Source organism: Lampris incognitus, chromosome 9, assembly GCF_029633865.1.
Source record: "Lampris incognitus isolate fLamInc1 chromosome 9, fLamInc1.hap2, whole genome shotgun sequence".
In the NCBI taxonomy this organism is placed as follows: domain Eukaryota; kingdom Metazoa; phylum Chordata; class Actinopteri; order Lampriformes; family Lampridae; genus Lampris; species Lampris incognitus.
This window is the reverse complement of record NC_079219.1, coordinates 58959689-59101581: the sequence shown is the minus strand read 5'-3', so window position 1 is coordinate 59101581 and position 141893 is coordinate 58959689. Positions and strand designations below refer to the sequence as shown.

Sequence of the window (141893 nt, the reverse complement as noted above, 5' to 3'; positions counted from 1 at the left end):
AAAAAATACCCAGCTATGCCCCGCCCCTATACCGCTATGCCCCGCCTCTACCTAGCCATGCCCGCCTCTACTCACGCCATGCCCCGCCTTTACCTCGCGCTATTGGCGAAGTCGACAAACGCACAGCTCTGATTGGCCGGCGGACCGTCTTCTTTTTTTTGGTTTTCCTCGTCCGCGTTGTAATTGATCGCTGTCCCAAAGCGGACGGCAGGAATTCGCTGGCTCGCGTCGGCGTGAAGGAGCGACGGACCGACCGACGGACCGAGCGGGGCTGCAGGAGGAGGTTGGTTTGTAGCATAGGACCTGGACGCGGCCAGCGGCCCTTCCTCGCTGGGCTCGGTGAACTTTGTGGAGCGCGAGAGTGTCTGCTGTCAGTCATGCCGGCGAGCTCCTCAGCTCAGCTGCGGCTGAGGCGGTTTCGTTGTGAATCTTTCACCATTTGTTTCTGCAGGGGCTTTTAGTGCAGTGTGTGGTCTGCTGCTGTCATTCGGTCCGTTTGGGTCTGGGGTTCCGACGTGCTCTTTGTTGTGGACTGTATGCAGCGTTTTGCTGCGTTGGTCCCGGTTGTTGTCTCCCCTCATTGCATGACAACCAAGTGCCTCAGTGGTCTCAACCAGAATGACTGCACGTCTCCTTGGTATGCAGGTTAGAGGCCAATGGGGTCCTCCCTTAAAAAAAAAGTATACTTGAACTTTAGTTTATGAAGTAAACTAAAGTTCATGAAGTAAACTAAAGTTCAAGTAAAGTTCAAGTTCAAGTATGTGGACTGTCGGAGGGGAACCCTTAGGGACTTCTAGGACTTCAGAGAAGGCCCAACATGTCAGCATTTTTAAATGCTATATTTAAAGTCTTTCGTTTAATGATAATTCCTCTCTTCTAATTCTAACTTTAGCCCTAGTTTCTTATCAAGTTTGCTTCAGTAATGAAAGGTTACTGTCCTGAAACCGTGAAAATCGAGTTATCCAATCAGATCTTGTCGTTGTTGTTGTCTCTTGGCGGAGAAAGGGTTAGCTGGCTGGCTCCCTCATTGGTTAGGACTGCTAGAAGTCTGTTCTTGTCTGTTTATTTAGAAAGTGACAGGTGAATCAGCCAATCATATTTTGCTGTTGTAGTGGGGTGGGACATAAAAATATCGCCCTAGGACTTCTGGAAGTCCAGACCTATCCAGATGCGGGCTCACTCATATAAAAGAATGATGTGTGGTTGCTGAGGAGTCATTACTTGTGATTGACTGACTCTTTCACGTTGGTGATATATTAAAAAACACCCCCAAAATCTGGCTGATTACAATGTCATTGCGCTGTTGAAGGCCCACTGCCAGACCCCACAGTTCGCTACTGGTACTAGTAGTATACTTGTAAGTATCCATCCATTATACAAGCCGCTTATCCTGCTGTCAGGGTCGCGGGGATGCTGGAGCCTATCCCGGCAGTTATTGGGTGGCAGGCAGGGAGACACCAAGTATACTTGAGTATAATTTTATTTGGCATATCTCTGATAAGTACTTAAAAAGTAAACCGAAAGTATACTCGCTGATTTTTAGTTTAAAATGTGTATACCAATAGTACACTTGAATAAACTACTTTTTGTAAGGGACTGCATGATAATGAGTGCTTCAGTGGTATTCACCTGAGTGATTGCATGTCTCCTTGGTATGCAGGTTAAAGGCTAATGGGTCTTGGCAGCACAGTAGTAAGGTTTGTAAATCAACAACCAAGACATGTATTGTAACAACCAGATAATGCAGTTTGAGGTGATACACTTTCACAAGGCCAGTTCCTAAAATGTAAAAGTCAACTGCTCAAACTCTTGAATTCAGTTCACTTGAAGTGAGTATGGCTCACATAATTTTTACTGTTTGGCCAGCGGGGACATGCCATCAGAGAAGTAGAAATGTGAACAAGTAGTGCAAGCAAGCATAAAGTTATTACTTGCTGTGTATGCGTCCATTTGTTGAGCACTGCATAATCTGATCTCGCAAACAGATTACCTTTTGCACAAATGTTGCATTAAAACCATCAGAAACTCAGTATTTCCCTTACCAAATAGATGGATTGTGTTGTTTTGATTAAAATTCAATATAATTTTTGCATCAGGCAGAATTGTTTTACAATGCTGTAATCCCATGTGACCATGTTTCACCAGCTCTTAAGCTTATTTTGAGCCTCCAGTCAATAGAATTGCAACTATTATCTAAAATATGCCGAAGAAAAGTCTAATGTAAGCTTTAAGCTTATTAAACTGCATGAAACAGATCATTCCCACATATGGAAAGCCATTGTTAACTCACAATATCAATAGTTTCTTTCTTAATTCCTTTTGCAGAATGGACACCAAAATGCCCCTACCATCTGCCAAACCCTGCAGTAAAGAAATGGTTTGATAAGTGTCGTCATAGGGCAGACTACCCGTAAAGCACAAATGGGACACATTGTTAAGGAAGAATGGGCGATATGGAATTTGGCCATAGTTGCTATGAAGCCAGGTAAACTGGTTGAATTGATTGGCTAGTTATTTATAGATGAGGAGTTAAAACTTTTTTGCTGGCAGACAGCTAATATCATAAGGTCATTTAGCTTGGGGCCGAGTCGGGAAAGAGGTTTTACGGCTATTACAGCAGGCAGATATAACCTGGGCATGGACTGTGGGGAAAGCATCCTGTGTGGGGCAGGTGAACTGGAGTTGGACCCCGACATTGTGAGTGAGGAGGCTGGAAAGCTGTATTCGGAGTTGCAGGTAACTAAACTAAATGGAAAAAAACCAACCCTCATTTATTTTCCCCTCTCTATCTTCTATTCAAATTCATCTCAGGCATAACGATTTAGTCAGGTGCTGCTGCAATGCCATTTCATTCTTTCCTATAGCGATTCTTAGGACATGTGGATCTGTGCTGCTGTTGCCTTTGACTCGTACTACGTGGGTCATAACCAACCCTCCGCTTTGCCCTCTTCCAGACGGTGGTTGAGACCCATGGTGCAGGTGTGGTAGAATCCCTGGTCCCCATACTTGTGTGGGTGCTGGAGGGACTGGCCAGCTGTAGAGCCCAGCTCAGGGAGAGGGAGGAGGAGGCGGAGAAGGAGAGAGGAGAGAATCAGGAGCTGCTGGAGAGATACCAAGCAGAGAAAGTGCTGAGGAGAGAAAATCAAGAGGTGGGAAAAAATGTTCAGCATGTTTATGGGATGTGAAGTAGTGTGAGTCAAGCTTAGTTCCCCCCCCCCCCCAATCTGCACGCTTGACGATAGGTGGTTAAGTTGAATTTAACACTCAAATAATTTTCTTCAGAGGTATCTAGAACTTGATGACCAAATTGAACAGGAAAGGAGGACCATGAAGGCAAGAGAGAAAGAGAGAGAGCGACGTGAAAAAGAGCTGGAGAAGAAGGCTAGAGAGCAAGCGGATCAGTGTGAGTATTTGAACTGGAATGGCACAGATTATATATTATATACTTCCTGTTGCACTTGTCTTTTCTTTCACCATTTTATCTCCTTCTGTTCATGTTTGGATCATCTTTCTCCTGCATGTTGTGCTTTGCTGTTGTGAGGAACCGTCTTGGCTAGTCTGCTAAAGGTGTTGGATCTAAAGAGTCAACATCAGGAAGTAACACTTTGTTGTTTCATTTCATGTACGCAAGTGCATGAAATGAAACGAAACAAAATGCGTTTCCCCCAGCCCACAGCAGTACTACACAAAGACAAAAACACATCCAAAAACTACAAGAACACATATCCAAACTAACACACATATCCAAACTAACACATATATCCAAACAAAAGAAATCACTGTCCAAGGGAACGAACACCAGCCAGGATGACTGTTGGAACCGCTGGTCTGCATGGGCTAGCAGTTAGCTTAGCCCGCCCCGCTTCCGCATCCTGTCAGACCGCCCTCAGCGTTTCCTCCTCGGGCGCAGCTCCAGGTAGGGGCTGTGGTCCCCGGGCCCACCGGACGAAGCAGACCAGGCTCTCCCAGCCAATCCCAGACACCCTCGACACACCTCCCCGCACTCCTCACGACGACACCAAAAACACCACAGTCAACGCCAGGTGAGGCCGCCGCCAGACCGCCCTCGGTGTTATCGGAACTGCCGGTCTGCATGGGCTAGCAGTTAGCTTAGCTGGCCCCACTCTCCCAGCCAATCCAGCACCAGCTCTCCCAGCCATCAAACGAAGACAAAACTTAGACGTGGACAAAGATGTGACTTCGCGCCGACATCTTCCAACACCAGAAGCGGAAAGTCTCCTTTAGCGTAACATAGCGTGCTAATTAACATCACATTTATCACCAGCTAAGGTTGTTGACGCTCTTCTCTCTAAAGAAGGTGTGAACTAATATTTCTTCATTTGATGTCTTAACTGCAGTGGTGGCCTTGGAGGAGCAGAGGACAAGTCTGGGCAGAGAACTGAGCGCACTCAGGCACACCCACAACAAGGTCTGAAGGCACCGTTCATTCTAAAAGTTTTAGAAAATTTGTTCAAAATTTTGTATATTGTTGTATCAGTTTACTGCCCTTGCTTTCAAACTTCACCCTGTTTTATGAAATATGTATTTGTTCTCCTTCACGGTCTACTTCTTATAAATTACTCCCATCTTCTCTTTTTAGTTGACACGGGAACTGTTGGAAAAGAAAAAAGATCCTGAAAGAGAGTCGCCATTAAGGTTATATATCACCTCCTGTCCTTTTTCAAATGATGATTTTTTTTTTTTCATGCACAACACCGAAACAGATCGTCTGCATACATGCAGAACACTTGTCTGCATGCAGAACATTAGTCTGCATGCAGAACACTTAAAAGCTGGTTCCAGAGGTATCTTCCAGATGTATGAAGAGGATTAGCTTCTCAAGCATGCCTGCTAGTGAGCTAGCCCCTTGAAAAGACCTCTATATCTCAAATAGACAACTCTACTTTTTGGCTATGGAGATTTTGTTTTTCTGCAGTTTACGATTTGGTAAATGTTTTACAAAAGTATTTTTATGTCCCAGGAGCACCAGACTATTATGCCATAATGTTAAGAATATTATGAGCAGAAGAAATGGAAGGTTAGACATAAATTCTGTTTATTCAGCACAAGGATTTGGTTGGTCCCTCTTTATCATGTTGCACTTCCTGTGGTGTTTAGGAACCAGACGCGTCCCAAGAGTTCAGAATTTCCACCCATCCAAGTCTTGGCGGAACCCAGTGATAATGACAAGGTAAGCTGGTTTATAATATTCACATCATGCTGGATTAATATTTGGTTAATTTTATTTTTTTTGTCCGGACTCTCATCAGATTGTTCCAAGACCAGATTCCCTCTCTGATCCCTCCATTTTGGATGATCCAGTAGCCAAGGAGGAAGGGAGAATAGACATTTTAGTAAAGTGTGCCGAAGATCCGTCCTTTATTACCGACATCATAAACTCCACCCCTGAGCTGGCACAATTTCATGGCCTTCTGGATAACAGGTAGCAATCTGTAAACATGGCAAACTATTCCCTTTTTTTTAGTCTGACACTTGATAAATTTTGTCCAAGCTGCCTTTGATTTTAAAATTACTTTTGAAAATTTAAGGCTGCCTTTTTTGCAACCCAAGGGGATTAATAAAGGAGCATAAAGGAGCAGCACGGTGGCACAGTGGTTAACACGGTCGCCTCGCAGCAAGAAGGTCCTGGTTTCGAACCCCGGGGTCGTCCAACCTTGGGGGTCGTCCCGGGTCGTCCTCTGTGTGGAGTTTGCATGGTCTCCCTGTGTCTGCGTGGGTTTCCTCCGGGTGCTCCGGTTTCCTCGCACAGTCCAAAGACATGTAGGTCAGGTGAATTGGCCGTACTAAATTGTCCCGAGGTGTGGGTGTGTTGGCCCTGTGACCGCCTGGCGGCCTGTCCAGGGTCTCCCCGCCAGCTGCCCAGTGACTGCTGGGATAGGATCCAGCATTCCGCGACCCTAATTGCGATAAGCGGCTTGGATAATGGATGGATGGAAGGCAGCTTTTTTTTTGTCCATTCACTTTTAATACTTTCATTTTCATGAAAACTTAATTGACATATATATTTTATGCATTGCCACCATCACCAGCACACCAGTTAGAACCAGCCCCAAAAAACCGTCAAAAGATGAGCCCAACACCAGTTTGAAGGAGGAAATGAGCGAGATGGTGGAGAAGGAAGGAGTGAAGGAAGAAGAGGAGCGAGGAGGAGAGATGCAGCAGAAAGATGAAGAGGAGGAAGAGGAAGATGATGGTATGGAGTGGGAGCTGCGCAACACTGACTCCTTGTTCTCAGAACTATCGGAGCTGAGCCGGGATTATGTGGAGAGCGTGGACCAAGGGGCCAGTGTCAGAGGTACATGAATAGAGTGCAAACACATTTCTTACCTCGCTTTCCCTGCAGCTCCGCAGCCTGTTTCTCTGACGGGGCCCCAAGGGATCTACAAGAGGGTTTTGTGGAGGTGCGGGGTTGCATATATCAAATGGAAAAAATGCAGTACTTTGTGGATATATTGAGGGTTAATTTTTTGCAATGGTGCATTTTTCTTATGAAATTATCAGGAATCAGGAACACTTCATTCGTTGTTTCACGTCACGTACTTGCGTACATGAAGTGAAACGAAATGTCGTTTTCCCCCAGCCCACAGCGGTGCAACAAACAGACAAAAACACACTCAGAAACTACAAGAACACACATATTCAAACTAACACATATATCCAAACCAAAAAAAAAAAAACTGCACTAGGGAAGGAACGCCAGCCAGGATAACTGTCGGGACCGCCAGTCTGTATGGGCTAGCAGTTAGCCTAGCCTGCCCTGATTACGCGTCCTGTCAGACAAATTATATAGATAATCTGCAGCCATAAGCATTGTTTCTTCAGCAGAAATAAAGTAAAATGGCCAGGACAGAGAGCACATCGAAGGTTTCAGTGTGCGTTTTGGGGCCACGAGTCCAAAAGTTGAACTACTGGTATTACTGAATTATAGACCTGTGTACAAACACGATTCCATAACTTTGAATAAGAGACAAGTTATTCAAAGTTTTGGGTGTGGAGCAGTTTCATGTTGGTTGTGTTGACATTGCTCTTAGACCTTGTGCATGTGCGTTTGTTGTAAAGTTTTGCATCCACGGCTTTTTAATATCTCTGTACAGGCAGCACCGACCAGTTTGATGAGATTCTTTCTCAGTATGAGGAACTGAAACACACCCAGTGAGTCACACATTTAGTCTTTCCGACCTTGTTTTAACATGCTAAATATGACTATCTGAGCATATGAGGGATCTTCTGCATGCTGGTTTAACACCTCAGCAGGCAGCAGCTCAGAGGAGGGAAACCATACATACTCACTTGTTCAATTTATTCACTCTGACACGTCCCTCTGGTCGCAACCTGACATGGTTTCTCTTTCTCTTTATCCCTCCTAGTGAATTAATAGATGCGGCTCGAAAGGCACTGATTTGTAGGGTTGAAGAGTTGACCAATGACCGTTCAGCTCTTCAGCTAGAAGTGACCTCTCTGCAGCAAACTCTCACCCGACTGGAGTGCAGGACGAAAGAGATGGAGGAAGAAGCCAAGAGGTACAGACGCTGGGCTGAGAGTTTTACTCCGTCTTAAAAGAAGGCTATGCTGACCTCTGTCATTCAGCAATGTGAATGACAAGGAAATTCTAATTAAAAAGGTAGCAGGTCAGGAATCAGGAGCACTTTATTTGTCGTTTCCCCCAGCCCACAGCAGTGCAACACCGAGACAAAAACACATCCAAGAACTACAAGAACACACATATTCAAACGAACACATACATCCAAACTAAACAACAACACAAAAAAAAAATCACTGTCCAAGGGAACGAAAGCCAGCCAGGATGACTGTTGGAACCGCCGGTCTGCATGGGCTAGCAGTTAGCCTACTCTGTCAGACCGCCCTCGGCGTTTCCTTCTTGGGTGCAGCTCCAGGCAGGGGCCGTGGTCCCCGGGCCCACAGCAGAGTAGACCAGGCCCTCCCAGCCGATCCAGCAGCAGCTCTCCCAGTCAAACACCCTCGACACACCTCCCCCCACTCCTCACAACGACATCAAAAACACCACGGTCAACCCCAGGCGAGGCCATCGCCAGACCGCCCGCGGTGTTATCGGAACTGCTGGTCTGCATGGGCTAGCAGTTAGCTTAGCCTGCCCCGCTTCTGCGTCCTGTCAGACCGCCCTCGGTGTTACCGGGCAAGGCCGCAGTCCCTGGGCCCACAGCACAGCAGCCCAAGCTCTCGCAGCCAATCCAGCGCCAGCTCTCCCAGCCAACAAACGAAGACAAAAACTTAGACGTGGACAAAGACACTGCATCGACGGGACTGGGTGAGGCCGCTGCGAACATGAATTCGCGCCGCCGGACTTCTTTACTTCTTTAGATACCCAACTCATCACCGAGGACTGCAAGTGTCTGCTAGGTCTTTGGGTGATGAGGCGTCAAACAATAGCAAAATCCCTCAGCCAGTCCGGCTCCTGTATTTAATATAGAAATCTGGGCTTGAAGTTATCAAGTGTCTCTGAGTGGGAAACTGTCATAACTGAAACTCTGTGTGACACAACTTTGATCCCGTTTCTACCATTAGCAGTGAGAGCATATTATCAACAACTCTTTTCCTAGGAAAGGTCTCTCCAGTCAATCGGTGCTAACCTGTTACAAGTTCTTACTAGATGGGTTTGAGATGAAGATGTGTTTGAGGAAGACGAGGCTACTGGGGTCAAGGGATCACCAGAACTGGACAACTGAAGATGGAGCAACGTCACCTGATCTGACAAAAATCTTTTTCTTTTCTTTTTTTGGTTTCCCCCCTTTTTTTTCTCCCCAATTGTACTTGGCCAATTACCCCACTCTTCTGAGCCACCCCGGTCTCTGCTCCACCCCCTCTGCTGATCCGGGGAGGGCTGCAGACTACCACATGCCTCCTCCCATACCCGTGGAGTCTCCAGCTGCTTATTTTCACCTGACAGTGAGGAGTTTCACCGGGGGGACGTAGCGGGTGGGAGGATCACGCTATTCCCCCCAGTTCCCCCTCCCCCCTGAACAGGCGCCCTGACCGACCAGAGGAGGCGCTAGTACAGTGACCAGGACACATACCCACATGTGGCTTCCCACCCACAGACACGGCCAATTGTGTCTGCAGGGACGCCCGACCAAGCCGGAGGTAACACGGGGATTCAAAACCAGCAATCCCCATGTTGGTAGGCAACAGAATAGACCGCTATGCTACCCGGACGCCCCGAAAGTCTATTTTTGCTGCGATATGCAGATGGTAGGATCAGAGTTTGGCGCCAACAGCCTGACTCCATCCTGCCCTGTATCAATGTCTAGGTGATGGAAGTGTTGTGACGTTGCGCGGCATGTTTTCTTGGCACACATTAGGTTGTTTAAAACAAGGTGAATACCACAGCGTACCTGAGCATCGTTACCGACCGTGTGCCTCCCTTTATGGCCACAATCTTCCCTTTTTCCGGTGGCTGCTTCCAGCAGGATAATGTGCCATGTCATAGGCAAGCATCACTGCAAAGCTGGTTTCCCGAACTTGACAGTGACTTAAGTGGACTCCAAAGGCCTGCACAGTCCTCAGATCCTAATCCAATAGAACAGGACAACAAATCTGCAGGCAGGGTTTGATGCTATCGAGTCGGCACCGGCCAAAATCCCTACGAAACGTCTCTTGCATTTAGTTGAACTCATGCTTCGAAGAAGTCAGGCTGTTGTGAAGGTAAACAGGGATTCAACCCCCACCTAGATTGGTGTACCTGATAAAGTGGCTATCGATGTGGCCAGATGGCCCAGGTCTACCACAGATTACCCAAGGGTGCTCAGTGAGACAGGTCTCAAGTGCAACAGCGACTTTGAACCCCCTAGATTTCATTTGCTCGGTGACACAGATTATCCCCTAAAGTCCATGAAATAAATATGTATGTGTCATGTTGCATAGCTGGCGTTGCAGAGGACACCACAATGCATAGTTGTAATTCCACGTTGTGGCTCAAAGCATCATAAAAATAGTGGTGTCAGGGTTTCTTACAGAATTCACCCTCCATGCTGAAAGTACCTGTTGAAAACTTTAGAACTAAATTATCAGCCTTATTTTTAGTCGTGCGGCACGGTGGCGCAGTGGTTAACACGGTCGCCTCACAGCAAGAAGGTCCTGGGTTCGAGTCCCGGGGTAGTCCAACTTTGGGGGTCGTCCCGGGTCGTCCTCTGTGTGGAGTTTGCATGTTCTCCCCGTGTCTGTGCGGGTTTCCTCCGGGTGCTCCAGTTTCCTGCCACAGTCCGAAGACATGTAGGTCAGGTGAATCAGCCGTACAATTGTCCGTGGGTGTGTGTGTGTGGATGGGCCCTGTGATGACCTGGCGGCCTGTCCAGGGTGTCTCCCCACCTGCCGCCCAATGAGTGGATTTTTAGTCGTAGTCTTGTTTTAATCACTGTCACTCACAGACCCTGACAGATATTTACTAGCTTGTGCTTTAGGGAAGGAGGGAAAATCTTACACACAGCTCCTTTTAATATTGTGCACTATAATTTTCATTTTAGACAAAAAAATGTGCTTGTTATTGCATAATACAACTTGTACTTTGTTTCACAGGCTTCGGAAAGAACTAGAAGCATGCAAGTCTGAAGACCCTGATGTAAGAGGACTTTTTTGTTGTTGCTAATTACAATTGTGAAGCACAGCATACTAGAGCTACTGTATGAGAATTCTGCAGCTATAGGGTGTCAGTTATTGTTAGTGATGTGAGATCATATCGTTTCCTAATCCACGTCTTTTCTTTCAGGACTCTCTGCCCACATCCATGCGCCGCTTCTCTCGCTCTGAAATGGCCCGTGTGGTGATGGAGAAGAACCAGTATAAGGAGCGTCTGTTTGAGCTGCAAGAGGCGGTCAGGCGTAGTCAGACCCTCAGGTGACTGTTTTAAGTTTCCTCTAACAGAGGGGGAATGCGGGTGGCGTTGGCGGTCTATTCCATTGCCTACCAACACGGGGATTGCCGGTGTTACCCATGTTACCTCCAGCTTGGTCGGGCGTCCCTGCAGACACAATTGGCCGTGTCTGCAGGTGGGAATCCGGATTTGGGTATGTGTCCTGGTCGCTGCACTAGCACCACCTCTGGTCGGTCGGGGTGCCTGTTCAGGGGGGGGGGGGAACTGGGGGGAATAGCGTGATCCTCCCACATGCTACGTCCCCCTGGGGAAACTCCTCACTGTCAGGTGAAAAGAAGTGGCTGGCGACTCCACATGTATGGGAGGAGGCATGTGGTAGTCTGCAGCCCTCCCCGGATCAGCAGAGGGGGTGGAGCAGAGACCGGGACGGCTTGGAAGAGTGGGGTAATTGGCCAAGTATGATTGGGGAGAAAAAGGGGGGAAAATGCAAAAGAAAAAAGAAAAAATACGGGCCTAGGGGGCGCCCTGGTGGCTCACCTGGTAAAGCGCATACCACATAAGGCTGAGTCCTTACTGCAGCGGCCTGGGTTCGGATGCGGCCTGGGCCCTTTGCTGCATGTCATCCCCTCTCTGTCCCCTGCCTTTACTGTCTTTCTCTTGACTATCACTGTCAGATAAAGGCAGAAAATGACAAAATAAATAATAAAATCAGGCTTAAATGAGACAACAAATGCAAAAGACTCAACACATCAACATGAACAAAACAACATCAGATGTTTTTCAGTGTCGTTGACTTTTTTCTTTATCTTATTTGACAGGGTCACAAAAGAGGAGAGGATGCCGGAGGAGAAGAGGACAAGCATATGGAGACGGTTAGTGTTTAACTAGATTACGGCATGTAGTCCAGGCACATGACCATATGTTAGCCATAAAGCGAGGGAGCGAGGTATATTATGGTAAATAAACTGGTCTCCAAAGAACTTGGAGGTCCTGTGTTATTCACATGCTCATTAACATATTAAATTTCTGTTACTCCTCCAGATAATCATCCTCTGATGACAGAAATGATATTTCATTTATAGAAACATGTTGCAGAAAGGAAGACACCGCTGATGGTGTCTGGCACATCTGTCAGTTAAGATACAGGGGAGCTAGAACATGGCCTGCGCCTGAGCTTGTTTTAGTTTGACGACCCTTCCACCCATTCTGTCTTGATTCATGCAAAAACACCCCCCGCTCATAAGTGATCTGTGATTTGTTGGGAGGTAGTACCATGAACAAAGCCTTAAAAGACTTTTTGGGGGGGAGGATTTTTCTCCCCAGTTGTACCCGTCCAGTTACCCCACTGTTCCGAGTCGTCCCGGTCGCTGCTCCACCCCCTCTGCCGATCCGGGGAGGGCCGCAGACTACCACATGTCTCCTCCCATACATGTGGAGTCGCCAGCCGCTTCTTTTCACCTGACAGTGAGGAGTTTCACCAGGGGGACGTAGCGCGTGGGAGAATCGTGCTATTCTGCCCAGTTCCCCCTCCCCCCCGACCAGGCGCCCCGACCTACCTGAGGAGGCGGTAGTGCAGCCACCAGGACACACACCCACATCCAGCTTCCCACCTGCAGACACTGCCAATTGTGTCTGTGGGGACGCCCGACCAAGTCGGAGGCAATGGGATTCGAACTGGCGATCCCGTGTTGGTAGGCAATGGAATAGACCGATACGCCACCCGGGCGCCCCTTAACCGACATTTTAAGGTAATATGTTGCATTCAGATGTAGAACTCTCAGTAGAACTCACTGTGCTTTTTACTTCAGATTCAACCGCTTGTTTGGCCTAAATAAGGAGCCCGTAGTCCTGCATCCTACTCCAGCGTCCCCGGCGCTCAGTCACTCTCCTGTCGGCTCGCCACGACTACGGGCTGTCACTCAGACACAGACTGAGTAAGCTAGGCCCTTGGGCCATGTCCGTCTTGCAAATGGTATTGTGTCTTGCATCATATTTGTAAACAAGTTGCGTTATTGTGAATATGTAGATTGATACTAGGGGCTTGTCTGTAGGTCTGTGTCCCCCGCTGCCGTCTCCCCACGTGTCAGGAGGAGGGAGCTCTACAGGGAAATTCGCTCCCACGTTTGGGAAACTCTGGGCAAACGGCAAATAAATGGCTGGAGCATGCCGATGTCTCACACACAGGTAGAAACACAAATACCTACAAACACAAATACACAATCACCCCATTTACACCCACTGTTATCACCCAACTGGATATGTTGCCTCCAGTCCCAACCTTATGTTTCACACCCGGTATTCACTGTGCATGTGTTCTTGTTGTGTGCACGCTGTGTTGTGACTGGGTTTCATTTTTTACAAATGCTGTGCAACAAAAACTAGTGGGTGTGGGGTTTGCAGTGTCTGCCGTCATCAGAACTTTAGGTTAAGAAAAGAACCCCGGTTCTCTGAAACATGAGGGAGGTGTGTCACTATGTGACACGCTCCCCTGCGCTGTCCCCCAGAAGCTATTGTACACTATGCCAGTCCTGACTGGCATACAGACGAGACATCTGCCCCCCAGAGGAGGGACGTCCTCCTGCTAGAAAAGCCCAGCGGAACGTTCTCCCTTAAATCTAAGTAAGCACACCTCTTCCTCACTCCAGGCAAGGAGGGTAGTCTGGTGAGATACCTCACTCCTGTTTCAGAGAACCGGGGTTACTTGGGGGGCATGGTGGCCCAGGAGTTAACACTGTTGTCTCACAGCAGGAAGGTCCTGGGTTCGAACCCCAGGTCATCCCAGGTCCCTTCTGTGTGGAGTTTGCACGTTCTCCCTGTGTCTGCGTGGGTTTCCTCTGGGTGCTCTGGTTTCCTCCCACCTTCAAAAAGACATACATGTGGGCGTCCAGGTGGTGTAGCAGTCTATTCTGTTGCCTACCTCCACAGGGATCTGCGGTTCGAATCCCCATGTTACCTCCGGCTTGGTCGGGGCGTCCCTACAGAAACAATTGGCCATTTCTGCAGGTTGCAAGCTGGATGTGGGTATGTGTCCTGGTCGCTGCACTAGCACCTCCTCTGGTCAGTCAGGGTGCCTGTTCGGGGCGGGGGGAACTGGGCGGGGATAGCGTGATCCTCCCACGTGCTACGTCCCCCTGGTGAAACTCCTCACTGTCAGGTGAAAAGAAGCAGCTGGTGACTCCACATGTATGGGAGGAGACATGTGGTAGTCTGCAGCCCTCCCAGGATCGGCAGAGGGGGTGGAGCAGCAACTGGGATGGCTCAGAGAGCGGGGTGATTGGCCAAGTACAATTGGGGAGAAAAACGGCAAAAAATCCAAAGGAAAAAAAAAAGGCATGGGAAGAAGAAGTGGCGTTGGTCCCCGGGCACTGCAGCTGCCCCCTGCTCCTGTACAACCGCACGGTTACGTGCAGAGAACTCATTCATCGTGAGAATACAATGTCAAATAAAGTGGCTTTCTTCTTCCTAATGTCTTTAAGTTGAGATGAAATGAAAAACGCCTTTTTAACCTTTTCTATCACATCCTCGGTTACATTGTCACCTATTTAACAATACAGGCAACAACAAAAAAATAGAAAAAATAAATTTCTTTGTATTTTTATATCAAAATCCAGTCATATTTCTTCCTGTAGTACAAAATATGATGCATGCTTACGCAGGCTTGAACCAACCAATTTCAGCCAATAATGTCATGACATCCACCAATCAATCAATCAATCAATCAATCAATCAATCAATCAAATCAATTTCAACTTTTAGTGGCACAGAGCCTGTATCTATGTGCCTCAGAACTCAAAGACCTGAGAATAATCCTCTGTAATCTTAACAGTTTTGAATATGATAAATGTATGGTATGAAGTGATAGATATATTTAAATATCCCCAACTCCTTGTCTTGTTATACTCCCATTTGGGGCAACACTGCTTTTTTGTTTTGTTTTGTTTTGTTTTTGGATTTCTCCTCCCTTTTTTCTCCAAATTGTACCTGGCCAATCACCCCACTCTTCTGAGCCATCCCGGTCTCTGCTCCACCCTCTCTGCTGAGCCGGGGAGGGCTGCAGACTACCACATGTCTCCTCCCATACATGTGGAGTCACCAGCCGCTTCTTTTCACCTGACAGTGAGGAGTTTCACCAGGGGGATGTAGCGCGTGGGAGGATCACGCTATTCCCCCCAGTCCCCCCCCCCCCTGAACAGGCGACCCGACCAACCAGAGGCGGCGCTAGTGCAGCGACCAGGACACATACCAACATCCGACTTCCCACCTGCAGACACAGCCAGTTGTGTCTGTAGGGATGCCTGACCAAGCCGGAGGTAACACGGGGATTCGAACCACCGATCCCCATGTTGGTAGGCAACGGAATAGACCGCTACGCCACCCGGATGCGCTAGGTACAGGATTTTTCAGGGAATCTGGAGTCCCTTCACATCCGTTCTTAAACATGGTGGAGCTGATTTGCTGACAAATGAGTACATATTTATTAATCTATCTATCTATCTATCTATCTATCTATATATATATATATATATATATATATATATATATCTCAACACGGATACAGGAAAAAAGATTTTAATACATTGCAGTACAGGCCTGTTTCGTGCGTCTCGCACTCATCAGCTGCTAATATATATATATATATATATATAATTTATTCATTTATTATCCATGTGTTTTTTTTCTTCCTCCCACATTGTGGTTATTGAGCTGGTTTGTGTTTGATCTGTTTCAACCAGTCTGCTCGGGTCACTGCCCTGGTCAAAGGTTTGTATGTGTATGTGTCAAAGGTTTGTATGTGGGGCTGTTTGACCTGGAGGCATCAGACTGGTTTCTGCCAAGTTTGTGTTGAGCCTGAGTAAAATGTACACCCTCAAAATAAGATGCAGTACTCATAACTACTGACTGCAGAGATGACATTTCTACTCCCCTGCGTGCACGAAGATGCATTTTGTTTTCTTCCTTATCCGGATGCAGATCACATGGGAAATAGATGTAAATTAGGTCAGTAATAGGCTCGTTTGTAGGAGTAGGAGATTCCATTTTAAGTAGTAGTAGTAAAGAAAACGTCTGTCCTATTTATTAACTTTACATTTTAGGATAAAGATGTTTGGGATGTACCCTGGCGCTGTATCAGACGTGCTGGTAAAAATATTCCATGGCTGTCAAAATATTTAGATTCTGACAACCACGGCATATTTTTCCAAATTAACGGCTCTGTTTGTGACCTGCTGTTTATAAGATGGAGTGTGACAGCTGCTTCTCACCCGCAGACCAACAGCCCAGTGGTCAGCACTGCTGCCTCACAGCAAGCAGGTCCTGGGTTCGAACCCCAGGCCGTCCCAGGTCCTTGCTGTGTGGAGTTTGCATGTTCTCCCCGTGTCTGCGTGGGTTTCCTCCGGGTGCTCCGGTTTCCTCCCACCATCAAAAAGACATGCATGTTAGGGTTAATACTCCTGTCTGTGCCCCTGAGCAAGGCAATGGGAAGAAGAACCGGAGTTGGTCCCCGGGCGCTGCAGCTGCCCACTGCTGCTATACGATAGCATGGGTTAAATGCAGAGAACACATTCATTGTAAGAATGCAACGTCAAATAAAGAGGCTTTCGGTATTCAACAGACAAGAGAAAACACTGTACTTACTCCTCATTTATCTGGTGAAGGTTGAAAAAGGTGCAAAAAGAGAAACCTGCACAGGTTTGTCAGCACTACATAGTCAGGTACAGATTAGCACCCTTGAATCTGGTAGTCAGCACCTCCAAGTCTGAGGTCATGGTTCTCCACCGGAAAATGGTGGATTGCTCCCTCTGGTTTGGGGACGAGTTGTTGCCTCCAGTGAGGGAGTTCAAGTATCTCGGGGTCTTGTTCAGGAGAGAGGGTAGGATGCAGCAGGAGATTGACAGGTGGATGGGTGCAGCATCAGCAGTAATGCGGACGTTGTACCAGACCGTTGTGGTGAAGAGGGAGCTGAGCCGGAAGGCAAAGCTCTCAATTTACCAGTCAGTCTTGGTTCCAACCCTCACCTATGGTCATGAGCCTTGGGTAGTGACCGAAAGGGTGAGATCGCGGATACAAGCGGCTGAAATGAGTTTCCTCTGTAGGGTGTCTGGGCTCAGCCTTAGAGATAGGGTGAGGAGCTCGGAGTAGAGCCGCTGCTCCTTCGCATCGAAAGGAGCCAGTGGAGGTGGTTCGAGCATCTGATCAGGATGCCTCCTGGGCGCCTTCCTTTGGAGGTTTACCGGGCACGTCCAACTGGGAGGAGACCCCGGGGTAGACCCAGAACTCGCTGGAGGGACTACATGTCCAATCTGGCCTGGGAAGGCCTTGGGATCCTCCAGGAGGAGCTGGAGGGTGTTGCTGGGGAGAGGGAGGTCTGGAGTGTCCTACTTAGCTTGCTGCCATGAATGAATGAATCTGGTAGTGACTCGTGCCTCTGACAGGGCTTGAACCCGCCCTGCTACCCCGTGAAATGTATACATAGTTGTGCGTTTCTAATGACAATCTGTTGGTGGTTGTATATTGTTATTGCAGGAATCGCTGGAACCTATCCCCGAGCCCAAAGATGTGCCTGTTCTAATGCAGCTCAGATTGCTGGATCAGAGAGACTCCACTTTTAAGGTAGGACTGCAAACCCCACTCGGTAGGTTTTACTAGCCTTTACATCAGCCCCATGGTGCGGTCACATGTGATTGCTAACGTGTTTTGTTTTCTCTTAAGCTTAACTGTGCTGTTGCAGTGCCGCCTGAAGTCTCAGGAGAGGCCACGGTAAGGCTGCCATTATTACCCTAGTGAAGTAGCACCCTTCATATTCCTCTAATCGTCTATGCACGGTGCCGTCCAACCATAACAACCAGGTGTGCTTGTCATCCTTCCAAACTTCTCATCCTTTCCCCCTCCCTGCCAGTGCTCTGTGTGGGTAGTTTCCGGCCCTGCCTCCTGCAGTGACATCACAGTGATCGACCCGGCACGGTCCAATACAGTACTGGATCAGTTCAGCCTCCCGCCCACCTCTCCTGTTCTCTGCATTTGTGCTGTGCCTCCTATGGGTCAGTTTTGCAAACACTCATCACCATGGCTACCCACTGACCTACGGACAAATAATATCATGTGCTCTGTAACATTTTCGGCCCATATAGCAACTAACAACGTTTTTAGGTGTCCGGGTAGAGTTGCGGTCTATTGTTGCCTGGCAATATGGGGATCGCCGGTTCGAATCCCCGTGTTACCGCCGGCTTGGTCAGGCGTCCCTACAGACCGAATTGGCCGTGTCTGCGGGGGGGAAGCCGGATGTGGGTATGTGTGCTGGTCGCTACACTAGCGCCTCCTCTGTTTGGTCGGGGCGCCTGTTCGAGGGGGGAGGGGGAACTGGGGGGAATAGCGTGATCCTCCCACGCGCTACCTCCCCCTGGTGAAACTGCTCACTGCCAGGTGAAAAGAAGCGGCTGGTGACTCCACATGTATGGAAGGAGGCATGTGGTAGTCTGCAGCCCTCCCCGGATCAGCAGAGGCGGGTGGAGCAGAGACCAGGACGGCTCGAAAGAGTGGGGTAGTTGGCCAAGTACAATTGGGGGAGAAAAGGGGGAAAATCCCCCCCCCCCCAAAAAACGGTAATTAATGTTTTAACAAAACTAATTATGCATAAATTACAGCAAGTCAGTAGTGCTCACTTGGAGGATGTTGTGTTTGACTCTCTCTTGTCAGGTGACAGCTCGGGAACAGTGTGGATCGGAACTCAGGAAGGAAGGTAGTGTGTTGAGCAAGCGGTTCACTCGAGAAAATATTTATTGATTAGGAGGTTTGGTGTCAACAGTGTGTCTCACACTCTCTCTTTCTATCCGTTTCTCTTTTTCTCTCCCTTACAGTGTGCTGGTACACTCTGCCTCCACAAGCAGGAGGCGCTGTCTGCAGTCTGTTTCTCTCTCAGAGGGCGTTCACTCGCTCACGTGAGTTTGACAGTTGTGTGTCCATAGTGTTGGCGGGCATCCGGGTAGCGTGGCGGTCTATTCCGTTGCCTACCAACACGGGGATCGGCGGTTTGAATCCCCGTGTTACCCCCAGCTTGGTCGAGCGTCCCTACGGACACAATTGGCCGTGTCTGCGGGTGGGAAGCCGAATGTGGGGATGTGCCCTGGTCACTGCACTAGCGCCTCTCCTGGTCGGTTGGGGTGCCTGTTTGGGGGGGGGGGGACTGGGAGGAGGCATGTGGTAGTCTGCAGCCCTCCCCAGATCGGCGGAGGGGGTGGAGCAGAGACCGAGACGGCTTGGAAGAGCAGGGTTATTGGCCAAGTACAATCAGGGAGGAAAAAAAGGGGGGGGGTGTAAAGTATTGGCAGTGTTAATGCATGCAAAGCTTTTTTTCCCCATCTTCGTTCAGCAAGAGTGCAAGGTTAAAAAGAAACGTTCTCTTGACTTTGCGATCGTGATCTAACAGGTATTCCAAGGGTCACGTCATCGCTGGCTTGGCTGACGGGACGTTGGCGTTTTTTTTTCACATCACAGGTAATTAGCTTTTACTCCTCTTCCCCAGTAGCTGGGTGACTGTGGTTGATCCTCGGTGACTGAAAGCAGAACTGTGTTATTGGCAGGTGGCTGGGATCTACAGGCGCACAAGATAATGCCACTCGGCTCGACCCCGCTACAGCCTATTCGCTGCTGCCTCGTCAAAAGTGGCCGCTTATGGGTGGGATACTGGAACCGGGTGCATGTGGTTGACATCGACAGCCAGAAGGTTGAGGTGAGAGACACAATGTCAAAACTAGAAATTCTCAAAAAGGTCTTTAGTTTGCATTTACCTGTGCAGACCTGTGACGGTAACGATACGTTCACCATCATCATTTTGCGTCTTCTCTTCCAGCATTCATTCTCAGTGTCTGAACGTAGCGAGCAGCAGGTTCGCTTCTTGTGTGCGGCCGGAAGTGGTGTTTGGACGTCCTGTCGCCTTGACCCAGTCCTCAGGCTCTTTGATTGGTCCACCGGTCGGCCGCTGCAGGAGGTTGATTTGACACCGCTGGTCACCAAGACACTGGGTTGGTACAGGGGTTGCATTTTCTATTCTGGGGTAATTCAGATGTTGAAAGTTTTCATAGCCCTCCCCCCCCCCAATTTTCACCACCCTCAACAAGCATATTTCCATGTGAATTTACCCACACCAATCAGCTTTAACATATTTTTCTCGGTTTCCTGCTTTTCAGGCCCAGCCTTCCTTTCGCTCTCACCTCTCCAGATCACTTCTCTCACAGTCATCTCTGGTCGTCTGTGGATGGGCACAGGAAGCGGTGCCATATTCTCTTTACCGCTGTCCATAAGTGAGTCTGATGCATACTTTGATTTTATGTTCTTGGAGATGGACCGTGTGAGACATTGCCGTACTAATGACCACTCGTCCTCCTCATCCTCCAGCATCCGAGTCAGTTTCCATCCCGTATTGCTCTCTGGCCTCAGCACAGCTGTGTTACCATGGGCACCGACAAGCTGTCAGGTTCATCATCGTCGCTCCTGGTAAGCACCTGACTAGAATAACGTGAAGCCGGTTCTGAAGGCTTACTGGCTAGGAAAGAAGGTCTCTTCGGTAGGGGACATTTTGACTCTGTTTTACTGTCAACATAATGGCTGCTGTCCCGCAGGCTGTTTGAACACCTCCTCCGACAGCAGCACTGTTTCTACCTCGCAGCTCATTCTCAGTGGAGGAGAGGGCTACATCAACTTCCGAATAGGTGAGTGGGTCCTGACTCTGTGTGGGAACCGCCAGACTCCCGTAACTTCTGTGATGTTTTACATTAGTGGCAGCTGTCGCAAATTTATCAAAACTCCCAACTGATCCCCCGACTCTTCCAGGAGATGATGCGAGTGGTGGATCGGCTGATTTACCTCAAGCAGCGCCTCAGCGGTCCGAGCGAAGTCACATGATCATCTGGCAGAGTCCCACCCCGTCCCTGCCCAGCCCCGCCCTCTGACATCAACAAGTCTCCTGCTTCCTCTGGAGCCAGATAAAGATGGAAACGAGACAGAAACTGTACACCTGCATGCACTCTCATTTTAACTTAATCGAGCTGCTGATGGGCGTGGTCACCATGAATCTGAACTTCAAACTGCTGATGGGCGTGGTCACCATGAACGAATACTCTAAGTCATGTAGGAACGGACAACTCCGTCGCATCCGTCTTTATCTCATTCTGTTGAAATTTGCATCCGTCCTTTGATTGAAACGCCCAAGTGACAGAACCCGCCTGACTGTGTGCCTTTACGGCGTAGTTACGGTTATTCTGAAGTGCAGGTAGCAAATCTTACCGGGGATTTTCTTTCCCATTTGGCCTCCACGTCCATCACAAGCACCGCGGCGCGTCCAGCAGCACAACGTGATTCTTTTCTGCCAGGCTTTTCTTTCTTTTTTCCTTTTGTTCCTCCTTTCTTTTGGACCCCCCCCCCTTTTTTTTTCTCCCCAGTTGTACTTGGCCAGTTACCCCAGTCTTCCAAGCTGCCCCGGTTGCTGCTCCGCCCCCTCTGCTGATCCGGGGAGGGCTGCAGACTACCACATGCCTCCTCCCATACATGTGGAGTCACCAGCCGCTTCTTTTCACCTGACAGTGAGGAGTTTCACCAGGGGGACGTAGCACGTGGGAGGATCACGCTATTCCCCCCCCCCCCCCCCCCCAAACAGGCACCCAGACCCACCAGAGGAGGTGCTAGTGCAGCAACACATATCCACACCCCCCCCCCCCCCGCAGACACGGCCAATTGTGTCTGTAGGGACGCCCGACCAAGCTGGAGGCAACACGGGGATTCGAACTGGCGATCCCCGTGTTGGTAGGCAACGGAATAGACCGTTACACTACCCGGACGGCCGGGCTTTTGTTTCTTTTACACTTTAAGCCCACAAGCTTATGTGCTCATGTGCAGAAGCAAAACATACTCTCATTCCGTCACGTTGACAGCAGGTGTTGTTCCGTTGTGTTGTTTCGACCAGGCGTGTTCGTCGTAACGCTGGGTTTCGATCAGGCGTGTTCGTCGTAACGCTGGGTTTCGACCAGGCGTGTTCATCGTAACGCTGGGTTTCGACCAGGCGTGTTCATCGTAGCGCTGGGTTTCGATCAGGCGTGTTCGTCGTAACGCTGGGTTTGGTGTTGAAGCTGCCTTGTAAGCATATCACAAGGCATCCGCTGTGAACTGGATCAGGTATCGCTCATCTCAGTCGGCTGTTGACCGGCTCTCTTACTGTTGTGTTGAGATTAAACACAGGGCTGTTCAGTGTGTGATTTAACTTGTACCTCGAGTGTTACCTGGAATCATACTCTCGGTGTGTTGTGCAGTTGTGCGTAATTGCGATCACTGTAACGGTTTGATGAACGGGTGCATGTCTGAATGTGTCTCCAGATGTTCTGTCCTCTGGGTGGACGTTCACCAGTACTGCAGTATTTTCCCAGAGAGATTATTTATTTTCTTAATTTGCTTTTGATTTCCATGTTTGTCGGTGTCTTCGTTTCCCGCTTTACGTTGATCACTGTATCGTTCGATGGTAAAATAAGGGAGAGACGTCTTAAAAGAATGTTGAGGCGTCCTGTGCTGATTTAACAGCAGTTACACATGTGTAAATCTGTGCACGTGTCTCGATGTCGCGCCAGTGCCCCACTTGAAAAGACAATCAATTCAGACCGACTGCTTGGACTCAAACTTTTGTAAATATATATATTTTCAATAAGAATGTGCTGAATGGTGAAATGTGTCCTCTTTCTGTCCATCCCCGGTGGCATCGGCCCAGTCTGGTGCGACGGCATGATGCAGACATACACACACACTCACTAACTCAGTGTTTCATTCAATAACACTCGTTTTTTAATTGATACTTCGTAACACGAGATAATGTACAAGTTGTAAGTAAATGTAAAAAAGACGTGTTCCGTTGCAGAGGAACAAATTGTGCCTGAGTTTAATGGTGGTGCGGACATTAGATGGGTGATATTCCATGTATGAAGGAGGTGTGTGAGAGACCAGATAACCAGAGAGGCAGTAACTGCAGCGACACTCCTCTGCCAACGGTGCTTTGGTTTGGCACAGCAATTAATGATGGTGCAACATCTAAAAACAGACTGATTCTTCAGGTTTTGGGGCTGCAGTCTTCATGAGGGGCTGCTGTGACTCCTCGGCATCCGTATCCTTCGGCTCAGGGAGTAGGCAAGGCGTTCCATGGCCCCCCCTAGGGGTCCCCCCAGCTCCTTTTTGGAAGTCAGCCCTTCAATGTTTCCGCTATACCACATGACCCAGCCTCCCAGGGACATCAGCACAAATAGAGCGCCCGAGTACACCAGCAGGTCCCCAAAATCCCGCCCTTGGATCTCCAGTGGGGCGAAGACCCCTAGCAAGAGAGACACCACGCCAAGTAGATCCATCAGCACAGCAAATACCAGGGCCAATTTACAGTGGGACAGCCCATCATACTTGATGGACATGGCTGCGGAGAATTAAGGGAGAGAGAAGAGAGAAAAGAAAAGGGAGTGTAGTTATCTTTATGGACACTTCAGCACTTTATGGTCTTCTTTTCACCTGTCATACTGGTAATAAATATAAAGCAGAAGATGGTCTACTGCAGTCCAGGCTTGGTTGACTGCTTGTATTCTTTTTTTTTTTCTCCTCCTCTCCAGCGGTCTGAATTAAGAGTTTGTGCACCTACATAGTACGATGTCTATGTCACAGATGCTACGGTTATATCCATCCAGCCATTATCCGCACCGCTTATCCTGCTCTCAGGGTCGCGGCGGTGCTGGAGCCTACCCCAGCAGTCACTGGGCGGCAGGTGGGGAGACACCCTGGACAGGCTGCCAGGCCATCACAGGGCACAAATAGTATTACAGTTGTTAAAATGTTCATTTTGGTGTCAGTCGTGCCCTAACAGACATACTACCATATGCAGTGCATTAATATCTCATTTGGGTATTTATCTTGACAGAATGTTGAGTTTAAAACCCGGCCGTCATTTCTACCGCCCATGGTCGTTTTAGGTAGGAGTGAATCCCGGTCGTTCTGGTGTTGACATAGCATAGCAGAACCCACAAGTCACTCTTTCGCTGAGTTGTTGATATAATCTTTATGTACAATGACAGATTAAACACAGTCGATATTCCTCTAACGTTAATCTGCTACTTGGGTGTAATCGTCCGCCAGGTTTCACATCAACGGCTTATTGTTTTGTGTCTGTCAAAATCAGCTTAACATCACATTATTCATGTTAAGTATCTAGCAACCTCAGTAAACATCTGGGTGTTATTCTCTAATAAAACCAAGACTGAAATGTAGTAGTTAATAGTATCGTTATATATAGTATATATATATCGGTTATAGTTTTCTCAGTCTTGGAAACACCCTTAAAACTTGCTCAGCAGAAAGCAGTTTGGTTTAAAACCCATGCTCAGTGACAAAACAGGCGCCACAGCTGCATCCCAGACTGAAGGCTTTTTCTCTTAAAAGGGTTTGTCCAGTACGCTGCACAGAGAACAGGGGGAAACATGGCTCTGAATGCTTACCGTTGCGCTTCTCTTCCCTGGAAAATGTGTAATGTTCACATTCAGCAAGAAGACATTTGAATGTTTCCGGATTGAACCTGTAGGCTGTGAGTCAACACTGACACCTGACACCCCCCACTGACACCTGACACCCCCCCCACACACACACACACACACCTTCCCACCTGCCTGACCTGTTCTGGGTGCTCCTGCAGCAGCCGTGGCAGTCATGGCCATGTCACACCTGAAGGAGAGAGAAAAAAAGTTTTTTAATTATTTTGATTTTCCTCGACTTTCCCACCCCGATAACGCAACAATAATATAAATCCTGTAACTGTGCAATAACACCTGTACATTTGGCATGTGCAACAACAACAAAAAAGAAGAAGATCAAAAAACGCTGACTCGGGTTAGTGCGATACACAGACTGTTGATCTAGTGTAATGGATATTACACTTATTTTTGCACTTTATCTACATGCATACGTTATCTATATGTTGACTGTGCTGCAGGTGTGTGTCTGTTTGTATATGTTTTATTTTTTATTTTTACCTCTGGGGAGAACTTTGCACTTAATTTCGTTGTACAGCTGTGCAATGACAAAGAAAGGCATTCATGCATTCGTTCATGCATTCATTCATGCATGCATTCGTTCATGCATTCGTTCATGCATTCATGCATTCGTTCATTCATTCGTTCATAAACGTGAGTAACTTGGTTCTTCGTGATGTGCGCTAACCGCACGGGAATCAGCTGGAGTTAATTTCATACAGCCTGCCCTAAACATCCAACAACAGCGTCCATGTGATTAACTTGGTTGCCAATTATCTGCAACGAGGCACACTAACCAGTTGGGGCCCCTTTTACGTAATCAGAGGCCGGGCATCAGCGCGTTATCCTAAAACCGGAAGTGACGTCGGAGGGAGAAAAAAAATGAAAAAATAAAACGGCGATAATTGTTATTGTTAGCTTGTTAGCTAGCGGACAGAATTGTGTAATGGAGGTACGACAGAGTAATAACGTCTTATTACACGTGAACGATTTAAGTTATTACAACCGTTGAGTGGTACGTACAAATATCCCGTGCGACGCGATTCCGGCATAGAGGGGTTTATATCCGAGCGACGCAAGTGAACGTTGAAGTGTGTGGCAAGGATGGGGTTATAGATCTGGTTGTAGCTAGCTGTGTAAACGACGGCTAACGTCGCAGCTAGCGTCGACGGTAACCAGTCGGCGTGAGTCGGGCAGCGCATCTCCCGACGCCTCCAACACGCCAATAGCAGCCGCCTGCAAACGTGTTTGGGGAAGGGAAAAACGTCTAAAAGTGACCGTCCGTTTTCCTTCTTGCTGCACCAGCTTGCCAGCCTCTGCGTGGTGGTCGGAGTGAAACTGGTTTTGGGGTTGCTAACTGCTTGCTTACTCTCGTGTAATGCTGCATAACGTTATGGAGAGCCGGGTGACGACGGGTCTGCGTTGTAAGAACCGTGCGTAAGCTTTAGGTCTGGCTAACAGACTCACTTGACGAGCATCGTATTAACGCCAAATGCCCAAGCTCTGACTAATGTCCAAATATTACAGCATGGCAATGCATGCGTGTGTGTGCGTGTGTGTGTGTGTGAGTGAGTGAGTGAGTGAGTGAGTGAATTTAAGCCCAATATCACAAATTACAAATTTGTCTCATGAGGCTTTACAACAACATCCTGTCCTTAGACCTTCAGTATCCCTTAGCAAATATGACAAAAACAACATTGCTTCTCATGAACATGATTATTTTGTCACCAGTTCGCATGTTATACTGAGGCTGAAAACAGCCAAGATAAATGGCAAACATGGCAACGCTTGCCTCCAGTGGGAAAATGACAAAACTTAAGACCAAGGTGATGCTAAAATCCACACCAATCCAATCTGCTGTCAGAGTTTAGGCGTAGGCTACACCTTTCTGCTAAAATATTAAATGGTGACGTGTCAAGTAACTTGCCATGCGCTGCTGGGATTCATAGATGGTTGTAGAGCATCAAGTCATATGCAGATCTAATTTGATGACAAATTTGAGCTGATTCATCATTATGAGTACTCAACAAATGTGTGTGTGTGATTTCTTCACATCAAAGTGAATTGGGAGGGTACGAGATGGAGGACGGAAACAGGAGTGATGCTGCCTCCACATCCAAGAACCACACAGGCTCAATCCACTTGCAAAGTAAGACTTAAAAAAAATCTATGCGTTATTGTCTGTGAATGTTCTCGTTCATCCAGGTCATGGTTCTCCAAAGGAGTTGAATCAAGTGCGACTGGACTTGGTATTTCTCCGTGAAGACGTTTCGCCTCTCGTCCAAGAGGCTTCCTCAGTTCGTGCCTTTCTGACTAGACCAAGCTAGTCTGACTGGCTGGTGATGAGACTCAGAATTTAGCTTCTTTGGAGTCGTTATCAGAGCTATTGATATGCGTGGCACAGATTATCGACCGATAACCTGTGCCACGGTTACGTTTCTTACATTTCTTACGACGGGCGCGGCCAAACATCGGTACGCAAAAGAGCCACTCATATCTATGGCTCTGTTAGCGACGGGCGTTGGTAAACATCGGAACACAACGAGCCATGGACATCTATAGCTCTGATAACGACTCCAAAGAAGATAAATTCTGAGTCTCATCACCAGCCAGTCAGACTAGCTTGGTCTAGTCAGAAAGGCACGAACTGAGGAAGCCTCTTGGATGAGAGGCGAAACGTCTTCACGGATATATACCAAGTCCAGTCGCACTTTATCCAACTCCTTTGGATATCTATGTGTTATTGTTCCACTGTTTTGTGATGTATAAACCTCATTACTGTCCATGTGTTCTCCTCAGCTCCAAAAAATGAGGACACCTATGAAATTGCCATCCCATATGAAGAGAGTAACTTTGAGCAACAGGGATTTTTCAACCAGAATGATCAGAATTTTGACGGTGAATGTCACAGTCACCACTTGAAAAAGCATTTAAATCTGTCACATTCATATATCTTTTCTAAACTAAAAGCCATGATGTACAATAATGGTGATTTGAAAGCCTTATACTGTAACTGTTCTTCTCAGAGTCTCCCCCTCCCACTGGTCCTTCCCCAGCCAGCAACTCATATATGATGATCACAAATCTGCGAACCCAGCTGCAGATCTCTCTGGAGAAGAACTCATGGCTTCAGAAGCGAATTGAGGACCTGGAGGAGGAAAGAGATTTCCTCCGCTGCCAGTTGGACCGCTTCATCTTCTCCACTAAGACCCAGGGACAGAATCAGAGCCAGTATAGTAATGGTAAGGAAAGGAAATTGTACTGAGTTGATAATAAGTAAAGTAAAAGGTTGACAGAAAGTTGATTAGAAACAGGACTTTTTCTGAGACAGGTCTGTCCTGACTAACAAAGACAAAAAAGTAAAAGGCTAACACAATCCTGAGCTCTTTGTTTTTTCGGGGTTTTTTTTGTGTTTTTCTTCCCATAGGCTATGAGTCCAGACGATTCAACTGGAGGGCAAGAAGAGAAGATCGCCCCACTGGTAAAGACTAATAGTTGTGTGTTTAGTTTGGCATTTAGCCACCCAATTGCAATTATAAAAGTTCAGGTCTTTGCTTCTCACCTCAGATCACATCTCAGTTTCTCTTATTGTTTCTTCCTTCCCTGTACAGAGCAACAGAAGTCAGACTCACAGCACATTACCTCGCGTCAGTTTATCCAACGAAGGCCTGGTCCTCCAACCATGGTGCCTTCTAAAAATCATGTCACCAGCCCAATAGCCAGTCAGCTTGCCTCTATGAATGCCTTGTTCAGCTCTGCGCCCACCCAGACTTTATTGCCAGGCCATAGCAGTACCAGTGCAGTGGCCAGTGGCAGCAGTGGCAGCAGCAATAGCAGGTCAACCATGAATGACATGAGTGGACATGGTAACGTAGGGGCAGGTAATACTATTCTATTGGCATAGACTATTTTGGATCAGTATAATTTTTTTTTCTTTTCAAGGCTAGATGAAACAGAGGGATCTCAACTGGTACTTGTGGCTTTAAATTACTGGTTCCTACATTTTTTGTCTCCTCAGATTCACTTTCACTCCTGGGAGAATCTGACGAGTACTTGGAGCAGGACGGCTACCTTGATGAGGAGGAATTGATATCAGGAGAAGATATAATGCCAGAGACTATGAACAGTAACAGGCACTCACTGAAAAGGAGGCGGGTCTTCCAACTTCCCAGGGAGCGGCAGAGAGGTGAGGGAGGGAGTTTGACGCTGGAATAAAATGTGAAACTTATGGGATTTTATTGTGGCTCTAAACACAACAGCTTACTGTACTTCAGTTGTTCTCTTAAGTCAGTACAACTGTTATCAGTCGAAGTCACCTCCCATTTTCACTTGTGTCCTTCAGTGAAAGATGCTGCTGGAGTGCTTTTCCGCTACAAGAAGATCCTGCTGACCTATCAGCGCTTGAAGAATATGTCCAAAGCCTTCCAGATCCATGGTGTGGACCGCAACACGGTGGCCTCCACTACACCCATTGCTGAGCTGTTACTGGTTGCCCCAGAGAAGGTGGCAGAAGTGGGCGAGTTTGACCCATCCAAGGAGAAGCTGCTGGACTATGCTCGGCGCTGCTATATTGCCCTGGATGAAGAGACACTTGCAAGGGTGCAGGCCCTGAAGAAGAATAACCTGCTCCTACCCATCTCATACAGGTTCAGACACTGAGGAAGACGGGAATGAAAACTCTCTTCAGGAGCTAAGGGATGGATGGGAACGTCAGGGAGGGCAGTCAAGTTCTGCTGCAGCGGGCCAGCTCACCTCATAGCAACAGGGATGTCCAAGGACTTATGGAACGCTTCAGATATCACGGCGTTCTGATATGGCCACAAAAGCTGTGATTCAGACTGACACTTTTTAGATGAACACTTCTTTGTCACCTCACTTTTATTATTTCTATGATGTACAGGTACTACAGTTGCTGCCAGCAGTCCTCATCAGTACCGACTAACGTTAAGGAGTGCAGTTGAACGTCTGGATGTGGGACTGCCTGCTGCAGCTGAAAAGGGACTAGTAGATTGTTCTCTCTTCCTCAAAAGGGCAAAATAGCATATCTATGTGATTCAGCATCTGTGGTCAGAGATGTGTGCACAGGAGTATGTCTTGGTTATTAAGATGGTATCAATGAAGGGAATGGTGTTGCCTCCCTTGCTTCTAGATAACAAGGATCCATTTTGTGTCAGCTTTGAGGTTAAAAAACATTGAAATTTCTTTCCTTTTTTTCTTGAATGGCTATTATGGCTCGAGGCTCACAATTTAATAATTGATTGTCTATATCATTTTAATTATTGGCTGCCTGATAACTAATAAAGAAGGCCTCTAAAAATTCACATGTGCAATTTTGATAAATCTACAAGTATAATAAATTTCAATCGCAATATTTGTATATGTTGAAATTATCCTACATTCCATGTATTTGTAGAGCAATGCCATTACTTCAACATTATCCTACAGAAAACTGTTGCAATAACATTCTTTACCAGGTTCGTTGCATCAGGATGGAGAGGCACACACAGAAATGCCCAGAACTCACCAGCTTTATCACCTAAACACGGTTCACGCAACACGGTCCTTTTCTTTACACGTAGCCTCACACAGTTCTGCTGCTGCAGCCTCCTTTGAGATACCTATATATGTGTGTGTATGTATATATACACATATATATATGTATATATACATCCATACATACACACACACACACAGGTTAATGACAGAAGTGCTTCAGTTGTGTTTCATCACTAACTCCTGCAGGTGTGTTGGAGTGGTTCTGTCTGCAGCTGACACACACATCTTACCCCACTGCCCCGTGTTCCCTGGTCTTATTTTGGTTTGTGAGTATGTTTTCCTTATGTTATTTTGTTCCTTGCACTTTCCTGACATCCTCAACAGTTGATTTTGTGACTTTTTGCTTGTGTTGTCTATTTGTTCTTATGATAATCAGACTTGGCTATATGAGAAAAAAAAACAAATTTTTTTTATATCCTCCATGGTAAATAAATTGACAGTGTGGCTGCACTTCAGTTATGCCTCCATGTCATTTCTGTTGAGGCACTTTTTGTGACAGTTGACGTTGGATGGTCGCTGTAACACTGTCCATCCAATGAATCTGAATCTGGAGTTCTTTCTGCCGTTTCTTTTCCTTCTCATTTCTCGAGGTTTAAGCGTATGGAGAACACTTGAAGAGAAGGAAAATGGTGTGACCATAAACTGAACAGAGTATTCTGCTGTCCCATGTCTTGTTCAGATGCATTCTTAAACTGTTAATGACAATTGTGTATTTCTGGCAACGGGATCCAGCCGTTTTGTCTGGATGTCGAAGCCAGTTGGAGAAGCGCTGTGGTATTGCAGATGTTTGCTATGGGTTGTCTGCTGGTCTTTGCTTTGTAAGGAGAACAGGATAAGCTTTGGTAATGATGCCATGCAAATCATTTGTTTTATCACCAGCTGTTGTATCACCAACATTTATAATTTCAGTTTCACCACAAGATGTCACTTGTAATGCACCGGTGCAGTTTTGATGTTGCACTTTTGATGACAAATTTTTGTGCTGTGCAACACCTTTGCAATACCTTTACAATACTCTTCTTGATTATACTGTCTGTCTGTACCATTGTTTTCTTAATTTCTGTGTGAGACGAATTAAATACATAAATAATGTTTGAGTAAGCGCCACAGTTTTAGAAAAAGAAACTTAATGTAATGATTTGTGCACATGGAGGGAATGTCATTTCTTCTCAGTGTCCCATTAGTATTGCAAAATAAGCTTTGGTTGTCTCCATTTTCTAGAGGTCTCTTGAGTTCCCGAAAAAGAAAAAAAAATCAAATCAACAGGAATACTGATTTCAGCGTTAGGTAATTTGTGGTAATTGTGGCGTACCAGTGCAATGAATTGGTTGAATCCCCTTTGTCTACAATGATAAATTTGGTAAAAAGTAAACTCACTTATGATTTCAGGTATCATTGACCCACTACTCTTTAATAAGTAGGAGAAGGTAGGCCTACACAGATCTGTTTCGAATCTTGTAACATTTTCAAGTTTGGTTGCAGATTTGATAGCAGATTGTTCTCATTGGCCAATACAAAACCATCATTATGATAAAAACATTTTTATAAAACTGATGGCACATAAGTCATAATCATGTCATGCTGTGTTTAAAAATTTTTTTTTCTTAATCAATCAATCAATCAAATCTTACTTTATTCAGACACATAGGTAGGTCCATATTAAAAAGAAAAATACAACACAGGACAACAACACAAAAATATAGCTAACAGCAGTTCACAAGTCCACAATGATTAAAACCTATACATACATTTGTTCCAGAGTTTCCAGAAACAAGAGGAGTACCTTGTGTCACTTTGTGTAGGCTCTGTTAAGAGCATTATAATTACATTTTTGGATTCAACTAATCGACACATAAATTTGTACATAAAATTGCTCAACACAGCATGAAAAGTGGGAACATTACTAGTCACAAACACACGACTTGCACATGTCCATCTTGGAAGCTTGAGCAAGAAGCTGAATGCATCATTATACGCTACCTGCAGCTTTTTGCTTTGCTATAACTGCGCCACAATTGGGCTGTATAGAGTGGAGTACAGGAGGCCCCAAAAAGAGCAGTTTTAACATCATCTGCACACATGATATTTGCGTGCCAGCATACTGGCTTGTGCATACAGTTTGCAATACTTAGTGCATGCTTAATCCCCACTTTTATTTCTCCTTGTGATGTAGCAAACAGATTTAAGTTAGAAAACTGTGTTTCCAAGTGAAAACCATGTACTCGACAGAAACGCCACATGAGTTCGTATAAGGGGGAGTGTGTCTATGTTCCCTCAACTCTATTTCACTGACCTTGCCAAAACTTAAACTAACCTACCTTATACTCAACCTTAACCCAACGCTTACCTTAACCGATAGCTAACCTATCAATAATGTAACCATGGGGACTAGAGCCTTCAGTCATTCTGCCCCCCACCCAAGGACCTCTCTCCCACAAGACCTTCACAACACCGACTCTCTTTCAACCTTCACATCCCACCTCAAAACGCACCTTTCCAAACCTGCATAGTCAGTCTGATCCACGCCTCCCTGAGCTTTGTGCAGAGGATGATTTTATACTATCTGTTGTGTTCACCTTTTATTGTCTACCCTGCTTATTCTGACTTTATGCTGTCTGATAGTGCTGCTTGTTTTGTTTTGTTTTGTTTTTCTAAACTGTAAGGTGTCCTTGAGTGCTCTGAAAGGCGCCCACAAATAAAATGCATTATTATTATTATTATTATTATAGTTATTATTATTCGCTAGCTAACCCACAGGGCTGAGGGAGCATTGCGCTGAGCTGGGATGCAGTCTCCTTCAGGCTCTAAAGAACCTTTCCGGTCCCCGGAAGTCTGGTTCATCAACTTCCGGTGTCAAGGGGGGTGCCAGGGAGACTAAGCAGAAAGCGGGCACACCGAGATCCCGGCTGACGTTATTGCTCCCGTTTAGTCGTTGCAAGGCTTCGTTATCGCACATCCGAGGACCGGCGACCGGACGGTGGCCTGTCTGGCTTTGTGTTTCACGCGGGAATAACGGCGCTTATTCGTCGGGCTCGAGCGGTGGCGGACTAGCGCCGACGGGTCTCCTCCACACGGCTGCTCGAGCGCAGGCCCCTTCTCTGGACTTTGCTACACGCTAGCTAGCTTAGCTTAGCTTAGCTTGGCGAGCTAGCCCACGCGAACACGTTCTCTTCTTCGGCGTTGTCGTCTGTCGCCTTGTAAACAAAGGGCGGGTGTTCGTCTGGCCGAGGGCGCCCCGGTTCCGTGTCGTGTTCTCACCGAGCGCTCGTTTCGCCGCGTCCGCCTCCGCCGGCCGTCTGCTTCGCTGCGCTGCGCTAAGCGCTAGCGCCGCCGCCGCCACTTCGTCGGGGAAAAGTGTTGGGTCACTTCGCCGCTAGCCCGCAAGCTAGCCGTCGTCACCTCAGCGACACGTCCGCAGCCAGCACGGTAGTGTGCAAGCCACAGAGATGTCGGACTTCGACGAGTTCGAGAGACAACTTTCCGAGAACAAACAAGGTAAATATGCCCGAAACGTGTTTGCAGCGGCTGACGGTGGTTTTGCTGACTGGCGATTCCGCCATTATTGCTGGCGAGCTAGCTGCAAGCGCAGCTTAACGGGGTCTGTCTATTCACTGGAATGGGACAATCGTGTCGATATGCATGTTGGGAAACCTCCGTGTCGCCCGTTGGCTGTTTCGCTGCTAACGGATTTGTGCTGCAGCGAATAAAGCCAATATCAGATCCACTTTGTGTTGAGCTGAATAGCATTAAGAGACCAGACGTCTTCTGCAACGATCTTTCGCCTGCTATACCTAACCAGGAAATGTGGTCCAGCAGAGCAGAGCTACCTGCCAATGTCGTCTAACTCATGCAGCGGTTAGCCTCCGCTGTGTGCAGCCGTTGCAGCCAGTTATTTATTTCTCAAATGCATTATGTCCCTTATCTTCTTATGCGTAATCATATTTCCCACCGATCTGTGCGTTCTTCCAACATGCTGCACCTCACAAAGTTAGCCGGCGAGTGAAAATCTGCTTATACATAAGATTTTTAATATGATGGCTCGCGCTACTCCGAAGGAATTATGCAGTTACCTCATTTTGTTTTCTCTGTATCTGCAAATGTGTGAGTCCGCTGTACTGAGGTGTCTATACTATCCATTTGCCTATGAAAATCGAGGTCTGGGTTTTATGCCTTCTTTACCTCCCATAAGTACCACCTTTAAAGCGACAGTTCACCCCAAAATCAAAAATACACGTTTTTGCTCTTACCTGTAGTGCTTTTTATCCGTGTAGATCGTTTTGGTGCGAGTTGCCGAGCTCTGGAGATATCAGTTGTAGAGATGTCTGCCTCCTCTCGAATACAATGGAACTGGATGGCACTCAGCTTGTGTGTTCCAAGCACCCAAAAAAATACATTTGAAAAACTCAACAACAACGTGTCTTTCCAGAAATCATGACCCGGTCATTCAAGGTAATCCGCAGACCTTGTTGTGAGCAGTTTCTTGTATGAACTATTTTCTTAGACCGAGCTACACCTACATGAGACTGCTCACAAGTTCTGTGGATTACCTTGAGTAACCGGGTCATGATTTCTGGAACAAGACATTGCTGTTAAGTTTTTCAAATTCATTTTTTTGGCGCTCTGGGGAACACAAGCTGAGTACAAACATTTCCATTGTACTGGAGAGAAGGCAGACATCTCTACAGCCAATATCTCCAAAACTTGGCAACTCGCACCAAAACGATGTAGTTGAGTAAGTAGCACAATTTTTTCTAAGTGTTTTTGATGTTGGGGTAAGCTGACCCTTTAAGACTGTGTAAGTGTGCTGGATAAAGCTCATGTGAAGAACTGCATTTCTCATAAGCCTAGCTTTGCTTGAAAAGATGAAATCTGTTTTATTGGTCTAAACAGAATCCCCAAAGTTTTTTTTTCTTCCTTTTTTTTTTAAAAAAAAGTTTTAAATCTGGTGTCTGTGGCGACTTTCCCGTGCTGGAGCATGGGTAGTGATGTGTATTACGTCAACTAGCAATGATTGCTTTGCCAGAGCAGCATTTTAATGTAAATTGTGTGAAAATGGAGGCATATTCCATTATAATTGTGTTATCTTCTTTCAATGTTGCATACTGTAAATTGTGTAAACACACCATCTATTGCACGTTGTCCATCTTGGGAGAGAGATCCCTCCTCTCTTGTTCTCTCTGAGGTTTCTTCCTATTTTTTCTCCCTGTTAAAGGGGTTATTTTAGGTAGTTGTCCCTTATCCAGTGAGAGGGTCTAAGGACAGGATGTTGTGTTGCTGTAAAGCCCCTTGAGGCAAATTTGTAATTTGTGATATTGGGCTGGACAAATAAAATTGACCTGACTTTTTTCCTTATCTTTCCTAAACATTATGTCTCACTATCTACCTATCTTTCTATCTGTGCACCCTATCTCTCCATCCTTGCAGCAGAGCGGGACAAAGAGAACCGCCACCACCGGCGCTCTCCCTCCCGCAGCCGTAGCAGAGAGAGGAAGAGGAGGAGCAGAGACAGGGACAGACGTAGCAGGGACCGTCGTGGGGACAGCAAGGAACGTAGACAGAGACGCAGGTTGGTGCATCTGTGAGGCTATAACCTTTCTTTCAAGTTGTGAAAGCTTATGTATCATATCAGCATGTGTCATGTGTCACAGCACAAAAGATGCCTTGTGTTACTGCAAAACAGCATCACTTGGGTGTTAACACTGGAGCACAAGTAAATGGCCTATTAATGTGTCTGACCATTTAATTTATATATATAATTTAAATGAATTGTTTACGAAGTCCTTTTAAAAGTAAGTTGTGATTTCACTTGCTCCTCAGGAACAGGCAGACGATCAGCCCCCCCCCCCCCCCCAACATACACACTCCTCTTTTCTACAGTGCTTGATGCTTGCACCTCAACCAGTTGCTTTTGTGGTGCAAGATTGAAAATAAACACACAACTTTAAGCCCAAGAACCCCCTAGTATTTGATGCAGTGCTGGATTGTGATTGGTTAAGGGAAAAGACATTCTCTGCAAGATGTCTGTAAGACCCACGTGGCATGTTATCTAGATGCTGCGTTCTGGATCATAGGGGATACTACCATAGCCTATTAATGTAAGTTGATTTGTGCATAATTGTTGATGTATGCCACAATGTGGATTCACAAAACTTTTAGATTGTTTGCATCTTTCAAGAATGTGAGTCTTCAAAGTGATCACAAATCTCAGTCTCATCACAAATCTTAATTGTGCTTTAGGTACTACATGTCATTAGTAAAATGACAAGTAGGGATGTGAAAGGAAATTAGTTGAATTAGTTCTACATTCCTTGCTGAAATTAGTTTTGGACTTTTTGATACAGCTTCTGTAGTAAGAGAAAACTTTTATTTTCTGGCCCTGAGACCTCGGCCTGACTAGAAGACAATGCAAAGGTTTCCCCTTGAGCCAAACACACAAACTTAAGGCTACACAGAAACATCAACAAAGCTATTTACTGAAATGGGTTGTTAGAATGAAGATTTTATTGGAAGGCAAATATCTTTCAATTTATGATATATTACCCTGTGTCTTTTAAGTCTTAGAATTCCAACTTTGCCAAATTCGAAGTCTCCATACACCAGTCAGCCAAAACATTAAAACCACCTGCTTGATAATTATGTCGGTCCCTCTCGTGCCACCAAAATAGCTCTGATCCGTCAAAGCATGGGCTCTACAAGACCTCTGAATGTGTCTTCTGGTATCTGGCATCAAAACAGCAGCAGATCCTTTAAGTCCTGTAAGTTGCGAGGTGGTGCCTCCGTGGATCAGACTTGTTTTCCCAGCACGTCCCACAGATGCTCGATTGAATTGAGATCTGGGGAATTTGGAGGCCAAGGCAATACCTTGAACTCTTTGTCATGTTCCTCAAGCCATTCCTGAACCATTTTTGCAGTATGACAGGGCGCGTTATCCTGCTGAAAGAGGCCACTGCCATCAAGGAATACCGTTGCCATGAAGGGGTGTACCCGGTCTGTAACAATGTTGAGGTAGGTGGTACGTGTCAAAATAACATCAACATGAATGCCGGGACCCTTGGTTTCCCAGCAGAACATTGCCCGGAGCATCTCACTGCCTCTGCCGGCTTACCTTCTACCCATAGTGCATCCTGGTCCCATCTCTTCCCCAGGTAAACAATGCACACGCACCCGGCTGTCCACCTGATGTAAAAGAAAACGTGATTCATTAGACCAGGCCACTTTCTTTCATTGCTCCATGATCCAGTTCTGATGCTCATGTGCCCATTGTAGTTGCTTTTGGCGGTGGACCGGGGTCATCATGGGCACTCTGACCAGTCTGCGGCTACACAGCCCCATATGCAGCCAGCTGTGATGCACTGTGTGTTCTGACACCTGTCTGTCATAGCCAGCGTTAACTTTTTCAGCAATTTGAGCTACAGTAGCTCTTCTGTGGGACCAGACCAGACGGGTTAGCTTTCCCACATGCATCAATGAGCCTTGGGCGCCCATGACCCCGTTGCCAGTTCACAGATTTTCCTTCCTTGGACCACTTTTGGTAGGTACTGACCAATGCGTAACGGGAACACCCCACAACACCTGCAATTTTGAGAGTGCTCTGACCCAGTCATCTAGCCCTCACAATTTGGCCCTTGTCAAAGTTGCTCAGATCCTTACGCTTGCCCATTTTTCCTGCTTCATTATCCTACATCAACTTCAACCACTTACTGTTCAGTTGCTGCCTAATATAGCCCACCCCTTGACAGGTGGCGCTGTAATGAGATAATCCATGTTATTCACCTACATGTCAGTGGGTTTAATGTTTTGGCTGATCGGTGTATATCTAGTCTGTCCTTAGCCAAGTCAAGTCATATGTATAATTCCCTTCACTCATGAAACTCACCTGCTCTGGTCACACAATAAAAACGCTTCTTTTTTTTTTTAATGAATAAACAAAGCAGTGGAATCTTATGACAGCCTTTACATTATTTGCAAACGCACAAAAAATAATGTAGGGTTCATTACAACTCTTGATTTGTGCCAGTCAATCACGAACCCTCGTATTCACCTGCTGGCATCACTTGACAACAGCAGGCGGTCTCGGCTAAAATAAAGTCAAACAAAGTAAGGAGAAAGATCTGGCGATGTGAGACTGTAGCAACAGACCCGTAGGCCTTTTAAAATGTGTTGCAGTGCCCTCTATAGTCAGCTGCCGACATGGCCTCTAAAACCAGCTCTGGCCAGTTATTGTAGGACTTGTCCTCAAATGTGACAGGATTCTGGAGTTTCAGGAAGAGCCAGGAGCGTAGCTTGTCAGCGTTGGAAGCGTCACTGCTGAGTGAGACCCGTGCAGTCAGGGAGTAGTAGTTTCAGTAGAAATGTAAGACAGCATCACGTTTTGTTTTGAGAGAAATTTGAAATCTTTCCAATGTCATTTCAGCTCACCATCAAACCAACCCCAAGAGATTGCTGTAAGGTAATACAGCATATCAACACAGAGCTGATTCCTGCATTGTTGTAACACAACTCCAGTCACTGTAGCGACCTTGCCTCTGATTTTATACTACTTTTCTTTTATGTGCATTTGCTTTCTGTGTTGACCCTTGCTACGCAAGGGTTTTCTGTTCAAGGTCACGTTTATATTAGGGCTGCACGATATGTCATTTCAGCATCGTCATCGCCATGTGCACATGCGCAATAGTCACATCGCAAAACGTGCGATGTGAAGTAAGGCAGATAACTCAAACACCTCATGATACAACTTTCTGCTGCTTGGTACAAAAGGAAAACTCACACGGTTCTCATTTTCCATGAGAAGTATGTCTGGTATAACACAATTTACTCTGATTTCACTCCGTTCATCTGCTTCTCGGCTAGTGATGCGTGGATTACAGTTATATCCGTGGGTGCCGCGATTAATCTATGGATCGGGTGGCCCGAGTCATAAAAATAAACATTCTGAGTAATAGCGGCTGTGTTGTGGGTGGGTGAAATAATACGTCATTAATGAGGAAAATATTAATTAATCTTTAAAATGTGGGCTTTTTTTATTTTAAAATTTCTCCCCGATTTTACCCGTCCAATTACCCCACTCTTCCGAGCTGCCCCGGTCGCTGCTCCGCCCCCTCTGCCGATCCGGTGAGGGCTGCAGATTATCACGTCTGCTCCCATACATGTGGAGTCACCAGCCACTTCTTTTCACCTGACAGTGAGGAGTTTCACCAGGGGGACGTAGCGCGTGGGAGGATCATGCTATTCCCCCCAGTTCCCCCTCCCCCCTGAACAGGCGCCCCAACCGACCAGAGGAGGTGCTAGTGCAGCAACCAGGACACATATCTACATCCGGCATCCCACCTGCAGACACAGCCAATTGTGTATGACGCCCGATCAAGCCGGCGGTAACACGGGGATTCGAACTGGCGATCCCTGTGCTGGTAGGCAACGGAATAGACCGCCACGCTACCCGGACGCCCTAAATGTGGACATATTTTAAGCTTTGTTTTTTGTCAGGCATGAAACAGCAGACTAGACTCTCACCAAATGTAGCGTCCATTTGTCTTAAGCAGCGATGGAGGCAAATAAGATCTGAGAGAAAATTAAAAAAGGAGGGGCAGAAAAGCTCTGTGTGGGAGGGATTTAGTAGAATATGTAGCCGTGACGTGTCAGGTGCTGGGTATGTCATATCAACAGCAGCAAAGTGCTGTATGTATATGAGGCCACAGAACTGGTACGTCAGACATGGTGCGACATGCTACCATATCATCACGCTCACATGCATCTCCCTAAGAAATAACGGTAACGTGTGATCAGGTGCGGGTCTCTGGACTGGAGAAAATAGTTCGTTCGGGTGGGTGGCCGGTGGATGATTTGTGTACATGCGGATTCAGATGACGTTGGAGCCGGTCCGCGGATGACGACACTCGGCCGTTGTTCCGTGTCATCTGTCTGACTCCATCTCCTCCTCTTCCCGTACGAATGGTGAAAAAAGACACCGCTTACTTCTCACCATTTCCCGACAACTCTCCTACAACATTCTAGAACAATTCGTTCCTAACAAATGGAGCTATTCAAGTCATCTGGTGGGAATACCTGTATTTTTTCATATCGCAGAGAACAAAAATATTGCCGTGTCAGTTTTTTCCAGTATCGTGCAGCCCTATTTTGTGCTGTTATGCCTGTAACACTTTAAAACGCTATTTAATCTGAACTGTTAGTGTTTGTTCTTCATCTTGTGAAAACCTTCTGGGTCTTCAGTACTTTACTAGTAAACTAATAAGACATGAGTTTTTGATCTGGAATAAATGTGTTTGGGGTCTATCTCTTAGGGAATCAGTGCTGCTGGCCTGTGCCATTTCCTTTTCATTTCATATCTGATCTGTTCTCATGATTTTTATGGTTTCATCTTGGGTTCACCTCTCTCCTCTTCCTCCCCACAGCCGTTCTCCACACCGTGAGAAGAAGAAGAACAAGGTGAAGAAGTACTGGGATGTCCCTCCTCCTGGATTCGAACACATCACTCCCATGCAGTACAAAGCCATGCAAGGTAACCTCTTCTTCGTTACCATCATTCTTTGCTTCCATGTCCTCTTCCATGCCTGTTAATGTCTCCGACATTCAGATCCAGAAGGTTCTGGGGTTTTTTTTATCTTCTATCATCTCATGTTGCAGTGCTAAGAATTATCTGCGGAAAATACCTTCTGTGTTAACATCCTGTTTTTCTGAGAATTGGAGTGTAGATATTGAAATCTGTGCAATAACATTTAGGGGTAAGGTATCCCCAATATCAGAAATGTGAATAAGCTTTATGAAAACATATTAAATGTCGTTTTAGAGCATTTATCAAATAAGTGGCTTCACTTATTTCTCTTCATTTGTTTCCTGAAATGTTTTCTCATACTTTTACCATTTGATAAGTATGCTTTGAATTTGCTTGACACATCATGGCAGAGGGTGAAATGTATTTGGGTGTTTAACTTTGCATGTTATGGTCTTGTCCTCTAGCTGCAGGCCAAATTCCAGCCACAGCCCTCCTGCCAACCATGACCCCAGATGGCCTGGCTGTCACCCCTACCCCTGTGCCCGTGGTGGGCAGCCAGATGACCAGGCAGGCCCGCAGGCTGTATGTGGGCAACATCCCCTTTGGTATCACAGAGGTGAGGGACAGGATGGACATTCCCATAGCAGTCTAAAGGTTTTGCTCATATCTGTTTTAACTACGAAAAACAAAATAGTCATCAGTAACTGCTGAAACGAATGTTTTTGTTTTGTTTTTTTCTCCTTCCCTGTAGGAGTCCATGATGGACTTCTTTAATGCTCAGATGCGTTTGGGGGGTCTCACTCAGGCTCCTGGCAACCCTGTCCTTGCAGTGCAGATCAACCAGGATAAGAACTTTGCCTTCCTCGAGGTTCGACACAAACCTTTGTTCCATCTAAAGGTGCCTCCAGAGCTTTGTTTGAAGAAACTGTGAAGTGCAACCATGTTTATGTGTTTGTTTGTGTGTAGTTCCGTTCTGTGGATGAGACAACCCAGGCCATGGCTTTTGATGGCATCATCTTCCAGGGTCAAAGTCTCAAGATCCGCCGTCCTCATGACTACCAGCCTCTTCCTGGCATGAGCGAGAACCCTAGTGTCTACGTGCCCGGTAGACACTTACAGGCTCAATATTGCCTTTTCTCAAACCTAGGATCTGTATCAATCTTGTGTTTAACTCTGTTTATTATAATTTATAGCTCATCTTGGGTTATTGCATGTAGGTGTGGTGTCCACAGTGGTGCCTGACTCGGCTCATAAGCTCTTCATTGGTGGCTTGCCTAACTACTTGAACGATGACCAGGTCAGTGCTGCTGCTAATCGGCTTAGTGTAACTGGATCGCAGTGAGTTTCTTAGGCGTGCTCATAGCATCGCACCATGAATCCTCCCTGTCTAAACCCTTATAGTTCATCCCAGACGTGACAACTGTTGTACGGCTCCAGTAGAAAGCCTAAAACAAGTTTGTGCTCTTGTGCCTCATGGATTTTACTATAAATATTAGAAAGATGGCTAATAAAAACAATTCACCTTGCAAAAAAAAAGGGTGTTTTCCTTTTCAGCCCCTCAAAATTACCTTAGGGCGATTAGTCAGCATCTTTTTGCGCATAGTGAACACTCAAAACGAACTCGCACCCCTCTGAAACGAACCAAAATGAGACCACCTCGGGAGGGGATCTCAGTTCGGTTCACTTCAAGTCCGCGTTGCAGTTGTCTTAACCTGCCCGTTGTGAACACAAAGCGCTCCAGGTTTGCTTCACCCTTTGCTGTTGTATTTTAGGTCTCTAGGCTCGCCGTACACAGATAACATGCTGTTGCACTCGGACGCTTGAAAAAATTAATAGACTGAAACATGGCCGCTGGTAACGCTAGCAAGACTAGTGGACGGGAAGTCGTTTGGTCCCGAGGAAGAAACTAGTTATGGAATGAAGAACACATAAAATGGCAGCTGTCTGCTGTACACAGAAACACTAAGGCTTTCCTTCCATTATCCCTTCACATGAAAGTGAGGGGCTTCATTAGCACTGCAGTGCCACGCCAGAGTAAAAAAACTACATCAAAAGTACTTTCCCACACGCGATAAAAAATGAGAAAAAGCCATAATAATCCATACCCATCATGTAAAGCAGTAAATATCTGAGCTGCAGTGCAGCTGTAGTGTGAGCATGAAGAGGACTGAGGCCCCGTCAGAGCTGAGGTGGACTAGAACGAGAACCGAGTCCTCGCTTAGATGAGCTGAAAATGTGAACGCAAAATGAACTGAGTCCCTCTTCTCTTAGTTCACGTTTTATAGGACTGAGTTTGGTTCTTTTAAAAAGGAGTATATGTGAAAACACCCTGAAACAGAAACACAAAAATTATTCAAATAAGAGGCGACAACTCTTAAATGAGGAATTTGAAGGTGTATTTACTCTGGAAATGAGGGCTTGGATTTAAAAACCCTTTAAAACCATTGAATACGTCATAGAGTTAAAACTTGTCTTATAACATCATAGCTGTTCTTCACACAATAAAATAAAAATATTCAAATTTATAGGCGCTTAATTTGCCAGTTTATTCAAGTAAAAATATAGTCACTTTATTTTCAACAAGCTTGTGTATTTTCGAAAGGTTGTTGATGGCTTGTCTTACTACGTGCTGTTCTCATTCACAATGCTCCCGTATGTGGGTCATCAGTGGTAACGCTGAACAGTCTGATGAGTACTCTCTGAACAGTCTGATGAGTACTCTGAAAAGTGATGAGTACTCTCTGAACAGTCTGATGAGTACTCTCTGGCTTCCCACTGTGTTCGTGTGCAGTCACCCGGGAGTTTTGACAACCATTCAAACTAAAACACATCAGTAAATATGATTGATAAAATACATCAGTATATGCTCATATGATTGACAGCTTGATAGTTGTTTCCTGGAGCTGCTGCAGTATTGCAGTTTCTGTTACTGGACAGATGTTTTTTACCTGTAGAATCACCTGTTAAGTGATGTTTAACTGGTCTTATTTTCTCAGGTGAAGGAGCTGCTGACGTCATTTGGTCCTCTAAAGGCCTTCAACCTGGTGAAAGACAGTGCCACTGGCCTCTCTAAAGGATACGCTTTCTGTGAATATGTTGACGTCAACCTTAATGACCAGGTAACCCCGGAAAGATCCACTAGGGGTTTCATATGCTGTTACTCATGGAATTTTTGGGTGGGTATGGACAGGTGGAGAATTCCCAGGGATCAGGAACACTTTATTTGTCATTTCACTTCATGTGCTTGCGTACGCGAAATTAAACGAAATGCCGTTTCCCCGGGCCCACTGCAGTACAACACAAAGACAAAAACACATCCAAAAATTACAAGAACACACATACCCAAACTAACACACATATCAAAATCGTACACATATATCATCTACATACATGTGTTGAGGCAGTTGGGTTCTTGCACTCAAAGATATGTTTTGCATGATATTTTAAAGATTTTGGGCATTTCCACCTTTTTAATTCATCAGAAAAACCCATGATATGATGAATATATTGACTAATAGTTAAAACTTCCCAAGTACATTAGGTAATGATGTCATGTGTCATTGCAGGCTATTGCAGGGTTGAATGGCATGCAGCTTGGAGACAAAAAGCTCCTGGTGCAGAGAGCCAGTGTGGGATCCAAGAACGCGACTCTGGTAAGAGTCCAGGGGCTGAACAAATGACGGGCAGGTGTCCACCCTCCCGTCCAAGGGAGGGTGGACAGTTGCGCAAACCCAGTTCCAGTTGATGTGAAGCCAGGAGAGATAAAGCCAAGTTGCTGAGTGAAAACAGCTATAGAATGGAGGCATTTGTTAATACTTGAGGGCAAATTGTGTCACACTCCTAAACATACAAATGCGCACAGTCTTTATAACGTCCTCTGTCTCTTTTGGCATCATTCAATGTCATTTGAAGTCAGCTTGAGGACTGAATCACTAGCCTTTCAGCTAGCTGAGTAACTGCTGTATTCTGTTCTGTGGACTTATCAGTGTAGCTAGCCACTCCATAAAGCATGTGCTTTAACTGTTGGGCAGCTAAAGCAGTGCTTCATTTTTGAGTACTTAAGGCAAGATTGGTGTAGAATCCAGCAAACACCATCTGTTTATTTTCTTACCAGGTGTTTCATTCAAACATTGGACATTTGAATGACAAATTTAGACATTAGACTGTGTATGGGTATATTAAAATATTGAGTCCAGGGTGATTCTATACTAGCTGCCTTCACAAGTAGAATTCTTCATGACCACTTACTTAGCTTGATCTTAGCCATTGTGGTAAATATGCTGATGTCCCTATGCTAACCTCTTGTCTGTCTGTCCCTTACAGACGAGTATAAACCAGACCCCTGTGACGCTGCAGGTGCCAGGCCTGATGAATAGCTCTGTGACTCAGATGGGTGGTCTTCCCACCGAGGTGTTGTGTCTGATGAACATGGTGGCCCCCGAGGAGCTGCTGGATGACGAGGAGTATGAGGAGATTGTGGAGGATGTCAGAGACGAGTGCAGCAAGTATGGACAAGTCAAGAGCATCGAAATACCCCGACCTGTGGATGGTCTGGAAGTGCCCGGTACTGGCAAGGTAGGAGCTGGCTGCATATATTTTTAAAAAGCTTTAAAGCTGCAATCCTCAAGATCTGCATGCTAACAAAAGTACAGCTGGTATCTTTAAAATGGTTACTAATTCACGAATATCTGAATTATGAACGTTTTTGTAGTTTTTCATTTTAGTTACTGTTGTGTAAGACTGTCCTGGGAAAAATAAGGGCGCATCGCGTTTTATCTCTACGCCATGTCCACCGAACGTGGAAGAATAAGCCAGGAAGAGGCAAAGTTGGTTTGGCTAACGAGCAGATATGGCAGACCAAGGTTTTAGATGAAGTTAACAAACACATGCTACAGCATAAATGGTTAAAAATCGAGTTCAACAATGCCCCCCCCCAAAAGGTGGGAAAGGTGGTTACATAACAACACTGGCGACTCTAATTATGAATAGATCTATAATATATATACACACACACACATATATGTATGTGTGTGTGTGTGTGTGTGTGTGTGTGTGTGTGTGAATGAATAGATCTATAATATATATAATTATTAATAGATGTCTAAAGAGGATTTGAAGTGGTCTCACACCTTTATCACCCTGTGTGTGTGTGTGTGAATGAATAGATCTATAATATCTATATGTAATTATGAATAGATCTATAATATATATAATTATGAATAGATGTCTAAAGAGGATTTGAAGTGGTCTCACACCTTTATCACCCTGTGTGTGTGTGTGTGAATGAATAGATCTATAATATCTATATGTAATTATGAATAGATCTATAATATATATAATTATGAATAGATGTCTAAAGAGGATTTGAAGTGGTCTCACACCTTTATCACCCTGGGTGGTAAAGTTAAAAAGATGAGGATCTTTGGGATTGTAGATTCAAATAATCGGAAGTTATTGGGTCAGTGTGGGAGCTCTGGAGTGCTCATCCTTTTTTGTTTAATTTTTTCCTCATTTACCCCTCTTCAGATTTTTGTGGAGTTCATGTCCGTGTTCGACTCCCAGAAGGCCATGCAGGGGCTGACAGGACGGAAGTTTGCTAACAGGGTGGTGGTGACCAAATACTGCGACCCGGACGCCTATCACCGCCGAGACTTCTGGTAGAGGAGGTCCCAGGAGAAGAGGGCAGGGGGATGGGGTGGGGGGTGGGGGGGCATGCACCGCCCAATTCCAAATCGACCCCCTTAGTCATATGGTTAGCCCAACATTTCAGGTAGATCTCAGTTATTAACCATTTGGAAAGTGGCTTTGGTTCTTTCAGTGATATCGTTTGAGATCTACGTGAAATGTCTAGCGTTTATGTCAACATGGAGATTTGGAATTGGAGGACGAAAAGAATGGGGAGGGTTTGTATACTATCAAAACCAAGAGGGCTGGATTTGGGGGGGGGGGGGTCAAAGGATTTTGCGAAATGTGTGTAGTAACAGGTTGGGGTGGGGCTTAAACCATTTTTATACTTTGTGTGAAAGGGATGTCGTTCTGGGTGGGAGGGGGGTGCCACATTTAAAGGTTTGTATTTAATTGGAAGTAGCTTGTTTTAAGATCATTAGGACTGGATTCTTCTTCAGAAGGATGGCAGGATTACAGGAGTGTTCATCTGTTGTAGCGGGACAAGTGGGAGATGGAGAGGATAACAAGGGCATTTTTAGTTTGACTTTCCAGTATAGATATAGCGATATCATCTACTTCAGTTATGCCATTTTTATTAGAAAGGTTAGCGAAGACGGCCTCATTTTGTGAATTCGGTTTTTCCCCGTAGCAGGAATCATTCATTTCGTCAAGTTTCTTCATTTTCATCCAACTACTGCCCCCCTCAGGACGTTTGTTAGAGAAACTGTTGTCATTTGGACTCTTATATGAATGTCAGCCGTTGTTGTTCCAAATACTTGTGTGTAACTTCACTGATTTAAGATGTAATATCACCTTGTATTTAGGCACAAGAATCAGAGGAGGCGCTAGAACAGTACCTTTTCAGTAATGCCAATTTTTGTTTGTTTGTTTGTTTGTTTTCCTCAGTAAAACGTTTTGCTTCCATCTGTTGTGCATCACTTTTAGCAGGTGAGATCATTCTGTCTCAACAGTTCAGTCCTGAACAATTTCCCCGAAAGAAAACGAAAGAGTAGAACACTGCATATGTGGCCATGAATATTAGTAAGCATATTTTGGGTTGGTGTTAGTGAGGATCTGTCTGTTCCTGGCCAAAAAGCCTTAATGTTACTTTTTCACGTCCGAGTCCAGTAGTATAGCGAATGGGTTAGGCCCCGTGTCAGTCGTCGATGTCTGTCCTCATACATGTCACTGTCTCATGCTCTAGCATCGCATTTACCATTTTATTTCTTTTCTTCATTTACCAACAAATGTGGGACGTCAGACAGATGTGTTGGACCCAGGTGTCTTTTCTGTACAGCATCTCACCTCTTTCACAAGACCAAATAAACATGACTAATACAAACGACTCATGTGGTACTGCTGACTGCTGCAGGGCAGTAAGTATACTGCAACCAAATCATCTGGGTTTTTAATCGTTTCATCTTGACGTGACCAGAAAAACTAGCCCAGCTGAAAGTTGTTGGTTCGTTGTCATGAAAAAAATAATGGCACCAGAGGCAGGTATCACAACTTATTGAACGGGGCTCCGTAGAGGTTAATTAGAAAATCATAAAACACACTTGAACATCCCTCCTGCACCTTGCTACTAGAAAGTGATTTTGCTGGAGACCTAACTACAAGCTGAAACTTTTTAAACTGCGTTTCTCTGATATCTTCTGAACCGATCTTTAATTATGAATCATGAATTCAGATCTATGGGAGGGAAAAGTTGTTGGTAATAGTCTGTCCATATGCACCACCACCAAACCTCCCCTCCTCATCGCCCTCATCCTCTGCCCTTGTTTCTGTGAGGACCGCCTGTTCACACTGTGTGAGAATCAGAACTGCGCTTTCATTTAACACCAGTAGTTCCTTGAGACGGCTGAAGAGACATTGACCGTGTCGATGAAAATACTTTCAAAATGTTACCCCTTCCTCTCTGAAATTTGCTTTTTAAATGTTTTGTCATTTTTTTTTTCTCTTTCAATGTGATTTCCTAAGTGAATTAATGGAATTTAAAGTGTTAATACAGCGTTTAGTTATGGCAAAACAATCTTGATTTGTCCGTTTTGTTTTCAAATGTTGATTAAAAACTGGATTTACATGATGTCTTATATCTCTTTGCCTCATGTTCACCCGCACACACGCATTTTATGAGGGAGACGGGGTGCACGGGAGCCAGATTCAGGCCATCCACCCATCCAGCGTCCAAGCCACTTCACCCAATCAGGGTCAGGAGATGCTGGAGCCTATCCCAGCAGTCACAGGGCGGCAGGCGGGGAGACACCCTGGACAGGTCGCCAGTCCATCACAGGACCCCACACACACACACACACACACACATTGATACCTAGAGACAGTGTAGTACGGCAGAGTCACCTGACCTACATGTCTTTGGACTGTGGGAGGAAACCGGAGCCCCCGGAGGAAACCCACGCAAACACGGGGAGACCATGCAAACTCCACAGGATGACCTGGGATGACCCATCCCCAAGGTCGGACAACCCGGGGTTCGAACCCAGGACCCTCCCGCGTTGAGGCGATCGCGCTAAACACTGCGCCACCGCGCCGCCCCTTCTGTCATTCAGCAGTCAAAAGATTCAGATTTTTGCATCTTTTTTTTTTCTTAGAATAAACTCCATTCCTGTCAGTTTGACGGAAAGAACGGTTTGCTGGGCCTTGTAAGTAAAGATGGTGTCCAGACGAGGGCGCTGTTTCACATCGGGTTTCTGGCCAACAGTACGCGCACTGCATGACAGGGACGTCACGTACAAGACACGCCCACATCAGTACAAGAAACGCCCCCTAGTACAAGATCACCCCCCCCTCCCTCCGCCGCGCTGAGGTTAAGGTTAGGGCACGTGATGTGGGAGTCCTGCTCCAAATGACGCCCCCTACAGGCTGGAATATTACGTGTTAAACATACCAAACAAGACATTTCTAAGAGGTTATTTGCTCAAATGCACAACACGCGTGTTGCGTTTGCGCCTTAACACGCAGGGTTTGGTGGCGTCGACGCGTAAAATGCGCGATGACGCGTAAACAACTTTATTCGAGCTTCCGGTTCGTGACGTCAGCCTCTCTGGCCATGCTGCGTCACAGCGTAACACGTGGTCACATGACTGTGGGACTCTGCTCTGCAACATGCCACGACGTCTCCCTCGTCAGGTTTACTTTAAAGAGTAACACATATATACAGTCCAATAACCAGTACAGGTGTTGTACAACAACATCCAGGGACAACGCAGTTTTATATCCAACAGTGGGAACCCTTTACATGCGTTCAGTCAACCTCCGTGGAGCCTTTGCTGCTCCACCAGACCCGCGTGGCTCAACTGGTTCTGGAGTGTGTACCGGTGTTGTCTCCACCAAACCTGCGTGGCTCAACTAGTTCTGGAGTGTGTACCGGTGTTGTCTCCACCAGACCTGCGTGGCTCAACTGGTTCTGGAGTGTGTACCGGTGTTGTCTCTACACCTACCGTACTGGGTAATGTAGCATTGTGTGTTTGAGGAGCAGCCTCACCCTGCTGTGTCTCCTCTGGCTCCAACTGTGGCACATGTAGTTAAATACAAGCCCCCACGAACCAGCAGCCATTTTGAGGTCAGTGCGCGATTACTGGCCAAGCTCAGTACTGCAGTTTGGGGCCGGAAAGAATGTGTGGAATGTGCTTGTGAACGCGCTGGCCCCAGACTGCGCACTCCATGGCCCCAGCCCGGCCCAGCCTGCGCGCTCCATGGCTCCAGCCCAGCCCAGCCCAGCCTGCACACGCTCCGTGGCCCCTGCCCGGCCCAGCCCAGCCCAGCCTGTGCGCTCCTAGCTAGGTGTCCCCGCCGCAACACCACGTCACAGCCCCCTTTCCCCCAGTCAGTGGCAATTACACAGGTGCACTTGAACTCGCTTGAGGATACAGAGAGAAGAAAGCCGAAAATGCCTACTTGTGCTGCCTCCAACCGCACGACCCGAACTGAGACGAAGATTACGTTGTACCGGTAAGTGAAATTTTATTGGCAAAAAGTAAAATGTCGCTAAAGTCGTCATTTCAAAGCGTGCCCGGCATGCTAGCTAACGTAGGCTAAGTTGTTAGTGCCAGCTAACGTAGCCTAGGTTGTTAGTGCTAGCTCACGTAGTGTAACCGGTTATTTTCTTGCCCGGTGCGGGATTCGATACGGGGGGTACTGCACCACAAGGCGACATCACTAACCGCTCGGCTAAAGGGTCAGACCCGTTAGCTAGGGGCTAACGTGTCTTATTAGTAGTTTACAGTAGGCTAGCTTGTTCGTGCCAGCTAACGTAGGCTAGCTTGTTCGTGCCAGCTAACGTAGGCTAGCTTGTTCGTGCCAGCTAACGTAGGCTAGCTTGTTAGTGCCAGCTAACGTAGGCTAGCTTGTTAGTGCCAGCTAACGTAGGCTAGTGTGGTGACCCACATCCATATAACGAGAGACATTCACCTAAGAGGACGGTGTACCTTTAAGGGAAGAGGCGAGGGGTCAGATAATGACTTCCGCTTCCGGTTGACAGTTCAGTGTCGTTGTCGAACGTATGACATGCTAAGTTGGAGCTAGTAAACTACCTCGACTACGTCTACTCTCACGTCTCCTTTCTCGTTGTTTTCTAACTCCACACTAGCTTGTTAGTGCCAGCTAACGTAGGCTAGCTTGTTAGTGCTAGCTAACGACCCTCACACTCTGTTGACTTGACTAGGACTATTCTCACACTGTAACATTACACAGAATCTCATCCAATGCAAACATAATGAATTAAAGCTTTATTGTTGATTAATCTTTTCAAAATGCACGTTTACGCGAAGAAACTAACGTTATAACATTGCGTCATCAATTAAATCGTTCCTCAGTGCTAGGCTAATGGTGCTAGCCAGGTAACGTCAGGTGCCTCGCTTTTTGAATGCGTCGATATGAAAGCTGGTTCCTCAGACAAGTAACGTTATAATTACATTTACTGGATTAACGTAAACGTTTCTTTTGGACTATGCTGTGATTAGTGTAAACTACTAATAAGACACGTTAGCCCAAAGCTAGCTAACGGGTCTGACCCTTTAGCCGAGCGGTTAGTGACGTCGCCTTGTGGTGCAATACACTCCTTATCGAATCCCGCACCCGGCAAGAAAATAACCGCTTACATTGGTGTATCAAGCGCTACCATTTATTGTGAGTAGTTTATTCTGTGTGCTTTTGTGATTGCTTTTGTGAAGCTTTTCCTGACAAAAATCCACCTTAGAACATAGGCTACGCAAATATGAAATGTGCTGTTCCAACAGTAGTGTAACGTGCATGGATAAGAAGACACGCTGGCCGCCGGCTGGCGGGTCTGACCCCTTAGTCGAGCGGTTAGCGATGCCTCCCGCGGTGCGGGCGATACGGGTTCGCGTCCCGGCCGCGGCAGTTCCTGTGGTTGCGTTGTCCCCCGACTTCGCTACCGTATTTTACCATAACGTTACAAATGTATCTGAAGTTAGGTAACGCTTTTAAGATTGTTGTAGTGGTCTCAGACAGCACATGTCATCAGATGTTATTCAGTGACTCTGGGAGCGCGTGCATGCAGGCTGGGGCCGGCGGGCTCGTGCAAGATCGAGCACATGGACGGCGCCCAGACGTAGGTTCCTAAATAGGTTCCTAGAGGTAGGTGGTGAATTAAATGGCGAATTAAAAAAGAAAAAAAAAACACTCAGATGTCAAAACCTGACAATATACGGAGATGATTCCGACTTTGGTTAGTAGCCACAAACAATTTGCTTTCTCGTAATTATTGTCTCTTTCCCCATGCTGGCGGACGTGAAAAAGTCTTTTTGGCCCCAGGTGCAGTACCGAGCTTGGTCCCTATTAAATGCGCTACTGAGCACGGGCTTCATGCGCCATTGAGCAACTTTCATAGGAATGAATGGGGGGGGGGGGCGTTCCCCGTAGTGTATCCAGTCTATAATACATCCATGAGTGAATGTCTCCTATTTCTCCTATAAGTGACCCCTTCAGGTGTCATGACATCATATGACCTTGGTGCCACACCTTTCACTACACGTGCCTCAATGTTCCAACTTTTCCCATCATGCATCTTAACTCTGTCTTTTGGAGAGGGAGTGCTCAGGTGCTCTCGCCCCTCTGTCAGAGTACCTTTTTTGATCACACTTCTTTTTCATTTTGGCATGAAGCACCTTGTCGCTACCCTGGTCTGCCTCTGTTTCTATAAACACCGGTAGCCTTGTTTTAAGTTGTCTGTTGAACAACAGTTCTGCGGGTGACTGTCCATCGGTCAGTGGTGTGGCTCCGTACTTTAACAGAGCAAGATAAGGACCAGAGTCTGAGTCCACTGCTTTCTTGATCAGCAGTTTGACTATTTTAACTCCATTCTCTACCAGCCCGTTAGACTGCAGGTATAACGGACTAGATGTGACATGCTTAAATCCGTATTCCTCAGCAAAGTCTCTGAAGGCTTGACAACTAAACCGAGGTCCGTTGTCTGTCTACTGTACTGTATCGGGTAGTCCATGGCATGTGAGGAATGACTTGATGTGTGTCATCACAGTACTGGCGGGGGTGTCCTTCAGTATCGCCATCTCTGGGTAGTGAGAATAATAGTCCGCTAGTATCACATAGTCCTTGCCATACAGTGTAAAGAGATCTATCCCAACTTTACTCCACAGTGTCAGCTTTTCATTTTTCTCAACCCACATTAGCGTTTTGTGCTGTTTATTTCTGTATTTTAAACAGGTTTCACATGTTCTGACTGTGTCCTCTATTGCACTGCTCATCTTGGGCCAGTATAGAGCTGCTTTTGCCCGCCTTTTGCATTTGTCCATCCCCAAATGGCCCTCGTGTATTCTTTTTAGCACGTCTTTCCGTAACACTTCTGGGACCACTGTTCTAGAACCTCTGAATAAGACTCCATCTATGACTGACAACTCATCCATGAGATTGCCATATGGCGCAGGGAATGAATTTACTGGCCAACCACATTTTATGCCTTTCATTGTCTTTGGTAGGATCTCATCAGCAGCAGTAGCTTGAGACCTTTTTTTCCACATTTCGTCGGAGACTGGGCAGCTCTTTCTGACTAGATTCACATGCAGTTTCATTTCGTTCATACTTGACATTTGGTTCAGTACCGTCCTACGCCGGGGAAAGGGTGTCTGCCACTGGCAGTTCTTTGCCTGGGCTGTACTCTAGCACTAGGTCATGTTTTTGCATGCTCAAAAATAGTCTTTGGACCCTGGGTGGTGTGTTCACCAGCCCTTTCTTGGCAATGGTGACTAGAGGTTTATGATCAGTCTCTGCCCACTGTTTTACCATATATAAATACATGGAACTTCTCACATGCATATGGCAGAGGAAATGCCTTTTTCTATCTGCGCACAGTTACATCCTGCTGCTGTAAGAGCTCTAGAGGCACATCCTGCAGGTCTCCATCGGTTGCGGTACTGCTGTAGCAACACTGCTCCTAAACCTGACTTAGAGGCATCTGCTCAGATTGTAGTTTTGCCTTTTTCTTCATAAAACCTCAGGACTGGGGCTTCCATGATCAGTTGTTTGAGTTCCTCAAACTCTTTTTTGTGATTACTATTCCAACACCAATCAGTGGTGTTGCATAACGAGCTTCTCATTTGTGCAGTGTGCAGTTAGATTAGGGCCAAATTTGCCTACATAGTTTACCATGCCTAGGAAACGTTGTACACTCTCTTTGTCTGTAGGTGGCAGCATGTTCTTGATGGCCGTCACTCTGCTCTGGACACCATCAGCTGTTACCACCTCACCTAAGTAAGTGATTTTAGTTTTTCTGAATTCACTTTTTTTTTGTGTTTAGTTTCAACCCATGTGATCGCGCAGCTTGTGATGCTTGCTCTAGCCTAGCTAGCCTAGCATCCTGTTCTTCAGTGGTAGAACCAGAAATCAACATGTCATCGACAAACCCCAATTCCAATGAAGTTGGGACGTTGTGTAAAAGGTGAATAAAAGGTCATATTAAAGTTTATCAGCTTGAACATTAAATATCTTGTCTGTGTAGTGTATTCAGCTGAATATAGGTGGGAAAGGATTTGCAAATCATTGTATTCTGTTTTTATTCACGTTTTACACGACGTCCCAACTTCACCGGAATTGGGGTTATAGACTTTTGGGATTTGTTGTATAGACATTCACAGACATGTTGTAAACACCTTTTACTGTCTGGTGATGACGTAGGTGTGGATGCGCGCGCATCTAGGCAACGGAAGTATGGCAGAGTTAGCTCGTCTGTCAAACTATGCAAGAGGATTAACGACCAAAGATCGTGAAAGTTACTTGAATAAATGAACTTTGGCGAACGGCAACCCACTTGCAGATCCGTGTGGTATTACCGAGTGGGTGGAAGACGTTACTAAGGGGCCTCATATCCAGTGGCCAGATATATATATATATATATATGTGTGTGCCTTTCCCTGTGTGTGTGTGTGTGTATATATATACACACACACACATATTTGGTGGAGAAACCGAGCGTATACACAAGAGAGAAGTTGCAGGCATACAAGTCACTGGATGCTTACAACTATGTTGTCTGTGGTCACGTACAAAATGTAAAACACCATGACACAGACTCCGAGTTCTGTGTCCTGAAATCCCAAGTCTTGCCAAGTCAAAGACAAGGACACAAGAAGACGGCCATGTAGGCATGGCTCATCATAAACAAACCCGAGAACTACGTCCTCACAGCCAGGTGTAGCTGCATGGCAGGGTGAGTATTTGTTGTCCTGCTGCTTTTCTAGTTGGCTCAGGGTTCATGATGTCGGCCTGGTTGTTGTGCAAACATGAAATCTGCTTCTGTTTTACCGTCATTTTCTCCCCTCGTCACATCAAAATGTGCCTTTCCCTGTAACTCAGTCATGATAAACGGGGCAGGAAATTCATATTATCATGACCTACACACAGTGTCTGGTTGATTCAGAGTTCCAGCTGTGGATGTTATTCATCTGCGGTGGAAAAATGTGAAATTATATAGTAGAATTCACAGTCTTCTCAGCCACAGCCTAATTTTGACTGAGATTAAGTGTTAATCGCAAGCCCTGGTCATCAAATTAAAACCTGGGTCAGACTCGGGTCATGCTGCAGCCATGCAGCAACAATGTTATTTAAAGTGGAGCTCTGTGTGTTAGGATGGGGAGGACAGAGAAAGCAGCAGTTACAGCTGAAGCATGTAGTGTGTGGAAAGACCTAAGCAGGAAAGATGTCCAGCCAGCTCCACTTGGGGGAATCAGCTTCCATAAACCGAAGAGGCTAGGTAGGCAGCTCCCAAAACTTCTAGGAGGAACAGTCAAACCAGGAGGCATGTGATAGTTGACAGAGGCTAGAGAAGTTTCCTTTTGTCATTGTGCATTTCATTCATTTTCAAAAGTTCTGCTGCATCTTGTAACACCATAAACTACCCTGAAAACCGAGCTTTTTTTATAATACAGAGATGAAAATCATAAAGACGTATAGACACGGGGTCATTTCAATGTATTTGTTTGACCTTTACCTTCAGATGATTTATTCTGGAAATCAGATTGTCTAGTTTCTATTGTGTACGGTTTCTGTTTTAATGCTCTGCTTCATGACTTCAGTAAAAATGCAATCAAGATTCATAAAATCTTGAAAAAAATATTATTCAGCATAATAATTGTCTTCTTGTTGCCCCGTCATCATTTTCATTGCTAGACCCGGTACTCAGTCAGATTACTGGGTCTGGCAATGAAAACCTCTGTGCAGTCTATTCTGCACCGGCATCTTTTAAGGTTTCGCTTGAAGATTTTCGGCAGGTTCTTTAGTACAGCCCCCTTACTTGGCCGTTTAATGGGTGGCTTGAGGACTATGGCCATAGCAGGTATCCAGCTCCGACAATTATTTGATAAGGTGGTTTTTGATACCTTAAATCTATAGGCTAAACCAGTATTAGTTAGGCCCAGCCTTAATTTCATTAGCACAACCAATAGATGATCCTGTAGAGAGAGGCTTTGGCCAATTCTTCCTACACGGTCTGGTATTTTTGCACACAGCCAGTCAAAGATAATGGAGGTAAGTCCTGTGGAAAAAAATCAGTTGTCCCATGTTGAACTTAATAGTGGCATAGGAAAACGTAGAGTTTTGCAGCTCCTCTTTAAGCTTCTCATTTTCAGCCCGTAGTTTTTCACACTCCTGCTGCAGGTTGACATAGTCCTTCTGAAGCTGAGGGTACCTCAGGTTCAGGTCTTCATATTCTGTCCCTGGGACTGGGATGTCCTGTTCAGCTTTAACAGAAAAGCCAACAGTTAAGATATGCCGGCACAAGCTCACAACAAATATATCTCCTTACCAGGACAGTGATCCATGCTGCTGACTTGTGCTGGAGTTTCAGAAGGAGCAGGCTGATTGGGTGGAGTGTAAACCCTTTCATCTCGTCTCCTCTTCCTATGGTACCTTAACATAAAACAGCTAAATTAATGAACAGCAATACTGATCAGAGGCCATATTACAGGACATTCCTAACTTGCAGATCCTATCTTAACTGTTTGGTTACGTTTAGATATTAGGTTATGATTTGCTTAATACCAGCTGGAGAAAACCCCTATCTTAGACATCCCTATCTTCACTTTAACCTTAAGACGGTCAGTATTTCTTCACAGGCGCGCTACCGTCAGTAGCTACCCTCAGTAGCTACCCTCAGTAGCTACCGTTAGCTCCATTAGCATAACAGCAGTCGTTGTTCTGCCGCCTCCCGTTTCACAACCGCCGAGTCGGAGGCGAGTTCGAGTGCTCCCGGTACCGCGTGTCATTTCTTACTGACGTAACGATACGGCTCGCTGGTGTAGTTAACAACTTTATTCATGCTTCCGGCTCGTTTACATCAGCCTCTCCGGCCATGCTTGTACCCTGCGCATGCGCCCTGCGCGCTGTGTGCGCTTCGCAACACAGTCACATGGCCGCTTGACTACTCTGCAGTGGCCGCAGTGTAGAGCGCGAGATGCGTGTTAACACGTAATATTTTGACGCCTTAACACAACAAATATGGACCCGTTAACACGTGGTGTTGATTTTCTACACCTTGAGACGTCTCGGTTTGGTGTGTTAACACGCACAGACCTGCTGCCACAGAGGGTTGATCCGTGTTAGAAGGGAAAAGGATGGAGAGTATGGACCAGAGTGGTTACTATCAATCAATCAATCAATCAAGTTGCATTTTATATATAGGGGGAATCCAGGTAACGTGGGACACTTTTTGGCAGATGCCCCAGGAGACTTCCAAAAAACAAAAAAACAAAAAAAAAACCTTTTTACCTACTCGTGATGTTTCTATCAGTTATTTTGGACAATATTGTGGTGAGGCCGGGGGGGGGGGGGCAACCACAGGAACTGCCGCGGCCGGGACGCGAACCCGAATCGCCCGCACAGCGGGAGACACCGCTGACCGCTCAACCGGACCCTTTGGTCGAGCGGTCAGCGGTGTTTCCCCCCCCCCCCCGAATTCGCTACAATATGAACATTTCATGTTGAAAGTAAACTGGAATACACAGTAGTTTAGAAGCTATACACCCTATACCAGGGGTCCCCAATTACTTTTCATAGCGGGCCACTTTTAGGGCCACTTTTAAAACCACGGGCCACTCAACCTCCAGCAGCATGTTGTTCGTTAGTTTGTTTTGGTGTCGATACGTTGCAGGTATTATAATTTAGACAGAGATTTTTCATCTATTTTTCGATATATTACTAGTCTTACTTTTACTAAGAAATTAATTCTTTTATTTTTTTTTTGGTAGGGAAATCAAAAAAATTCAACCTTCTGGCATTTCTCCAAAAATTCTCGCGGCCCATAAATCAACCCGTCACGGGCCGGATGTGGCCCGCGGGCCGCCTATTGGGGACCCCTGCCCTATACCATACCACGACCCCCTCTCTTACGCAGGCAGTGTGTTCCGGTGTTCGGCGTGTTTGGTCAAGTGGGCCACCCGTTGTTCTTCATTAAAAATAACTTGACATAGCTTGGTGATGGCAGATCCAGTTTAGCGTTGGGTTGCCACCTCCATCAAATAGGATGTTTTGTTTGGCTGTAAACCGGTGCCCTTAGAGGCACCCAGAGGCCCCTGAAACCGGCATCCCTTTAAACTACAGTCCTCACCAGGGCACAACTAAATTATAATACACTAACAATTAAAATATACTTAGACCTGACAATCAATGGGGGGCCTGCGATGGCACAGGGGGCTACAGCGCTGCTCTGCACATCTTTGCGTCATGCGGCTGGGACGTCCGAATCCCAGCCGCTCGGTTTCCAACCACGGCCCGAGGTCCACGTGGGTGGGGCATAACCTCGCCAGCCTCACCCGGGGATAGAGGGGTTTCACCGGCCCCCGCTGAAAGTTTACATTATTTTTTGCTGAAACTGTAAACATACAGCAGTCAGTCAAGCCATCCATTAAACGAAAATATATACACAAAACAAACACAATAATGCCAACAGAGGAAGGATAGAAAAAGTATATAACTAAATAACAAATAAATAAAGTAACTTAGTGACAGACTTCTTTGACCCCAAATGGGAACAGCCGAAAGTAGTAGTAGTAGTAGTAGTCGTAGTAGCGACAGAATTCTTCAGTTAAAGTAGTAGTAGTAGTAGTGACAGAATTCTTCAGTTAAAGTAGTAGTAGTAGTGACAGAATTCTTCAGTTAAAGCAGTAGTGGTAGAAGTAGTAGTAGTCGTGACAGAATTATTCAGTTAAATTAGTAGTAGTAGTAGTAGTCGTGACAGAATTCTTCAGTTAAAGTAGGAGTAGTAGTAGTAGTAGTAGTAGTGACAGAATTCTTCAGTTAAAGTACTAGTAGTAGTCGTAGTAGCGACAGAATTCTTCAGTTAAAGTAGTAGTAGTAGTAGTAGTAGTGACAGAATTCTTCAGTTAAAGTAGTAGTAGTAGTAGTGACAGAATTCTTCAGTTAAAGTAGTAGCAGTAGCAGTAGTAATAGTAGTAGTAGTCGTGACAGAATTATTCAGTTAAATTAGTAGTAGTAGTAGTAGTCGTGACAGAATTCTTCAGTTAAAGTAGTAGTAGTAGTAGTAGTAGTAGTAGTGACAGAATTCTTCAGTTAAAGTACTAGTAGTAGTCGTAGTAGCGACAGAATTCTTCAGTTAAAGTAGTAGTAGTAGTAGTGACAGAATTCTTCAGTTAAAGTAGTAGTAGTAGTAGTGACAGAATTCTTCAGTTAAAGTAGTAGCAGTAGTAATAGTAGTAGTAGTCGTGACAGAATTCTTCAGTTAAAGCAGTAGTGGTAGTAGTAGTAGTAGTAGTCGTGACAGAGTTATTCAGTTAAATTAGTAGTAGCAGTGGTAGTAGTAGTAGTAGTCGTAACAGAGTTATTCAGTTAAATTAGTAGTAGCAGTGGTAGTAGTAGTAGTCGTGACAGAATTCTTCAGTTAAAGTAGTAGTAGTAGTAGTAGTGACAGAATTCTTCAGTTAAAGTACTAGTAGTAGCAGTAGTAGTGACAGAATTCTTCAGTTAAAGCAGTAGTGGTAGTAGTAGTAGTAGTCGTGACAGAATTATTCAGTTAAATTAGTAGTAGTAGTAGTGACAGAATTCTTCAGTTAAAGTAGTAGCAGTAGCAGTAGTAATAGTAGTAGTAGTCGTGACAGAATTCTTCAGTTAAAGCAGTAGTGGTAGTAGTAGTAGTAGTCGTGACAGAGTTATTCAGTTAAATTAGTAGTAGCAGTGGTAGTAGTAGTAGTAGTCGTAACAGAGTTATTCAGTTAAATTAGTAGTAGCAGTGGTAGTAGTAGTAGTCGTGACAGAATTCTTCAGCTAAAGTAGTAGTAGTAGTAGTAGTAGTGACAGAATTCTTCAGTTAAAGTACTAGTAGTAGTCGTAGTAGCGACAGAATTCTTCAGTTAAAGTAGTAGTAGTAGTAGTGACAGAATTCTTCAGTTAAAGTACTAGTAGTAGTAGTAGTAGTGACAGAATTCTTCAGTTAAAGTAGCAGTGGTAGTAGTAGTAGTAGTAGTGACAGAATTCTTCAGTTAAAGCAGTAGTGGTAGTAGTAGTAGTCGTGACAGAATTCTTCAGTTAAAGTAGTAGTAGTAGTGACAGAATTCTTCAGTTAAAGCAGTAGTGGTAGTAGTAGTAGTAGTCGTGACAGAATTCTTCAGTTAAAGTAGTAGTAGTAGTAGTAGTAGTCGTGACAGAATTCTTCAGTTAAAGTAGTAGTAGTAGTAGTAGTAGTCGTGACAGAATTCTTCAGTTAAAGTAGTAGTAGTAGTAGTAGTGACAGAATTCTTCAGTTAAAGTAGTAGTAGTAGTAGTAGTAGTGACAGAATTCTTCAGTTAAAGTACTAGTAGTAGTCGTAGTAGCGACAGAATTCTTCAGTTAAAGTAGTAGTAGTAGTAGTGACAGAATTCTTCAGTTAAAGTAGTAGTAGTAGTAGTGACAGAATTCTTCAGTTAAAGTAGTAGCAGTAGTAATAGTAGTAGTAGTCGTGACAGAATTCTTCAGTTAAAGCAGTAGTGGTAGTAGTAGTAGTAGTCGTGACAGAGTTATTCAGTTAAATTAGTAGTAGCAGTGGTAGTAGTAGTAGTCGTGACAGAATTCTTCAGTTAAAGTAGTAGTAGTAGTAGTAGTAGTAGTGACAGAATTCTTCAGTTAAAGTACTAGTAGTAGCAGTAGTAGTGACAGAATTCTTCAGTTAAAGCAGTAGTGGTAGTAGTAGTAGTAGTAGTCGTGACAGAATTATTCAGTTAAATTAGTAGTAGTAGTAGTGACAGAATTCTTCAGTTAAAGTAGTAGCAGTAGTAATAGTAGTAGTAGTCGTGACAGAATTCTTCAGTTAAAGCAGTAGTGGTAGTAGTAGTAGTAGTCGTGACAGAGTTATTCAGTTAAATTAGTAGTAGCAGTGGTAGTAGTAGTAGTAGTCGTAACAGAGTTATTCAGTTAAATTAGTAGTAGCAGTGGTAGTAGTAGTAGTCGTGACAGAATTCTTCAGCTAAAGTAGTAGTAGTAGTAGTAGTAGTGACAGAATTCTTCAGTTAAAGTACTAGTAGTAGTCGTAGTAGCGACAGAATTCTTCAGTTAAAGTAGTAGTAGTAGTAGTGACAGAATTCTTCAGTTAAAGTACTAGTAGTAGTAGTAGTAGTGACAGAATTCTTCAGTTAAAGTAGCAGTGGTAGTAGTAGTAGTAGTAGTGACAGAATTCTTCAGTTAAAGCAGTAGTGGTAGTAGTAGTAGTCGTGACAGAATTCTTCAGTTAAAGTAGTAGTAGTAGTAGTAGTAGTGACAGAATTCTTCAGTTAAAGCAGTAGTGGTAGTAGTAGTAGTAGTCGTGACAGAATTCTTCAGTTAAAGTAGTAGTAGTAGTAGTAGTAGTCGTGACAGAATTCTTCAGTTAAAGTAGTAGTAGTAGTGACAGAATTCTTCAGTTAAAGCAGTAGTAGTAGTAGTCGTGACAGAATTATTCAGTTAAATTAGTAGTAGTAGTAGTAGTCGTGACAGAATTCTTCAGTTAAAGTAGTAGTAGTAGTAGTGACAGAATTCTTCAGTTAAAGTACTAGTAGTAGTCGTAGTAGCGACAGAATTCTTCAGTTAAAGTAGTAGTAGTAGTAGTGACAGAATTCTTCAGTTAAAGTAGTAGTAGTAGTAGTAGTGACAGAATTCTTCAGTTAAAGTAGTAGTAGTAGTAGTGACAGAATTCTTCAGTTAAAGTAGTAGCAGTAGCAGTAGTAATAGTAGTAGTAGTCGTGACAGAATTCTTCAGTTAAAGCAGTAGTGGTAGTAGTAGTAGTAGTCATGACAGAGTTATTCAGTTAAATTAGTAGTAGCAGTGGTAGTAGTAGTAGTAGTCGTAACAGAGTTATTCAGTTAAATTAGTAGTAGCAGTGGTAGTAGTAGTAGTCGTGACAGAATTCTTCAGTTAAAGTAGTAGTAGTAGTAGTAGTAGTAGTGACAGAATTCTTCAGTTAAAGTACTAGTAGTAGCAGTAGTAGTGACAGAATTCTTCAGTTAAAGCAGTAGTGGTAGTAGTAGTAGTAGTAGTCGTGACAGAATTATTCAGTTAAATTAGTAGTAGTAGTAGTAGTAGTCGTGACAGAATTCTTCAGTTAAAGTAGTAGTAGTAGTAGTAGTGACAGAATTCTTCAGTTAAAGTACTAGTAGTAGTCGTAGTAGCGACAGAATTCTTCAGTTAAAGTAGTAGTAGTAGTAGTGACAGAATTCTTCAGTTAAAGTACTAGTAGTAGTAGTAGTAGTAGTGACAGAATTCTTCAGTTAAAGTAGCAGTGGTAGTAGTAGTAGTACTGACAGAATTCTTCAGTTAAAGTAGTAGTAGTAGTAGTAGTGACAGAATTCTTCAGTTTAAGTAGTAGTAGTAGTAGTGACAGAATTCTTCAGTTAAAGTAGCAGTGGTAGTAGTAGTAGCGACAGAATTCTTCAGTTAAAGTAGTAGTAGTAGTAGTAGTGACAGAATTCTTCAGTTAAAGTAGTAGTAGTAGTAGTAGTAGTGGTAGTAGTAGTAGTGACAGAATTCTTCAGTTAAAGTAGCAGTGGTAGTAGTAGTAGTAGTGACAGAATTCTTCAGTTAAAGTAGCAGTGGTAGTAGTAGTAGTGACAGAATTCTTCATTTAAAGTAGCAGTAGTAGTAGTAGTAGTAGCGACAGAATTCTTCAGTTAAAGTAGTAGTAGTAGTAGTGACAGAATTCTTCAGTTAAAGTACTACTAGTAGTAGTAGTAGTAGTAGTAGTGACAGAATTCTTCAGTTAAAGTAGCAGTGGTAGTAGTAGTAGTGACAGAATTCTTCAGTTAAAGTAGTAGTAGTAGTAGTGACAGAATTCTTCAGTTAAAGTAGCAGTGGTAGTAGTAGTAGTAGTGACAGAATTCTTCATTTAAAGTAGCAGTGGTAGTAGTAGTAGTAGTGGTAGTAGTAGTAGTAGTAGTAGTGACAGAATTCTTCAGTTAAAGTAGCAGTGGTAGTAGTAGTAGTAGTAGTACTGACAGAATTCTTCAGTTAAAGTAGTAGTAGTAGTGACAGAATTCTTCAGTTTAAGTAGTAGTAGTAGTAGTGACAGAATTCTTCAGTTAAAGTAGCAGTGGTAGTAGTAGTAGCGACAGAATTCTTCAGTTAAAGTAGTAGTAGTAGTAGTAGTGACAGAATTCTTCAGTTAAAGTAGTAGTAGTAGAAGTAGTAGTGGTAGTAGTAGTAGTGACAGAATTCTTCAGTTAAAGTAGCAGTGGTAGTAGTAGTAGTAGTGACAGAATTCTTCAGTTAAAGTAGCAGTGGTAGTAGTAGTAGTGACAGAATTCTTCATTTAAAGTAGCAGTAGTAGTAGTAGTAGTAGCGACAGAATTCTTCAGTTAAAGTAGTAGTAGTAGTAGTGACAGAATTCTTCAGTTAAAGTACTACTAGTAGTAGTAGTAGTAGTAGTAGTGACAGAATTCTTCAGTTAAAGTAGCAGTGGTAGTAGTAGTAGTAGTAGTGACAGAATTCTTCAGTTAAAGTAGTAGTAGTAGTAGTGACAGAATTCTTCAGTTAAAGTAGCAGTGGTAGTAGTAGTAGTAGTAGTAGCGACAGAATTCTTCAGTTAAAGTAGTAGTAGTAGTAGTGACAGAATTCTTCAGTTAAAGTAGCAGTGGTAGTAGTAGTAGTAGTAGTGACAGAATTCTTCATTTAAAGTAGCAGTGGTAGTAGTAGTAGTAGTAGTAGTAGTAGTAGTGACAGAATTCTTCAGTTACATAAATGTTGTTCACTGACATACCTTTTTTGTTTGTTATGAAATTCAGAGATTCAAAGTAATATTCAATATCTATCAAAAATAATGTGAATAAAGGTCTTGGTTTAAGTATTCTGGCATTGTGAATATGAAATTTACCTAGCAAAATAAAAAGGTTTACCATGGTACATATATTTTTATCTTTCTATTCAAAATAAGTGACAATATTCTTACCTTCAGTACTAATCGCATGCAATGTTTTGCGAAACACACAACTCTCCGAGTCTCCGAAATTCAACACAAAAGGGACAACTGTAAAACAAATGTGTTATAACTTCTTGTTCAGTTTTGCAGAAAGAGCATTTGTTATCCACTTCTAAAAATCTTGAAATATATACATTAGTTGGATATAGGTTATGTAATAGTTCCAAATGTAATTCTCTAATTTTGTTTGTTATGAAGAATCTAAAAGGGCCACGCCACACCTTACGCCAATTCAAATGTCTGTCACTGAGCGTTCCAGAAACATGTTCCCCGTGGTCTTGTTTTCCTAGTATTGTACAAAGAGTTTCTGATATGTTTGTTGGTACATTTGTTGTTCATAACATCAATGCCATTTATATAAAGATTAAATTCATATATATATTACATTTATATAAAGATTACATTTATATAGATTACATTTAGATTAAGATTACATTTATATAGATTACATTTATATATATATACTACATTTATATAGATTACATTTATATAACCATTACATTTATATAAAGATTACATTTATATTAAGATTACATCAGTTTCCAGGTTATCAGAGTAATCCAGTAAACCAAGAACAACTATGAGAGCTCCAGGTTATCAGAGTAATCCAGTAAACCAAGAACAAGGCTGACGTTAGAACTTGTGTGACGGCTGGTCATAAAGCCTGTTCGTGTTTCACCTATGACCTCGTTTAGACCCTTCTTTAAACGCTTAGCAAAAGTCAATGAGACAATCTTATAATCAATGTTTAGGAGTGTAATAGGTCTCCAATTGTCTCTCAATAAATGGTCTTTCTCAGGCTTGAGGGTTAGTTATTAAGCCCTGTTTCATAGCTATGGACATTTCTTTTTTTAATAATGCATTCTTTAAATAATTCTATTAAGGGAAGTTCAATAATACCCCCCCCCCAAAAAAAACCCCAAATCGACAGAGAGCCCTTCAGAGCCTGGCGACTTTCCTCTTTTTCATTGGGTGAACTGCCTCTGAGATCTCCAGTCTGGTGATGGATTGTTCACAATTTATCTGAAAGTGTTCTGAGATAGAGGGTGTGAGTTCTTCAACTGAGTCAATAAAACTATCACAGGCACTATTCTGAGAGTTGTAAATGTTGCTGTAAAGTGAAGCACCATGTTTTGAGAGGTCCGGAGGGTTGGAAGTTATGTTATCGTTCATCTTAAGGGCAGGGATATTAGTTCTTTTGCGGTTCTGTTTCTCCAATGCAAAGAATTTCTTTCCGCCTAGTTCCAACCATCTCGCCCTGGACCTTATAAACGCTCCGTCAGCCATTTCACTGCACATGTTGTCTATGACCTCCTTCACTTTTTTCATTTTTATTTGTTCTTCCCCTGAAAGACGACCTTTGGTCATTAAGGTGTTTAGTTCATCCTGATGCTCATTTCTTTTGCCACGTTACTTATTTTTTAATTTCTTTGCTACATGTCATTGCTAATTTCCTAATTTTGAATGTGAAATATTGTGGCAGGATGAGGGAGCTGGGGGCGTGGTTTACGTCCCCGGGCTCTCTGGTGCAGGGTTGCTCCTGTTTCAGTTTGGCTTGTGGAGCTGAGGAATAAAATTCAAACTTCGTCTCCTGTGTTCTTCCTCACCCTGCCACAATATTCCCATTGTTGTGTGTGACTCATTTCATTTTTATTTAGTTATTTATTCATTTATTTTTTGCTGTTGTTTTCACTAAGTCACAAAATATATTGTCATTTAACAAATTATTTAATTTCCAAAAACCGAGCAAACTACTTGTCTGTTGTGTGGAGGCTACTGAATGGGTTGTGATTAATTTGTGATCAGACAAGAGGAGCACCATCATGAGAGGATTCTGGAACGAGCTGTATTCAAGAGGGAGGCGTAAACCAGCACAAGGCTTCTGTCGCTTTAAACCTGAAGTCGAACGCTGCGTCATAACTTGGGCAAACCGAGTTATAGTTTGCTTTGTAGGAATGACCAACTGTTGTGGGGTGTACATGCGAGGCAGCGGCGCAGTCTGACATCAACCTCACAAAGGGGGCACAGTTGCTGGTTTTGAGAATCTGCATCACGTTTGCATGGGGGCCGTGCCTATAGGACCCGGGTCCTATAGGGAGGACCCCTTTGCATGCGTGTCAGGCCCAGTGCAGTGCAGTGCAGTGCAGGCAGGCCGCGGTGTGCAGGAACGGCGGCTAAACGCTGTGAACGCCGCGGCCACCTGAGACTTGGCCAGCAGGGATTTCCTGTGAAACAGCGATGATCCTCCGAGGTGAAATAATGCCCTGTGTCAGCTCTATACAGCCCGTCCCGGTCTGCATGGCTGCACTCCGCTGCACAATAAACGCCCAGCAGCGGTGGCACTGATGCAGCCATTCTCCACGCGGTCCCTTATGGGCACGGATGAAGGATAACCGTGTCACTTCGGGGCCAGATACAAAAGCCTCTTTGGTGGGGAAGTTTGGACCACCTTGTATTGTTACCCCCTATAACACCGTGTGGACGTTATTTGCCGTTATGAGGGGCTCTGATGCTGCAGTGTACAAATTGTGCGCGCATCAGCTCCCTCTAGTGGCGGCTGGCGGAACTGCGTTGACGGTCATTGTCATTCCAGACAGCATCTCCCCATTGATCTTCACTGCAGCACTGGGGGGGAGCAGCACTACAGCAGAGGCTGGATGCAGCAGTGTGTGCACACATGTCGGGGTCTATTTGTTCTTACGGGCATATATGCAATTTTTTTTTTTATAATTGTTAGAGTGAGCAGGTGTGTGTGTGTGTCTGTTTGATAATATCATACAGAGGTTAATCAGGCAAACATCCTCAGTCAGAACATCATCTTATAAGACCAGAGTTGGGGGCTGGACGCAGCTGTGTGTGTGCGGAGTGGTATGCATGACTGCATGCATCCATGGGTATAGTCAAGCGTGCACGTGTGCACTGGAGTGTGTTAGAGCATAAATCAGGGCCCTGCTGACGTGGGGGCACTTTGAGTGATGTGTGCAAGACAGCCCCGAGGTCGTTCACATCCGCATACTGTGGACTATTGATGATCTGAGGATGTCTGTGGAGACCTCCTCTCGATGAATTTGATGCGAGACAGACATACAGATATACAACAAGAAGAGTAACTGCTTGAAGGGTAACGGAATAAATAACACACTCTCTCTCTCTCCCCCCCTCTCTCCCTCTCTAAATGATTCAGTTTAAAAGGTTTTGTATATACTCCATCTTGTCCCTTTCTAAGAAAAAAACTTCACTGTAGCAGAATCACAGATTCTTGCAGAATTTAACGTTTGTATTCTTGCAGAATGTGTACTCTGCAAGCCTGAGGGGAGAAAACCTCCACAGTTTCAGACCCTGCAGGCAGGTGTGTATGTTTGTTTTTGACATTATGGCCTTCAACTTTAATGAGGGCCTTTTGCTCTGATGCCGCTCTTCCTCTCTCCTACTTGGTCTCTCACTCGCTTTTCCTGGTTGACGCTCAGCTTACATCACAGTCCATTCCCTCTTTCACACGTTTTTCTCTCATTTCTCTCTCTCTCTCTCCCTCCCCATCCCCCCTCTCTCCCTCCCCTCCCCTCCCCGAGTGCGGCTGGCTGCCGGGCTTGGCCTCTCTCGCAGTGTGCCACGTGTGTAACCTAAACTGTGGAGCAGCCGAGCAGGACAGGGCCACGAGGAAAGGCTGACTCTGCTGCCCGGCCGGGAAGACTGCGGATCGCCTCCTGGTTTTCCTTCATGGCCCCCTCGCCGGCGTTCCGTGAGGAGCGGCATAAAGTCTCACACCATCTCTCTTTGAACCAGAGCTGCCCAGGTCTGCATCCGACACACACCGACACACCTCTCACTCACATTTTGTGTTGCAGTCTATCTTTCTACCGGTTTATAACAAGCTTCTCATTTCTCCAGCTCCAACGTATACCCTCCCTCCCTCCCTCCATCTGTGTTTGTGTGTCTGTGTGTGTCTGTGTGTGTGTGTCTATCTGGTATCCTTTTCTATCTTTGTGTCAGGTCCCAGCGGTGTATTATGTGTTGCAGTGAAACGCTGTCCTGGCCCCGCTCATATAAACACACACCCCTCCTTCATCCTTACTTAATGTCATTAACAGGTGGCTGTCTAAAATAGCAACACACATGCGCGTGCACGTATGTGTGCACACACACACACACACACACACAAGCACTCATGAGGCTGATACAGACACAGACATGTTTTCTTTTTATATGCATGTGTTTATGCGGGCAGGGCTCGTTGTTGTGGAAGCAGACGACCCCGCAGCAACCTTTGGCCAACATGGTTGACTCAAGACGTTTAAACTTGCCCTGCTCAGCGTCCCCCCTGCTCAGCGTCCCCCCTGCAGCGTCCCCCCTGCCGCGTCGGCCGGTTAGACGCGAGCTTCACGACCCGCCCGAGTGGCAGACGTCTGCTCGTACACACACAATTTTAATCAACAGCACCAACCCACCCAGTAGCATCCCCCTCCCCTCTTACACTCTCTTTCCATGACCCTTACGTACCTCTACCCCACCCCTTTCCTTCTCTGTCACTCCCTCACCAACTCCCACCGCCAGGCTCCCTCTCTATTAAGTTTCAAACGTCTCTCCTTCCGAACTGCACAACATACACCGACCAGGTCAGACCAATTCTCCTTTTTTTTTTCTCCTGCCAGTTCGTTGGTTTGTTCTTGCTTTCTTATGCGCCATGGGCCGTGCAGGTGGCAGTGACTGTTGTTGGTACGAAAAGAGAGAAGAGTGGGAGAATTCCTCATACTCTCAGCAGCAGATGTTTACCTCCCACAATATGTCTGCAGCTAATAAGTGCAAGCTTGTCCTCTGCTCAGCTGACACAGCTAATGAAGAACGGCGTGCTGAATTCCTGGCTGCAGTATCAGATCACACGCAACAGCAAATAAATGCACATTTGGACGTCTTTGGTAATCTCTTGTCAGTTCGCACATTATTTGTCCGGGTTGTGCCCGCTGTCGTGCAGCCCGGCGTGCTCTGACCTATCTGATTCTGCTGTGGCTGGTACGGATGTAACGTGATAGAGACGTGTAACTCTACGACCACTAACTTGGCTGTCTGCAAATGCAGACTTTATATACCGTTTACTGCATTCGGCGTTAGCAGAGTTTTGCAATGCAGCGATGCCATTCTTGCAGTATAGCCAGTAATGCATTTGCATGTATATTTGCCGGCAACTTTTGTTTTCTCTTGGTCGGACATTTGCGTGACTTAGTCCTTGTCAGAAGGTTACGGCCCGCTGGTTGCCTCAGGTGGACCTTCCTGCTAACATTATTCAGGAAAAGGCAACAAGCCATTCATCGTGGCTGCTGATCTATTCCCCAACAGTTTCGGCACCCTCGTAAACGGCATTCGTATGAAGCGCCGTGCCGTCTTTCAGCAGACGTGCATGCAGAGAGTGGTCACGGGATGCATGTGCCGAGCCGGCCGTGCACGTTTTAAATCCCAGAATTCGATGCCGTTAGCACCAGGTTCTGAATCAAGCGAGCCACTAACAATGTGTGACCCGTTACGCCGGGGCTGCCTGCTTGCTGGCAGGGCTCTCTGTCTCCACTATGTGACCTGCTCGGAGTTAATTATTGCAGCCCTGACTCTGTCAGAGGGTTCAGGCATGAATTATCACCTCTCATACACACCGTCTAGGGTGGCCACACTGTTGTAGCCCGTCACTCACCCTGTTTAAGCTGCTTCAAAGCCCCCCCCCCCCAACACACACACACTCTCTCTCTCTCTGTGGAATAACAGAAACTGTAACAGACAGGACCCACCTACATATGTGAATTACACACACACATACACACACCAAAACGCATACACATACACATGCATGCAAATATACACACATCCACACCCACTCAAACACACTATAGCACCCCCCACCCCCACACCAGCAGGCGTGGCTGAAGAGTCCCAGTGTTTGACAGTACATGTAATGCGGGAGAGGAGGTATTTGTGGCAACCAATTATCCCCTCAGATCAAAGGGGGATCTGAGTCTAAGCCACAGATACCTGCCCGGGGAAGAGCTCTGCTGGCAGCTCCACAGGGAAAATAGCACACTCCCCACCATGGGTGGTCCAGTTTGGCTCTTAGGGGTTATCCCTCACCTTGACCTTAGGACTGGCCAGATTCATTCTCGGAGCAGAAACATTAGGAACATAATTTCGCCCTATAGTTTCCCCAGCTGAACTGGGATCTGCCTCCCGGGGAAATACCAGATGGCTCATCTGTTGTTGGCCGAGATCACGTCATATGGCGTTTACAAGGGAAGAGATGCTGATAAAACTGTTGGAAATGAAATGTTATGATGGCGATAAAAGGATTTTGCTCTTGTGAGACATATGCTCGCTTTGCTTTCATCTTTCTCTCTCATCTTTCTCTTTCAGTGGTTTGGAAGAAAGACAGGAATTCCTGGCCCTCCTGGTCTCCCCTCCCGTCTCTCCTCGTTGTGTTATTATCTCTCTTCGTCTACCTTTTACCTCAGCATAGTCCTCTCAACTCCACTAGCTGGTCCTACTCTTCAACCCCCTTTACCATTCACTAGTCCATTCATTCCATTTGCCAATCAACCAATCATCAATCAATTAATCTTTTCATCCACCTGGTGTTGTAATTCATCTCTTTTCCCAACACAGTTTTCATTACTTATAAAGCACCCGTCCACCCTACACCTCTTTATAAATATTCTAATTTTCCTCCTCTCTCATATGGTCCTCCACTTACCTTTTTGTCCATCTTCCTCACCGTTACTTGATCCTCCTCATTTTTCCCTCTCCAGGGCCCAGCCTTGCCCTTAGTCTTTACCAGGCTGTCTCGCTGAGATCGCCATGTGGTCCAACTTCTTTGTGCAGCAGGATGAGGACGGTCGCATCAGGGTGGCAGGGGCTAGCCCCGGCGGTGGGCTGGGGGGGTTGGCAGGAATGAAAGCCGGACGCGGTCAAAGGCGGATCAACAGAATGAGCGACAGCCAGGAGGGGAAGATCAAGCTGGCCTTCTTTGTGTCCATCGTCGGCGTGATCCTCACAGTGCTGGGCGTGGGGACAGAGTTTTGGGTGGAGCTGTCACAACCAAAGTACTTCAGCAGCAATCACACCTGCCAGACAGCTCATTATGGCCTGTGGAAGGGCTGCGTCAGGACCCTGTGGGTAGCTGACATTGACCCAGAGAGAACAAGCTGTGGCCCCGCTGCACTACCTGGAGGTGAGACATCTGGCTGGCATGTGTCTGTTTGTCTGTGATTTCTTTGTGCTCATCAGACTGTTCATGGCGCTGTCTGAACTGGGAGGCGAGCAGGTGAGGCTCGGAGGGAATGCGCCTGTATTTGTCTCTCTGGCCGACAGCTCACGTCTGCTTTCCGGTGCTGAATCGGCTCTGTGCATAACTGTAGTCCACCGACTTCCGGTTTCTACTGCAGCGGTCATACCCGTTTCCTATTTGTTGGTGCGTGCTATTGACAATGGCGTATTTTTCATGATGCCTGCAAGAATTAGCATGGATAAATGTCGACCACATGCACAGAACTGTCCACACACTTCCACCTGCACCTGCCAGCAAACGGGTGAAAAGTTTCAAGTTGAACATACCAAGCTACGTCCACAATTCCGTCCTCATATTTGTGGACGCTGCAGTAGAAACCGGAAGTCAGTGGACTACACTTATGCACAGAGTCGGTTGCCTGGCGATAGACCATTTTCACAAATATGGCCGACATACTTCCGCTTGGTCTCAGCAGGATAAAGCTCAGTTCTTCCTGTTGCCCGCAGTGTTAAACAAACACATGTTCTATCACCCTCGAGTCTGGAGTCTGTGATGGCTTACCATCACCCCTGAGCAGCCAGTTAGCCACACGCTGTGTCGAAAAACAAAATACAAGGGCACATACACAACCGAAGGTGACACAAAGTTGGCTTTTTAACATTACAGGCTATGGAGAGAAGCGATCTTTACCTCTCTATGATGAAGAGGAAGTATGTCGGCCATGTTTGTGAAAAAGCTCAGGGCACACCCACCCTACTTCTTGTTTCCCGCGATGTCCATTAGCAAAAGTTCATGCCCACGTCATTGGGAAGGAAGGGTGCTCAGTTCAACTAGTGTGTATCAGTAATTGGGCGATTCTTCAATTTGGGGCACTTTTGAAATTTGGAAAAAATAAAGAATAAATTTCTTTAAAATCTGTTGTTTTTTTTTGTTTTTTTTTTCAAAAGCTCTATTAAGTGGTCTGGAACAAATATCTTGATATTCATGGACAGGATCTCAAGGCGCAGCCAAGGTGAGGAGTGTGTCCGTTTTGGGAACCTCAGAATTGCATCTCTGCTCTTCGCAGATGATGGGGTTTTGTTGGCTTCATCAGAACGCGACCTCCGGCGCGCATCTTGGGCGGTTTGCAGCTGAGTGTGAAATGGCCGGGATGAGAGTCAGCACCTCCAAGTCTGAGGCCATGATTCTCTACCGGAAAATGGTGGATTGCTCCCTCCGAGTTGGGGATGAGTTGTTGCCTCAAGTGAAGGAGTTCAAGTATCTCGGGTCTTGTTCAGGAGTGAGTGTAGGATGGAGCGGGAGATTGACAGGCGGGTTGGTGCAGCATCAGCAGTAGTGTGGACATTGTACCGGACCGTTGTGGTGAAGAGGGAGCTGAGCCGGAAGACAAAGCTTTCAATTTACCAGTCAGTCTTCGTTCCAATCCTCACCTGTGGTCACGAGCTTTGGGTAGTGACCGAAAGGGTGAGATCGCGGACACAAGCGGCTGAAATGAGCTTCCTCCATCTGGGCTCAGCCTTAGAGATAGGGTGAGGAGCTCAGACATCCAGAGGGAGCTTGAAGTAGACCTGCTGCTCCTTCCCATCGAAAGGAGCCAGTTGAGATGGTTCGGGCATCTGATCAGGATGCCTCCTGGGCGCCTTCCTCTGGAGGTTTACCGGGCATGGCCAACTGGGAGGAGACCCCGGGGTAGACCCAGAACTCGCTGGAGGGACTACATGTCCAATCTGGCCTGGGAACGCCTTGGGATCCCCCAGGAGGAACTGGAGGACATTGCTGGGGGGAGAGACGTCTGGAGTGTCCTACTTAGCTTGATGCCACCACGACCCGGCCCCGGAGAAGCGGCTGAAGATGAGATGAACAAATATCTTAGCATAGCTTTGATCGTCCTACAAAATAAGTTTGATATCATGATGCCTTTTTCAAAGTTGTAACAGCAAAATGTGATGGTAATGACAAGTTTCACTTCCGAAGAAAAGGTTGGCTAAGTCTTAGACTTGCTAAGCTAACTTGTTAGCTAGCATACAATGTACAATGAATATACGTGAATAAAGTGAAGTTCCTTATTTCTGAAGTAAAATACTCAACTGGTAATATGTTTGGTAATGACTTGTAATAACCATCCTGTCAGGTCAGGACATATAAACCTTCACATTACATTTGTGACATGAAAAAGTCACGCTTCTGCCATGACTGCTCACGCGCCTCTGGCACTTCCCGTTTCCATGGCAACCGCGTTGTTGTTGTTTGAAAAAACGTTGTTGCTCTAAAATATTGGGTGTGATGTAATGACGTGTATGAGGGACAGCCATATTTAACTATAAAAATGTGCAAATTGCACATGTATAAACCATATGAATTTGAAATATGTCTTTTTAAATTATTAGGAGAAAATGCAAAGTAGCGCCTTAATGAATTTAACCATTTTTATGACTTTATTATAGAGGGAAGTTAAACTGTCTGGGTTGGGGACAAGCCCAAAACAGGGAAATTCTGCCACATTTGAATTTTCAACATATTGAAAAAGTATCAAAATATCATCGCTGAGACACAAATCTGTTTTTCAAAGCTAACACAACCTGACTCTAACAAATACAATAATTGGGGGTTTTTTTCCCTTGAAAATCTACCCCGGGGACAGAAAAACTCCTTTAATGGAAGAATCGCCCTCATGCGTATCAGTAATTCACGGCTTCTTAACGATTTCTTCCCCTAGCGGCGTCACTAACCTGAACAAAGAATTTAGCATCCCTCTGACACAATATAGAAACTTATGAGGGGAATATGTTCTGATCCCCTCAATGTTGCCGAGATCTCCACGCCTCGTGTTTGTGCGCGTATCCGCTCTTATTTCTGCAGAGGGGTGGAGAGGCGACGGCTGTGTATGTGAAGCTGCTGCATATGTATGTATCTGGGTCATCCTACAGATAATGTGCAAATTGAGTCATTAAAGAAATATGATGCTGTGGAACGGAAACAGTGGCATTAAGCAGTGTGACAGGTCCGACTGAAGCGGCTCTGCAAACTTCCACGCATAATAACGTGCAATACCGGCGCAAGATGCGGGTGTGGGTATATTACATACAAAACAATGGTGGTGTGATCAAACGTCGCTCATTTCAGAGCCACACCTCCCCTGACTGGACTGCAGAGCATCTTCTCCTGTGCACATATTGTGGACAGGCGATAAGGGGGCAGACCGCAGATTTATTTGTGCTGATGGGCACCCGGGTTTAGTGTTGTGACAGCACTTCTTAGATGCACTCCTGAGCCGTTTCATACCACTCGACTGCTGCTAGGTTCTCCAGCGTGTGCGTGTGTGTCGCTTATCTTCACAATGACCTATTTCTGTCCGAAAATCCAACCCAGAGATTGTGAGTGAGGCAGGTATTGGAAGAGTTCAGATAGAGATAGGCAAGCCAGTGCTTACCAGGGACACTCTCCTGTAACCGCCACCTTTCTCAGGGAGAGACTTGAGACACAGCCAGGACTGAGGAAAATGAGGACAGCAGAGATGTGTATCTGCTCGCACAGCAGATATCTGATCAGCACGGGCATGAGTTAACGTCTCACGTGGGAAGCGTGGAACGATGCCTTCTTGCACGTCCGTGGCTGCTTCTCCGAGATGAGAGTGTCTCGCTAGCTGATGAATTTTGTGGCTCAGAGACGGTCTGTGGGTGTGCCAGAGCAGCCGGGTTGCTCTCCGACGGTGTCTTGTTCGTCCAAACACCGTCGGCCCGCATGGCTCGTCACAGCCGACTGTGGGGTCGTCGTGTTCGGAGGAGAACAATTGTTTTGCCTTCCGCGCTCCTCCGTTACACGTCCCTGTTTGTATGCCTCTGGCTCCCGGCCCTAGCACAAAGACCCGTACCGATGCACCGTCTGTCATCTCCGGCTATCCGTCTCCACGCCTGCTGGACAGGAATGTGATGGCTCAATGGCTGCAGCCCCAGCAGGGTCAGAGAGCCTAACAGGCTAATGCAGACGAGTCATCAGTACATATGGAAAGTGTGTTTGCTTGAATGTTGTAACGTTTGTGTGGGAGAGTTGTGTTGGTGCTCGTTTTAAGTGTGTGCTGTATGCACATTTGTCGATGGACTATTCGTTTGTGTTGTGTGTGTGTGCCCGTGTGTGAGTATGCACATGTTTTGCTGTGTATTCTTGCATGTCGGTCTGTGTGTGTGTGTCTGTGTATTCTTGTGTGACCAGATAGCGTCCAGTGAGGGACATCCATCACTATTTGCTTGTGAAGCCAAGTGGAATCTGACTACTTCACAGTTTTTGTTTGAATAAAGGGGGGGAGGGTGAGAGAGAGAGAGAGAGAGAGAGAGAGTGTCTAATGCAGTATTCACCAACCCCCATGTTCTTTCCCTCCTTCCTCGTATCATCTCGTTCCTTTTACCTCCTTCTCCATCTGCAGCTCCCTCTCTTCCCCCACTCTCTCCATCCCTCCATCTGCCTCTCCTCTCGCTCTCTCTACTCCCCCCTCCATCTCATCCCCAGACCCTCTATCTGTGCCTCACATCTTCTCTTCAGTGCTCTTCCTCCTGTTCCTCGCTTCCCCCTCTGCACCCTTACCCCTCCATTTCTGCTCTTCCTTCCTCCAATCTGCTCTCTCTCTCTCTGGCGGTACCATATGTGCTGTGCTTGGGTGTGTGTGTTTGTGTGTGTGTGTGTGTGTGTGTGTGTGTGCGTGCGTGTGTGTCTCCGGGTATTCCAGCTACAGCTCCACAGCGGATATAAATAGGAGTGATGCCTGGGAGGACAGAGCGCATGGATGCATAGGGGGCACATCACCGAGTACCAGCAACCATCTATATGAGTGTGTTTGTGTAGATGTGTATGTGTGTGTGTGTTTGCATGCACACACACTCATGAGAGTCTCTCTCCCCTCACTCTGGTGTGTTGTCTTAACCCACAGAATCGAACTGCACGTACTTCAAGTTCTTCACCTCCGGGGAGAACGCGGTCATCTTCAAGAAGACAACCAGCAAAAGTGAGATGTCGTCATACTCTTCATGCACAAGTACCCCCCCCCCCTCTCCTCCTCCGTCCTTCCCTCAGCCCCCCCCCCCACCTCACCACCTCCCCTACGTCTTCCTGTCACGTGTTTAGACACACCACAACAAACAGTGATACTCCTCCACTTGCCCTGAATGAAGCTAAATGAGATGTATAATATCACCAACCACCGGGCGTCCAGGTGGCGCGACGGTCTAATCCGTTGCCTACCGACATGGGGATCGCCGGTTCGAATCCCCGTGTTACCTCCGGCTTGGTCAGGCGCCCCTACAGACACAATTGGCCATGTCTGCAGGTGGGAAGCCGGATGTGGGTATGTGTCCTGGTCACTGCACTAGCGCCTCCTCTGGTCGGTCGTGGCGCCTGTTCAGGAGGGAGGGGGAACTGGGGGGAATAGCGTGATCCTCCCACACACTACGTCCCCCTGGTGAAACTCCTCACTGTCAGGTGAAAAGAAGCGGCTGGTGACTCCACATGTATGGGAGGAGGCATGTGGTAGTCTGCAGCCCTCCCCGGATCAACAGAGGGGGTGGAGCAGCGACCGGGGCGGCTCGGAGAGCGGGGTAACTGGCCAGGTACAACTGGGGAGAAAACGGGGGGAAAATCCAAACAAAAAGTTGAAAAAATAATATTACCAACCACTAGACCAGGGGTGGGCAGTCTGATCCAGAAAGGTCCGGTGTGGGTGAAGGTTTTTGTAGTTACACACCTGGTCCCACTAATCCACCAGTAGAGTCTTTGCTGAGGAACTTGACTAGGAGACACAGGTGTGTAACTGCTTGGTTGGAACAAAGACCTGCCCCCACACTGACCCTTTCTGGATCAGACTGCCCACCCCTGGTCTAGACCATTTTCTACCCTGTCTCTGAGTCTTGCCCTTAATGAAATAGATTTATGCCATACCTGTGGTTGCGTTCTGCTCTCTGCTACATCCGCTGTTCATCCCCCCCAACTCAGATCTGAACCTGGCAGCGGCCGTCCTGGCTCTGATGAGTCTGGCCATGATGGTGATGGGCTCCATCTGTATCACCATGTCCCTCAGCAAAGGGGTGCAGTTCTTCCTGAAGCCCGCATCCTTCTGCTTCATCCTATCAGGTGAGAATACGGCAGACGCGAGTCGGTTCCCTCCTCCAGATACTGGTCACAAGAAATCAGACGACCAGGTTAAACGTTGAGGAAAAGCTGCTCCTGGTGAACCCGTTTCAGCTCTGGTGGAGAAAAACCCCTTTCTGAAGGTTTCACTGCTGTAATATTGTGCTGCTGTGACTACTGTAACCGTGTGGGTGGAGCTCGCAGCTGTCTGTAGGTCATGTCTACTTCACCGAGGGGTTTCCTGCTATTATTTAACCTACGCCCCATTGTTAGGAGTCGGTCCAAGCAGTGAATAGCAGAAGCTCTTAAACTGATTCAGTCTCGAGCCAGACCGTGTCAGCCAGCTGCTGCACCCCTGGCTGCGGTGTAATCCTCTGGGGCAACAGCGCTCGCCAAGTAACATCCACCAAAAGAGCCGCTTTTTGGCAGCAACAGACTCGCCATGTTTTGTGAAGTTGCAGAAAACACCTCAAACATGAGGACAGTCAGGACAGTGGTAGACTTGAGGACTAGAGGACAGTGGCAGACCTCAGGACAGTGGTTGACCTGAGGACAGTGGCAGACCTGAGGACAGTCAGGACAGTGGTAGACCTGAGGACAGTCAGGACATTGGTAGACCTGAGGACAGAGGCAGACCTGAGGACAGTCAGGACAGTGGCAGACCTCAATTTGCATTTTCTTTTTTGTATTTCCTTCCAACTCTCCCACGCCTCAACTATTGTCGTCCTGCAACAGCTACGGAGGGAGGTTTCTGGTCCGGGTTATAAATGGATTGATATTTTTATAATTCAATGACTGACATCATGGCGAAGGCTCTCCAGGCTCCTCTCATAACATCCACCCATCCATCATCCAAACCGCTTATCCTGCTCCCAGGGTCGCGGGGATGCTGGAGCCTATCCCAGCAGTCATTGGGCGGCAGGCGGGGAGACACTCTGGACAGGCCGCCAGGCCATCACTCACTCACTCACACACACACACATTCACACACACACACACTTAGGGACAATTTAGTACGGCCGAGTCACCTGACCTACATGTCTTTGGACTGTGGGAGAAAACCGGAGCACCCGGAGGAAACCCACCCAGACACGGGGAGAACATGCAAACTCCACACAGAGGACGACCCGGGACGACCCCCAAGGTTGGACTACCTCGGGGCTCGAACCCAAGACCTTCTTGCTGTGAGGCGACTGCACCAACCACTGCGTCACCGTGCCGCCCCCTCTCATAAGAGTCGGAGCCTGTTTGTGCCAGGAAAAGAGTAAAAGAGCTCTTTTATGGGATGTTATCCGGCGAGTGCTGACGTCCTTCCTTGTCCTTGCATCTCCCATGCGTTGGTTTATTAAAATCAACATGTGGGAGTAGTTTTTTTCTGTAAAGGTGACCTCTACAGATTTGCAGCTTTAAGTAGTAGAGATAAAATTGGGGGGGGGGGGGGGTTAAAATGAGACACAAATGACATTCATTGTGAGGGACATAGAGCTCCACTTCCAGGTTAGGGAGGACAGCATCAGACACACAGAGCCTCAAGACACACAACACTGAGGCTTGATGGGAAATGGTCACCATTTTTAGCATCTTTCTCTCTCTCTCTCTCCTCTATCACACATATTAGCACGGTCGCCTCACAGCAAGGAGTCCTGGGTTTGAACCCCAGGGTTGTCCAACCTTGGGAGTCATCCCAGGTCAAGAATCAAGAACAATGTCATTTCTGTCATGGCGTACACAAAAGAAACGATATTTCATTTCCCCCAGCCCACAGCAGTGCGACACAAACGATACAAACACATCCAAACTTCCAAAAACGACACCACCAAAACCAGAGAACAAAGCCAAAACCCCCCAAAACACAAAACACAAACAGTTAACAACACAGTCCAGAAACTCCACCGTCCAGAGAGCGAACGCCAGCCAGGATGACTGTCGGAACCACCAGTCTGCATGACCTAGCAGTTAGCTTAGCCCGCCCCGCTTCCACATCCTGTCAGACCGCCCTCGGTGCTTCTTCTTTGGGTGAAGCTCCTGTCAGGGCTGTGGTTCCTGGGCCCACAGGACGCAGCAGACCAGGCTCCCCCCGCCGACCCAATGCCAGCTGTCCCGGCCAGACACCCTCGACACACCTCCCCGCACTCCACACGACGACACAAACGCAGACGCAGACAAAAACACTCGACGCCAGGCGGGGCCGCCGCCAGACCGCCTCGCTGTTTCCTGTCGGGCACAGCTCCGAGCAGGGCCGTCCACAGGACGCAGCAGACCAAGCTCCCTCAGCCGAGCCAATGCCAGCTCTCCCAGCCATCAAACGAAAAAAAAAAAAAGATCAAAACTCAAAATAAAAACTTCACACGATGACACAAACTTAAGACGCAGACGTGGACAAAGACACGGCATAGTCGGTACTGGGTGAAGCCGCTGCAAACTGAGTTCGTGCTGCCATCTTCCCACAGAGGACAGAGGTCGTCCTCTGTGTGGAGTTTGCATGTCCTCCCCGTGTCTGCGTGGGTTTCCTCCCACAGTCCAAAGACATGTAGGTCAGGTGAATCGGCCGAACTAAACTGTCCCTAGGTGTGAATGTGTGTGTGTGTGTGTGGGGGGGGGGGGGGGGCTGAGATGGACTGGCGGCCTGTCCAGGGTGTCTCCCCACCTGCCACTCAATGACTGCTGGGATAGCTTCCAGCATCCCGTGACCCGAATTCATATAAGTGGCTTTTTACACACACACACAGATGGGTGACAAATTAAAGGAAAACCTGAGTGCTTGACCCCAACAGTGAGGGGGTCCGGGGGCTCTGTTATGTTGTGGGGGACATTTTCCTGGCATGGTTCGGGTCCACTTGTCCCCTTAGAGGGAAGGGTCACTGCAGATCAATACAAAGTTATTCTGAGTGATCACCTTTATCCTATGATGAGACATCTCTATCCTGATGGGAGGGGTCTCTTCCAGGGCACGAGGGGTCTCTGAATGGTTTGATAAGGATGAAGATGATGTAAGTCATATGCTACGGCCTTCACAGTCACCCCATCTCAACCCAGTTGAACCCCTATGGGAGATTTTGGACCGATGTGTGAGACAGCGCTCTCCATCATCATCATCAAAACACCAAATGAGGAAACATCTTCTAGGAGAATGGTGTCCATCCCTCCTGTAGAGTTCAGAGACTTGTAGAATCTCACAAGGAGCACCGAAGCGGTTCTGGAGGCTCCTGGTGGACCAACACCTCACTAACACACTTCATGTCGGGTTTTCCTTTGTCAGCCGTCTGTAATATATAGTTTCACCGAAATTGTGCCGTAAAGTGTTCACCAGTGACGCCACCGGCTGACAGCCCATGAATCGCTGTCTTTCCATGGCATGTGTTGACATTCCCAACACCCGCTGTATATACAGCTTTGTTATTCACGTTTTCATAGCTTATTTTGATGGAGCCCACCAAAGGTATAGCGGCAAACCAGGAAGTGTGTTTTCTCCGTTCAGCACCAGACGTTCCCGGCAGACACAATTTCTGCAGCGTTTCAGAGACACACGGAAGCCTGGGGAGGTCTTGTCCCTGCTGTACATAGAGCTCATGTTGACAACTGTGACGGTTTCCCTTTGACGCTAAATGGATATTACAGATCATAGAGAAGAAGAAAAGAATATGAATATGCTGAATATGGAGCTGCCTGGAAAGAGGAAGGCCAAAGAGGAGGTTTATGGATGTGGTGAGGGAGGACAGGAAGAGATGGAGATGGATGATCCGCTGTGGCGCCCCCTAACGGGAGCAGCAGATAGCAGTAGTAGTAGTAGTGGTGGTACAGAAAAAAAGAATTCTACTAGCTAACACCGTTTAAATGTTGCTCCAGTTAATTTTAAATTTCTTCCATCCCCACCCCTCCTTTTACCTTTTCGAATCCCTACAGGTGTTCTGGTCCTTCTGTCTATCCTGGTCTTCCACCAATCAGTGCTGGCCTTGTTGTCCAGCGACCACTCCGTACCGTTACACCATGAGTTGTCCTGGTCCATGGCCTGCGTGGGCTCTGCCGGAGCCATCCTCATCGTCGGAGGTGTCCTGTTCCTCATCCTGTCTCTTCCCTTCAGTCCCTGGCAGAAATGTCTGCCTCACAGAGATAGTGCCACTTAGCACTTGAACAAGGAGAAACACACACACACACACACACACACACACACAAACACACACAAAAACACACACATATGTCCTTGATGTTTCTTTCTTTCTTTCTGGATTGAGTGTTTGAATCCTGAGGGCTGTAATGATTTTGGGCTTGCTCACTGACGTTTACTTGGTCGGTGAACTCCTACTGGGTCTTAATTAGATGTACGCGAGGAAATTACCGACAAATGACGGACACTGCGGCCCTTCAGGATTTGTGTTTCAGAGAGCTATTATTTTTGTCTGTCTGTCGATCGAAAGCTAAATGGAGGGAGTGACTTACCGAGCGACTGAATGACGGACTGATGGACTGACAGTCTACATTCTGTTTTCTTAATCTGATGTAAAGCACATGCCGCTAAGCTATCTTCAGCTGCGCAACCAACAGCATGTAGTTTGGGTCTGTCTGCTATCACAAGGTACCAAGTACTGTGGAAAGGCCTGGAACAGCCAGCAAATATCATATGAAACTAATTAAGTAAAACGTAGAAGAACAACAATCTTTATAGTTGTCCCATAATCTAATAAATCAAACAAAGGGTTAACATGAATTTCATTATTTCGGGGATCGCCAGTTCGAATCCCCGTGTTACATACAGACCGACAGACACAATTGGCTGTGTTTGTGGGTGGGAAGCCGGATGTGGCTATTTGTCCTGGTCGCTGCACTAGCGCCTCCTCTGGTCAGTCGGGGTGCCTGATTGGGTGGGGGGGGCCGAGGGAAATAGCGTGATCCTCCCACGCGCTACGCCCCCCTGGTGAAACTCCTCACTGTCAGGTGAAAAGAAGCGGCTGGTGACTCCACATGTATGGGAGGAGGCATGTGGTAGTCTGCAGCCCTCCCCGGGTCGGCAGAGGGGGTGGAGCAGAGACCGGGGGGATCGGAAAACAGGGTAACTGGCCAAGTACATTTGGGGAGAAAAGGGGGAGGGGAACCCCCCCCTCAAAAAAAACTAAGTAAACACAGAAGAAAAGCCATCTTTACAGTCATTCCATAATCTAATAACCTAAACAAAGGTACCTTTCATTATCTGATGAGGTAGAAAGTGCAGAAGTGAACGAACCCCTACTGGAAAATCAAATCTTACACAGGGCAGATATTGCGAGGTCCCTTATAAAGCAGTGTCAGTGTAATGGTAAACAGAATTAATGCCTTTTCATCACTTCAGAAGTAGCTACCGTTGGTATTAATAGACGCATTACATCACTTTTTACCCATGGGCTTTATGTTGGGACTTATGGGCAAGACCAAACGCTGATTCGCTCGGCTGCTGTGTGACGTGGCTCATATGTAATTTCATCTTTAAGGTCTGCTGGATGGATTATCCGCTGACTTTTTATATGTTGGGAGCAGGGGCGGACTGAAACAATAACTCTCGCCGGGAATTTGACTCCATCCCAGGACACCCTGTTCACGCAAACCACAAGACCGCTAATTTTGTAGGCTAATCCTGTTTGTTGATGTAACGGGTGTCTGACTAGTTATACATTTAGCCGTTATGTTCGTCTGGGAGGAAAAGTTATCCGGATTACAAAAATGCAAAAACTGTGGGACTGACCAACGAGTAAGCCCCTCGCCGCTCCACTTTTCCCGTTCTTCTGACCGTCCGTTCCCCTGGGCGACTTGTCTAGAATGTAATCAGTAGAGAAGCAGGTAGACGGTTGCTAAGTGCGTTGCCAAGAGACGCGATGGCACCATTTTTGGGGCGCGCACCCTCGCGCCGGGGACACTGCGGCGAGAGCGAGAGTCGTGCCTGATACGTGGGTCCTGATTGGTCCGTCAACTTATTCCCGCTTGCTATGTTATCACCGGTCAAGCTGACTGTACGTGGCAGGCCACAACGACCCACGGGCCTCTGGGAAATGTCCTCGGTGCTCCCGGCGGGCTGTCCATGTGCGTTTGGGAGGGAGGTTTCACAGACGTTAAGGGCTAAAGGTCAAACAGTCCTGAGTTATGGGCTCTATTTTTGTGTTGGTGCATCGCCAACGGGGAAGCAAACATGGGCTGATTGGCAATTTCCTCGGGCGCAAGGCGAATTTTTCCCACCTGCCCCAGTTTAGTCATTTTGTGGCTTTAAAAGAACTCGCCTGCACCGACATGGGTGCAGTGGAGCAGCTGGGGGGGTGTTACTGCAGATCAGCAGGGGTAGTGCAGTTTTGGCGGGCATTTTGGCTTGCAACGGCACTAATGCCTCAGACCAAGTCTAATTGCAGACACAGGTGCATGGAGTTATTTCCGTGCAGCAGTGTAGGTGACCATGCATGGGAACAGCTATCCAAATGTGATTTAATGGATGCAAGCCTAGTACTTTACCCGTGAAATAAATCACGAAACCAACAGCAGCAAATAACTTAACGCGACGTTTTGAACAAGTTAGCCAGAGAAAAATGTTGACATGTGGCTGTGGAATTTGACGCACAGACCGCCTCCGCTCATCATAAATAAATCATGGAAAACTGAATCTAATTTAGCAAAGTAAACGTCTGTCTGGTCCACTAGTACCAACTATACTAGACCATAACATCTGGTCAGGAATTCTTGTGGGACTGGAGTGAATTCTGCTATCAGTACAATGAGGGGAACGGGATGGGAGAGGGTTTTTTTTACTGAGTCACGGGATCCGGTGTGAACGTCCGTTCCCACGTCACACGCTATAGACTAAACTATTTTGTACATTGTCGGTCTCTGTAGGCTCATGCACGACACGAGAGCACTGAAGTCAGCTTTCGGGTTATGTAAGCCAGACTGTTAAATAACGATCTTCTTGCGTGCAGCTTCGAATTACATATATTTTGTTTTGTCACAATCTGTAGAGATGGAGCATATAACTGGGAGTAGGTGGCGGCATAGGGAAAGAATTAACCACTGCCAAATTTCATCCGTCCAAGTTAATCGAGGAGTCATACAGCGCGATTTCAACAGACTTCCCTCCTCATCCATCACCAAAACGACAACATGCTGCACCACAGTACCTCTGCAGAGGAGAGCTGGTTTGATTGGCCAAGTCAAAGTCCGCCCCGACTCCACCTGCTTACAATATATTCATCCTAATCCAACCCGATTAGTAGAAACATATTAGACACGCCCACGTGCACCAGCGCCACACTTGCACTTGGGTTTACGCTTGGGCCATGGTTCACTTAAACAGGACCCATAGCCTGTATCTGCAAGCCCCCCCCCCCTCTTTTTCCTCCCCAATTGTATCCAGCCAATCACCCCACTCTCCCGAGCCTTCCCGGTCGCCGCTCCACCACCCCCTGCCGAGCCGGGGAGGGCTGCAGACTACCACACGCCCCTTCCGATACATGTGGAGTCGCCAGCCGCTTCTTTCACCTGACACTACTGCGTGCTACGTCCCCCTGGTGAAACTCCTCACATTTACATGCACAGTTAAGTCGAGCTACGGTTACAGCTCGATGAGGCCATGTAACTGGACTACTGTCGTTGTCCCAGTACACAAGAACCGGGGGAGAATTGATTTATTGACAGAAGTATGTCCCACCCCGGTATGGTAGGTGGCAATATGCCCCCTTTCAGCTGGTTGCTACTGGGCCGCGGAAACTATAGATCATGGTGCAGAACGCCTAGGCCAGTTCGGGGCCGACGGAAGCGTATACATGCCAGAGTAAATTGATCCCCAACCGCATCATCTAGGTGTGTTAGTCCCACTTCCAGAAACTCGATTTAGTACGACTTCAGTGGGACTGACACGTTTACATGTGTTTTACAAGTCCCGTTTTAGTCGCACTAACACAATAAACCCACCTTCTAACATCATGTAAGGAGTTTCACCAGGCGGACGTAGCGCGTGGGAGAATCCCTCTATTCCCCCCCAGTTCCTCCTCCCCTCCAAACAGGCGCCCCGACCGACCAGAGGAGGCACTAGTGCAGCGACCAGGACACACTGCAGTTAGAAAGGCGCTTTAAAAAATGCAACTTGATTGACTGATTGATCCGGCTTCCCAACTCGCAGACACAGCCAATTGTGTCTGTAGGGACGCCCGACCAAGCCAGAGGTAACACGGGGATTCAAACCGGCGAACCGTGTTGGTATGCAACGGAATAGACCGCCATGCTACCCGGACACCCCCTGCAAGGCCCTTTAAATACGGATTATACCTCTATCTAACTCGATAGATACAACAGGCACAATTAATATGCACAATTAAACAAAAAACAACTTTGCCTAATCTGAAACATGAACCCCACACGTGCCCTGCCAGGCCGGCAGGCAGGCACACAGGCAGGCAGGCCAGCTGGCAGGCTTGCATCATTAATGTGATATCTGTAAGTAGCATTAATTAAGCTTGTTAACACGCCATACGTCACGGAAACTAGCTAATGTCTCAGTTTTACTCTGTGTCTGTTGTCCAGGTGTGTTGTGTTGAGTGACTGCTGCTCCAGTACATGAGACGAATGCACATGTATGAATGAAATCAACTGTGAGGAGGATTTGAACCGTCGGTTTGTATATCACAGCGTGTTGTACAGACTCACTTTTTAAGCACAACTCTGTATATAAAGTGTTTATATTTTACTTTTTTTTTTTGTTCGTTTTGTAGTGCTGTTGCCGGTACTCAGTGTATTTGTAGTATTTATACAGTAAGTACACAGTGTTTACATCAGAGGATTATCACCTTTTTTTTCTTTACCAACACACCACTTTTAAAATATAAGCTGTACTTCTTTCTACTTCAAGTAAAACACATGTATGTGTCGCTGTTTTTCTTCCGCTTGTCAGATAAACGGAATTTGAAATAAGATTACGGCCTCTTTTTGTCCTCGCTGTTTACTGACTCGTCTGCTCTTAAACTTGTCGTTCACCCATTTCCACAGTGACTCCTAACCTCTCCCCCAGCCACCCCCAGCCCCTATAATTAGGGCACAGCTCATCATAATGCATTTCACTGGAGAGGTTGCGAAACCTTATCCGTGAATTCCAACTATGTACCCGCTGCCTATCCTGACCCTGAGTGCGTCACTTTCCCTGCTGTCTCTGGGTGGGGGGTGGGGGGAGTGTAGCCAAAATCCTCACAGCAACGGTCACCTGTCAGCCATTGGTCCTCACAGCCAACCTGGTGATCAGGTCAGAGATTTCCTAAAAGCTGCCATCATCACAACCCAGCGGGCTGTCTCAGCATGTTCACCTGCATGCTGCCGCGCACGCACACTTGTGCACACGCACGTGCACAACAAATGCACTCCCACACATTCGGCTCCCGTTGGGCAGAAACTAAATCCGCTTGACACACTATCCTTACTGTATATATAGCCGTTTAATAGTTCTAAGGAGGCTACATGACAAGTCGCATATGAGCACCGGTGAAATGGGCAAATCCCTCATTGAGGACATGAGGATTGTCCACAGTAGGTGAGACAACGGTGCAAAGAAGAGAAATTATTTAGCCACCTTGATGCAAAACAATTTCAAACTAAGAACGAGCTTTACTTTGTCGAAAGTCATGAAAGAGCATTTTATGTACTAGCCTCGTGATATCAAACAAAACAGGGCGACACGGTGGTGCAGTGGTTAGCGCGATCGCCTCACAGCAAGAAGGTCCTGGGTTCGAGCCCCGGGGTAGTCCAACCTTGGGGGTCGTCCCGGGTCGTCCTTTGTGTGGAGTTTGCATGTTCTCCCCATGTCTGCGTGGGTTTCCTCCTGGTGCTTCAGTTTCCTCCCACAGTCCAAAGACCTGTAGGTCAGGTGAATTGGTTGTACTAAATTGTCCCTAGGTGTGTGTGTGTGTGTGTGTGTGTGTGTGTGTGTGTGTGTGTGTGTGTGTGTGTGTGTGTTGGCCCTGTGTGATGGCCTGGCAGACTGTCCAGGGTGTCTCCCCGCTTGCCGCCCAATAACTGCTGGGATAGGCTCCAGCATCCCCGCCACCCTGAGAACAGGATAAGTGGTTCGGATAATGGATGGGTGGATGGATGGATGTGCATAGCAGTGTACGTTCTTTTGACAGCCCTGCACTACGGTCTTCATGCCTCTCATTAGTGAGCAGCATTACTGTGTCAGTAAGTAGCCCGCAGTCGGCATGGTAATGGTAAAGAATGGCATGCAAAGACTGGATAACTAATCCCCAGGGTTCCGAGGCACTGCTGTGCATTTTAGGCGCCCGATCAGGTTGTGAGACACGCCTTGCCACCCTGACTTGTCTGCGATATCACCTCATGCCCTTGAAGGCCCCCCTCTAGTTTAGTACCCCTTGGTATCATTCCCCCCTTTCATCCTACAAGCGATATGCCCACCAGCAACCATCAATCTACAGCCTCTTCGTCTCCTGTCTGAGCACAAAAAGGGGGTGTCATTAGTAAGCTGAGGGCACCAAGAACAGTCATCAGACAAATAGTATTTGTGACTTACTGTTTTTTGTTTATTGAGCTTTCAGCATTATTACTGGTTCATAAAGACAACTGTCATCAAAAACACTGAATTATTTTTGCTGTTGCAATAAAACATCAATACTAAGTAGTCTAGCAATTTAAAATGTTGCAATTATCTAAGCTGAAAATCTAATATCTCACATCTCAAATCTACAATCCGCTGTTATTTAGGAGTCTGCACATATAAGGGATTGGTGATCTCCTGTATCTCTCAGTCACTGAAGTTGTAGTTTAACAGCTTTCCGGCCAAGCCAAGACACAGCTGAGTGCATCTCTCTCATAGAGTGCACAATCCGAGAGTGCAGAGAGCCTCTGGGTGCCCTGAGTACCTCTGGCCAAGTAGGATTTTACAAGCCCGTTTCTACATACTTCCCAGCCTTTTAGCCTGGTTTGTAGTCAGGGAACAGTGCCAGATGAAGACTGCATATTCCAGCACCAGACACATGCAACCTGTGTAGATGGAAACCAGTTCTGGGTCATGGACACCAAATTTCTTCAGGCGACACAAAAAGCTCCCGGTTAGCCGAGGTCAACATGTGGTCCACCTGACTATCCCATCACAAGTTACCCTGGATGGTGACTCCCAGGTCTTTGACTGCGTCAATGAAGAGAGTCTTGACAGCGGGTGGATGCTTCATGTGGGTAACATGTAAGATTTTACATTTCTTTGGGTTGAGTTTCACTTTATGCTCCTCTACCCAGATATCAAGACCATTCAGGGTCTGTTGGAGAGTGCAGGGTAGTTGGAGCGTCCATGTCTGGGCCAGAGTCATGTGATCCACATAGTTCCAGTGTCTGTCCTGGAGGGCACTATTAATCAGTACTAAGAGGACTTCAGATCCTAGTACAGTTCCCTGTGCAACTTCACATGTGGAGTATCAGAGCGATGTCCCTGGTAGCGCACTGACAGCAGTTGGTCATGAAGTTCCAGATCCATGGGATCAATCCTGGTCTCACTCTAAGGTCAGGGAGGCACTGTACTGACATTGTGTAGTTTACAGCATCAAAGGCCTTGGCAAAATCAGTTGTAATTAGTGTGCACACTGAGCCCGGATTATCACAGGCCTTGTACATAGAGTCCATCAAACTGACTAAATAGTGTATTGTAGAATGATTCCATCAGCTGCCAAACTGTATGGGATCTAGATTTGGCATGATGTCATTCAGGATCCAATGCATAGCATACTGTTAGCATAGTTTAGAGAGCTGAGCTGTTAATGAGATCGGCCTCAGTTCATCAAGGTTTGGTGGGGAAGATTTTGGTATGCCTCTTTCCATTGTAGTTCACCTGCCAAACTCACTCAACCCAGGCTTCTTTATAGGTCATATACTACCCATTTACTGCACTGGGGAAATCTGGATTGTGCTTTAGGGCTCCAGAGGACACAATTGTGGTCACTTGAGCTAACAGGAGAGAGAATCTCAGACTTCAAGTACAACTAGAAGAGTACCCTCAGTAGAGTGCAGATCCCTGCCAAGTCTGAGCACCGGATAAGGAGAGATATGCCTGCATCTCCCCTTATATGGTGCTCAGATTTGTTGACAAAGCACCCCTTTTTTCTCCTACTGGGCGAAGGGAAAACACAGAGGCACTGCCTGCATATCTCCACGTCTTCGTTGGTCAGACTTAGGAGAAAAACCAGCTGAGGAGTTAGCATTCACTTGTGTTATAAAACAGGTTTTTCAAAGGTTTTGAATCACTGCATCCATGAGAGGTCCTTGATCATAGAGTCATAACTGTGCACAAAAATGATTAGGCTGAAAGGCCCAGTAGTATGTGAGATTAGCTGCGGACAGATACAAACATACATGGACAGAAAAACCAGTGTTTTCCTGCCATTATAAGACTTTTGCACAGCACCTGTCAGTCTGTGGATGTGCAGCCTCCTAGTAGGCAGCACCTCACACGAATGCAATCCAGTCAAATATGAACTTGCACTTTCCAAAAAGAAAAGGTTTGCTATGCATGCATTTGGGTCTATCCTTAGCTCTGTTTTTATTTTCATAATCTAATACTACTACTACTACTTTGGCTGCTCCCGTTAGGGGTCGCCACAGCGGATCATCCCTTTCCATCTCTTCCTGTCTTCTGCATCTTCCTGTCACACCAGCCACCTGCATGTCCTCCCTCACCACATCCATAAACCTCCTCTTTGGCCTTCCTCTTCTCCTCTTCCCTGGCAGCTCCATATTCAGCATCCTTCTCCCAATATACTCAGCATCTCTCCTCCACACATGTCCAAACCATCTCAACCTTGCCTCTCTTGCTTTGTCTCCAAACCGTCCAACTTGAGCGGTCCCTCTAATATACTCGTTCCTAATCCTGTCCTTCTTCGTCACTCCCAGTGAAAATCTTAGCATCTTCAACTCTGCCACCTCCAGCTCCACCTCCTGTCTTTTTGTCAGTGCCACCATCTCCATTTTCATAATCTAATAAAGCTGAGTAAACCGTTTACACTCCCGTGACTCACATCTATGGTTGACTCAGATCAGGCAGCAACAACAAAATGCCACACTTCCTGTTTTGACTGCAACATAGAGGAAGTTGCCCCTTTACGTCTGCATTTTTTTTGATTATCAAAGTTCTTTTAATAACTTTTGATCATATCGCTGCCTGATCTGAGCCAACTGTCGATGTGAGTCGTGTATGCGTGAGTGTAAACAGTTAATCCAGCTTTATTATCTCTGCCAGGTGGTAGGTAGCCTGGAGGGGATTATGTGTATGGTTGCATGCATCGTGTGTGTGTGTGTGTGTGTGTGTGTGCTAATCTCGCAAACAACTGGACCTGTCAGCCTAAACATTCTTTGTGCACAGTTATGAGTGTATGATGAAGGACCTCTCGTGGTTGCGGTGATTCAAAACCTTAGAAAAATGTTTGTTCTCGCCAGACCCGGCTCTAGACAACAGGGGCCCCAGGGCAAAACTTTCTTTGGGGGCCCTCCTTACTTTGGCTGGAGCCAAGAACTTTGAAGAAAATTAGCCTCAATAAGGTCATGGGGGGGGGGCGCACACGGTGGCGCAGTGGTTGATGCGGTCGCCTCACAGCAAGAAGGTCCTGGGTTCGAGTCCCGGGGTAGTCTAACCTTGGGGGTCGTCCTTTGTGTGGAGTTTGCATGTTCTCCCTGTGTCTGCGTGGGTTTCCTCTGGGTGCTCTGGTTTCCTCCCACAGTCCAAAGACATGTAGGTCAGGTGAATCGGCCGTACTAATTGTCCATAGGTGTGAATGTGTGTGTATGTCAGCCCTGTGATGGACTGGTGGCCCGTCCAGGGTGTCTCCCCACCTGCCGCCCAATGACTGCTGGGATAGGCTCCAGCATCGCCATGACCCTGAGACTAGGATAAGCGGCTTGGATAATGGCTGGATGGATGGATATATAGTTTACGTATATAGCTATATAAAACTATTATTGGTTTTATGAGGACAGCATGACAACCCTTTGATATTGTACTAACTCAATGTGGCAAGAACAGTCCTGCAGTATATAAAGTGGGCATAATCCCTGCATGACATAAATACACAAAACACACATTTGTGGTAAACATGCCTTCATTCAGTAGATATTCATTAACAATTATGCCCTCAGACCTTAAATCAAGGTCTAAGCAACACCCTCAAAAACAACACAACCCAGGCAATGCTCAACAGCAGTCATACAATTCAAAATAATCTAAAATGACCGAAAGTTCACTCAATGCATAGAAACATGATACTGTTGATGTGGTGTGAAGAAACTAACATTCTACTATACACAGATGTCATCTGTCAGTCCTGCATTTACCAACTGCCTCGAGTGCACAAACCGAAGATTTTCCAGTGCATGGAAAAGAGGTTTCCAATGTCCTTTAAGTGGAACTGCCAGAATGACTGGAGGGATTTAATTAAGCTTAATGGGCTCTCAACTATCCATGACAACATCCTGTAAATACCCAAACACAATATATGAGAAACATGTGGCCAAATGTGACAAACAATAAAAACAGTTTCCAGTTTGATACTGGATTAGCTATGATGCTGTGGGCTCAGCATGCAGCAGAACAGGAGCTGCACAAAAAGTTGCATCAGTGCGACTGTCTGATGATAAACGTCAGGTATCTATGGCGACAAATTAAACCCAAAGCATAATTTATAACTTCTACGGCCCAAAATAAAACTGGGCAACAGATGAGACGAGGAAAATTAAACGTTTAAAAAATAAAATGGTGGAAACATTCCTCTTTAAAAATTTGGCAATTTGTGGTTTCCCTAAAGCTGTTTCTATTTGACTGTGTGTGTGTGTGTGTGTGTGTGTGTGTGTCTTTGTGAATGAGAGAGAGAATATTCAAATATAAATTGCTGAAGAATATCTATATAAATTCATTTGCAACAAATGATTCCATGACACATTCCTGAATCCTGACTTCTGCTAAACACATGCTCTAGAGCAGGGGTGGCTGACCATGTGCCATGGAGAGCCATGTGTATTGCAGGTTTCCATTCCAGCCGGACTCCACACCAGCTGATTTCACTCATTAGTAACCCTTCAACCAAAGAGGACGAATGTATCAGTGAAATCACCTGGTGTGGAATGAAAACCTGCATACATGGCTCTCCTCTCCATGGCACATGGTTAGCCACCGCTGCTCTAGACTAATTAAGCTAGCTACCCTGACTGACCTCATGCATGTTAGTAGCCACGACAATTAGTTTAAGGTTCGCCTTCTGTCAGCAGGAGCTTCATTGCTTCTGAACAGAATTGGTAAATATTAAATATGAATTGCTAAAGAATATCTGTATCAACTCTTTCATGTGCAATGAATGACTCAGTGACGCATACCTGAATCCTGACTTCTGCTCCCTGTCTTCGTTTTCTTCAGTTTTCATTTGGAGGAATGCATTTGGGAGGCGCCATCATGTCGTTTTTTTTTTTAACCATCATATCTTACTTTATTTAGCAGCATAATGATTGATTGGACAGTTGCTGCAACACCTGCACCAAACAAATCCATGGGGGGGCGCTTGTACTGGGTCAGCGCCATCGATTGGCATTGTCTTTCTTTCTTGGAAAAAAAAAAGGGTTTGCGAGGCTCTACGCAATTAAGTATTCATCGTACAGGGCAGGTCGCCTATGGTTCTTGCTATTGCCGCCCCCCCCCCCCCTTCATTCACGCTGTAGCTAGCTCGAGGGGGTAGCAAGAACGGTATTCAAAGGATTTGAATCACCGCAACCATGAAAGCTTCTTGATCATACAGTCATAACCAACGACATGCGGTCAGGGTAGGCAGGGCAGGCAGTGCCTACCCTGTGATAATTTAATTAAAATAACTGTACAACAATTTCATAACAGCATATCAAAATCTCACTCTAGTTACACGTATGCCGTTATGACGTATTTTTAATCATATTTTCATGTCCTTGTCCTTTTTAAGTCCTTAAAACTTTTAAGAGCGAAATGCTGTATGGTGCACAAGCTCACCTACTTCTTCAGCGGGAAGGGTAGGCTCTGCTTTTTCCAGGATTACCTTTAATGTTGTGAATTTCGACGTTTACGCATGCGTATTGCGTACCTTGAGGCGAAATCAACAGATGAGGAAAGGCGCTGCTTATGGTGGGACTGCGAGCCAATCAGAGCCATCAAGGTGCTGAATTGTTACAATGTCATAGATATTTGTGTTATCCATAAAGAAAGCTGGCTCATTTGAATTTGAGCAGCTTAGCTACACCTCACAGCGAAATCAGTAATGTCAACCATCGTATGTCTTCAGAGTTTTAATAAACTGGATAGCCAGCAAGGCAGGCCAACACCATCTCTCCCTGACCTCCACCAGCGTAAAGGGCAGAAAATCATCCCATCGTTCCAGCCGGAGTGGGGCATAAGGAAAGAGCGTCTATGTGACTGCGGCTCCGATGCTAAGACCAGCAGGCTGTACTGCTTCCCTTGTTCGCTGTTTTCCAGACAGCGGGACAATGCGTGGGGAGGTGCCGGCTTCTGTGACCTGAACAACCTGCCTGCAGCGCTAGTCAAGCACGAATGGTCCAGTTGACACATTCAACATCAATTAATATTCAAAAGCTCTGGAAACTGCACACCGTTCAACCTAGCTTTAAATGTTAACGAGGCTAACAAACAGCAAGTCTCCGCGCACAACGCGAAGGAGAGGGAACATCGTGAGATTCTGAAGGACTTGATACGCACTACTTACGGAAACAGCAATTAGCCTTCAGGGGAAACAAGGAAAGCACTGGCTCATCAAACCGGGGAAACTATTACCTCTTTTCCACCAGAATGGTGCCGGTGCTGTATTAAGTGAACTGTATTTACCCCTTCTGATTCCAGTGCTTCCCATTCCAGCTCTGTGATGGACTGGCGGAGGGTGTCTCCCTGCCTGCTGCCTGCCCACTGACTGCTGGGATAGGCTCCAGCATCCCCACGACCCCGAGTAGGATAAGCGGTATGGATAATGGACGGATTCCAGTGCTCGCTGATGGTATCGGAGGCAATGGTTCGCTGCCAGATGGCGTTGAGCTGTTTTCATCACATGTGACATCTTATAACACAAAATGATTATGAAATTAGTGTTTATGTACAGTAAATAATGAACCTCAGTTACTGCACATTATAGAGGTGTTAACCAAGTCAGCTATTTGTATACTGCAAAAAAATGTATATTGTCTTGTACATTGTGTTTGACGATTGTAATCGCGTTCCATGCATCTCGGGGGTGGGTGGTATTTGTTGTGTGGTAGAATACAATATTTGCAGGTATTAGTTTGAGGTATTTGTATATGTAACAACCACCGGCTAGCGAGTCTACTCATTCATCCATCCATTATCCAAGCTGCTTATCCCAACCGGGGTCGCGGGACGCTGGAGCCTATCCCAGCAGTCACTGGGCAGCAGGTGGGGAGACACCCAGGACAGGCCGCCAGGCCATCACAGGGCCCACACCCACCCACCCACCCAAACCCACACAAACACAAACACACACACACACACACACCTAGCAACGCCCTACAGCTCCTCCTGGGGGATCCCAAGGCGTTCCCAGGCCAGGTTGGACATGTAGTCCCTCCAGCGAGTTCTTGGTCTACCCCGGGGTCTCCTCCCAGTTGGCCGTGCCCAGTAAACCTCCAAAGGAAGGCGCCCAGGAGGCATCACGAACCTGCACTGTTGAACCCTACGTGTGGTGGGTCCACAGGGTGATATATATATATATATATATATGTATATATATGTGTGTATATATATGTATATATGGATCTACTCATTCATGATCACTTCATATACAAGCAATAAAAGCGCAAGTGAAATGGTTTGTGTTGTACAGGATTAAGTACATGACGTGTAAGGCGTAACCTTTAACCTTAAGTATTTAGGCATAACCTTTAACCTTAAATATTTAGGCATAACCTTTAACCTTAAGTATTAAGGTATAACCTTTAACCTTAAGTATTTAGGCATAACCTTTAACCTTAAGTATTTAGGCATAACCTTTAACCTTAAGTATTTAGGCATAACCTTTAACGTTAAGTATTAATGTATAACCTTTAACGTTAAGTATTAATGTATAACCTTTAACCTTAAGTATTTAGGCATAACCTTTAATCTTAAGTATTAAGGCATAACCTTTAACCTTAAGTATTAAGGCATAACCTTTAACCTTAAGTATTTAGGCATAACCTTTAACCTTAAGTATTAAGGCATAACCTTTAACCTTAAGTATTTAGGCATTACGTTTAACCTTAAGTATTAAGGCATAACCTTTAACCTTAAGTATTAAGGCATAACCTTTAACCTTAAGTATTTAGGCATAACCTTTAACCTTAAGTATTAAGGCATAACCTTTAACCTTAAGTATTAAGGCATAACCTTTAACCTTAAGTATTAAGGCATAACCTTTAACCTTAAGTATTTAGGCATAACCTTTAACCTTGAGTATTAAGGCATAACCTTTAACCTTAAGTATTTATTTAGGCATAACATTTAGCCTTAAGTATTACGGCATAACCTTTAACCTTAAGTATTTGACAGAAAAAATGAAAACTTACCAGGGTCACGCGGCGGTGTAGCGTCCGATGCGCGCGTCGCTTCTAGCACCGCGAGCTAAAGACGCTAAACCGAGGACGTCGCCCAGCAACTCGGTTTTTAGCTGGACTTCTGTGTTTTCCCTCCCTGCACCACTTCTCTACCGTTCAGTTTCACCATCTCTACAGAACATATAACCCTTCTTCCTCACCGTCTTCAGCTCGGTTGAGACGTGTTCCGTCGCTCTACTGAAGCGCTCGCTCCGCCTTCCCTCGCGCTCTCAAAATGGCAGGACACTTCTTCTTCTTCGCGCCCCCCGGTCTTCTTCGCGCCCCCCGGTTTTCTTCTTCTCTAATTTTACTGGCGGATCGCAAACAACTTTAAGGTGCATACCGCCATCTACAGCATGTCATTTTACCCTCCTTCTTAAATTCTACCCATCAACTTGTGTCACTCAGGAAAGTAAAGAGTGACTTCCTGGTGATCTAATCCCCTCTCCCTCTCCTGCTCTTCCCGGTATTCCCATCAGATCCCACTCCCGTCCCGCCTCCCGGACTTTCTCCTGTGACCCCCCCCCATTATAAACAAGGTGCCATTTAATCCTGTGTGAGCCAGTCTTAGTCTTGTTACTATGACCTCCTCCCTTCTACTCCTTCCTCTATAGCTCTTTGTTACGCCAGATGTTTGTATTTTCTGACACCCCCTCCCTTTCTGGTCTTCCTCCCACCTTTTCTGCCGTATCTCCATCCCGTTCCTCTTAATCCCTGCTTTTCCTTCTCCTTTCCCAGGTGGAGCGGACGCGGTTATTTCTTCTGGCAGTGCCGGTTTTGCTGGTTTACCTGCACACTCGCCCCCTTCCAGCCCCTCGTGCGCTGGTCGGCGAATTTCTTATTTTCACTGCGAAACTAAACATCAGCACACACGCATGCGCCAAGGGTCAAGGGGCGGCGAATTTCTTGCGGTAGCCCCGCCCATGGCCGCTGACGTCAGGTTCCAACTTCTGGTCCAGCAATTTTGTGGTGCCGAGGGCGTCCGGGTGGCGTATTCCGTTGCCTACCAACACGGAGATCGCCGGTTCGAATCCCCGTGTTACCTCCGGCTTGGTCGGGCGTCCTACAGACACAAATGGCCGTGTCTGTGGGTGAGAAGCCGGATGTGGGTACGTGTCCTGGTCGCTGCACTAGCGCCTCCTCTGGTCGGTCGGGGCGCCTGTTCAGGGGGGAGGGGGAACTGGGGGGGGGATAGCGTGATCCTCCCACGCGCTACGTCCCCCTGGTGAAACTCCTCACTGTCAGGTGAAAAGAAGCGGCTGGTGACTCCACATGTATGGGAGGAGGCGTGTGGTGGTCTGCAGCCCTCCCCAGATCAGCAGAGGGGGTGGAGCAGAGACCGGGACGGCTCGGGAGAGTGGGGTAACTGGCCAAGTACTACTGGGGAGAAAAAGGGAGAAAGAAATCCAAAAAACAAACCAAAAAAAAAATGGTGCCGTGCCGGTGCCTGTACTTTGGCACCGGCACCAGTCTTCTTTTCGGTGGAAAAGCGTGGAACCGGTTCTAGATTAGGCCCCGGCACCAGGGTGGTGGAAAGGGGTCTTATGTGGCGCTCTTAATCCTCATTGCGGGGAAAGAGCAGCAGTTGGCGACGCATCTTGAAGTTTCCTAAGTGTTGTCCGGAACACCGGACCGTATTCAAAAGGACGGTCTCTGTCTTGGCAGGAAGGGACAGAACATTCCAGATGAGGCCCTGCAGCCGCTCTCCTGTCCACAACACCACTGACACGACCAACAAAGCGCACCTGTCTGTCGCACTGCGGTATGTCTGCCAGAAATGGCGTTAAAGAGGCATTTTTGGGATTTAGTGACGTCAAACAAGAAGAGAGTACTTACTTCGTATGTACTTTGAGAATATTTCTGTTTAGGCGTTCATTTGGAATGTAGTTCAGCCAGGGGGCGCAATATTCTAGAATTCTGTGGCAGTTGGAAGAATGAAGAAGGATCAGATTGTTATAAAACATTAGAGAGCACCAAAGGATGGAATTTGGATTTGTGAATGCCCACCGCCTACCCAGCTACTGACCTCACCACCTACCCAGCTACTGACCTCACCGCCTACCCAGCATCTGACCTCACTGCCTACCCAGCATCTGACCTCACCACCTACCCAGCTACTGACCTCACTGCACCTCACTGCCTACCCAGCTACTGACCTCACCACCTACCCAGCTACTGACCTCACCACCTACCCAGCTACTGACCTCACTGCCTACCCAGCATCTGACCTCACCACCTACCCAGCCACTGACCTCACCACACCTCACCACCTACCCAGCTACTGACCTCACCACACCTCACCGCCTACCCAGCTACTGACCTCACTGCACCTCACTGCCTACCCAGCTACTGACCTCACCACCTACCCAGCTACTGACCTCACCGCCTACCCAGCTACTGACCTCACCACACCTCACCACCTACCCAGCATCTGACCTCACCACCTACCCAGCCACTGACCTCACCACACCTCACCACCTACCCAGCTACTGACCTCACCACACCTCACCGCCTACCCAGCTACTGACCTCACCACACCTCACTGCCTACCCAGCTACTGACCTCACCACCTACCCAGCCACTGACCTCACCACACCTCACCACCTACCCAGCTACTGACCTCACCACACCTCACCACCTACCCAGCTACTGACCTCACCACACCTCACCACCTACCCAGCTACTGACCTCACCGCCTACCCAGCCACTGACCTCCCCACACCTCACCGCCTACCCAGCTACTGACCTCACCACACCTCACCGCCTACCCAGCTACTGACCTCACCACACCTCACCGCCTACCCAGCTACTGACCTCACCGCCTACCCAGCCACTGACCTCACCACCTACCCAGCTACTGACCTCACCACATCTCACTGCCTACCCAGCCACTGACCTCACCGCCTACCCAGCTACTGACCTCACCACACCTCACTGCCTACCCAGCTACTGACCTCACCACCTACCCAGCTACTGACCTCACCGCCTACCCAGCTACTGACCTCACCACACCTCACCACCTACCCAGCATCTGACCTCACCACCTACCCAGCCACTGACCTCACCACACCTCACCACCTACCCAGCTACTGACCTCACCACACCTCACCGCCTACCCAGCTACTGACCTCACCACACCTCACTGCCTACCCAGCTACTGACCTCACCACCTACCCAGCCACTGACCTCACCACACCTCACCACCTACCCAGCTACTGACCTCACCACACCTCACCGCCTACCCAGCTACTGACCTCACCGCCTACCCAGCCACTGACCTCACCACACCTCACCGCCTACCCAGCTACTGACCTCACCACACCTCACCGCCTACCCAGCTACTGACCTCACCACACCTCACCGCCTACCCAGCTACTGACCTCACCGCCTACCCAGCCACTGACCTCACCACCTACCCAGCTACTGACCTCACCACATCTCACTGCCTACCCAGCCACTGACCTCACCGCCTACCCAGCTACTGACCTCACCACACCTCACTGCCTACCCAGCTACTGACCTCACCGCCTACCCAGCTACTGACCTCACCGCCTACCCAGCTACTGACCTCACCACACCTCACTGCCTACCCAGCTACTGACCTCACCGCCTACCCAGCTACTGACCTCACTGCCTACCCAGCTACTGACCTCACCACACCTCACTGCCTACCCAGCTACTGACCTCACCGCCTACCCAGCTACTGACCTCACTGCCTACCCAGCTACTGACCTCACCACCTACCCAGCTACTGACCTCACCACCTACCCAGCTACTGACCTCACCACCTACCCAGCTACTGACCTCACCGCCTACCCAGCCACTGACCTCACCGCCTACCCAGCTACTGACCTCACCACCTACCCAGCTACTGACCTCACCACACCTCACTGTCTACCCAGCCACTGACCTCACCACACCTCACCGCCTATCCAGCTACTGACCTCACCACACCTCACCGCCTACCCAGCCACTGACCTCACCACACCTCACCGCCTACCCAGCCACTGACCTCACCACACCTCACCGCCTATCCAGCTACTGACCTCACCACCTACCCAGCCACTGACCTCACCACACCTCACCACCTACCCAGCTACTGACCTCACCACACCTCACTGTCTACCCAGCCACTGACCTCACCACACCTCACTGCCTACCCAGCCACTGACCTCACCACACCTCACTGCCTACCCAGCTACTGACCTCACCACACCTCACTGTCTACCCAGCCACTGACCTCACCACACCTCACTGCCTACCCAGCCACTGACCTCACCACACCTCACTGTTTACCCAGCCACTGACCTCACCACACCTCACTGCCTACCCAGCTACTGACCTCACCACACCTCACTGTCTACCCAGCCACTGACCTCACCACACCTCACTGCCTACCCAGCCACTGACCTCACCACCTACCCAGCTACTGACCTCACCACACCTCACTGTCTACCCAGCCACTGACCTCACCACACCTCACCGCCTATCCAGCTACTGACCTCACCACCTACCCAGCTACTGACCTCACCACACCTCACTGCCTACCCAGCCACTGACCTCACCACACCTCACTGCCTACCCAGCTACTGACCTCACCACACCTCACCGCCTACCCAGCCACTGACCTCACCACACTTCACTGGTCATAACAGCAAAAAAAAATTAGGCTGCTAGACCTGGTCATATGCAAGATTAGCCGCGGACAGACACACAAGCACACACGATCAAATGCAATGCTAGTGATAATCATGTCAAAGATGGCTTCCCCTCTGCTGTTTTTCTGAACCACCTGGCAGATGTCGTGGACCCTGAGATGGTTGAAGTCTCCAAGAATTCCAAGCCCAATGTCTGGGTGCTTAGAATGAAGAAGGTCGGATGATACTATTAGATGTTCAACGAGTTCGTCCTGATGTGGTGATTGGGGCGGTAAACATACCACTCACACAGCAATAGCAGCTTTGTGCTGTGGGGGTCTCAGAAGTCTCACTCTCACCCACAAACACATGGTCAGGAACACTGATACAGGTGCAGAAAGGGCGGTCTTATCCAGAAAAGGCCAGTGTGGGTGAAGGTTTTTGTTCCAACCAAGCATTTGCACACCTGTGTCTCCTAATCAAGTTCCTCAGCAAAGACTCTGCTAGTTGATGAGTGGGATCAGGGGTGTAAGTGCTTGGTTGGAGCACCCACACCGGCCCTTTCTGGATAAGATTGCCCACCCCTGGGTTAGGGGATATGATGGAACCCAGTCTCTGGTGTACAGGGCGGCACCTCCACCACATGGTGTAGCTATCAACACCCAGTAATTCTTCAGGCATGTGGGGAGTAAACAGTCTACGTGTTTGTTTGTTTTTTAATCAAGCTAGCCTGGACCTCGGAACTCATCAGTCTTGTTTACAAGAGATCTGGGGTTGAACATGAAGGAAGCTGATAGCATAGCATGGTTGGATGGTCTATTGTTCCCTACCTTGACTTTGATTAAGTTTGATTGTGATTTGTTCCCAGGGGTCCTACGTCCAAAAAGTTGGGGGTCTAGTGAGGTCGAAACTTCCGCTAACAACGGTCCCAATCTTGTGCAAAACGTTCTTACCCCCCCCTCCCCATCCTTTTTTCGGGGGTTGATATGTGTGCCACCCCCTCTTTGCTTAGGAGCTTTCTCAGCCCGGGGCTTACTGGAGGAGCCTCGAGGAATTCCATGGAGTACTTTGTGACAGGTGCAATTTCTACCATTACTTCACAAAGGATAGGAAACTTGTCAGCGATTCAGCCAAAGAAAACTGTTCCAGACCGGGTCACTGCGACCATATCAGGCAGATGGCAACGGCGAAAAGAAATATTTATTGGATTGTAAATCCCCTTCTCCCTGCACAGATGCACGAGGCAACCATCTTGGGCGCCACACCAAGATCGCTGCATACCAGCATGCGCTAGCAGATGGCTGGGGCCGGCCAGGTCAGGATATTTCCGTTGATGTCACCGAAGTTGCCAGTCACAAAGAAAGGACACGTAGTCGAGTTGGAATTTCAAATCCCTTCTCCTCTTGTTGACCTATTTGGCAAACACCACCCATCTGCTACCTAATTTGCACATTTACAAGTTTGACTGGACTCAAGTCTGACACAGGGGACCACGCATATAGCCTATCGGGATCAGAGCATAGCCAAGAGATTATAACAGACCTTGGGGCGACCTGTATGTGAGCAGGTTGACCCGTCGTTTAGCTCTGTGAAGGATCAAATAAACAAACCAGGACACGTTAAAGCACCGGTCTCCTGTGTGCAGACAGATGTTGCACGGCGAGACCTGATCTGTGATTGCGTATCTCAGAGAGAGGTCCGGGCCTCCTCCCAGGAAAAAAAGGAAACAAAAGACAGCAGTCTGTGAATAGGTCTGTTATTTTCTTTTTTTTTATAAACTTCGTGCAATACAGTGTTTGAGTTTATCACACATTTCGATAAACCATGATCATTTGTCTAGATATATCTATTTTCAACTACATACTATTCATATTGCCCACATAAATGCTATCTGTGCGCAGGTTTGTCACATTATTCTTTTTCTCAAACGAAACCAAACAATGGAAACGTACCCCAACCTGGAAGCGTCTGGTTGATTTGTTGTTTTCTTTCTCCCCCCCGTTCGCTAATTGCAGGGTGGCTCTGCAGTCACACACGACAGTTGAGGAGCCGGGGCGGGTGGGTGGATGGACGGGCGTGGGGGAGGGCGATTGGATGGGGGGGGGGGGTTGGTGGTGTTTACGTGTGCATACATTCTCATCAACAGAAAAGGTGAAAGTTCAAATTCAAAATCCGGGGGGGGTCACAGAGGGAAGCACAGTGAAAGAATCTCTGGGGGACGTCGAGCGGGGTGAACTCCGCCGTGATTCGCTTACTGGTCGTGTGACATTGTGGGGGGGGGGGCAACGCCATGAGCGAATAAGAGCCTGAATAAGGGGGGGGGGGTGGAGGGTTGACGTAGGAAGCGGGGCAGGGTGAGATGAGGAACCCCACCTCCTCACCCCACCCCATAAGAGTCTGAGCTAGGGCGTCCCGTACCAGTACACAGGAACAAAAACACACTTTACCCAAACCCTCCCCACCCCAAATTCATACAGTGGTCCCAAATAAAGTATCTATATAGACCTCGCAAGAAATTACAATGTACATGGACCGCTTCCACAGGTCTCTCTATGATTATTTTTTTAAACACCCCCCCCCACACACACACACACACACATACGTAAATTCTTCTTTTTTTTGCCAGTGGCATTGAAAAGGATGAACAGAGGATGACCCGGGATGACCCACCAAGGTTGGACGACCGGTCGTCCAACCTTGGTGGGTCATTCGGAGTCGTCCTCTGTGTGCAGTTTGCATGTTCTCCCCGTGTCCTCGTGGGTTTCCTCCGGGTGCTCTGGTTTCCCCCCCACAGTCCAAAGACATGTAGGTCAGGTGACTCGGCCGTACTAATTTGTCTCTAGGTGTGACTGTGTGGGCCCCGTGACGGCCTGGCGGCCTGTCCAGGGTGTCTCCCCGCCCGCCGCCCGCCACCCAACGACTGCTGGGATAGGCTCCAGCATCCCCGCCACCCTCGGTATGATAAGCGGCTCGGCTCATGGATGGATGGGTGGAGAGTTGCATGTCAGTGTGAAGAAGCCGCTTTGGGACGTTCCATAGAAAACATGAGGAAGTTCGTCATTCTTCTGCTCAGGCAACAAACAACCTTTACCTGAATCTGTACAAATGTTTTTTTTTTGTGTGTGTGTCTCTTTTCTCTGCTGCCTCGAGACGGAGGCTTCCGTTAATGCCCGAGAACAAACATCTTCAACACGACTACGGCTACTAGCACTACTGTTAACACGGAGTAAAATGGAAATCAGACTAACAGATAGAAAAACTCAAGACTCCTCGTCACACTGGAGCTGGTCAGTTGTCTCAGTCACTCGCGTCATGGTCGCAGCCCGTTGTGTAACGACGCTGGAAGACAACGTACAGTATTCACATCTGACTCCATGTTGGAGACGCTCACGAGACTAAACCGAAACCAACGGATCTCTGTGAGAAATAATAAGAATAATCATAATAAGAACAATAATAATAATAACGATACGCTCTCTCATTCTCGCACAGTCATGCTCGACACGTTGACACAGTAACACAGCCCCCCAACAGCCCCCCGACAGCCGACCGACAGCCCACCGACAGCCCCCCAACAGCCCCCCGGCGGCTTTGCATGGAAGAAATTCACAGTAAAAGTCGTCGAGAAAAACCAAAAAAGTGGAAAATAATGAAAAAAAACAAATTTGAGTTTTCATTCCAAACTATAGAGTTGCAGACAGAGCGAGCTCGTAATAACGCTAAGAATAATCACAACAACAATTCACACGGAAGGTTACCTTGTTAAGTCAGCAGGAAGTATTGCACAGGAAAGAAAAGTACGTGGAACGTTATTTTTCTTTTCTTTTTTTTGTTGTTTTTGTTTTTTTCATAACAGCCCGAGGTTAATTGCGTTTGATCATTAACAAAATAAATCATTTCTAGCGCATTAAAATATCAAAATAGTTTCATTGTGAAAGTTCATTGTTGTTGTTATTATCACTCTGTTATTACTCATCTTCCTTTTTTTTCAAGTTCTCAGTGAAATCGAGTCGACTACTTAGTAACGGTGAACGTGAAGGAGAGACACGGCATCCCCCTTCTCTCCGCCCTCCTTCCCCCTCTCCCCCTCTGTCCTTCCTTCTCTCGCTCACGCCGCCCCGCCTCTCCCGTGCCCCCTCGCCGCCCTCGCTCCTCCGCTCTCGCTCCTCTCTACACGGGCGTCGTCTTCCTGTTGAGCGTGTTAGAGTTGCTCTCCCTGTCTCCCTTCAGCCTGTCCAGAGTGCCCATCCCTCGCTCCCTCTCCACCGTGGACGAGGAGAAAGGCGGCTGGCCGGAGCCCACCGAGTTGGGCATGGGCGCGTTGGAGTTGGAGGAGTTGGAGGGGTTGTGGGACTTGAGCGAGGGCAGCGTGCCGCTCAACATCACTCCCCCGCCCCCCCCTCCTCCTCCGCCGCCGCCTCCGCCGTCCTTGGGGAAGCAGTTGTGGAGCTGGTAGAGCGTGGCGCGGTCCACCGTGCCGTACATGGGCGGCAAGCCCGCCAGCTTGGGGTCGCGGGACAGCGTGTAGAGGGAGATGTCGCCTCCGGCCAGGGCAGTGTGCGAGCGGGAGTGGGGGTTGGGCAGCGTGGACACCGAGATCGGGCCCTGGGAGAGCAGCGCCGAGGGGGGGAGGCCGAAGTTTTTGCCCCCCCCCACCGGCGAGGGGTCTCGGGAGCGCGAGGGGTCGGTGGAGCGCGACGAGGAGCGTGAGCGGCGGCGGAAGCGGTAGCTGGGCAGGCGGAGCATGGCGTGCGTGGTGCTCTTGAAGATGTCGGTGCGCGAGCGGCAGCGCAGCTCCTTGTTCTTCTCGATGTAGATGTTGACGGCGAGGACCCCCACCATCTCCGCCATGATGAAGGACAGGCCTCCGAAGTAAAAGGACCAGCCGTAGGAGTACTGCCACTTCTTATCCTCGTCCTTCTTGGGAGAGATGTCTCCCAGGGCCGCCGAGATGTACACGATCACGCCGATGATGTTACTCAGACCTGCAGAGAGAGAGAGACAGCACAGATACACGGCGTCTGTAGCCGCTTACAGACACCACAGCAGGGTCACCCGGGGTACCAGGAACAACACTGGGCCAACCGTCGTAACTGTTTATAGTACATTCAAAACATGACAGGCAGACCAGAAAGGTGGATCACTTTGAGACACACCAAAGGCAGAAAGTATAAACACCACGAGGGAACCACAGAAAACAACACACGCACAAGCTATCTGCACTCACAATGACGTGCAACTGCCCCGCACCACATGTGTACTGTGGTGTACAGTATGTGCATGCCTGCATGTGCATGCCTGCATGTTTGCAGGCATGCACATGCAGGCGTGCACATACTGTACACCACATGTGTACTGTGGTGTTCAGTATGTGCACGCCTGCATGTTTGCATGGGCGCACAGGGGCGTAGCAAAAGAATTCCGGGCCCTGTACATACGCAGTCTCTGTGGGGCCCCTTTCCTCTCTTGTCTCTCACGCATCACTTGTGTGAGTTGTAGCACAGTGCGTATTATTTACCATCACAGTGCATTAACCTCACTTAACCTAACTCAGCTATCTTGCAGTGCCTGCAGAAATGTGTAGCATCCCTTCAAACTCTGATCACGTCAGGGTACTGATGCTGTGTATTCCACAGCAAACGCCCACTGACGGGACCTCCTGCGTGCAAAGTCATCGATTGGATCTTTAAAGTCCACCGTTTGGCTGATCGGCTGTCGGTTGCGAGTAGAGCCGGGCTGTCCAGCCTCTCCTGGGGACGCCGCTGATCTGAGGTAGCTTTTAACTAGTTTTAGCTTGCTGAGAGCCCGCTCACCCCCAGCAACGTGTGTTGTCGTCAGTGCCTGGCATGTTGTCTTTATCTGCTCGTCAGTCATCTCTGTCAGCTTCAGAACAGCTGCAGATGTTTCACATGTGGTTGCTGCGGTGTGGAACCTTACAGGGGTTAGCTTGCCACCTTTCTTTTAAAAGCTCCTAGCTCACCTCTCTTTTGGAAGAAATGACTCAACAGTTGTTTTCCCTCATTTTGCCTTCTCTCTCTTTCCTTTTCTTTTCTGGAAGCCAGATTTTGCTTTCTTTGGGAGAGACGTGACTCTGGGCTCGTGCTCGTGCCAGCAGCCACTCGCGACAGGACTAGATGAGCTGCACTGAGAGATGCTCGTGAGGGGCGGGCAAAACCATTTTGCACCTTTTGTAAGGGGTGAGAGGGGTCTCAGAGAGGGGTGAGAGGGGGCCTCAGAGAGGGGTGAGAGGGGTCTCAGAGAGGGGTGAGAGGGGCCTCAGAGAGGGGTGAGGGGGGTCTCAGAGAGGGGTGAGAGGGGGCCTCAGAGAGGGGTGAGGGGGGCCTCAGAGAGGGCTGAGAGGGGCCTCAGAGAGGGGTGAGGGGGGTCTCAGAGAGGGGTGAGAGGGGTCTCAGAGAGGGGTGAAAGGGGCCTCAGAGAGGGGTGAGAGGGGTCTCAGAGAGGGGTGAGAGGGGCGTCAGAGAGGGGTGAGGGGGGCCTCAGAGAGGGGTGAGAGGGGTCTCAGAGAGGGGTGAGAGGGGCCTCAGAGAGAGGTGAGAGGGGTCTCAGAGAGGGGTGAGAGGGGCCTCAGAGAGGGGTGAGAGGGGTCTCAGAGAGGGGTGAGAGGGGTCTCAGAGAGGGGTGAGAGGGGCCTCAGAGAGGGGTGAGGGGGGCCTCAGAGAGAGGTGAGAGGGGCCTCAGAGAGGGGTCTCAGAGAGGGGTGAGAGGGGTCTCAGAGAGGGGTGAGAGGAGGCCTCAGAGAGGGGTGAGAGGGGCCTCAGAGAGGGGTGAGAGAGGCCTCAGAGAGGGGTGAGAGAGGCCTCAGAGAGGGGTGAGAGGGGTCTCAGAGAGGGGTGAGAGGGGTCTCAGAGAGGGGTGAGAGAGGCCTCAGAGAGGGGTGAGAGAGGCCTCAGAGAGGGGTGAGGGGGGTCTCAGAGAGGGGTGAGAGGAGCCTCAGAGAGGGGTGAGAGGGGCCTCAGGGAGCCTCCAGTATTTTCTTTAAGTCCCTCAGCCGATGTATTGAGCCAATTTTAAGTGAAGTTATGACACTAATTAGTTAGAAATAAAAATGTGCAAACCAAAACAAACTTTTAATTCCAGGCTTCCTGAGGCCCCCCCCCCTTCTGGGCCCTGGTAGGCCCCCCCCCCACTACTCTGCTGCTGTGGGCACACACAAAAACAGATGGGCATGCACACACAAATTGTGGCGGCTCCTAATCTCACACAAAACATGTGACTTGGTGTCAGGTAGAAAGTACAGGCTACCTGAGTGTAAATCGAATAAAAATACAAGTTTTCCTTGGTGCCACCGTCAATACTGAAGAAGGCGGGGCAATACGGGTGAACTATAGCCGTTTATTTATCCTGGCCTATTTTGAAATGTTATGTTTTAACTGTATCTCAGATCCAGGTTATTCATGCAAAACATTTTTTTTTAATTAATACCTATCTTTTTTGGGGGGATTTTTTCCCCCATTTTTCTCCCCAATTGTACCCAGCCAATTACCCGACTCTTCTGAGCCGTCCCGGTCTCTGCTCCACCTCCCCCTGCCCCTGCCGATCCAGAGGAGGGCTGCAGACTACCACATGCCTCCTCCCATACATGTGGAGTCACCAGCCGACCGAGCCGGAGGTAACACGGGGATTTGAACTGGCGATCCCTGTGTTGGTAGGCAACGGAATAGACCGCCACGCCACCCGGACGCCGGCATATTAATACTGTGTTGTCTGGCTGCAGGAGTGTTGTGGTGGTGTTTGGGGTTGATTGCAATCAGGCAAGCTGCATTTTATATAGCGCTCTTCTAGCTGCAACAGCCACTCAAAGCGCTTTACAATTAATTTATTCATTAAGATAATAGTTTACCCACCTATTTATTTACACATAAATCACTGATAGTAGACATCGGATTTTTCTACATACATTTCATTAATCTGTCTGCCACAAAACGTATGGGATGTAGCGGACCATATGGGCCCAATTCCCCATAATCGGTTGATGTTGTGTGTTAGGTGGACACGGGCCCTTTAAGAACGTGTTTCCGGGTCGACAGCCTTTAGAACGGTGCCTGTACCATGGATGTATTATAGTACAACTATATCATACGATATATTATACTATATTATATACTATATTATATACATCCCTGGCCTGTATGTATTATAGTAGAACGATACTGTACTGTATTATAGACTATATTATGTAGAAGTATAATACATCCATGGCCTGTACTATATTGTATACTATATTATGTAGAAGTATAATACATCCATGGCCTATACTATATTATGTAGAAGTATAATACATCCATGGCCTATACTATATTATGTAGAAGTATAATACATCCATGGCCTATACTATATTGCATACTATATTATGTAGAAGTATAATACATCCATGGCCTATACTATATTATGTATAAGTATAATACATCCATGGCCTATACTATATTATGTAGAAGTATAATACATCCATGGCCTATACTATATTGTATACTATATTATGTAGAAGTATAATACATCCATGGCCTATACTATATTATGTAGAAGTATAATACATCCATGGCCTATACTATATTATGTAGAAGTATAATACATCCATGGCCTATACTATATTATGTAGAAGTATAATACATCCATGGCCTATACTATATTGCATACTTTATCATGTAGACGTATAGTACATCCATGGCCTATACTATATTGCATACTATATTCTGTAGAAGTATAATACATCCATGGCCTGTAGAGTTGCCGTAGCCCGTGCGGAGGTCACAGTACTACACCAGACACGGTGTTGTCCTCTCTTGTCTCTCGTTGTCTGGCCATAAAACGTTTGCCTGTAAGTATTTTTACGTCCAGTTCTCTGGTAAATCTTTACAGAGACACGCTTCATGAAAATCAGTAACAATAAGAGAAAGTCTGTTCTGTGGCTAATCCGTACCCATATGCTAACCGTTAGCATGTCAATGGGAACTGCAGCGTAAGTTGGCCCGAACATGCCGCTAGCGCGGCAGTGGACGTTGCAAGGTAAGTTAACCTGAAGCCAAACGCATCGGTTTGTAGGCAGCTGTTTCATCTTTACGTGGTTCTGTGTACGAACAGTGGACGTGTTAGTCTGTGTCGAGTCTTACGTGGAACTGACGTGTATTCTATCTGTATGTTTACTTTTACAGCTTTTCTCGAGTAAAGGCTCTAAAGGGAACTCCTGAGTCCGAGTCTTTCTTGGGAACCTGTTACACGTCTGCCGAGCTCGCAGGCCGGGCACTACGAGTCAGCAGGGGCAGAACAAATCCCCAACTATCAGAATTGTGCAGCGGCAGCATGGACGTAACAAAATACAGTGTGTGCATGAACGGAAACAGCGACCTTGCCGTCGAAGCCAAATTTTGATACGAAGTCCGATTAAATGACCTTAACCTTAACCGTGTGCACGTGTGTCTGCGGCGTGCACGTGCACACCGTCATGTAGGAACACAACACTCACCTGCCGCCACAAAGAGAATGCCTGCCCCCAGGATGATGTTCCTTTTGCTCTTGTAGAAACGACTGGCCGCAATGCACACCCCTCCCATCAGCAGGAGGATGGCGCTGAGGATGGGGAAGATGTTGGAAGCCCGGACCACCCCTTCAGACAGGAGAAGAGGACAAACATAAGGTCACGGCACGCTCTACGCTGGAACACCGGAGGGGTGTCGCTCGCCACACAGGGCGAGCCAGTGAACGGCGTGGGGACCTCAGACGATCAGGGGAGGGCAGCGATTCTCATGAAACTGTCTCAGTTGCCCCGGTACGGTGAACCCCCACCCTGAGGCTCCAGACAGGCGGACATACTATTTACCCCCAGTTCTGGGAAACACATGGAGGACGCAGCAAAGCGTTGGATGCAGAGGAAATTCCACTCATGCACCACACCAGCAGATTCCTAGTCAACACCGCTCCTCAACTGGGGCGGGGAACTAGCTAAGGAAATCAGCTGGTGGAGTAACATGGTTGGAGCAAATACATTTACTTTCTGGACCTGGTTTTTACAACTCTGTCCCTCAGTACCCAGTGCCTTCAGGAGACCTGCCAACCAGGCACACACACACACACTCACACACACACACGCAAAAGACATGCAACAGACACACACACACACACACACAACAGACATGCAACAGACAGACAGACACACACACACACACACACACACACACACACACACACACACACACACACACACACACACATGCAACAGACAGACAGACAGACACACACACACACACACACACACAAACACACACACACGCAACAGACAGACACACACACACACACACACACACAACAGACATGCAACAGACACACACACACACACACACACACAAGCACAACAGACACACATGCAACAGACAGACAGACACACACACACACACACACACACACACACACAACAGACATGCAAGAAACACACACACACACACAAGCACAACAGACACACATGCAACAGACACATACACACCACAGGCACAACAGACACACACAAGTAAAAAGCCCACAGACCCACATACACAATCACATTCACACACAAACACACACAACAGACATGCAACAGACACACATATACACATGCCACACACAAACATACACACAAGTAAAAAGCCCACAGACCCACACACACAATCATATTCTTATACACACACACACACACACACACACACCACTCTCTCATCTAGGACATCTCCGCCACGGGAGGGAAATGCCACCTAAATGCCAGCAAAATGCCCCAGCAACGTGGTAAACAACACAAGCTCTGCTACGTATGTACAGGCACATGTGTAGCATACCACACAACAGACACAACGCACAACAGACACACATCACTGCTGGGCAGCGAGTATGAACTAGGGCAGCCCATCTCCCCTGACTCCCCCCCCCCCACACACACACACGTTTAATTCACACACCGTCAGCCTCCTGAGCACCAGGAACAAGGACTTAAGAGGCCCAGGCCTGAGAAAGCCATGAGAAGCAGTACAGCAACTTATTTCTGACCCCCCATTTCTGACCCCCCCCACCCCACCCCCCCACCCCCCACCGTACTTCCTGTACCTCCTTCTCTCTCGCCGCCCCAACTCCTTCGTTCCGGCGGTGACTTACGTAGAACGTATTCGGCCCCGTCGTGGTCGAAGTCTGCGTCCTCTGGGAAGTGGTTGATCTGCGAGCACACTCCTCTCTTCACCCCTGAGACACGGAGGACACACAAGTTACACCGCGGAAGACGGGAAGACACACATTCACACGCCGCAGAGGCCAAGGGCGGGGCAGCGTGTGCACCGCTCCACGAGGGGGGGGGGGGGTTCTGACTGACGGCTCACCGCCGTCACTTCTGTGCCACACACAGTCGCCTCGTCAGTACCGCTTCACTAGTATTGGACACATGTAAAAACAATCACCCCCTCCCCCCTTTCTCCCCCAGGTTGTAGTCGGCCAACTACCCCACTCTTCTGAGCCGCCCCGGTCTCTGCTGCTCCGCCCCCTCTGCTGATCCAGGAGGGCTGCAGACTACCACACGCCTCCTCCCATACACGTGGAGTCACCAGCCGCTTCCTTTCACCTGACAGTGAGGAGTTTCACCGGGGGGGTGTAGCTCGTGGGAGGATCACGCTATTCCCCCCCAGTTCCCCCTCCCCCTGAACAGGCACCCCGACCCACCAGAGGAGGCGCTAGTGCAGCGACCAGGACACGTACCCACATCGGGGCTTCCCACCAACAGACACCGCCAATTGTGTCTGTAGGGACGCCCGACCAAGCCGGAGGCAACACGGGGATTCGAACCGGCGATCCCCGTGTTGGTAGGCAGCGGAATAGACCGCCACGCCACCCGGACGCCCCCAAAAACAATCCGTTCTATCACAAAAATGAACACAAACAAGACAAACGATGAGTACTGGGGCTGATGGGGGAACACAAGTTAGTAACATGCACGCACACACACACACACACCCACACACACACACCCACCCACACACACACACACACACACACACACACACACACACACACACACACACACACACACACGGCTATACATGCACATAACACACATGTGGATGCAGACACACAGCTTGCAGGTGGGTAACTACCCGCCAGGGTCTCGCACCTCTACTGCTGACAGACAGACGGGTGGACGGGCGGACGCACAACGATGACAGTGCACCACTGGCGCTGATGGATGGATGTGTGAGAGAGATGGAGCGACGGAATGAGGAGACACAGACTGAGGGAGAGACGGACAGACGGGGGGCGAGCTGGTCTCGTTCTCACAGCTCATTTATTCCCAGTGGCAGGCCTGTAAAGAAAGAGGTGGAGGTACAGAAGGGGAGGCTGGTCAGCTGGTGCACACTGACGCTGGCGTAGTAATCTCAGCTCCAGACCGTGTGCACATTTCTACCGACAGAGGCCTTCATCACTACACACCTTCTCTGTTACTTCATCACTACACACCTTCTCTGTTACTTCATCACTACACACCTTCCCTGTTACTTCATCACTACACACCATTACTACACACCTTCTCTGTTACTTCATCACTACACACCTTCTCTGTTACTTCATCACTACACACCTTCCCTGTTACTTCATCACTACACACCATTACTACACACCTTCTCTGTTACTTCATCACTACACACCATTACTACACACCTTCTCTGTTACTTCATCACTACACACCTTCTCTGTTACTTCATCACTACACACCATCACTACACACCTTCTCTGTTACTTCATCACTACACACCTTCTCTGTTACTTCATCACTACACACCATCACTACACACCTTCTCTGTTACTTCATCACTACACACCTTCCCTGTTACTTCATCACTACACACCATTACTACACACCTTCTCTCTGTTACTTCATCACTACACACCATTACTACACACCTTCTCTGTTACTTCATCACTACACACCTTCTCTGTTACTTCATCACTACACACCTTCCCTGTTACTTCATCACTACACACCATTACTACACACCTTCTCTCTGTTACTTCATCACTACACACCATTACTACACACCTTCTCTGTTACTTCATCACTACACACCTTCTCTGTTACTTCATTACTACACACCTTCTCTGTTACTTCATCACTACACACCATCACTACACACCTTCTCTGTTACTTCATCACTACACACCTTCCCTGTTACTTCATCACTACACACCATTACTACACACCTTCTCTCTGTTACTTCATCACTACACACCTTCTCTGTTACTTCATCACTACACACCTTCCCTGTTACTTCATCACTACACACCATTACTACACATCTTCCCTGTTACTTCATCACTACACACCTTCTCTTGTTACGTAGTTAATGTGAAAAAATGCTTCGTACTAATTTCTTTTTTAATTTCCCCCCTTCCATCCATCCATTATGCAAATCCTGCTGCCGGGGTGGCGGGGATGCTGGAGCCTCCCCCAGCAGTCAGTGGGCAGCAGGCGGGGAGACACCCTGGACAGGCCGCCAGCCCATCACAGGGTGGAGTGACTGGTCATGTTGACTTGTCTTATTGACTAGTTTTCCCCCTTTTCTCCCCAGTTGTACCCGGCCAATTACCCCACACTCTTCCGAGCTGTCCCGGTCTCTGCTCCACCCCCTCTGCTGATCCAGGAGGGCTGCAGACTACCACATGCCTCCTCCCATACATGTGGAGTCACCAGCCACTTCTTTCCACCTGACAGTGAGGAGTTTCACCAGGGGGACGTAGCACGTGGGAGGATCACGCTATTCCCCCCCAGTTCCCCCTCCCCCCCGAACAGGCGTCCTGACCCACCAGAGGAGGCGCTAGTGCAGCGACCAGGACACATACCCACATCCGGCTTCCCACCCACAGACACAGCCAATTGTGTCTGTAGGGACGCCCGACCAAGCCGGAGGTAACACGGGGATTCGAACCGGTGATCCCCGTGTTGGTAGGCAACGGAGTAGACCGCCATACCACCCGGACGCCACCTTCGTACTAAATTTTACAGAAAGCTACAACCCTGGAAACCTCCGTTTTCACTGAGCTAAGTAACACCTATGGTGATACCTGTAACTGTGTAGGTGTGTAAGTGTGTAATTGTGTAGGTGTGTAAGTGTGTAAGTGTATAATTGTGTAGGTGTGTAAGTGTGTAAGTGTATAATTGTGTAATTGTGTGAGTGTGTGAGTGTGTAAGTGTGTGACCAAAACCCAGAGAGCCGTTCCAAACGGACAACACCAGTGTGGTCATGTCAGCATCTTCCCTACTGCCAAACAAACACACAACATGAGGAAGTCCCGGTTTACGCTACTGACGCTGGACCGAGCTCGACCTCCCCCACCTGCCCGTTAGCCACAGGCTAACTTTGCTTCCAACTCGTCATGATCGGCCTTCCTCATCTGGCTGGTGTGGAAGGGCGTAAACCAGCGGTGTCCGAGCCTGCTCCCGGAGAGCTCCCCTCCTGCTGGTTTTCCCTCCGACCTTACTGGTCTGGTTCAGCTAAGCAAGGTGCTGGTGAGTAGGTAGTCAGCAGAAGCCGGTGTGTTGGATCAGCTAGCAGGACGGCAGCTCTCCAGGAACAGGGCTGGACAGCACTGACGTAAACCGATGATGGTTCCCCCAGATAATCCTCGCCGCCGGTGATGAGAAAATAAAAGTGCTCGTGGTTTTAATCCGTGTGAACGATCTAGCGTCTTAAACACCCAGCGGGGGACAGTCTCCGAAAGGACTGCTCTTCTCCGACCCCCCCTGCTGGACAGGAGGCTGTGCAGCGTGTAACCCGCTGCAGGTACACCAGCACCTCCAAGGCAGGTTCAGGACAGTGACTCTTCATACTGACTGGCTGTAAACAGGAACTAGCTGTAATTAAGTGATCAGCTGTGAATTACAGTAATCAATAAGTAAGGAGACGCTTGTAACAACACATTTGTTAACATCAGCTGCTACCTTAAAGATAGGACTCTTATCACAGTCCTCACTGTGTACTTCATCTCCTGCTCACAGTCCTTCCCTCTGTGCCTACACATACCAGCATGCATTGCTGCAGGCAAACCTCTGCGTGGTGCTCGACACATCAGGTAGCGCGACGCCTATGAAAGGACAACGGGAGTTGAACACGATGGTGGACGAGGACGCCTGGGAAGGCGCGTGCTCAGGTTGTCACGAGGGGACTGGGAGCCAGTTCTGGAAGGAACCGGACTGGACGGTTAAACTGGGGTTCTCTAGGACGCCACTGAAGGCTCGTGTCTCTAAAAACAATCCTACCACCAAAAGGCTGGAGAGACCGCGGTGTGGTCGGAGACCACGCTCACATATTCTGGGACCGCCCGAAAAGGCAGACGTTCTGGAAAAACGCTAAAGAGGAAACGGAGAGAATCCTGGAAAGGGACGTTCCCCGAGACCCGCTATTGTTCCTAGCGGAAATAGCACGTAAGCACCTGTTTACCACAGACCGGTGCTATACGGCACATTCTGTCGATGGCTGCAAAAAAAATAAATTGCAATAAACTGGATGAAGCCTAACCCCACCCCCACCCACCCACGATGAAGCCTACCCCACCCCCACCCCGTCCACGATGAAGCCTACCCTACCCCCCCCCCGCCCACAGTGACTCAATGGTTGCAAAAAGTCAAACGTGTACGAGGGAACACATGACTGCCCTGCTGCAACTTACACTGCCTGTTCTTATAACAGATGGACACCAGTTATTAGACCAGTTATTACACCAGTTATTAGCTACCTTAGCTAGGACACTTGTACTGTGTCGTGTTGACGTATAGTTTATGTAGGGATATCTACGTGTGTGTTCTGTCCATGTATGGTGTTATGTCACCTATACGTGCATGTATGTCAAGTGAAGCCCAGTCTCAAGGTGATTATGTCCTGCATTGTTAACCTACATGACTGTTATCCTACATGACCGTTAACCTACATGACCTTTAACCTACATGACTGTTATCCTACATGACCGTTAACCTACATGACCTTTAACCTACATGACTGTTAACCTATCTACATGACCGTTAACCTACATGTCTGTTAACCTACATGACTGTTAACCTTCCAACATGACCGTTAACCTACATGACTGTTAAACTACGTCTGTTAATCTACATGACCGTTAGCCTACATGACTGTTATGCTACATGTCTGTTAACCTACATGTCTGTTAATCTACATGACCGTTAACCTACATGACCGTTAACCTACATGTCTGTTAACCTACATGACTGTTAACCTTCCTACATGACCGTTAACCTACATGTCTGTTAACCTACATGTCTGTTAATCTACATGACCGTTAGCCTACATGACTGTTATGCTACATGTCTGTTAACCTACATGTCTGTTAATCTACATGACCGTTAGCCTACATGAATGTTAGCCTGCATGACCATTAATCTACATGTCTGTTAACCTACATGAACGTTAGCCTACATGTCCGTTACCCTACATGACTATTATCCTACATGACTGTTAACCTACATGACCATTAGCCTACATGACTGCTAACCTACATGTCTGTTAACCTACATGCCTGTTAACCTGCATGACTCTTCACCTACATGTCTGTTAACCTACATGCCTGTTATCCTACGTGACTGTTAACCTACATGACTGTTAACCTATGTGACCGTTGACCTACATGACCTTTAACCTACAAGACTGTTAGCCTACATGACCGTTAACCTACATGCCTGTTGTCCTACATGACTGTTTACATGACTGTTAACCTACATGACCGTTAACCTACATGTCTGTTATCCTACATGACCGTTAACCTACATGTCTGTTATCCTACATGACCGTTATCCTACATGTCTGTTAACCTACATGACCGTTAACCTACATGTCTGTTATCCTACATGACCGTTATCCTACATGACTGTTAACCTACATGACCGTTAACCTACATGTCTGTTATCCTACATGACCGTTATCCTACATGACTGTTATCCTACATGACCGTTATCCTACATGACTGTTAACCTACATGACCGTTAACCTACATGTCTGTTAACCTACATGACTGTTATCCTACATGACCGTTATCCTACATGACTGTTAACCTACATGACCGTTAACCTACATGTCTGTTAAACTACATGACCATTAACCTACATGACCATTATCCTACATGTCTGTTAACCTACATGACTGGCAATAAAGTAAAAAAAAATCCAACAGGATCTGGCTGCACAGCTCCTCTGTGGGGCTTACGGGTCCATCCATTATCTGAACCGTTTATCCTGCTGTCAGGGTCGCGGGGATGCTGGATCCTGTCCCAGCAGTCATGGGTGCGGTGATGGACAGGACGTTTTTGGAGGCGTCCCTTTGTTTACAGCCACAGTGTGATTGAGGTGGACAGTTTGTCTTCTCAGAATATGGTGAGTGAAGTAATGCTAATACAGTTGCTCAGGTATATCATATTAGTGTCTTTTTAAGATTAAAGTCAGGGGATATATTAGAGTTGAGATGAAATGAAAAATGCTTTTTTAACCCTTTCATATCCCATCCTTTCATACCATATCCCTTTCATACCATATCTCTTTCATAACATATCCCTTTCATATCATATCCCTTTCATAACACGTCCCTTTCATATCATATCCCTTTCATATCATATCCCTTTCATAACACGTCCCTTTCATAACACGTCCCTTTCATATCACATCCCTTTCATATCATATCCTTTTCATATCATATCCCTTTCATAACACGTCCCTTTCATAACACGTCCCTTTCATATCACATCCCTTTCATATCACATCCCTTTCATAACACATCCCTTTCATATCACATCCGTTTCATATCATATCATATCATATCCCTTTCATAACACATCCCTTTCATATCATATCCCTTTCATATCACATCCCTTTCATATCACATCCCTTTCATAACACATCCCTTTCGTATCACATCCCTTTCGTATCACATCCCTTTCGTATCACATCCCTTTCATATCATATCCCTTTCGTATCACATCCCTTTCATATCATATCCCTTTCGTATCACATCCCTTTCATATCATATCCCTTTCGTATCATATCCCTTTCATATCACATCCCTTTCATAACACGTCCCTTTCATATCACATCCCTGCTCATATTGTGCACCTACTTAACAATACATGCAACAACAAAAAAATGTTTTTGTCTTTTTATATCAAAATACAATCAAGTTTTCTTCCTGCAAACATATGACGCGTGCTTAAGTAGGCTTGAACCAACCAACTTCAACCAACAATATCATGACATCCACCCATCAATCATCTATCCCCCCATTACCAAGCTGCTTATCCTGCTCTCTGGGTCGCAGGGATGCTGGAGCCTATCGCAGCAGTCATTAGACGGCAGGCGGGGAGACATCCTGGACAGACCGCCAGCCCATCACAGGGCCAACACACACACACACACACACACACACACACACACACACACACACACACACACACACACACACACACATTCACACGTAGGGACAATTTAGTATGGTGAGTCACCTGACCTATGTGTCTTTGGACTGTGGGAGGAAACTGGAGCCCCCGGAGGAAACCCACAGAGACACGGGAAGAACATGCAAACTCCACACAGAGGACGACCTGGGACGACCCACCAAGGTTGGACTACCCCGGGGATCAAACCCAGGACCTTCTTGCTGTGAGGCAACCGCGCTAACCACTGCGCCACCGTGCCGCCACCCATCAATCAATCGTCAACTTTTAGCGGCACAGAGCTAAGAATCATTAGCTAGCTAGCAACATGCCCACTCTTCAACATTCAAATCAAATCCTCCCAATGTTACGTCCCGCCTGTCCTGTTTCACCAGGAAACACATCAGACATGGAGATCAGATCCGCTCAAAATGCCGCTTCAGCTGGACTTTAGTAGCATGCATGACCACATCATGTAGCTAGCCTGGCTAGCTAGCAAACTCATAGTTGTGTAGCTGAATGCACTCATGGTGCTTTACAGTGTCGCGTCAAGAAACAAACATATTTGTTAATTATTTGCGAGTACCCGCCAAAATTATAGAAATGGATTGGTGATACAAGCTTGATTGCCCTAATCATCCCCTCATGTAGCTGCACACATCAGTCTGGAGAGTAGTTGTCAAAACGCACACAATTTTGCAGAATTTCACTGTCCCCTTCGCCCAGTCAACAAGTTCAAATCAGGCTGGATTTCAGACATCCAGAGGCATTTTCACGCACACCTTAAAAATGCACTGAATTCCAAAGGTGCTGGTTGCAGCATGTTATACTATACACATTACAGTACGTGTTTTATATAGTACATTATGTAAGTGTACTCACAACTATGATCGGTGGGTTTTGACAGTTTGTCTCTCTTTTTAAATGTCGTCCTGTACTTACAGGGTACAAAATGTGTTGGGGCAGTTCGGAGTGCCGACCTCAGGGACATTACCGCTGCCCAGGGCTCAGTAACTATGTGATGCTGCCATCTGCCAAGCCACCATCAAGTCCAACCTCTCCACCGCCCTCCCAGTTTGAGGCCCTCTCTTTAGCTGTCCAGACTGCCTCCTCAGAGTCTTCCCTCAGTGGGTCAAAGGGCAGATGTATCCCCTTCGCCAACCCAGCAGATGAGAAATGGGAGTTCACCCGCTTGACCTCCATGCAGACTACAGAATGCAGTGTCCCTACTGCAGTACCCGCGAACTTAAGAAAAACCCGGCTGCTCGCGTTTCCAGACGCCACGAGGACGCAGAAAAAGACATAACCAGGGCAACACATCTACAGAGCATTTGTGCACATGCCAACAATGGTGTATCTGTAGTCCGAAGAGCCAGTCGTGGGTTTTCTGGGCAGAAGAAAACCTGGGGCACTGTGCAGAACATGAGCTGTGAGTTAGAAGAGTGTCAGCAGTTCCAGCTGTTAGCGCGCCAGAGTGGCTTGTTTTTTTTTTCCAATGTGAACATACCCGCTAACTTGATTACTGCTCTGACGCCGCTGCTGAGGCACTTCTAGAGCTACATGTTGTTGACGAAATGGTACACGCCTGTAAGGTGCTGAGTGAAGCCAAGAAAGTGTCGCGCCTGAGGAGACAAAAAGCAGCACACATGTTCCCTTTTACGTGGAGGTGGCATTTGCTAGCGCCACAGAAAACATGTCTGTCCATTCATGAGCCAGTGACAGAACATTACCTTCGACTTGGCAGAATCACGGTGACCTACAGTACCAAAACCAACACATGGCTCTGTCCCTCTGCTACGGCCCGAGAGTGTCCTGCATCCGTAATGCTATTGCCAAATGGCCTTTGCTTCAAACACAGAGGGCAGCGACTGCAGCCTCACCTGTTGAAACACCGCATCAGTCTGAGAGCAGCGCTGGCCACCCATCAATCAAGAGCTTGGAACATGTTACGCAGGACGTCCATACTGAGGAGGAAATTCCTGCCCAACTCCCAGCAGAGCTGTTGAATACCACCCCACAGCTGAGCTATAGCGCAACACTTTTTCCAGTGGAAACAAGACGAGCACTCTGCACAGGGCGCCCCAACCTGGGAAAAAACAGTACTGACTCCAAACAAAGCCAGGATGTACAATTCTAATTCTAATTAGTTGTTATGCATTTTATGGGGCGTCCGGGTGGCGTGGCGGTCTACTCTGTTGCCTACCAACACAGGGATCGCCGCTTCGAATCCCCGTGTTGCCTCCGGCTCGGTCGGGCGTCCCCTACAGACACAATTGGCCGTGTCTGCGGGTGGGAAGCCGGATGTGTCTGCTGGTGACTCCACATGTATGGGAGGAGGCATGTGGTAGTCTGCGGCCCTCCCCGGATTGGCAGAGGGGGGTGGAGCAGAGACCGGGACGGCTCGGAAGAGTGGGGTAATTGGCCGGATACGATTGGGGGAAAAAAAAGGGGGGAAACAAATCCACAAAAAAAGCATTTTATTTTTATGTAAAGTTCCTTTTCATTAATTGTGCCCCCCTAGATGCGTCAATCTTCTACAAGACACGCCCACAGTGCCTAAAAATATACCAGTACCAAGGGCGGCAGAACGGACTCCACAACTGGCGGCTACACTATACTGACCCTTAGGCAGACTTTATAGGTACATACCAAGGTTCTGTTGGCCTATACAAAGCTAGCCAAGCCAGACATGTTATGTTGTCTCTGAAGCCAGTATTACCTTGTTGTCTGTTAACCACCCACGGCCTCTCATGTTCAGAAGGACACTTCAGTTTCAAGGGGCAGAAACTCACTGGAGGACTCACTGGGAGTGAAGTTGCCCTCCAGAGACACCATACTAGATGCACACTGCCACTTTGAGGCCTCGACAAGCCATGGCTACACATATTCTTGTGTAAACTGTGGTTAGTACCCTCCACTTGTTGTCACGAGCCTCCGCAGAAAGGGGGGGATCCAGCACGGCAGGTAACGCGACTTCCTGGTTTTCATACGACGTGTTCTGGTGTGACGTGTAGAGCAGCTCAGCAAATTGTCCTCCACAAGTATACAAAGTAGTCAGTTTGGCAGTCTGAACACTTGCAACCTGTTTGTTTTTTTTACAGGAAGTGACATCAAAGAGCTTCCTGAAGAGTTCCGTGATTTAAAAAAAAAAATTTTTTTGATGGTGGGGGGAAACCGGAGCACCCGGAGGAAATCCACACAGAAAGGACCCGGGACGGCCTGGGGTTCGAACCCAGGACCTCCTTGCTGTGAGGCGACAGTGCTAACCCCTGGGCCACGGTGCCGCCAAGTTTGGTGATACTGAAGAGTTCTGGGACGCCGTGAATTTTGAGGTGATTGCTCGATGGTTTTTCCCCCCAGTAAGCAAATAAATTCATTTTCCTTTTTTATGAATTACATGTGGGCGGCACGGTGGCGCAGTGGTTCGCGCGGTCACCTCACAGCAAGAAGGTTCTGGGTTCGAACCCCGGGGTAGTCCAAGCTTGGGGGTCGTCCTCGTGTGTGGTCCGGTCCACAGGCCCCCCAGTCAGGCGGTTGAGCGGCTGTTTGGAAGCCTGTGGAAAAACAACTATTTTCTAAACAACACGGCATCTTCAAGATGTGTGTTCATGATGAGGACGATGATTCACCACCGAAATCCCAGGACAAATGGACGACTTCTGGATCAGCAGTTCCGAAAGGGTCCGACCGCCCAGCACATGGCAAACATCATACTAAATGATGTTGGACAAGCGGTATCAAGTGGGTGTAAATGAGGCAGAACTTCTCTGTAGTGATGTAATACTTTTTCCCAAGCTTGCCCCCACGTCGAAACTGAGACACAGCCACGTGGGACGTCCGTAACATCTGCAGGACGAGGGCTCGTGGAATCGGTGCAGCAAAACTCACCTCTGCAACCATGAGCACATCCCCCTTATGGTCTCAGTAAGTCGTGCTGTCTCATCTCGTCATCTGTTTCATTGCTCCTCTAATGTTAACAGCCAATTACCCCCGTGGAAGTCAATGCAAAGTGTGACAAGCCTTTCGTGCTTCGTGGATTCTGGAAAATCCCCCAAATGAAGACAGTCTGGTATGTTGACGCTCCTTCAGAAATAACTACATCATCTTCTTGATGATGCAGTAATAATCCCATGCGTCTGCATTTACTTTTTCAGCTTTCCTACGTCCTGGACTGTAAAAGAGCGGGTTATGAGCTCACAGTCAGGGCAGCAGACATCCGTCTGACCGGGGATGACTTCTGACCTTGGGCTTGCCAAGAGACAAGGAGACAACAGTGAGTGGCCTGGTTAGCAAAATGCATTTTTAAGTGCTGTCTTAATACCCTGTAGCTTTTGAAATCTGCTGTAGAGTGCTGTGGAGTAGTAGAGAAGACGGACAGGATGAGGAACGAGTATATTAGAGGGACAGCTCAGGCTGGACGGTTTGGAGACAAAGCGAGAGAGGCAAGATGGAGATGGTTTGGACATGTGTGGAGGAGAGAAGCTGGGTATACTGGGAGAAGGATGCTGAATATGGAGCTGCCAGGGAAGAGGAGAAGAGGAAGGCCAAAGAGGAGGTTTATGGAGGTGGTGAGGGAGGACATGCAGGTGGCTGGTGTGACAGAGGAAGAAGCAGAGGACAGGAAGAGATGGAAACGGATGATCCGCTGTGGCGCCCCCTAACGGGAGCAGCCGAAGGTAGTAGTAGTAGTAGTAGTGGTGGTAGTAGTAGTAGTAGCAGCAATAGTAGTAGTAGCAGTAGTAGTAGTAGTGGTAGTAGTAGTAGTAGTGGTAGTGGTAGTAGTAGTAGCGGTAGTAGTAGTGGTAGTAGTAGTAGTAGCAGTAGTAGTAGTGGTAGTAGTAGTAGTAGTAGTAGCAGTAGTAGTAGTAGTGGTAGTAGTAGTAGTAGTGGTAGTAGTAGTAGTAGCAGTAGTAGTGGTGGTAGTAGTAGTAGTGGTAGTAGTAGTGGTGGTAGTATAGTAGTAGTAGTAGTAGTAGTAGTAGTAGTAGTGGTAGTAGTAGTAGTAGTAGTAGCAGTAGTAGTAGTAGTAGTGGTAGTAGTAGTAGTAGCAGTAGTAGTAGTGGCGGTAGTAGTAGTAGTAGTAATAGTAGTAGTAGTAGTGGTAGTAGCAGTAGTAGTAGTGGTAGCAGTAGTAGTAGTAGTGGTAGTAGTAGTAGTGGTAGTGGTGGTAGTAGTAGTAGTAGTGGTGGTAGTAGTGGTAGTAGTAGTAGTGGTAGTGGTAGTAGTAGTAGCAGCAGTAGTAGTAGTGTGGAGCATCATCCCTCTCAGATTGGAAACGGCTGCCTCCAACTGGTTGAGAAGACTGCCCGATCACAGGTACACAGCTTTATCCTCCCCATCAAGCCTTCTCCTCGCCATCTTTGTTTTGTTTATCATGCTTATATGCTTAAATGTTATGTTAATTATGTTAAAATACTTGTTGTCGGCGAAGGACGTTTTCATTGTGGAGTTTTATGTTGTCCCAACATGGCTACCTCTGCGACCCTATGTGCAGTCTACCCGTAAGTACACCCTCCAAAAATTGTATGTGAAAGAACTTGATGGCCACATCCTAAAGCCGTTGTTCTGTGTTGCATGTATGTATGACCTAGTATCGTGAGATAATGCACTTGTAGTACCTGTATGGAGACCAAGACCATATCAATTCATGCTGTGTGTAAATTACACGAGGTTTTAGCATGTGGGGCGGCAGGCCGGGGGGTATTAGCAGGGCAGCACGGTGGCACAGTGGTTAGCATGGTCACCTCACAGCACGAAGGTCCTGAGTTCGAACCCTGGGGTAGTCCAACCTTGGGGGTCGTCCTCTGTGTGGAGTTTGCATGGTCTCCCCGTGTCTGCGTGGGTTTCCTCCGGGTGCTCTGGTTTCCCCCCACAGTCCAAAGACCTGTAGGTCAGGTGAATCGGCCGTACTACATTGTCCCTAGGTGTGTGTGTGTGTGTGTGTATGTATGTTGGCCCTGAGATGGACTAGTGGCCTGTCCAGGGTGTCTCCCCGCCTGCCGCCCAATGGCTGCTGGGATAGGCTCCAGCGTCCCATGACCCCGACCGGGATAAGCGGCTTGGATGATGGATGGATGGAAGGTTGGTATTGGCATGCAAGATGACTAATTTTACTAAGAGACTTCGTATATGATGCTTTCAGCAGCACTATTTCATAGCACATTCTCTTTACAAACTGTTTTTGGTGCCATGTTGGGAATGTGCGTCTACATTCTCACTATATAAAGGATCTGAATAAGATGTTTTCTAACAGTCTAGTATGTAGATCTTTTGTAGGTCTTGAAGGCTATGCTTCCGGTGTGGGAAGATGGCGGCGCGAATTCACATTTGCGGTGGCCTCACCCAGTACCGTCCATGCAGTGTCTTTGTCCACGTCTAAGTTGTGTCTTCGTTGGATGGCTGGGAGAGCTGGTGCTGGATCTGCTGGGAGAACGGGGCAGGCTAAGCTAACTGCTAGCCCATGTAGACCGGCGGTTCCGATAACACCGAGGGCGGCCTGGCAACAGCCTCACCTGGCGTTGACTGTGGTGTTTTTGATGTTGTCGTGAGGAGTGCGGGGAGGTGTGTGGAGGGGGTCTGGCTGGGAGAGCTGGTGCTGGATCGGCTGGGAGAGCCTGGTCTGCTGCGTCCAGTGGGCCCGGGGAACACGGCCCCTGCCTGGAGCTGCGCCCGAGGAGGAAACGCCGATGGCGTTCTGACAGGGCTAAGCTAACTGCTTAGCTTAGCTCACCTGCAAACAACACAGTCACTGGGATCTGGTGACAGGAGGTGTAAAACACTTTTGAGGTCACTTAAATGAAACGATGAAGCGATGCCGTTTGTCATTCTCGACTTTGCCGGTGGCGTTCTGATAACCTGGAGTACGGAGCAACTTTAATCAGCCTTGTTCCAAAGGTCTTTTACACAGTGCGTTACTGTGGTGTGCATGGTACAGGTCACGCTCCTGTGACCTTCTCATCCATCCTTTCTCAGCTGCAGAAGCAGCACAAATTGCTCATCTTCCCATGGAAATATGCTCTGGTTGGTCCCCGCCAGTTACGTTGCACAGGAATCATTTCAAGGGAACGGGAAAGAAATGGCTGGTTTTGACGTGAAGGTAAAGTTTCGTGGTGTTGTCCTTGTATATGCAGTTGTGTCGATGTCTGTTCAGGTCCACAACCAAGCCATCATGTCTTCTGTATCGTTACAGGACCTCTTCCCAAGACATCCATCCACCCATCCATTACCCAAGCCGCTTATCCCAACTGGGGTCGCAGGATGCTGGAGCCTATCCCAGCAGTCACTGGGCTGCAGGTGGGGAGACACCCTCCGCCAGACCATCACAGGGCCGACAAATTCCCACCTGGGGACAGTGTAGTACGGCCGAGTCACCTGACCTACATGTCTTGGGACTGTGGGAGGAAACCGGAGCCCCCCGGAGGACACGGGGAGAACATGCACAGAGGACGACCCGGGACGCCCCCCAAGGTTGGACTACGCCCGGGGCTCGAACTCAGGACCTTCGTGCTGTGAGGCGACCGCGCTAACCACTGCGCCACCGTGCCTACTTCCGTACCTCCCGAGGCAAACCTACGGAAATGTCTGGGGCGTCTTCGTGTTGATGGTGGAAAAAATATTTGCTCTCATTTCTGTCAACTTTTCTGGATGTAAAGCAATTATCAAGCGTTTGACTTGTATTTGCAGCGTGTCCTGTACGTCGTGCTGGGTGCTGCTTCTGACTTTACAACCGTATGTACATTTTCTGCCTAAAAGACAAATGTACTGTCATTCCAGAAGAAGGGAGCTGAGATGTTACTGATGTGAACTGTGGTAACTCCTTCTTCAGCGCGATATGCCGTCCCTACGGACAGGGTGTGTGATGCGCATGGAGAATAATGAGCTGGAAGCGTATGTACACACATTTAAGAAATCTACATTAGGAATTAATATGACAGCATAGCAATAACTATGATCACTACACTTAATGTGACCACATACACTCATCACGACGTCTTTTGTGAGAGGATGGAGAGAGATCTGCACGCTGCAATCACAGAGGAGTCCAAAGACCTCATGAGCGATGGACGAGTTCAAAGGTCGTCCTCTGTGTGGAGTTTGCATGTTCTCCCCGTGTCTGCGTGGGTTTCCTACATGACCTACATGTCCAAAGACATGTAGGTCAGGTGACTCAGCCGTACTAACTTGTCCCTAGGTGTGTGTGTGTGTGTGTGTGGGCACTGTGATAGACTGGCGGCCTGTCCAGGGTGTCTCCCTGCCTGCCGCCCAGTGACTGCTGGGATAGGCTCCAGCATCCCGTGACCCCGGTTGGGATACGCGGCCGGATAATGGATGGATGGATGGAAGCAGCAGTTCCATGGATTTGATGACTGTTTGACGGCTATGGTCCAAAATATGTTGCCGCGGCTGTAGGATTTAAAACAAGGCGTGCCGAGTTAATTCACTAAATAACTTCGACGCTAACTTAGCTACTTAACTTGAGGAAAGGACAGTAGGCCATCTGATCGGGTATACTGATCTGAATTCACATTTGCTAATAAAATGCGCAGGATGTTGTGTACCATCTGCATCTGTTATGGCTAACCTTTATTCATCTGACTAGAACAGGGGTGGGTAACCAGGGGCCATGGAGAGCCATGTGTATGCAGGTTTTCCTTCCAGCCGGACTCCACACCAGGTGAGGTCACTGATTAGCAGCCCTTCAACCAAAGAGGAGGAACCTATCAGTGAAGTCACCTGGTGTGGAGTCCGGCTGGAAGGAAAACCTGCATACACATGGCTCTCCATGGCCCCTGGTTACCCACCCCTGGACTAGAATGATGTCAGTCCACAAAAGCATTAACCTCACCTCACCGAGGTCATCCGTCAGGACGCCCCCTATAGGGTTTCGGCTGCACATGTTTGTTTAAAGCAGGGGGCCCTACTCCACACGCAGTTCTGTGGTTCTCCGCTAACTGGAGATTTTGTGCCTTTCCACTGTCAAGATGCATTGATCATCTGCAAAGCCACAATGCCCCCCGGTCCAGAGCATCAGTCTGTGCATGAATGCACCCAGGACTGCTGCTGCCCATAGGAGTAGCAGGATTTATTATGGAGGTTTACTCCTCTAGATCCGCCGTGTTCTGCTCTGGTGTCTCCTGACAACGTTAACAGGACTACCACGAGGAGGGTGTGGCTCTTCACCACGCGCGGACGGTCATTCATCGTGGAGAGGCTGCATTTTGTGCTTCACATGATGCTGGGGTGTGTGGAGACCAGTCCAGAACGCCATGAAAGGCCACCTAGGAAAGGTACTACTCCTATACTTAACCCTTTAACACCAACGACAAGGTAGGAGTGCAGCTTGTAGATTAGCAGTTGTGTCAATGATACTACGTAACACTGAATTGCGAATTTCCTGTTCGGCTTTTCCGTGCTGCATTTGAGAGGAGTCCCAGAATGCCTCGAGTCCCACAGAGGAGGTCTGCATCCAGACCCTCCTCGTGAAATCCTCGGCACTACCGAGTGTTGCGTGATGCCATTTCCAACATCAGCAACGTAACTCAGCCAAGAGAACCAGGACGTGTTTTCTGAACAGCGCGTTTAAAGCGGATCCTTGCCAGGCTGCAAAAAAAATAAACTGGTTTCACTGCAACCCCAGAGATGCAGGAAAAGGGTTTTTCATGCACGTGCAATCCCCTGTTGCGGACAGGCAGAGATGAGGTTGAAAATCGGTGAATTTCCCTTTAAAGATTTGCCCCCACATCACACACACACACACACACACACACTTGAGTTACCTCTAGGGCTGTGCCTGGAGAGTTTGCAGTGGACCTACAAAAAAAAAAAAAGGTAACCAACTGAAGGGGGAATGCACCACTACCCCACCTTGAGCAAACTCGCAGAGGAGGTGGAGGGCGAAACTCCTCCGTCCCCGGCAATATGTGCCACCCACTCACAGACATAAATCTTTTAGCGCCGGCATGTCCTGCATTTTCCCTCCACCTACACCTCACTGCATCGCTGCACAGCTACTGAGAGTCTTCCCGGGCGTAGCACTTCACAGACATCAAGGATGCTTGACCTCCAAGCCATGCCAAGGCACCGTCGGTTTTGCTGTGCCACAAAGTGAAAAGGGGAGTGAGATAGAGAGTGCATCAGAGAGAGAGAGAGAGAGAGAGAGAGAGAGAGAGAGAGAGAGAGAGAGAGAGAGAGAGAGAGAGAGCAAGAAACAGGAGTAAAAGACAAAAATGAATTTTGGCGGAAACAAGACAAAGGGGTGGCAAGTGGAGAAAGTGAAAGACGGGGGACGTGAGGCAGCCGAGGAGGTGGGGTGAGTGTGTGTGTGTGTGGGGGGGGGGTACTGCAGCAGCGCTCCGAGGACAAAGGCTTATCTCTAATTGGCTGCTTTGTTATCGGGAAGCTTAGAGATGAGGACAAATTAGCTTTGCACAATAACCAAGCCGAGGACGGGCCTCGGACGCGTTCATATGGGGGGGGGGGGGAGGTTTTCCTGACCACGCCACCTCGAGGGGAAAACGTCTCCCTCGGTCTGCAGGACGTGACGAGGGGCGGAGATGGCTAACTCACACCAACCCTCCACTTGGCTGGAGCCGGCTCGCTGTTCAGTGTACTCCAGCCCATACTGTGGCGTGTCAGCCGGGTGGTGTGATGTATAATGAATTAGCTGCTCGTGTCGCAGTGACAAACTGAAGATCAAGAGATGGCTACTGCCAGCTTCTGATGGCTACTGCCAGCTTCTGATGGCTACTGCCAGCTTCTGTAGCCTCTGCCACTGAGAGTCAGGAGTTAAGGGGCTGCAGAGCGAACGGGCCATTGTACTGACTGTACCGTACTTGAATCAAATTACTGCGGCGTGAATTGAAGACAGTGATTAATGGATTATTTTGACTAGGGGTTACGCTTGAGTATCATGTAATTATACTGCAATTATGCGAAGTGGTTTGCTTGTCACTGTGCAACCATCAAAATACGAATGCAATGCGCATGCAGCCATGCTATTAACGATCTGCCGTATTGTTTGCACGCCCAGAGAGCAAAACTGCTGTGGCTCGGACCCGTCCCACACCCGACACTTTCATCCGGCCCACATACCACATGGAATGATGGCACTTGGGAGGTCCGCTCCCAGTTGCCAGATCTGGGCCAGAACCAAGCCATAGCAATGCCACATGTGCCACATATTTGCCAAAGGTGGCCATATTTAGTTTGTGATATTTGGGCCATATTCACCATTTACCACACGGGGCCGCTTCAGGGTCACATCCAGATCACATGTTGCCAAATGACATGTCTTCGCCAACAAAGGCCACATGTGATTTGGCATATTTGGGCCATATTTGCTGTCATACATGTGGGCCACTTCAGGCTCACATCCATTTTGTCAGGGCCAGAAGAAGACCACCGGTACTGCATCATTGCCTGAAGTGGCCCACATCCGGATGCTGTCTGGGTGGCGTTACAACGGGTCCAGAAGGAAAAGACAGCGATGTGAAAGAGTCAGCGACTGTCACGTGAGAAGCGGTCGCGTTATCCCCGCCGTCTCGTCAGAGCCACGAAATTCTAGCTGGGACGTTTGTCATTTCTGTGTTGTAAATTTACACGAGATCTGCTGTGTGTTATTTCAGTGACATTGTCAAAGGTTTTTATTTTCAAAAATATACGAGGAAAAATTCCTAAAACCTCAGAGATACAAGCAAATAATTTTATGAGTAATTTTTTACCCCCCCCCTCCTTTACTCCCCAGTTGTACTCAGCCAACTAACCACATTTTCTGAGCTGTCCCGGGCCGGTCTCTGCTCCACCCCCTCTGCCGGTCCAGGAGGGCTGCAGACTACCACATGCCTCCTCCCATACACGTGGAGTCGCCCGCTGCTTCTTTTCACCTGACAGCGAGGAGTTTCACCAGGGGGGCGTAGTGCATGGGAGGATCACGCTATCCCCCCCCCCCCGAACAGGCACTCCGACTGACCAGAGGAGGTGCTGCTAGTGCAGTGACCAGGACACATACCCACATCCGGCTTCCCACCCGCAGACACGGCAAATTGTGTCTGTAGGGACGCCCGACCAAGCCGGAGGTAACACGGGGATTCGAACCTTCGATCCCAGTGTTGGTAGGCAACAGAATAGACCGCCACGCCACCCAGATGCTCGAGATATGTGTAATTTAAGGTGAACTATGCTGGTCCGGTGTCCCAATTAACCTTCACCTCTCTCTCTCTCTCTCTCTCTCGCCCTCTCGCTCTCTCTCTCTCTGTCTCTCTCTGTCTCCCTCTCTCTCTCTCTCTCTCTCTCTCTCTCTCTCTCTCTCTCTCTCTCTCTCTCTCTCTCTCTCTCTCATATAGTGAGGAAAACATTCCATTTGCAGCCATGATAAGAAGCAGTCTTCTGCAGGTCTCTTGACTGCAACACTTAAGACAACTGTGATGACAAGTTATGATGTAAGACAATCCATGAATGTGAAAACTGCAACTTCTACTTCCTGGTTAGTCACGTCCTTTGCTGGGCTACACTGAAAAAGACTCCAGCAGACGAGGAAACGCAAATAACGCTCACTACGTTTACATGCAGTTAAGTCACTCTACGGTTATCGCTCGATGTCCCACCCTGGTACGGCAGGTGGCGATATGCCCCCTTTCAGCTGGTCTCTATGGGACCTTCTTCTGGTTGACCTATTGTGTCACATACCATACAAGCGACAAACTTAGCAACACCGTTCTGCATTCTCCTGCTATCCAGGTACTTCAGGATATTCAACCCTTTCAGTTTGCCTCCTCGTCTGTCCGGAAATGCGTGGTTCTCGCTCTAGCACTCGCCATGTTGACTAGGCTGTTCGACTTCCGGGTGAAAGGCCGCCGCGGGAACTATGGATCATGCACAGAACGGCTGGGCCAGAGCGGAGCCGATTGAAGCGTACACATGCCAGAGTAAATCCATCCCCAACCGCGTCATCTAGGCGTGTTAGTCCCACTTCCAGAAACTAGACTTAGTACGACTTCAGTGGGACCGACACGCTTACATGTGTTTTACAAGTTTTAGTCGCACTAACACAACAAACCCACTTTTTCTAACATCATGTAAACGTAGGGAGTGATGCATCCAGCTGCTGTAGCGGAGGCCACTGAAAGCTGCCATCTAAAGGCTGCAATTCACAGACTGTCCACCAGCGAGGTCACGGTTTCCACACTGTTTCAGACACACACAAGTCTGCTCGGTGTTACGGCTGCTGGTGGAGAGTCAAGTGTTCACGACAACGGTGTGAACACTGCGACTGTTTCCTGCGAGCTCACTTTGTGAACGATGGAGCGCCAGGCACGGCGGAGGAGGAGGAGGCGGCGGCCCATCGAGGGGCTGCAGCGTGAATAATAAAGTCTGCAGCGCTTGTTTATTTTTGATGAGCTTTGGACAACATCGCACCGTATCAGCCCGCTTTCTAGACAACAGCCGGCGAAGGGCACTTTTTGCCCCGCTGACTTCGCCTGACCGACACAGAACATCACTCTCGTATCACGCCGGCCCCGAAGCCCTCGCGGCGCGGCGCTGAATTATTCCACAGGCTCAAATGGAAACAACCGCCGTCCGTTCTCTCCGACGACACACCTGACAAATACGACTACAGGGGGAACACCTCCCTGTTTAGGTCGCGGACACAGCGAAGCCGCGGTTTGCTCCGCTTCAGTCCTCTGGCTCATCCCGTCACATTCCCACAATTCCCTGCTTGTGACGTAGATCAGCGCGTAGCCTGGCCAGATTTGAACGTACTTTAGGTTGATGTTACTGGGAAAAAGGAAACCAGAGCCATATTCATCTTCCCCGGTGTTCTCTGCCCTGAAGGTACAACCTCAGACCACGCAACGTCCACCTGTATGCACCCCCGTTTCTGAAACGCCCCGACCGCAGACCCAAACCACCGCCCACAGCCGCTTCCGTACCTTCCAGACAGCATATCCTCCACAGGCCGGAGTGGGTGAGCGCCCCCGGGTCCTTCTTGTCCTTGTTATGGGGGTCGTCCTGGGAGACATTGGCTGTGCTGTTGCAGATGAGGGCGCGGGAGTACAGCCAGTAGTCCGTCCCTATGGCCACCGTCATCAGGCCGAAGGCGGCGAACGCCCCCACGGTGGTGAGGAGGATCTGGATCCCCTTCTCACACACCATGCCTGGGGAGAGACAGAGAGAGAAGCGGGGGAGATGGAAAAGGAGGGAAAGAGGGGATGAGGAGGCAGGGAATACATGGCACAAAAAGAGAGAGGGCGATTACAGAGAGACAGAAACAAACAAAGACAGGGGGAGCGAGTCAGAGAAGGAGGCGGAGTTCCCGGGTGATGGCACGTCGGTGAACGTACGTTAAGGTCAACGCGGCGAGGAGAGCAGGGGATTAAGGAAAACGGAAAGGAGGCGAACAGCGGGATGAAAGAGAGGACGAGAGACGAGGTGACGTGCAGATGAGGAAGGGCAGAGGGAGGAGATGATAGAGGTGAGAAAGTGAGGAAGAGGCGGAGGAGGGAGGTGCATAAGTGGGTCTATGATGTGTCCTTGGAGGAGAGTTGGATGACTCTGCTGACTCCGCTTAACAAGGCAGAATTGATGGTGAACACAACAGATCACACCCTCTCTAATCGCCGGCTACTCCATATTCATGACCCTGACACCGTCCTACCCCTCGGAGTCAGCAAGGCTGGAGCGGAATACACAAGTGCACCCTGCACGCCTACACACACACCCACACACCCACCCACACACACACACACACACACTATGGCAGCAGTGAGATCCAGCCAAAAAAAAAAAGTACCCGTGTGTTAGAGTTCATGTAAAGTTACAGTACTTCTGCCAGCCGTAGTTACAGTTACACGCCCCCCCCCACCCCCTCCCTCCTCTCTGTCAACACGTGAGATGCCCCGTTAGGCTGACGAACCGGTGCTAACGGCACATGCAGCGAACGGACGCTTTCTCTGTGAGGTGCACAAGCTCGGGCAGATACTCACCTGACGGCGAGTTTCTATCCTTCGACTCAATTTTGAAATCTTTCTTTTCCTCGTTAATGAAGAATGCGCTGTCCCCTCGCTCCGGACAGCATCCATCGACTGTTCTCACTCTCTCCTCTCGCTCCTTCTTGCACTCGTCCTCTCTCTCTCTTGCTCTCTTTTGCCTCTCTTTTCCTCTGTCACTGCTGTGTGCCGGTGAAGGCTTCTGGTTGTGGTTTGGAGGGCTCTCTCTCTCTCTCTCTCTCTCTCTCTCTCTCTCTCTCTCTCTCTCTCTCTCTCTCTCGCTCTCTCGCTCTCCCTCTCACGCTCCCTCTCTCCCCGTCTCACGCTCTCTGTCCTCTGTTAGCACAGATCTTGAACCCGAGAGAACATGGCTGCTGGTCTTCTGCACACAGAAAAAAGAGCAGAAGAGGACGGAGGGAAATTAGTTGTCAGTCCAGCTGAGTGTGTCTGGTATACCGTACTGCCGTCTGGACCCAGAGCGCAGATCATCAGGTTGCAACGACAGATGATTAGGCCACGAAGTTGCGGATGGATTGTAAGGACGGAGAGCCTGAGGAGAATTTGGAAGACAAAAAAAAAAATTCAAACATTTGAAACACACCATGTCGAAGGTGTCTGCAGCTTCATCTGGTATTAACGTGCGAGGCTCGAGGTGCAGGGTGTGGAGAAATGATGAGTTATGACAGCATTAGACACCAGGAACACAACTGCTCCGGAGCGGGGTAGTACCGCATCCAGTCTGAATAAGAGGAGCAAGAGAGGGGGAGGCAGAGAGAGGGCCAACCCAACACTGTTACCATAGCAACATTGAATTCCAAAGTCTGGATCAGCATAGAGAGAGGGGGGGGGGGGAGAGACAGAGGCAGGAGAGAGAGGGAGGGAGCGAGCTAGAGAGGACAGAGAACAGAGGACCGCTAATAGAGATGGGAAAAGGGACAGAGATGAGAGGAGGAATATTTGGCGTCAATAACCGTCAGGGTCGACTCTGAGGCACAGAGAGCGAGGTGCTAACGCTGCATCAATAGATATCATTTGTGTGGCCGCTGTGACAGGGGATGCTCTTAGACACACGCGCTCGGGGCACCCATACACATAACACACACACACCGATGCACACACACACACACACACACACAGACACACACGAAAAGCACATAAACAGGGATGACGGACTGTCAGGACAGGAGTAGCTGCCCCTCAATAAAGTGGAGAAATGAAAAATGTGAGGGACAGTTCAGCGACACGCATTATTTAGCAAACACAATTTAGCAGACATAATGCAGTGCGGTCGAGGTCTGTTAATATTTGATGATGCAATATGGCACCGTGATCAAAATAGGTTACATCCTGTTTGCATAGTAAGAACCAAAACAGAGCCGCCTCAGACACAGAGAGAGAGAGAGAGGGGGAGAGAGGGGGAGAGTCTGTGTGAGTATAGGTAAGCGTGTAGGGGTACATGCGTGAGTGCTTCAATCTGTAGATTTCCTACCCAGTGCACCTAAGGATGGGTGTTGTAATTTTGCAGACACCATAACGTTCCTCTTGGTGGCCCTCACATATCTCCAAGTTCAGACTCTTTATTATGTGTTGCATCAAATGACACGACCAAACTATGGCTGGTGTGTGTGCTATGGCTGCATATGTGCATGCAAGAATGTGAGTGTGTGTCTATGGTTGTGTGTGAGTAGCATGACCTTCCAACCCAATCAACATATCCGCTCTCCCAGAGGAAATTATATCGCTGGAAAGGATTATGCCATTTTCCACAGCCCAGAAACTCCATATTTAAATGTGTGTGTGTGTGTGTGTGTGTGTGTGTGTGTGTGTGTGTGTGTGTGTGTGTGTGTGTGTTGGTGTGTGTACCCATGCACATACATGGTCTTTGGCTTCAATATTAAGTGAATGACCTTAACAATGACCTGCTGAGTTATTCCCCCAAGCTCTACCTCCCCTGTGTATGGGATCACGACTGTCATTTAATTATCTGTAATTTCTATTTTCCTCCTCCAATAATTAAGAAAGAAGGGAAACCGGAGCGAGACAGCGTGAAGGAACAAGAGGGCAAAAAAAAAAGAAAGAAATGAAAAAAGGAAAGACGGCGAGAACATGGGTCGGATCAATGGCAACGGCGTTGGTGTGAGTGAGAGACTTTAAGGTCAGTCCTGATTTGGAATGGCGATTGGTTAAAATAAAAAAAAGGGATTTAAAGGAATACCGAGTTTCCCGGAGCTGAACTATCCTCACTGTAACGCCTTCGTGTTCATGGCACTCAGGAGCCAGCAGGCGAGCCGGAGGCCGTCGACCTACAGTAGGCGTGTGGGGCTGGCCCCTGTGCTTTACGGCCCCCACACTCTCTGCGATTTTCAATTTCTATTACGTGTCATACTGAGGTAAAACTTTGACACGTCCCCCCCCCCCCCCCCGGTCACACCATGCAAGCCTCATGTCACGCTGTAGTACATTTGGTTGAACGACAAGGCTTCGGTCTACGTCAGCCGACGGCAAGCCAACCGTGCCCTGCGAGGCCGGAAACGTTCGAAATTGTCCCTCTCTCTCTCTCTCTCTCTCTCTCTCTCTCTCTCTCTCTCTCTCTCTCGCTCTCTCAACAAAAACATGCAGTTGCATAACGGCTGTCTTGCTGTCTTAGGTAGTTCGTTGTGACGGGGTTAAAGGGAAAATTCCCCGATTTCCACCCTTATCTGTCTGCCTGCGACCAAGAACGAGCACGAAGAACACCCGCAGTTGTTCCCCAGCGTTTCTGCATCTACGGGGTGGCAGGGAACCCCGAGTTTTTTCGGGTGTACTGTGCCACCTATCCAGATGTGCTGCTTAGCGGCTCTGTGCATGGCGTGAACCTGCGTCCGGGTGGCGTGGCGGTCTATTCCGTCGCCTACCAACACAGGGAAGGCGGTTCGAATCCCCGTGTTGCCTCCGGCTTGGTCGGGCGTCCCTACAGACACAATTGGCCGTATCTGCGGGTGGGAAGCCGGTTGTGGGTATGTGTCCTGGTCGCTGCACTAGCGCCTCCTCTGGTCGGTCAGGGCGTCTATTCGTGAGGGAGGGGGAACTGGGGGGGGGAATCGCGTGACCCTCCCACGCGCTACGCCCCCCCCTGGCGGAACTCCTTACTGTCACAGTGAAAAGAAGTGGCTGGCGACTCCACGTGTAGAGACATGTGGTAGTCTGCAGCCCTCCCCGGATTAGCAGAGGGGGTGCAGCAGCCACCGGGACGGCTCGGAGGAGTGGGGGTAACTGGCCAAGTACAATTGGGGAGAAAAGGGGGGGGATGCAGGAGAAAAAAAAGAAATCTGCTATCGATTCGCGCTACGGTAACATTTTTCGACGGGGCGGCTAAACTCGCCAGAACACCGGCCCTCAAGCGATGGATCGTGACGTCACTCGGCGGCCGGAAAACCCTTGATACAGCCTGGCAGCGTCTCTAGTCTACCGTAATCTACTCTAAACAGTGTTTAGAAACACTAAACTAGGCGCAGAGGACGTCCCCCATCACTATAGCGCAGTGGATTTCATGGAAGACGATACAGGAGCCTGTGCGTTCCGGTACCCGTAGGCACTGTGCGAAAGCCTACGAGGAGAACAACACCGAATTCTCCATTAATACAGTCCACGGAGAGGACGTTATCACTTCTACACTGCTCATCAGTACTGATCCCATATACGACACAAAACCATCGGTTACGTTGTCTTTTGTGAAAAGACTGCCAATCTACCGAGTCGGGCCCTCATGAAGCTCTCGCGGTTTCAGAATATAACTTTGTGTCTGTGCCGTGAGTTTGATGCTACGACGACAAAACCTACAACACAGTCCTGTTGACTGACCAATAGAAGCACAGTGGGGCGGCACGGTGGCCCAGGGGTCAGCACTGCTGCCTCCCAGCAAGGAGGTCCTGGGTTCGAACCCCAGGCCGTCCCGGGTCCTCTATGTGTGGAGTTTGCATGTTCTCCCCGTGTCTACGTGGGTTTCCTCCGGGTGCTCCGGTTTCCCTCCCGCCATCAAAAAGACATGCATGTTAGGGTTCATACTCCTGCCCGTGCCTCTGAGCAAGGCAGTGGAAAGAGGGACTGGAGTTGGCCCCCGGGCGCTGCAGCTGCCCGCTGCTCCTATACAATAGGATGGTTAAATGCAAGGGGAAAATTCACTGTTGAACACAATGGCAAAACAAAGGGGCTTTCTCTCTCTTCTCTCAGTAGGCGATGACTTCTAGCACGCCACATGTCAAACAAGTCCAGCTCCTTCTCCTCTCTGTTCTGTTTTTGTTTTTTAGTTTTTTTGGGGGGGGGGAGGGGGTTCTTGAGGCACAAAATTGCTTTGAATTAATAAAATGCAACTCCAAGTTTTTTTTCCATGACACCGTTTTGAATGTCTTTTTTCCCAGTGTCGTAGGGCTCGGTCAGCTTACCATCGGCCAATGCAAGTGCCTTGGTGTTACACTAAACACACAACGTGACCGTTCCTGCTTATACTCGCGCAGGCTTACAAAGGGCTGTGTCAAGATTTTGCCTTTCTTCCATTGTACAGTGTGACGTACAGTGTGTCTATCACAGTCCCACTCTGCATTTCAGTGTTTAGCCACATTCGTACGGTATGTGGAAGCCTTTAGAGGGCTGGGGGGCTACCGCAACAGATTTGGGACCGGTGTTATAGAATTTTCCGACTCCCCCACAGAATCTGACTCCCCTTGGCGTGAACGGGTTATGGTTAGGGTCAGGGGGTTAAGGTTGGGGTTTAGGATTTGGGGGTTAGGGTTTGGTTAAGGTTAGCTTAATCTATAGGCCCTATGATGGCCTGGCAGCCTGTCCAGGGTGTCCCCCCGCCTGCCGCCCAGTGACCGCAGGGATAGGCTCCAGCATCTCCGCCACCCTGAGAGCAGGATAAGCGGTTTGGATGATGGCTGGATGGATGGGTTAGCCTAATCTAAGCTAGCCTCACACCAAGGGGGGTCAGAAAATTCCATAACACCGGGCCCTTAGCATGTCAGAGGACTTCCGATGTACTCGGACCCCAGACTCCTGTGACTCCTTTCCATCACTTCAGAATACCTTGGCTTGCACACGCAACAGTCCCAGCCAATGAGTGCTTACTCACACAGGGCAGTAATAAATCACGTGGAGATTGGGGTATTTTATCAACTCCCACATTAGCTATTCATTGCATAGATCAACCACCTTAACTGCCCGTTGAATAAATGATGACATCGCCAATAACTTTTCCACACACACGAGAAGCAATGGTCCTGCCCGCTCATTCTTGATATAGACACAAAATAATTAACTTCACTATGATTTACGCCATATTGTCAAAGACGCGGCGTTGCTTTTCTTGCATGCCTGGGACCAGACGAACAGTCCGCCAAACCAAACCCAGGCATCCAGAATGCTGATAGTGACACAAGCTAAGACTGATTTCTCCATCAAAAACTCACCAGCAGACACTTGTCAGGATGGCAGCCCTAAAAATAGAAACACCCAGCACGTCTAGATGCTGTTAGAAAGTGGGTTTATTGTGTTAGTGCGACTGAAACTGGACTTGTAAAACACGTGTCAGTCCCGCTGAAGTCGTACTGAATCTAGTTTCTGGAAGTGGGACTAACACACCTAGATGATGCGGTTGGGGATGGATTTGCTCTGGCATGTGTACGCCTCAGTCGGCCCCCAGCTGGCCTAGGCGTTCTGCGCCATGATCCACAGTTCCGGCGGCGGCCTTTCACCCGGAAGTGGAACAGCGTAGCATCAACAGTATCAACATGGCGAGCGCTGGAGCGAGAACCACGCATGTCTGGACAGACGAGGAGACAAACTTCCTGTTGTGTCGGCTTGCTGACTTGTTTGCGGCTTGTTTGGTATGTGACGCTGTAGGTCAGCCGGAAGAAGGTCCAATAGAGACCAGCTGAAAGGGGGCATACCGCCACCTACTGTACCGGGGTGGGACATACTTCCGTCAATAAATGGATTCTCCCCCGGTTCTTGTATACTGGGACAACGACAGTAGTCCAATTACATGACCTCATACCGTAGCCCCACTCTACTGTGCATGTAAACACTACTGTAGCCATGTTGTGGTGGCAGGGAAACTTACACAACATTCAGAAATATTCCCAGCAGCAACTCTACATAGCTGAAGTAGTTTCTCCTTAGTCATGAGAGGACAAAGCCACACACCTGAGCACAGTGCTGAGTTTACAGAGCTGACACACACACACACAATTACACACACACACACACACACACACACACACACACACACATATATATGCACACACTCAGGCAACATACACAAATGCACGCAGATACACCGACACGCAATCGGCCCCTGGCATAGTGCATATGCAAACACAAAACCCCTACAGTCGTCAAAATGATGACCGCATAAAATCATAAAATAGGTCATCTTTAAAAGACACTTCACAGCCTAGCAGATCCCCATGAGGCCAATATGAAGATTCTCCTAAGATCCCCAGCCCGAGTGACCTGACTGGCCTCCTGTCTGAGATCCGCAGCCCAAGTGACTGGCCTCCTGTCTGAGATCCCAAGCCCAAGTGACTGGCCTCCTATCTGAGATCCCTGGCCCGTATGACCGGCCTGCTGTCTGAGATCCCAAGCCCGAGTGACCTGACTGGCCTCCTGTCTGAGATCCCAAGCCCAAGTGACTGGCCTCCTATCTGAGATCCCTGGCCCGTATGACCGGCCTGCTGTCTGAGATCCTGAGCCCGAGTGACCCGCCTTCTGTCTGAGATCCCCAGCCCAAGTGACTGGCCTCCTATCTGAGATCCCTGGCCCGTATGACCGGCCTGCTGTCTGAGATCCCAAGCCCGAGTGACCGGCCTGCTGTCTGAGATCCCCAGCCCAAGTGACTAGACTCCTGTCTGAGATCCCCAGCCCAAGTGACCGGCCTCCTATCTGAGATCTCTGGCCCGAGTAACCTGACTGGCCTCCTGTCTGAGCAGAGAGGCCCAGGGAGGTAGGGGCAGTAACACCTTGGTCTGAGGGCCCCCAAAGTAAAGCTTGCCTGAACAACCTGATGCCCATGAACCCCTGAATGTATGCTGGAATGCAGGAATAGGCCTCTACACACACACACACACACACACACACACACACACACACACACACACACACACACACACACACACACACACACACACACACACATTTACAAAAAGGGTCGTCTTTAAGACCAAATCTTGCATAACATCAACGGTTACATGCTATGGCTTAATGGGAAGGGAACAGTGAGACTAGTGGTACATCTTTTTATGAGTGAAATGACAATTCTGCAAAAACAAATGCAAAAATTATGTCCGGGGGCCGTCTGGGTGGCGTGGCGGTCTATTCTGTCGCCTACCAACACGGGGATCGCCGGTTCAAATCCCCGTGTTACTTCCGGCTTGGTTGGGCGTCCCTACAGACACAATTGGCCGTGTCTGCGGGTGGGAAGCCGGATGTGGGTATGTGTCCTGGTCACTGCACTAGCGCCTCTTCTGGTCGGTTGGGGTGCCTGTTCCGGGGGGGGGTGGAACTGGGGGGAATAGCGTGATCCTCCCACGTGCCACGTCCCCCTGGTGAAACTCCTCACTGTCAGGTGAAAAGAAGCGGCTGGCGACTCCACATGTATGGGAGGAGGCATGTGGTAGTCTGCAGCCCTCCCCAGATCGGCAGAGGGGGTGGAGCAGAGACCGGGGCAGCTCAGAGTGGGGTAATTGGCCGGATACAATTGGGGAGAAAATTAAATATAATTAATTAAATAATTCTGTTCGGCCCTGTGATGGCCTGGCAGCCTG

The 141893-nt window shown here is 47.7% G+C and overlaps 6 protein-coding genes across 14 annotated transcripts; 4 read left to right on the top strand and 2 right to left on the bottom strand.

Annotated features, from left to right (window-relative positions):
- The first annotated feature begins 2434 nt into the window (after window positions 1-2434).
- Window positions 2435-21479, top strand: si:dkey-17m8.1 (C-Jun-amino-terminal kinase-interacting protein 4). The gene is made up of 27 exons (XM_056286810.1): window positions 2435-2736; window positions 2955-3149; window positions 3283-3403; window positions 4359-4429; window positions 4601-4656; window positions 5119-5191; window positions 5271-5443; window positions 6051-6316; window positions 7116-7173; window positions 7389-7541; window positions 10573-10615; window positions 10763-10890; window positions 11686-11739; window positions 12676-12801; window positions 12919-13046; window positions 17358-17476; window positions 17576-17623; window positions 17763-17904; window positions 18560-18602; window positions 18721-18801; window positions 19290-19357; window positions 19444-19592; window positions 19713-19884; window positions 20050-20163; window positions 20258-20356; window positions 20482-20571; window positions 20693-21479. The coding sequence occupies exons 1-27, from the start codon at window positions 2638-2640 to the stop codon at window positions 20809-20811; spliced, it is 2988 nt and encodes a 995-aa protein (XP_056142785.1). The 5' UTR covers window positions 2435-2637; the 3' UTR covers window positions 20812-21479.
- A 1209-nt stretch (window positions 21480-22688) lies between these two features.
- Window positions 22689-26187, bottom strand: LOC130117849 (transmembrane protein 238-like). Its single transcript, XM_056286102.1, has 3 exons — window positions 25426-26187; window positions 24546-24595; window positions 22689-23303 (listed from the first exon to the last, which is right to left on the bottom strand). The coding sequence occupies exons 1-3, from the start codon at window positions 25602-25604 to the stop codon at window positions 22972-22974; spliced, it is 561 nt and encodes a 186-aa protein (XP_056142077.1). The 5' UTR covers window positions 25605-26187; the 3' UTR covers window positions 22689-22971.
- On the top strand, window positions 25233-31253 carry ccdc106a (coiled-coil domain containing 106a). Of its 2 annotated transcripts, none has more exons than XM_056286100.1 (8): window positions 25233-25417; window positions 26463-26551; window positions 27202-27300; window positions 27429-27644; window positions 27830-27883; window positions 28014-28283; window positions 28421-28588; window positions 28745-31253. In XM_056286100.1, the coding sequence occupies exons 2-8, from the start codon at window positions 26482-26484 to the stop codon at window positions 29059-29061; spliced, it is 1194 nt and encodes a 397-aa protein (XP_056142075.1). In that variant the 5' UTR covers window positions 25233-25417; window positions 26463-26481; the 3' UTR covers window positions 29062-31253. The 2 variants fall into 2 exon arrangements, with proteins under 2 accessions (XP_056142075.1, XP_056142076.1); XM_056286101.1 differs by lacking the exon at window positions 25233-25417 and adding an exon at window positions 26218-26228.
- A 1569-nt stretch (window positions 31254-32822) lies between these two features.
- u2af2a (U2 small nuclear RNA auxiliary factor 2a) lies at window positions 32823-48221 on the top strand. Of its 7 annotated transcripts, none has more exons than XM_056285675.1 (12): window positions 32823-33453; window positions 35386-35524; window positions 38372-38407; window positions 40368-40474; window positions 40933-41084; window positions 41220-41336; window positions 41435-41573; window positions 41686-41765; window positions 43465-43587; window positions 44035-44121; window positions 44792-45043; window positions 45995-48221. In XM_056285675.1, exons 1-12 carry the CDS (start codon window positions 33405-33407, stop codon window positions 46127-46129), a joined length of 1416 nt encoding a protein of 471 aa, XP_056141650.1. In that variant the 5' UTR covers window positions 32823-33404; the 3' UTR covers window positions 46130-48221. The 7 variants fall into 7 exon arrangements, with proteins under 7 accessions (XP_056141650.1, XP_056141648.1, XP_056141649.1 ...); XM_056285673.1 differs by having other exon boundaries at window positions 41662-41765; XM_056285674.1 differs by having other exon boundaries at window positions 35383-35524.
- Window positions 48222-67712: 19491 nt separating this feature from the next.
- On the top strand, window positions 67713-82116 carry cacng6b (calcium channel, voltage-dependent, gamma subunit 6b). The gene is made up of 5 exons (XM_056286814.1): window positions 67713-67850; window positions 70837-71258; window positions 76237-76311; window positions 77295-77432; window positions 81333-82116. Exons 2-5 carry the CDS (start codon window positions 70886-70888, stop codon window positions 81551-81553), a joined length of 807 nt encoding a protein of 268 aa, XP_056142789.1. The 5' UTR covers window positions 67713-67850; window positions 70837-70885; the 3' UTR covers window positions 81554-82116.
- Window positions 82117-104829: 22713 nt separating this feature from the next.
- Window positions 104830-133263, bottom strand: cacng8b (calcium channel, voltage-dependent, gamma subunit 8b). 2 transcript variants are annotated; one of them, XM_056286311.1, is made up of 6 exons: window positions 133039-133261; window positions 111794-111877; window positions 110142-110282; window positions 105279-105645; window positions 105085-105200; window positions 104831-104880 (listed from the first exon to the last, which is right to left on the bottom strand). In XM_056286311.1, exons 1-6 carry the CDS (start codon window positions 133259-133261, stop codon window positions 104831-104833), a joined length of 981 nt encoding a protein of 326 aa, XP_056142286.1. The 2 variants fall into 2 exon arrangements, with proteins under 2 accessions (XP_056142288.1, XP_056142286.1); XM_056286313.1 differs by having other exon boundaries at window positions 104830-105645; window positions 133039-133263.
- Between the last annotated feature and the right edge of the window lie 8630 nt (window positions 133264-141893).

What these genes read in the sequence shown, in the direction of transcription:
- si:dkey-17m8.1 (XM_056286810.1), top strand. Translation starts at nt 2,638, where the DNA reads ATGGACTGTGGGGAAAGCATCCTGTGTGGGGCAGGTGAACTGGAGTTG. An exon ending in GTTTTTTTTTCACATCACAG is followed by an intron (nt 19,358 to 19,443) that starts GTAATTAGCTTT and finishes TGTTATTGGCAG; the next exon opens with GTGGCTGGGATCTACAGGCG. An exon ending in CTCTTTACCGCTGTCCATAA is followed by an intron (nt 20,164 to 20,257) that starts GTGAGTCTGATG and finishes CTCATCCTCCAG; the next exon opens with CATCCGAGTCAGTTTCCATC.
- LOC130117849 (XM_056286102.1), bottom strand. Translation starts at nt 25,604, where the DNA reads ATGCGCTGCCCGACTCACGCCGACTGGTTACCGTCGACGCTAGCTGCG. An exon ending in TCGCGTCGCACGGGATATTT is followed by an intron (nt 24,596 to 25,425) that starts GTACGTACCACT and finishes TCTCTCCTTCAG; the next exon opens with GTGTGACATGGCCATGACTG. An exon ending in TGCAGGAGCACCCAGAACAG is followed by an intron (nt 23,304 to 24,545) that starts GTCAGGCAGGTG and finishes AATTCTCCGCAG; the next exon opens with CCATGTCCATCAAGTATGAT.
- ccdc106a (XM_056286100.1), top strand. Translation starts at nt 26,482, where the DNA reads ATGGAGGACGGAAACAGGAGTGATGCTGCCTCCACATCCAAGAACCAC. An exon ending in TCAGAGCCAGTATAGTAATG is followed by an intron (nt 27,645 to 27,829) that starts GTAAGGAAAGGA and finishes TTCTTCCCATAG; the next exon opens with GCTATGAGTCCAGACGATTC. An exon ending in TCCCAGGGAGCGGCAGAGAG is followed by an intron (nt 28,589 to 28,744) that starts GTGAGGGAGGGA and finishes TGTGTCCTTCAG; the next exon opens with TGAAAGATGCTGCTGGAGTG.
- u2af2a (XM_056285672.1), top strand. Translation starts at nt 33,405, where the DNA reads ATGTCGGACTTCGACGAGTTCGAGAGACAACTTTCCGAGAACAAACAA. An exon ending in CCCCAAGAGATTGCTGTAAG is followed by an intron (nt 38,408 to 40,367) that starts GTAATACAGCAT and finishes TCCTCCCCACAG; the next exon opens with CCGTTCTCCACACCGTGAGA. An exon ending in ACGTCAACCTTAATGACCAG is followed by an intron (nt 43,588 to 44,034) that starts GTAACCCCGGAA and finishes GTGTCATTGCAG; the next exon opens with GCTATTGCAGGGTTGAATGG.
- cacng6b (XM_056286814.1), top strand. Translation starts at nt 70,886, where the DNA reads ATGTGGTCCAACTTCTTTGTGCAGCAGGATGAGGACGGTCGCATCAGG. An exon ending in CCCCGCTGCACTACCTGGAG is followed by an intron (nt 71,259 to 76,236) that starts GTGAGACATCTG and finishes CTTAACCCACAG; the next exon opens with AATCGAACTGCACGTACTTC. An exon ending in CTTCTGCTTCATCCTATCAG is followed by an intron (nt 77,433 to 81,332) that starts GTGAGAATACGG and finishes GAATCCCTACAG; the next exon opens with GTGTTCTGGTCCTTCTGTCT.
- cacng8b (XM_056286313.1), bottom strand. Translation starts at nt 133,261, where the DNA reads ATGGTGTGTGAGAAGGGGATCCAGATCCTCCTCACCACCGTGGGGGCG. An exon ending in GAGGATATGCTGTCTGGAAG is followed by an intron (nt 111,878 to 133,038) that starts GTACGGAAGCGG and finishes TCCGTGTCTCAG; the next exon opens with GGGTGAAGAGAGGAGTGTGC. An exon ending in CATTCTCTTTGTGGCGGCAG is followed by an intron (nt 105,646 to 110,141) that starts GTGAGTGTTGTG and finishes CTCTCTCTGCAG; the next exon opens with GTCTGAGTAACATCATCGGC.